The sequence below is a fragment of the Eschscholzia californica genome, unplaced genomic scaffold (genome assembly GCF_041429995.1).
Source record: "Eschscholzia californica isolate CP2 unplaced genomic scaffold, dmEscCali1.0.p SCAF_2, whole genome shotgun sequence".
NCBI lineage: Eukaryota > Viridiplantae > Streptophyta > Magnoliopsida > Ranunculales > Papaveraceae > Eschscholzia > Eschscholzia californica.
The window spans coordinates 8334646-8463801 of record NW_028238309.1 but is presented as its reverse complement, the minus strand read 5'-3'; the positions used below and the strand labels follow the sequence as shown (position 1 = coordinate 8463801).

Genomic DNA, 129156 nt, shown 5'->3' with positions numbered 1-129156 from the left:
TAAAAACATAAACTCCACCTCATCCCTCCATTTCATCTCTCTCGTCACTTCACCATCTTCTCCGATGAAGGTCGACGACCGACTAAAATTTCCGGCGACCTTCAAACTTAATTTTTTTTGTTCTTGATTCTTCTTCCTTTCTCTTCTTTTCCTTTTCTCTCTCTCCTAACTAGGGTTTGGGGAATCCAAAACCTTATATCTGATTTGGGTTTCCCCAAGCGCTAGATTTGGTTTGGGGAAACCCAAACAAGATCTGACACTTCAACGAAGCTTCAACAACTCTGGTTTGGAAAATCCCAAACCTTAGTGAAGAGAGAGAGAGAGAACAAAAATAACAAACATTTTTTTTCTTTTCTGTTTTAAAGTTTGAACGGCGTCGAAAATTTTGATCGGCCGACGACCTTCACCGGATACGATGATAAGGTGACGAGAGAGATGAAGTGGAGAAGAAAGGTGATGAGATGGAGGAGAGAAGGAGGGATGAGGTGGAATTTATGTTTTTAAATTTTTTGGATTAATTCCATTTTGGCCCCAAGGTTGTTCCGAAAAAAGTTGAATTTTTTTGGTACGTGAGGGTCAAACTTAATGGTCGGACACTTATGGGGGCCAAAACGGAATTAACCCTTTAATGAACTTAGATGGACTTTAGATTAAGTAGTTTAGTTGGGTTTTAGGCCCATTGTTGTAAGGGTTTTAGACAATTATCTTATTTACCACATCGTATTTGATATATCAATGTCTTTGTAATGACTTTCGTAGTCAATATCTAAAAGAAAACACTAATAAATAATAACACTGTAGTGCCGACCTTATTAAGAATAAGTAGTCATAAATGTGAACCGAGTTATCTTTAATTACTTATGTATAAAGATAATAAACACACAAATGAAATAAATTTCTTTTTCGAATGTGAGATCTCATTTGATCCATGTTATGGTCAACTTTAATTTTCAACTTTTCTTTTACTATTCCACTAAACAAAAAAGTTATCTTTATATTTTCTTTTGGTCTTGATTTTGGGGAGTATGAGGAAGTTCCTAAGGAATAAGGACCTAGTTAAGCAAGACTGACTTAAAAGACATCTTTATTTTCAATCCAAATTTACTTAATTGAATTGTGCCTCCTAATATTCATTGTCACCTCTCTTCCACCACCTGATCACCATTACCATTCGACTACCTTCTTTCTCTTTCTCTTTCTCTCTCTCTCTCTCTCTCTCTCTCTCTCTCTCTCTCTCTCTCTCTCTCTCTCTCTCCATATATATATATATATATATATATATATATATCTTTCTCTCTCCTTCTCTCTTCCTCTCTTTCACTCTCTATAGCTCTCTTGCTCAGCCTCTTTATCTCCTAATTATTCTCTCTCATTGAGTCCCTCTCTCACCAATCCCGCGAAGGAAAGTTGTTCCTTGGCTAGAATAGTGAGAGAGATAGAGAGATACGAGGAGGTGAAGATTATGGGGCAAACGTATACTTTGGAAAAGAGGGATATTGTTTTTTTTATTATTTTATGGACCTTCAATTACATGTTACCTGAATTTAAATCTCAAAGTTTTGGAAGACTTAAAGCTAAAGCTTGTAAACAAAAGTTATATTTCAGTTGTCATTTCACTCTATCTTCAATCTCCAATTCTAAATCTTTCTATTTAGATGTTGGACACACAATTTTGGCAAGTAGGGAAGAAGGTTTGGTGATAGTTGTTTCTTGTTTTCAAATTTCTCAAGTAAAGAATTGGAGAAATTTCATTCACATAACACATAGTATATATAGTAAATAATATAATAAATTTGTCGTCGGATCGAGTGTTGGTGAGATCGAGTCTCGCTGGAAGCAGTTTGTCATCAAGATTTATCCTATGTAATTTAGGCAATATATAGTAAATAATATAATAAATTTGTCAGGCTTTAGGCCTCTTTCATGTTGTCTAGCTTTAGGCCTCTTTCATTATGGTTTAAGTTAGACAGTTATCGTGCTCATCACATCTTCATGATGTATCAATGCCTTGTAATGACTAATGTAGATCGTAGTCGATTTCTCAAAAAAAAAAAAAAACACATAACTCATTACTTTCCCAAGAGAACTATTGTTTGCAAAAAAAATTTAAGAAAAGCTTCTCATCTCGAAAGGAAAAAAACAAAATTTAACATTAAAGTATTTTTTCTCAAAAAGTTAATACACAAAAAAAAAAATTAAGAAGTAATGGTGGAATGTCCAAAATATGTACCCTAATAGCACAATGAGCCCACTACTAACACAAAATCGGTCAAAAGTCCAAAAGAATACATATTTTGAAGTGTACCAAACAAATCGTTTTTGCATATGTTATTTTGGGATTCATAAACAAAATCATTTTTGCGTGACATCGTTACCTTGTTGCATGAAACAAAACATAAATAACTTTATACATTTTACTGTTGAACTTTACGCGATTTAGTCTGTGTTGCGTATGAAACAAGCCTATTCCTTCACAAAATAATCAACATATTAGTGATACATTTGTGTATTTGTAAGAGGCAGGAACAAATTTTCAAAAAAAATGATTTTCTTTTACCTATTTTATACAGGGGATTTGGCTGCTTTGGGCCTCACTTGAGGAAGGGCCCCAATATTCGAATTGCTTAAAGGCACTTCCAACAAAAAAAAAGAAAAGCCCAGTTCAATTTAAACCGATTCCACCGTGTGCCAACCCTCTTTATACTTCACCCTACTTTTATGCAGATAGAAATTTAGTATCTTTGGGGCCCACATTAAGAAATTGAACTTTCAACCTGTCTAAGTTTTTCCAGATAAGGACTGAACTCATAACTACACTAAGTCTTGGGACCTATTACTATCTAACTTTCCGTTCTAGTCCTTGTTTAAGTCCTAGTTGTTTGTTAAGTCCTCATCTTAACTTCGAATTGTACTCCCCTTGGCTACAACATTTAATGAAGTTATGAGTTCCACGAAAAAAACCTTTTTACCCAGTTTACTACTTTCTATTTCTACACCTCTAAAAAAATTTCTAACCTTAATATTTTCTCTTCATTTCTTCCTAAATTTGTTGCTTCTCTCTTTCAATAAATTATCGATGTTCTCTTTTTGGTGAATTCTGTCCAATCCAAATGTCTAACAATTATCTATGTCAACTCTACAAGATATAATGGTTCTATTTTTTTCTCTTCCTTATTGTTTATTTTATTCTCTTCTACTTTTTAAGTTGGTTATAGAATCAATTTTTATCCTATCGTTGAACAAGATATGATGGAAGAATTGGACTACGAACGCATAATTAGTAATTTTGCATCTCAAAAGACAAGAAGAATGTTTTCAAAACATATTTAGCTCATCCATAAACGTAACTTGGATCTTTTTATATAGTATATAATACGGGGTTATATTTTTTATACTAATTTGCCTATTACGGCAGAAAATTAGTTTACTTTTATAGCTAATGCAAAAAAAAAAGCTAATGCAAAAAAGGCCACAAATTTTTCTTCGCTTTAGGCCTCTAAATTACTTGGGCCGCCCCTGATTTTATAATAAGTTTGGACCCTAAATCAAATTTGTTTTTTATTTTAAACTTTTTGTCCACGGACCCAAAAGGAATTACCCCTTCAGAGAAATAAAAAATCTTGGCCTATTTTATAGTAGTTTGAGTGAAAAAATACCAAGAAATTTTTAGTTAGATTATTTGTTGAATAATCCTCTAATAAAAAACAAAATGTACAAACAGTTCACACATGCGATGGAATAAATTAAATATCAAGATTTAAGGAAGCTATATTTTGGACAAATTTCGAGCTTAATTAGGATGATAACATCAACTTTTCTAATAATAAAACCAAAAGTGTCTAGACAAGAGGATAAGGACTCAGAAAAGGCAAATTGTTCCTATATTCGCCCCAAATTTTGATTTTGGTGTAGCAATTGTGTAGGTTGTCACGTGGTAAACTACCAGGCCAAATAGCATTCATTTAGGGTGCGGAAGGGACGGCACGGGTAGTCTATTGTCACTGACGCTGCTGGTCCGTGCGGAATGGACAAATTTTCAATTTGTCCGTTGGGACATCCGGACAAGTCGGGCAAGCATTTGACAAAATTTGGTTGTCGATTGTCCGTCCCTGCCCGCCTAAATTGCCGGGGTAATTGGAAAACCAGGTATGTCGGACTCGGACATAATTTTTTTTTTTTTGTTTGAGTCTCCATAAAAGATACTCATTAAGATTTCACCCAAGCAAAAAACCCTAAAACATAGTCATAAACTCTTTGAGATAAAATAGATACAAAACTTTACAAATAAGAAACATAGTTTTTCCATGCATATATGTGTAAGTGTGTAATCTAAATGATAACTATATTAATTGATTATAACTATCTATATACGACTAAAATGTCTAAGTAAGTCGAAAATATCAATCGGGCAGACTCGAACGGAATGTTGGTTGGACCCTTTTGTCTGTGTTCGTCCGACTAAATTTGGTGGTCGGGACAGGTAGTGTCTGTCTCAGAAACCGGACATCCACGGTCACGTCGGGCTCAGGTGGTTCGTGGGCAGATCCGGGCCAGACTCGCTGGACTTTTTTCCCACCCATCAGTTTATGTTTGTTTTGTTCTCTTGGTTTTCGTTAACGTCCCAAATGAATTAGTTTCATCAACAACTGCTTGACCAGTTTGTTGTACATTTATTACAAAAATCTGAAAGTCACATATTTTATTCGCGGTACTGGTAGAAATAAAATTCTTGCAAGCCAACGGATTTTATATGATTATAGGACTCAAGATGTCTTTGATGAGAATAGTTATCAGACTTATTTAATTCATTTATTTATTCATGATGTATGTATACCATATTGAATCCAATGATTGGACTCTATGTCAATACAAAAATTCATTAGTTTCCAAGCTTTCCAATAATTAATCATTTTTTTTTTCAGACAAACCCTAATTTTTCTTCATAAACTTGAAGGGGCACTGCTAAATTCACCGTGGATAGTAGCCCACCACCCTGTGATTTCTTTTTCTTCTTTTCCCTTCATTTTAGTTCATTTTTTCTTCCAAAACTTTCACTAGACTCCTAGATTTCTTCGTGTTTAGTGTGACTACCACCAGTAGCTTGTTCTTTGAAGAAACAAAATGAAGCATAAAAAAGAGCTCTATTTTTTGTAAAAGATTGATTATAAAAACCCTAATATATTTGATTATTTTATCTGTATCTAATGTTCAAATAATTTTGGAAATGTTGATACTATTGAAATTTTTTATCATCAATTTTGGGGTTTGAGTGACTTGTAAGTAGTAGTGGATTGAAACGAGTCTGCTCAAGTTTTTGAATGATCTCAGATTGGACAATCCGCTAGCATAAGTAAGCTCTCAGACTAACCAACCCGACATGGTAATCATGCTCTAGAACTGACTAGTCTGAGAATATTTGAACTGGCCAGTCTAGGAGCATGCTTAGGTTCTCGGACTAAACAATTTAAGAGCAGAACAATAATTGGCCGCTAATAAAGCCCGCTGGTCAAAGTTCATTCACCCGGGTCAAAGAGTTTGTCCGCCCACTTTCACAACTTTGCCCCCCATACCTCTAGAGCACCCAACTTGAAGGAGTGTTCTTAAACTAATGAGTTAATTCCTATTTGGCCCCTTACTTTGTGACCAACTTCCTATTTGACCCCCTTTTTTCTGTAAATTCAAATATAGTCCCATTTTGTTAACACCGTCAGTTAAGTTTAGTGGTTAACTCTTCTGTTTCCATTATTGCCCTTGTAATAAAAGAGATTTTGGAAATTCAGATTTGGCCCCCTTTTGATATGGGTCAATCGAAAAAAAAAATCAATCATTTTGGACAAAATTAAGGGGCCAAAATAGAATTTAATCTAAAAACACTTAAGATACCTCATCCTTACCTCTCTCTCCACATCATCAAAACCGGACAACTCATCATCTTCTCCGATGAAGGTCGCCGACCGGCCAATATTTCCGGCGACCTTTTAACTCAAAAAAAAAAAATTTCTCTCTACTCTCTTCTTCTTCTCTCCTTTCTTCTCTCTCTCTTCTTTCTTCTCTCTCTTCTTTATTCTCTTCTCTCTCTTTCTTCTCCGATGAAGGTCTCCGATGAAGGTCGCAGATCCAGACGAGGTCTGGTCGCCAGACCTCCTGAAGGTCTGGTTTCCAGGCCTTCTCGGTCTGGTTTCCAGACCTTGAAGGTCTGGTTTCTTCTCTCTCTCTTCTTTCTTCGCCGGAGATAGATAGAAATAGAGAGAGAGAATAGATAGAGAGAGAAGAAAGAGAGAGAGAGAGAGAAGAAAGAAGAGAGAGAAGAAGAAGAGAGTAGAGAGAGAATTTTTTTTTTGTTTTTTTTAGTTTGAAGGTCGCCGGAAATATTGGCTGGTCGGCGACCTTCATCGGAGAAGATGATGAGGTGTCCGGTTTTGATGATGTGGATGAGAGAGAGGGAAGGATGAGGTATCTTAAGTGTTTTTAGATTGAATTCTATTTTGGCCCCCTAATTTTGTCCAAAATGATTGATTTTTTTTTAATTGGCCCATATCAAAAGGGGGCCAAATCTGAATTTCCAAAATCTCTTTTATTACGAGGGCAATAATGGAAACAGAAGAGTTAACCACTAAACTTAACTGACGGTGTTAACAATAGGGGGCCATATTTGAATTTACAGAAAAAAGGGGGCCAAATAGGAAGCTGGTCACAAAGTAGGGGGCCAAATAGGAATTAACTCTAAACTAATTCATCTAGAGACCTATTAAGTTTCCGTTCAAGTGTAAACTTTGGTGTGGTTGGAAACTAAAATAGATTTTGAAAATATTTTGGATTAGTGTAGGGGTCAGAATAAGTTGGAACAAGAAGTCCGCCAAAAACCACCCATCCGGACCAGACAGAATCTACAAAACTCACTCTTATCCGCTCATCCTTAATGTCCAATTAGGGATACCCATTTTTACTTTTTACTTTACTTTTTACTATAAGATATTAAATAGGAGTATTTAGCGATACCCCCTCATCCTTAATGTCCAATTAGGGATACTCATTCTTTTAATTGGATATTAGGGATACCCCCTTTGTTGGACTTAAAAGTACACAACTACCCTTATTCTTATTGTTTCTTTTTTTTCTTTGATCTCTTATACCTCTTCGATGTTATGTTTGTCAACCATTTTTTCACAAACTTCATAAACTGGATTCATTATCAAAGGAAAAGTGAAGAATTGATTAATACATCAACCCAATTGAACCACACTACTTACCAATCCTTGACCTAAATTTGTAGTGATTATATCTTTTGTTTCTTGTCCAAAAGCAAAGTAACTCAAAGCTCCAAAACTTGCATAGATCAAAGATATAAAACCACTGAAATACCTAAATTTCTTCCAAATTTCTTTTTATCTCTTGTCTTTGATTCTGATGTAGATTGTTGCGGAAGCGTAAAAGTAATGGAATCCACCATTGTTATAAACTAAACTAATGAAATAAAGCTGATAAAATAACGTTTAAATGATGGATAAACGAAGAACAACTGAAATAATTAAAGAAGATGCAATCAAGGATATTTTGTATTTGATAATTCAATTCAATGTTTAACAAGACAGACTGAACTTCTCTTATATAGAGATTATACTTTCCTAGGTAGACTCAAATAAAGAAAGAAGATAACTACTAAGGATACTTTTCTCGATTGATAGGACTCTAAACATGGAAACCCTAAATACTAAAATCTGGAAACTACGCTAATGTAGTAACCTGGTCGTTAGGCCCACTAATGATTTGGCCGAGAGGCTCACTAGTTGGATGGCCCTCATCATACTCTCCCTCTGAGGAACAACTTGTCCCCAAGTTGACGTCGTCGTAAATTGGCTCTTCCGGATAAAACTGGTAGATATCGCTAGAGAAAGCTCTTCCGGGATCTTTCGAAAAAGAAAAGATTGTTGGTACCACATACAATGACTTCACCCAGGCAATCCTTAGTTCCCACTTTGCGCGAAATTTGTTGAAATTTCGAAGAAGACAAATATTGACCATATCACCAACTATAATTTGAAACATATATTGCCAAGATCCTCGCAAAAGCAATATCGATAAACGCCCAATAAGTTGCGACATCGTCCGTCGTCTTTTAGTTTGACGAAAGAAACCACATATAATACCTTCTTTGTTCTTGGAAAAACGATGAATGTCGCTCTCCCATCCAAAATGTATAAGAAGGAGCTATTAAGAACTTGAAAGTACCATATTTTACCATCTTTGAACAAAATGAGGTTCTTGATGGAAAAATCAACCTTGAAATCCTTCACTTGAACGATCTTCTCACGTGTTGCTTATAAATCACACCTTCGTGTTGCTTATAAACCAAACTCAAATATGGCTTAATCAAATCTAAACTAGAATGAGTTGACTTTTTCAAGCTAAAAGAGGATAATTCACTTTGTTCTTCTTTTACCTCGGTCATTGAGAAAATTTTGTTCTTTTTGTCAAGAACTTCTTCTTCAAGACCATCGAACACGGTGATCGAAGTAACATTGGAGAATTGTCTACTTGATTCAATATTTGTCTCCACATATGAAAAATATTCATCTAAAGGAAGAAAAACATACCTGAAGATGCTTTTCAGTGTAATCCAATCGTCTACGAATTTTTACCCTTGATTAATGAGTCTCCATTGCATTGCATTGAATTGTTCATAGATTCTTTCGGACATATGTTGTTCAATGAGAAAAACCTTATCTTCGTCATGGATATCTTGGTTTATGAACTAATCTTCCATATGTTGAATCCAAAAATTTATATGATACTGATCGTCGAATAGAGGAATTTTAGAAACGGTATTAATTTTTTCTTGATATTTTCGATCAATATAAAATTGTTTTGAATCTCGAAAGAGATCCCAACCTAAACGTGGAAAAAAATTCCAGCATTCAAGGAGAGATGTATCCATGAAAAAAATTTCATCTTTCATTCCCAGATTCTTCAAGCTCTGAATACCAGCTGATGTAGATTGTTGCGGAAGCGTAAAAGTAATGAAATCCACCATTGTTTTAAACTAAACTAATGAAATAAAGCTGATAAAATAAGGATTAAACGATGAATAAACGAAGAACAACTGAAATAATTAAAGAAGAAGATGCAATCAAGGAGATTTTGTATTTGATAATTCAATTCAATGTTTAACAAGACAGACTGAACTTCTCTTATATAGAGATTATACTTTCCTAGTTAGACTCAAATAAAGAAAGAAGATAACTACTAAGGATACTTTTTTTGATTGCTAGGACTCTAAACATAGAAACCCTAAATACTAAAATCTGAAAACTACGCTAATGTAGTAACCTGACCGTCAGACCCACTAATCATCTGGCCGAGATGCGCACTAGTTGGATGGCCGCCATCAGATTCTAAGGGTAAAACCATTCCAATCCCTTTCAAATGCATAAACTGCAAAACCCAAACCATAAAAACAATTGATATACCACCAAAAGCTTCTAAAAATGGTTTTGTTTACATAAAAATCATAATATACTCAACCATAACAACACCCATAGCTCCCATATCAACAACATCAGCAAATATACTCAAAAGGAACAAGATGTGTAAGAGTTGGAATTGAATTTAAACCTAATTGAAATGAAAAACAACTCTAAATGTAAACCACTTTTGGGTAAGAGGAATTTAAACCTGTTGTTTATTATCTCTCTAAAAATGGACATTTAGAACATCCACATTTTATCTAAGTTTCTCTCTATTCAAATCATGGACTCTATCTCAGATGTAAACATCAAACCTAGCTTCATTATCTCATCTAGTAGGTTAAGAATCTCTTCTTTTTGTTTTCTGAAACTTATACTTTGTTTGCTTTCTCAGATGTAATCAATAGATCGAACAACTTACGAGGAAAAGGAATGGCGACCAAGTATTACTGGTCTTCTAAGCGGTACGTTCCCTTTCTATAAAAGCTTCAAAGTTTAACCTAATTCTTCCTCTTTTTATCTTCGGATTTCGTTCGATTTATAATCAGGAGCTATAAAAATGGATTCGTCTGGCAAGATTTATCAGAGGAAGATTTCATTTATCCAGCTCACGGTCGTGAATACGTTCCCAAAGGTTCAGAGTTACAACGAGCTTGAGTTTCATAAATCCGATGAAAATAGTTAGTTTCCCGGTTGCTCTACAGAGGAGAAATCACTCTTGGAGTTCTATAGATCTTCATGAGTGTAAGGTTTATAAGACCGAATCAACCGGTGAATACGCCGGAAAAGGTTCAGATACAGTGACACAAACAGAAGAAAAACGACGACGGCGAAGATTAATCAGAGAAGACGAAGATGATGAAGAAGAAGAGGAGAAAACACCTTCATTGGCGACAGAAGAACAAAATACAAAACCCTAAAAGATAAGAAAAATATCTCGTTTTTTTAAGATAAAAGGGATTTTGATGTGTAAGGGTATTTTGGGAACGAAAAAGATAGAAAATGACCTGATTGATAATTACTCATATTATTTTAAACCTTATGTATCATTACCCATAATATTATAACAATTTTTAGTTAATAGGAAAAGATGATGGCTTTTTTAGTTATTATGATAATTTCTCAGCCTAAATTTCCCTTTGCATATAAATGTTCCAATTAAATTCTAAGTAAAATAGGAATTTACATTTGGGTTTCATTGAGTCGTTTATAACCGATAGTTATTATGATAATTTCTCACCCTAAATTACCCTTTGCATATAAATGTTCCAATTAAATTCTAAGTAAAATAGGAATTTACATTTGGGTTTCATTGAGTTGTTTATAACCGATAATGAACTCCATATGTATTATTTTTGAGATATTTGGGTTTCATTGAGTTGTCTGATAACCGATAATTGTATCTATTTCTTTTCTGTATGTAGTAATTTTGGGAGTAGATTATTATATAATTTTGGGGTAGATTATTAGCTAATGAACTCTATATGTATTCCCATAGATTATTAGCTTCATGCACATAAGGTGTTTGCATATGGAATTTTCATACTAAATTTAGTTTTTGTGCTTTCCGAGCTTTAGGCTTTAGGAATCCAGTAATTAGTTTGTTGTTTATTTTTCTTTTTCTTTTTTGTTTATTTAGTCACTAATTGAATCTTTCATCATAAGATGTCAATGTAAGAAAATTTCCTACCATACTCGGTTTACTTCTACGTATATAATGTTTAATTGGTTTGTACTCATCTTTATTATTTCTGTATCATTGAGCAACATCATTCTACTTATATTACCTTCTTTCAAATAAACCATAACTATTTATATTATCTGGACAATCATAGATCACATAAACTATACATAGAAAATGAGTTCTCTTAACATGAGGCGGTAATACCCCTCCAATGAGTTAATATTGATAGATGTTCGTTACACACCTAATTTTATTAATTTTCTATGACCTAATTTTGTTGATGTTTATGACCTTGTAGATAACCAACTACTTAAAGTACTCATCGGGGTCCAGAATCCGTCTGAGCGAAGTTTAACAATTAAATATCTTTATAAGTATATCTACAAGGGTGAAGATTGTACTATAGTTGTGGAGGGAATCATAGAAGATTTGTCACAAGAACCTCTTCAGAAGATCGTACGGTTGTAGTTTTGAAAGCAACAAACGAGATTCAGAATGGTTCTGTATCCTAATTTGTAAAACCTAAACTATTCCAAATCTCAATCTAAGAAAATCTTCATCATCTGTTTTATTTAGTTTATCTAGAGGTTTGCTATAAACGTAATAAAATTATATTATTAGATTTTTTGAGTTTTATGTAAAAGGTTTTTTGTATCTTTCTATTAAGTAGATTTCGTTAGTAATTGGTGATATTGTTTATTTTTCTCTGAAGTAATTCTAATGAACTCTTTCGAGTTTGAAGTTTTTTACTTGATGCACACTATTTTTTTTTTGCATAATTGTTATAATAAGTCTTAAACTTGATTAATTGCTTCTAAGTTTAGCACTATATCTCTTCCATCCGTAGTATATTAGTTCTAGACATACATTTAATGTCATATTAGATGTGAGTTCTTTTCATTGTGGTGCCTATTTCTGAATCATTAGCCTATTCATCTATCATCTTTACAAAATTAGTTATTAAATTTATTTCATTAGATTTCATTAAGACAAGGTATCTCCTGCGTCCTGCGGGCGCGGTCAATCCCGTTGGGCTTACGCCAGTCGTGGTCGAAAATTTTCATAGTAAAAATACGGCGGGTTCAAGCATTCGTCGGATGCACGTACTACGTTGTCTACGTAAATCGTCGTTTAATGTCACACAGACCGGGCGGAAACCTAGACGTGTTAGCACCACATAATATTAAAATAGGCAAAAAAAAGTGCTAGCACGTCTAGGTTTTCGCCTCGTCCGTGTGATATTAGACAACGATTTGCGTAGACAACGTAGTACGTGCATCCGACGAATGCTTGAACCCACCTATTTTTACTATGAAAATTTTCGACCACGACTGGCGTAAGCCCGACGGGATTGACCGCGCCCGTAGAGCACGGGACATACCTAGTTCTTAACAATATATGGTCTTTGAGTTCTTATATTCTTCTCTCTCACACGGCAGAAACATTCGAGGTCATATATCTTTACATAAATCAAGTTAAGGTTTTGTCGTATCAAGTTTGTATTTGAGGTAAACTTTTTTTTCCTTTCAAGGTAAACTTTTGGTCATTTCTGTTTTTTTATCACGATGGATTATAAATGGCCGGTAGTGTGGAAGGGACAAGATCGACACAGTCAAGCCGTTCTATGGGTATGGGGACACCGAGACTTCTAGGAGCTGCCGACTAATTTCAGTGTAGTGCCAAACAAGAAGGAAATTTTATATGCACATTAATTTTTTTTTTATATGCACACACATCTTCCATGACGCCGACAAAAACAGATCTTAGATGTGTGGATATGAAATTTCCCAACCTTTTATCGAGCTCATGATTTCCTAATAGGTTCATATATCTTGGACTCTTCTTTATCGTCGGATCTCTTCATCTCGATCCGTCTCATATATTTCATATCTTCCAATATCTTCCATATCTTGTATATTAGTAGTCACCATATCTAATATATCTTCCACATCTCAATATAAACACTACCCAAAAAACTTCAAATCATTAAACTTCTGTTTAAACGTTCATTCCGAAACAGTTTAACAAAAACAAGTTCGTCCAGAAACTGTTGTTGAAGAACTTCCCAAACAAGAACGGGTTTACTGGTCTGGCTATGTGTCCAGGCCCATGCACACGTATGACGTTTCTTAAAGGCGCCAAGACCGGCTCATCTAGCATTCATGCGAGTTTTCCCATTAGACTCAGGCATTCTGATCTAGGTTTACAGGCTATGCTCCCATCCCTAAAATCACATTCTTGCTGCAACAATATTAAATTTCAGATAACATACTAACATACAAGGGGAATGTGGTTTACGGTTTCCTATCAATTTCGATTCTAACTAGTTCTATTCACAGGGTGCAGTAACATGTATGTTTCTCTTCTGGCGAGACCAACCTATCTTGCCTAGTGTCTGTGTGTGTATATATTGGACATGTACGACTTCAGCATGACCAATTTTTCCATTAGACTCAGGCATTCTGATGTAGCTATACGGGCTATGCTCCCATCCCTAAAATCACATTCTTGCTTAAAAACGTTGATTTTCAGTTGCACATATAAGAGGAGATATGGTTTACTGTTTCCTTATTAACTTCGATTGTAACTAGTTCCATTCATCGGGTGCAGTAACATGTATGTTTCTGCTGACGAGACCATCAGTCGAATTTTACTGTTTCTAAAACGATTATTCCTATTCATTGGGTTATGTTTCAAGAAACATGATCCATTCTTAAGAAAACAAACATTTTTTTTGAAACAACAAAAATACACGAGTACAATTGACCATCATATATGATGTATCATTTCTCTATGATATATCATAATGATGAAATATGTTCATAACTGTCATAAAATTGTCCTACTCTTATATATCCTAAAGGACACAACTGCCTTACAAGCCAGTATTTATACTTTTAATAACACAATTTCAATGGATCATCCTGTGAGCGGCTACTGCACCAAGAGATGGTGTATACAAACTAGACTCATTTTCCTTGTTTGTTTATTGTAAGAAAATTTCAACCTTTCCTTACTTTTCTACTATTGCATAAGGCGATACTGTCATACCGCCAAGCCAACGGTTGGAAACGAACTTGGTAACAACTCCAGCTAGCCAACGGTTGTTAACTTGTTGCACTTGGACTAAATCAAGCTCGAAGAACTCTACCTAAAAATAGCTTCTTCTTCTTTAACAAACATTGGCAAAATAAATGGAAGAGATAGACCACAAAAGCTCCTGAAATCATTCTAAACCGTAAGGAATTTGGACACTTACCCTATAAATTCCAAACTTTTATACACTAAATCTCATGAACAAATAACTTCTTTTCATACAATAATTGTTCTCCAGATTCTTCTTCGTCATCTTCGAAATTAATATCATTTTCATTGTTATCATTTATTAATTGTTACATTTGTAATAATTAATATAATGGCAATGATGACTAAGGTATTGTGTGTTGTCACTTTACTGATGATGATAGTAAGTTCGATGATGTTTATCGAAGTTGAGAGTGCGTATATCAGTTATCCAGCCTTGCACTCGGGGAACCATCCCTGGTGCAAGGGAAGAGGCCCTATGTGTGGTGAACAACCAGCTAACAGATACACTCGAGGTTGCGAAAAAGCTTTGAAATGTAGAAGTGGTGATGAAGAGGGAGACAGTGATGACGATGACAAAACAATAAATGTATAGAAAATACTTGTTAAGAATATGAAATGAAAAGTCCGTTGTATGTTACTATTGTTCATCAATAAAGGGCCTTTTTACATTTGCATCTATTATTAGATAAATTTATAGTTTTTCTTTTGGTACATGGGTCAAAGATATGTTCCAGGTGGTGCGAATGTGTCACTCATTAAAAAAAATTGTAATTCAGGTTACAAATTAACTAGTATTTTGATTTGGCTTAGGTATCTTCCAGATAATTTAAATTAACTCAATCCCGTTAAAATTAACATAACATCGTGTCTTAGATAAACGTGATTAGTTGTTTTCTTATATTTGTTTGAGCTCACTTCGACTAAATTGCTATAAATTTATTTTCAACATTTTCAAATGCTATCTTCAATAACTTTTGCTCAATTTTTCAAAAATATTATCTTCAACTTAGAAAATTTGATTTCAAGTTGAAATATTCACAATACTATGCAGTACATATTACTACGTTCATCAACACAATTTAATTTTTTTTTAATTATATAATATTGCAAACCTGTTAATAATCCATTTATTACGTGAAGTGAGTGAAATATTGCATTGCCATTGTTTTCTTAAATAGTTAATTATCAAAACAAAAAGGGTAATTTAGCCATACCCGCGCACCACTAATGTCTAATTTAGCGATACCCCCTCCCTACTTTCTCTTTTTTCTAGGAAAAAGCCTATCAACCACTAATTATTGTTTTATCTATCTTTTTCCTTCGATATCTTATGCCTCTTTGATGCTTTGCCAACGTATCTTCAATTTTCAGACTTATTTTTCCTCTCATATCCATCTTTTTTCTACTTTACCATAAATTAATCGAAAAATTAAAAATAATAAATCACAATATTTCAAAATAAAAATCGTAAATTCTAAGAAAAAAAATTTAACTTCTCATTTGGTATTTGTTTACGTTAAAGTTAATGTTTTCAAGTGTAATCAATTTGAAAAAGACTTCTTGATATATGTTGTTTTTTCTATTAATTATAACTCGTATATATTTAAAAATAAAAAATACAAATTGAAATTATGAATTGAACGAAAAATTAAAATGTTAGAAGATAAATTATTAATTGAACTTGCAAATTAGATAGAAAAATTTATGGAAAGACCGAAGTTAGATAGTTATGTCGGTCGTAGTCATATGAGAGGAAAAAAAATCTAATAAGTGTAGGTCTATTTTCGTATTTTTAAGTGTAAAAAAAAGGGGGTTTCACTAATATCCAATAAAAAAAGGTACTGCTAATTGAACATTACAGTTGAGGGGGTCGCTAAATGGCACTACAGAGAAAATAGCTTATTGAATTCTAAAAAATCTAAATCAACAATTCTCATGTCGTCCCTCTCTCTCTTTCTGTAATACCCACTTTTTGATGTGGGTGGAATTATAGTAGTCTATTTTTTGATTTATTTTGAAGCACATATGAAACCAGAAAGTTATCTTTTAAAAAGTGAGTAATTGAGAGATGATGAATCTACGGTGGTGTTACAGGAAAAGAAATAGTGTAAAGAGAAAAAGAGATCAAGAATGGTGACATTTATATTACAGATACTAGGTCAGACATGATAGACATCAAGCTGAATGGGAGTATAAGAATGACTTGTGTCATCCTATTAAGTTAGGAAAAGTATCTCAATGCCACTTGATGAGTAGCAACTGAAAATGCGTGGCCACGATCAAATGGATTAAGTGATTAATCATCTGGATTGGCAGTTTAACTCGGGATCAAAAAAGTCTGAAAGATGTGACGTATCAGATGGGATATAAATTGACACGGGAATCGAGCATTGCACTTGTTCTAGGTACAAGTGGGAGACTGAAGGAGATGTCTTTCGACCAAAGATGTAATGCGAGCAATTTTTCGGATAGGACAATTGATGAAGAAGATCATCAAGTCCGGACGATTCAGGGATCGTAGTGTTTAGCTAAAACCCAATAAGATTGTCGAATCACAAGGCGATTCGTTGCTAACTTCGACCGGATCCTACATCGGGTTACACCAAAGAGTGTCAACTTGATTGGAAGATGTGACTAGAGGTATGAGACATGTGAGCATGAGTTAGACCCATAAATATGTCCAAAAGGCCTAAAGAAAGTCAAGAGAAAGATAGTACATAAGCCCGAATAAATGAGTATTTGGGTCTGACACTTAAAAGGGATTTTAGGCCCATTAGTGGGGCCGACCATGGTTGGCCGGCCAGATATGCCCTATTAGGTCTTAGTTTGGCCGGTCATATTAAGGGAAAGAGAGAAATAAAAATAGATTTCTATTTTGTGAAATTCTTATTCAAACTTCTATTTTGGTTTTAGGGAAACCTAATTAGGGTTGGACTCTAACTTAGGGATTCTATATAATGCCCTCGTTAGAGTTGAATAAGGTGTGGAGAATTCTCAAAGAGCTTTCTAACTCTACAAAATATCAAGTACAAAAAGAAAGAGAGAATTAATCCCAACTATCTATCTAGTCTAAAGAAGAAGGTGTTTTTCGTCTAACCACCATTGAAGTTCTAGCTAACTAAAAGGTGGGAGATCAAGTTGATTACTCGGTGTCTCAAGTAGAGAAGCTACAATTGGAGCTCTTGGTCTTCTTATTCAACTGGAAAGGTTCGAGGAAAAAATAACGATTAAGGTAATCTCTAAACTAACTTAGATACATTATTAGCTTATGCATGAAATCCTGCGAATACTAGTGTTAGACATTAGATGTTTGAGATTCTGCTTAGAACACTAGGAGACACCATAATCCAACAGTTACGTGGAATCAAAGAGGCATGATTGTTGTCATATCGTCTAAGGCGAAAAGAGGTACATTTTCTATCTACTAATTCTTGTGTATGCTATTTCAATTTAAACCATGCTACGTTTAGTATTGTTAATCAAATAGTTTCTATAAAGAATGATTAAATGATTTAGATATTAGTTTTATCTAGGATTTCATAACGCATTCATAGAGGTCGGTATTTCAGTATAGTTAAATTGAATCTGGTGTAATTGATGATGAATTTAGGTATGTTTCTTATGTGATTAGAAAGTTTTCTTTGTCTTCTTTGCAATGCTTCAAACAGTGCATTAATTGGAGTTTGAATGTGAGATTATGAAAGTTTTTGTGCATAAGTGGTGTTAAAATTGTCACCAATATATGAATTTATCTACATAGTTCACTTGATTTCTGTTCTTTAGACAATGTATCTATTAGCTAGATCCATTTTCTCTATTTCTCTTACCTCAAACGTGATAGTAGTCTTAATCTTGACTATCTTGGTATAACAATAATTTTCTATTGGCTTGTTTGAAGTTGCGATCCACGTGATGATGAATAGCAGACCAAGATTTTTTTTTTTGTGGGGGCACTTTTTATTATAATAAATAGTAAAAGTTAAATATCACAACTAATGACGGACTACGGACGCCGACAATCTCTTCCAAAAGTACTTCAAGAACTGTAAGGAGTACTACAGTTGACATGTCCGGAAATTGTAAAGTTATGTTTAAACTATTGATCTCTATATGTTACGAGGGTGTAACCCGTGCCCGTGGGGCACGGACAGTTTTATCGAATGCATTAAAGAGTTAAACATACAATTTGAAACATATATTGAAATAAACATGAGTTGAACACTCGAAATCAATTACGCAAAAAGCACCAAAAAATAGTCAAAATAGTCAAAATCATTTCATACACCTCACTGCGAGGCACATTGAAGTATTGGGCCCTCTTTCATCCCCTCCACATGCCTTTTGAGCTTGATCTTGGTACAAAATGATCATATAGTCTATGACGTTCACATCATGTATTGATATATCCTTTCGTTCGTCGAACTGCATATCGATCATTTGAGTTACTTCCCTAACAGGGGAACAGATGCTCTAGTTCCTCGAACAGTTTAAAGTCGAAGAGTCAGGAAATTCCACAGTGAAATGTTTGTGTAGCTTTTCCCTCCTAAATGGCCTCTGGCACATCAACATTCCTCATCATTTAACGCCTTGAATGAATCTACACATTCCTATTGTTATTAATCTTAAAAATACCTATCGTGATTGCAGTATATTTGACATTCCTCTTATCAATGAAAAACTGCATCTTACCATAGTTCACAACTTCCCCAGAGTTGGTCTTAAGAGTAGATGTCTACTGCCCAAATGGGACAACAGAAAATGCAACCCGTAGAAGGCTTCAATCCTAGTCAATCTGTGCTCGACAAATAGGCCTTCACCGTGTCTTTTGAATTTGGGGTGACCTTTCTGACACAAACTCTATATTCCCGATGATCCTCTCAAGCTGCGAACAAACAAAAAGAAGTTTTGAGCACTGCTAGAACCAACATGCATTAAGATAATGGTGTATGGTTTTTTTATGTAATGGATGGTCTAGCCCCTACATAACATTTGCAAAAACAGAAGAAACAGTTAGAAACTATATCAAGTAGCAAACCCTACATTGAGAAAGAAAAAAAAAAAGTTTATATGTGCGAGACAGAGACATAAACAGCGAGCGACTGTGCATGAGAGATGGAGAGAATGAGAGTTAAAAAGAGAATAAATAACCCTTTTCTACTCACTCTGAATAAATAACCTTGAAAGCATGCATAATATTCAGCATCAAACACTAACTGTGAACAATTTCAACCAACCCAAACTTCGAAAATCCAGACTTACACAAAAAGATGCCAAAAAGATGATTTGAAGTAATACTATTGCCAAAAACAAATCAATGTTTCCAAAGACTCACCCACTGTCGTGGAATCAGATGACATAGAGAGAGAGAGAGAGAGAGAGAGAGAGAGCTTCTTTGAGAACAGTGCAATCTTCTCAGAAAGACAATCTTCTCATTAATCGTCTATATGGGTAAGTCGAAAATAAGTTAGGGGGGAAAGCATACCTGCCAGTATCGGTTCAAAATGCAGACCTATGAAATCCAAAATATTTCCTCAAAATGAGTTAGGGGGAAAAGCATGCCTGCCAGTAATGGTTCAGTTTTGAAGACCTAAATCGTACCAGACATCCTAAAATAACCTCGAATGATCTCGATTTAGAACCTAGTGTTTCGACGATTCTTGTCAATGTAGAGTAAAAGTTCTCCAAAATTCATCATGAGAAATCTTAAAATCAACAACACAGAAAAATCAAAATGGATGTAATGAACCAACCTAGATCCAAATTCATATCAATTTTAACAGAGATATCAAATGAGTTTTGAGCTCAACATCTAAGAATCTCCACAATGAGGAGAGAAAGAGCTTACAATTTTGGAAGGCTCAAGGAAGGAAGCCATACTGATAGGCTCTTCGAGCAGCAGTGTGTTATCGCTAACTAAGATTTGCAATTCTCCCAAATTCATCATCAAAATCTTAAAATCAACAACACCAGAAAAATCAAAATAGACCTAACGAACCGACATATATCATATTCATATCATTTTAACAGAGATATAAAATGAGTTTTGAACTTAACATCTAAGAATCTCCACAATTAGGAGAAAGAAATAGAGAAAGAACTTACAATTCTAGAAGGCTCAAGGATGGAAACCGTCCTGGTAGACTCTTTGATGAGCAGTGTGTTACCGCTAAACTAAGATTTACAGTTTAGACTTAATTTGTTCACTGCAAGATCCCTAGACCAAATGCAAGCGAAAATCATGTTTACAAAATTAGAGAACCCAGAATAAGTTCGAACAAAGTGGTTACTCATGCTACAAATCAAACTCCTAAATTTCAGTTAAAATAAGTGAGAGACTTCTTGCAGTTTCATCAAGTGCATTAAATGAAGCGCGTATGCGAAAATAGATGTAACTATAATTGATCGACCAAAATATTTGATTTCTAGTTAGTTATCTATAAACTTGTAAGTAGAAAAAAAAGCATCTCAGAGTATAGAAAAAAAGTAAGATCCGTGAACAGTAACATACCTGCCAATTTCTCTGTAAAATTTACAGTATTTGGTTGAGAGAGATTCAGTAAATTTGGAACGCATCCTAACCTGGTGAAGTAGCTATTCTACACACAAATAATATTTTCAAGCCATGCTAAGAAACAAAGAAGATCAGTATAATTTTCAAAGCACAAACAAAACTAAGAAAAAAATGTGATGAACCTAATCTTTACAGACGCAAGAGCTGCTCCGTCAAAGGTGCGAAAAAAAAATTGAACCTAAAATGATCAAGCCTAACATGACTTTCATCCAAACCTAAACAGAAAAAGTAAACATGAAAAAGATACTTACAATGAAGTTTGCCTCTCATTCGACGCCATGTTCTTTTAAACACTTCAAAACTACCATCAGTGAACATTGAATTTTCAGATTTGGCATCAATTTAGCTAAGTGGAGACTTCAAACAAATGAGGATGATCGTATATGGTTCAACTTTTTCTGGAACAAAAAAGATAAAGATGAAAAAAACTCAATAATTACATACAAATCTTTGGTCGGGTAAATTAGATAATAACAGGAATGCAAAATAAAAACTTAAGTCAAGTTGAAGCCTAACAGACCAAAAATTTACCAAAAAAAGTAGTTGCTTACAAAGTTTGAGAAGAATTTGCTTAGAATACGTTTCATTAACTATCCCATTTATTGGGTTTGCATTGAATTTGGTTTTGGTGAACTATGGGAATGAATACAAATCACACATTAACATGGTCTCTGATGCTAGTTGCACCACCAAATCCATTGGTTTAATAGATGTATTTGTGTCTATCGCTCCTATTTATATTTCGCTTTGCCGATTTTGTGGGCGAGTGGGCGACAACGGGTATAGACTATTAAAGAGTGAAAAAAATTATGTTAATTTCATTGCTTTTCAACCTAAACACCCCAAATTGTTCTTTCACGTTTTCGAAGAAATTCAATTCATTCACTAACCCAGTTGATTCAACCCTAAGTGAGAGAGACAGGCAGCAAGTGAGAGAGAGGGAGACACGGAGAGATATAGAGAGGGTTACCTGCGATGAGAGACCTTGAGAGGAGATGCGCGGGGAGGAGGGAAAACATTGGGAGATAAAGGGGAGCGAGAAGGTGAAAGGAAGGGTTAGGCGAGAATGAGCTGCAAAATCCTAGTTTTCATTAGCTTGGTTGATCAATAAACTTTGTAATTGGACCTCAAAATGATAAAGAAATTTGAGCAGTTCAAGTATCAAAAATCGGTAAAAGTTACAAAATAACATATGATCTGACCAAACAAACACGAATTAATAGAAGTTAACAAAAGCCCGGTATAAAAGCGATTCTAAATTTTCAACTACTGTTGATCATAGATACACAATTAATACACATCTAAAAGGTTCATAATCTTGTGAGTAAAAACGACTACAAAAGAGAAAGGAAAAAATATGAGAGAGATAGAGACATTACCAATAGCGACATTACCAATAGCGACAAATGGGTTTCTGACTCGAACTCGTCTTCTCCATTATCCTGATCAAATGAAAATGAAAATCGAAAATTACCGAGACAGAATAAAATGAATGTTTATGCACTTATTATATAGATTTTTAAGATTAAAATATAAAAGCCCTAATCAATCATCATCCATCATCAACCTAATTAACATTAACAAAACAGGAAACAGAATAAAAGGAATGGTTAAGTACTTACATACATAGATATTACCATTTTGTAGTCTTTTTTACGTTTAGAGAGACTACAGTATACCCACTTGAATTATCTTATATAAAGTTCAGATAGTCGTCGCGGTGTTCTTTAGTCTTTAAAGTTCACACTCTTCCTATCACCACACACAGTCATTTTGGTTAGAGAAATGAACTGGAAAGAAGTCCAATAAGAACATACAGACAAATAACCAAAGTAAGAAATAGAAGGATAAAATTTTCTCCAACTGCAAGGTTACCGAGATACCTGCCATTGAGTTAAATGATTGGGTACTGATGATCTTCTTCAGAAATCATGTTTGTGGTTCAATGATCATTTTGAAATCCATTTGAGCTAGGGTTTCATTTACCACAATCTGATATCGGAGTGTGTTTTCAGAAGGTAAAACCTATGAAATCGAAAAACATTTTTCTGAAGGTAAAACTGATATGTTTGGTTAACAAAATGGAATAAGAAAACAAACCCAAATTGAAAATGTAAACAATATGGAACACTAACCTCAATATGAACAACCTGGTCTGAATTTTCAGATGAGGGTGGGGGAGACAACAGCCTAACTTCGAAAGCCAAGGGTGATTTCCATCTTCATCGCCTATTTGAAACACATTAGCATGACCTATCAGATTTCTTCCCTATATTTAACATATGATTTTAGTTAAAGTAAGAAATAAAATTTAAGAAATAAAGACTGAGATGAAGTAATGATATAATTCAAGAAAGAAAGTAATCTAAGAAATTTGATTTATACATTTCTTCAAGCACCTTAACTACAGGAAGGAAGGTCACATAGACTCATTAACCCACTTGTTATCATAAATCATATTTAACATCAAAACTAATTCAAACATCCTCAACAATTATCAAAACTAACCCACCAAGTTCACTAACCTAAAACTGTTTGGGTTAGTTGCATTGATGTTCAAACCCAGCAAGTTACTAACCCTAACATTCTCAACCAATTGAACCTAAAATTGATCATTAAAATTTATCAAAACCAACCCAACAAATTTAATCTCAAAACTTTCTACAGAGAGGAGTAGAGTTTACTAACCTGCTACCCTTAAAATCCTAAATCCAGTGATAGTAAATAGAGATTGAGAGAGAGAGAGAGAGAGAGAGAGAGAGAGAGAGAGAGAGAGAGAGAGAGAGAGAGAGAGAGAGAGAGAGAGATAGATAGAGAGAGATAGAGAGAGAGAGAGGCGGAGGGAGATGGGCGTGCAAGGAGATGAGCGGGAAAGAGTTTTAGAAGTAGAGTATTAGAGGGAAAAATTAAATCCTAACCTTTTGAAATGGGCATCTTTGGGAGATGCTCTTTCTCGTGATCTTAGCCCTTAATAATTTTTCATGAAATATAGGCCATCCAATTTTGAAAAACCAAATCTCAGATTAATCTCCACCACTTGATATAACCTGTGAGCTTCAATCTGAACCGTTGGGAGGAGGGGGAAAGATACCCTCCTCCCTTATTATATAGATATATTTTGAGTTTAAGATCCAAAAATAGGAGGGGTAATTAGTCATATATCCATCCACTCCTAAATGAATAAATAATATAAAACTAAAATAAACAGAAAATAGAAAATAAGTCCAAAAATTTACTATTTAGTGGGCCCCATGCATCAAGCCATTTATTTCCTCTCATTCTTACCCTTTCATAAATATATATTTAACCATTGGTAAACCAAAGGTTTCTAATGGTTGAGTTAATACATTTATTCTTTTCATAATTTTAAGAGAAATGTTTATGGTGGATATTTATTGTCAATTTTTATTTCCAAAACTTATATTTGTCTAAAGTAACCTACCAAAACAATCGTGATTTACCTGAAACGAGTTCATGTCTCTCTCTCTAACTTTATATTCTTCGAACTTGAAGAAATTGTGAATTTGTGATTGACTTTTTATCTCTACCTCGATATTTCCCTTTCTAAAACATATTTTTCCTTAGAAAACATTAAGAAAATTATATATATGTCGATTAAATTTAGAATCTTGTTAAAAAAATTATTTTATTATAACAACAAACTTAAAATGTAACACTTTTTCTTACACAGTGAAGTTTGAAATCTCTATTACTATAATCTTGTTCTCATAAAAAAAATATAAATTAAATTTGTTTTTGCTACACTTTCAGTATTTTACTAGCATTTTCTTTATTCTATTAGCATCTGTTATGAATATGTTAGAACTAGGTTAATAATCATTTTATTATTTCGCTAGCATCTTATTGATTCTAACAACATTCTTATATATAACAGAATTCTAAAAAAATATTTCAGCATTTTATTTATTTTAAAAATTCAATAATATACATACAAAAATAAATTCTTCTTAAATTAGAATTGCATTTCTCTAGCATCTTATTGATTCTAACAACATTCTAAAAATATTATTTAAGAACTAGGACCATTTTTTTTCCTCTAGAATTTCTTTGATTCTCCTGCAATAATTATATTTCTCTAGCATCTTATTGATTCTAACAAAATTTGTCTGAAATTATATTATGTTAACCAAATTTTTAATATTTCTCTAGCATTTCACTGATTCCCCTGTACATGTCTTAAATTATGTTTCTATAGCATTTCATTGATTCTCCTGCAATACTTATATTTCTCTAGCATCTTATTTATTCTGACACAATTCTCCTGAAATTATATTATGTTAGGGTCCGTTTGATACGTGGGAAAGAAAATGATTTTTTTCTAATAGGAAAGAAAGTGACTTTTTGATGGGAAAGAAAACGCTTTCTTTCACATTAGAAATCCAAATAAGGTGTTTGGTATAGATGTAGGAAATCTAGGGGTGCCTTTAAAATTCGATGTACTTATGGGACTTTCCTGCGGTGTCTTTAGAAAGCTAATGCCTATTGTTCGAACCGAGAGAGAGAGAGAGGGAGACAGAGATAAACACATAAGATTGCTCGTAAACTTAAAATAAATTTTCAATCATTCAAGAACAAACTCACATTAAAAAGAGGTTAGAATTCTCAATCATTCAAATCTAACTCTTGTCGAGTCTGGTTTAAAGATGTTAGGTGGTTCAAAAGAATTTTGGGATTTTATTGGTTTAATGAGGTTAGGTTTTAGGGTTTTTATGGTTTGGGGTAATTGGGTATATATAGTGATTGGTGCTGGATTGGTTTGAACAGAATAGGGGTTTATTAGTACCTGGTGGTTTGATTACAAGAAGAATAGATGATGGAATCTTCTTATATACTCCAACAATCTCTTGTATGAAAAATATTCTCATACCTGCATTAGTCGTTCTTCATACTTGTATACTTCTGATGATAAAAGAGAAGAACCCAATATACGTGAAGTTGGCTTGAGTAGACAAGAGGTAGAGAGAGAAACCCAAATATGTAACTGAAGAGAAAGTTTGGGAATAAACTCTACATAAAATGAAGAAATTAGGAGAAAAAGAAGAGAGTACAATTCTGAAAGCCATAATTTTTCTCTCTTTAAATTCAAAAATGGGTATTTGAAGGTGGGATCAAACAAAATCATATTAGGTGTTCATTGGGGCTCTCATTCCAAAAACCTGATTCTCTATCTAATCATCATAGGATTAATGTTGTTCATGGTTCTGAAACAACCACAAACCCTAATCTTTGTTTATTAACAGATGGTTGCTGATGGTGGTGGCTGCTTGGGTTCCTGAGATGGATTCTGATAATAGATTTGAGAGAGTCTAAGAGAACGAGAAAACTCGATTGAGATAAATTGATTGTGAGAGTCTGAGAGATCGAGAAAGATCGATTAAGAGAAAGATGAAGAGTGTTTTAGAGAGATACACATAGAAGGCAGACAGATGTTTTAAAAATAGAGGAGAGAGATCGCGTTTGGTTGGGAGAAAGCGTGAGAATTGTGTTTTACCACCTTTTGGGTGGTAAAACTTATCCTCCCATTTTCCTATCTTTTTTTCACATGGGAAAGAAAATGTCTCACTTTCTTAGGCTAATCAAATAGCAGAAATCAACTTTCGCAAGAAAATGACTTTCTATCCAATCAATTATCACGTATCAAACGGACCATTAACCAAATCTGTATAAAAAAGGTATAACTAAAAGCTTGGTCATTACGGTAAACGAAAAAGGAAACTTTTGTTGTAGAAGGAAATTTCTTTTTTGAGGAAACAATTTAGTGAATCTTTAATTTGGGTTACTTTTTTTTTAACTTACGATATGTTAGGTAGTAATAAAAAATCAAAAGTTAGACATGTAATTTATTCTAAGTGGATTTATTTTCTATTTCAAATTATCTTTGGGCTCTCGACCCATTGATCATTCGATTTTGGACTTAAAACTCATCCTCCCTTATATTAATGTCAAATCACCTTCCATTCATTCGTGAGTAGTTTTGACAACAAGTTCAACAAGTTCAACATAGGCTATTATCCTTAGAGATGTTTGAATTACTTGAACAAAAATATTGGTAGAAATGATAGAGATCTTTTAATCTTTAAAAACATAATCACAATGTGGGTCCTTAATATGAAAGGACAAGATGGGACGAAAATATGAAGCTGAATCGGAAAAATATTTCTCAAAATATGTGTTGTATATACATATAACTGATGAAGCTCATAAAATTAATATGGAGAGAGTAAAGTATCTCTAATAGAGTTTGAATGGGACCTTAACGAAAAAGAAGTCGAATTTCAATGTATAATAAATGTGGAGCAAAAACATTAAGGGGTCAAAATAAAAAAAAACTCTAGTAAAAAGGAAAACTTATCGGGGCAAAAATTGAGTTGTCCCAAAGAAAAACAAAAGTGTAATTAACGAAGTGAGACTCGAACTTGAACCTCCTTAGTGGATAAATTATTACTCTACCAACCTAGCAAACATAAATTTCATTTTACTTTGGATATTGCTTTTATATTATCGCACAAATTAGAATAAGTAAAGACATTAATTGTCGAACGTGCCCCAGAGGGATCATACGTGGGTACGCCCCTAGCGAGGATCTAGTATGAGCATCATTTTTTTTGACTTATCTTGTGTTATCTGCTTGGTATGTTTAGAGAATTTGTTTGTATTTCTTTATAAGGGCTAATGTTGGTTGTGTATAGGTCTGAGGCACCAAGTGAGTGTTTGATAATTTGTAGACGTTTTAAATTTATGTTGACTTACATGTCAAGTTGATGCTATAAAGGTTTACCTTAGTTAAAGGTATGATATTTTATATTTATCGGGAAAAAAAACTTGTAGTAAGAGGTCGTTAGTATTGTCACTACAAAAAACATGGCCATTAGGACGGTCAAAAACCGCCCCAACAACCTAAAATCGTCCCTAATAGAGTACTGGGGACGGTTTTTGTTTGACCCAGAAAGTGGCATCCCAAATGGTATTGGGGACAATTATAGGCACGGATTACATCTGTCCCCAATACTGTTTTTGCGACGAATTATAACTGTCCCTATAGCACGATTATTAGGACAGTAATTAACTGTCCTTAAAATTTCGGCTGGAATTTCATCTCGTTCTTATTTGGGACAATTGCCATCTGTCCCTAGAAGTTTGTTGTGAATTTCTCTATAAAATCGAGAAGAATTTTTAATTATTTGTATTTAGTACAGTTAATATCCGTCCCCTAAAGTTGGTGGGAATTCTGTCTAGCTTGCATTTAGGGCAACTAATTGTCACCCTTACAAATTCAGCAGAATTTTATGTAGCTTGCATAATCTAAAAACTATCCTTGCAAAATTGCAGAAATTGTCTGTAATCAAATAAATTTGACGCTTTCACTTAAAACGAGTTCAAACATCGATAATGATAATATAATGTATCATCTCACAGACAATCACTGCAGGAGTTTGTAGGGGTGACAATTAATTGTTGTCTGAGGTGCCATTTGACAAGGCATTGTTAAGAGTAACTTAATTAAATTTCAATTTCAATGGAAATTTGGGTAGGCATGGAAATAGAAATATTTTAGTTATTTCGACCGAGATCTTCCGAAATTTTGGTGAAAACCCGATACTCGCCTGCCCGATACCCGATACCCCAGAAACTCGAAAGATTTGACGAACTTGGACGGGTTTTGGATACTACTCCAATTTTTAAAATAACTTGCCCGGGAACCCAAATGCACAGAGAGTTTCAAAGTCCGACCGACCCGATCCGACGAATGATATGAATCCGACCGACCCGACCCAGACCGATCCCCACCCCTAGTTTGGTTTCCTATTATCCACAAATTATGAGTTTTTAAATTATCCTCCCATTTTTTTATGGTCATCGCTTTGGGGAAATAAGAATATTTTTCGCGGTGAAGTATTTTAAAGGGAAATGTGAAATTTGAAAGATTTTCCAGAGAAACGAAACATTACTCCGGTCACCAACTCCAACCACCATTTTTCTCTTTTTTTTCTTTCCTCTTTTCCTCTCTGCTCCCTCTCTATCTCATCGTCTCTCTATCTCTCAGTCTCTCAGTCTCTCTCTCTCTCTCTCTCTCTCTCTCTCTCTCTCTCTCTCTCTCTCTTTATGTCTCTCATACACAATTCCGGTGACCTCGAGGAGGGTTTCTCCAAAACCTCGAGTGTTTCGTGGGTCGGTCGACCATGAAATATTTCGTGGTTGACCGACCCACGAGTTGTAATGTGTGAATCACGAGACAGAGAATGAGATACAGTGAGAGAGAGATGCAAATGATGATGGTGGTGGCAGGATTTTGGTGTTCGAAAAAATAGATATGAGAGAGAAAGATTTGAAAAAAAAATTAAGGTCGTCGGCAAAAAAGATTTTGAAAAAAAAAAAATTAAGGTCACCGGTAATGGCAGTTTACTGGCGACCCCTGTTGGCATGGAGAAGACATGGTCAACAAAATTTTATTCCTTATAACAATTAGAAAATATATTGGTCATTAGTTGACCAGTTTTTTTTATAAAATCTTTACACCCCGAATGTTTTTTTTTTCCAAATCACTGACCATTTTTTTGAGAAGTCGACAGTCGTTATCGCCTAAGTTAAACTTATAATGAAAGAGGCCTCAACAAAATTCTATTTTCTATAACAATTAGAAAATATGTTAGTCATTAGTTGACCAGTTTTTTTTATGTTATGAAGTCTTTACACTCTAAAAAAGTTTTCTTATTGCTCCAAAACACTGGTCATTTTTTTTTGAGAAGTCGGTTGTCGTTATGGCCTTAGTTAAACTTATAATGAAAGAGACCTCAAGCCCGACATCAGGCATTGCCCTGACTTTTCGGTGGCCCGAAGCAAGGTCTAAAAATGTGGCCCATTCTATCAAATTGTAAAACGTATAAATGTATTACTGGAAATCGTAAGTACCGCAAAATATTTTGTCATATTTATATAACGAAATAGTTTTTTTGATAATTACAATCACTGAAATTTTGTTCTTCTTAAATTTTTCGATGCAAAGTCACTAATAATCGTTAAATAATCAAGATTGTCAGTCATATCTTTCTCAATAGATAATACAGCTAACCCGTTTAACCTTTTTTGCGACATAGTAGATCGAATATAAGACTTAATCAACTTCAACTTAGACTAACTTCTTTTTGCAGAGGCAACAGTAACGGGTATCGTTAACATAATTTTATAAGAAACTCATGTGTGCGGGTAATAACCTTTCATATCTTTCAAAAAATCTAGCACTTCAATTGGTCTTTTGATCTCATTTGGTAAAAGACGCTTCAACACTTTCAGTTCAGAAAATAAGTCTAGTCCGTCTATGTCATATGACTATTATGCTTGAAAAAGATTTCAAGGCGACCACATGAATCTCTCAAATCACCATCATCTTGGAAGTTCAATTTTTTTTAACTTAAACAGAAAACAAAATATTTTTTTTCTTCTAAATTGAACAATTTACAATAACAAACAATAGACTTTGTTTCTAGAAGTTGAATAAACCGTCTGGTTTGACACTTTGGCTTGAAGGAAGGAAATGATATTGGGTTTTCATGATTTGGATATTTAAAAAACATTTTTGTTTCATAAGTCAAACAAACTGTTGGGCCACCATTCATTTAAAGATCATCAAATTTAGTGGCACTTTTTACTTAACATTTGTTAAATGAGGTCCTTATAATTTTCTTAAAGAGTTGGACTTCTTTTATATTTCTTAAAGAAATTAATGTTTTGGTGGCCCCTATAAGCCTGTGGCCCGAAGCGACATTTTGTTCGCTTTGGCCCAGGGCCACCCCTATCAGGCAATATCCCATTTCATCTCCTCGGGTTTTTCTTTCATTTTGGGAACGGGAATGAAAGGAGAGTTTGTAACTTCTGAATTGAACACCAGTAAGGAAGAGACGAGAGCAACTAGTTGTAGGGAATACTTTGACCCCACTTACAAGTTATATTCACCTATTAAGTGAAAAAACAAACGGCCTAAAATTGTCGGCCCACACTTATTAAGTGAAAATGAAGCAAAAATCAAACACCCTCTTACACTTTAATCTCTACTTTCTCTTTCAAGGATTTCTATGGAGAGGGTTTCACTTTGAATAATCCAACGTTGGGAATACTCAGATTTCTGGTAAGTACTTGATGCTTGATATGATTCTAACCACTTCAATGTGTAATTTATAGAACATTTTAAAATCTGAATGTTCTGACTAATAGAGATCATTGATCCTTATTCATCAGTTTTTAGATATAATTTTGGTTCCCTTTTAAGAAATTCATCAAAAAATTGATGAGTCAATTTTAATGATGAAGAGATGGTTTAGGTTATAGGCTTGTAGCTCATGTTAAGTTTGTGGCCATCCAACTCAAAACCAATTGGCAATGAGTGGAGAGGACCTTGACCTTATATTCTTGGTTACTAGAATCCCATTGTCCAATGTGGGACTATTCTCACACGCCCCCTCACGTGTAGGGTTCTTTGACCCTAACACGTGTATTTCTTCGGGCGACGTGGAGCACGTGTGGCTTTTTACCTATCACGTGTGGGCCTAGCTCTGATACCATGTTAAGTTTGTGGCCATCCAACTCAAAACCAATTGGCAATGAGTGGAGAGGACCTTGACCTTATATTCTTGGTTACTAGAATCCCATTGTCCAATGTGGGACTATTCTCACAGCTCAACTGTTTGATAAAATTCCTCCTTTAAGGTTTGTTTGTATACTACATGAAGGTTAGAAATTGCTAATTAAAGACTTCAACCGATTGATGATTATGAACTATGAACTTTGATCATAACTTTCTTATAAGTTATGAATGATAGATAAGTTGAAGTTTCGTTAATTAGTCGATGGATGGTTCATGGTTATGATTTATGAATTACGATTCTTACTTTTTTATAAGTTATACATCTCAGAGAAGGTCAAATTTTGTTAATTAGTTGAATGTTCATTTGTCGATTGATGGTTATGAATTATGATTCTTACTTAGGAAAGTATTGCTATCACTAAAATTAACCTTTAACTAACACTTTTACGTGTATTACGTGCACAATAGGTAGAAACCTACTTAGCCTCGTCTAAGTTGAAATCCTGACTCCGTCCCCAGTTAAAAGCGTTTTAAATTGTGAACAAGTTATCTAGTAATTTTGCTCCTGGTGGTAAGAAGATTGAAAACGTTAAAAGCTGGAAAACGCAAACCAGTGTTTATTGGTGTAATGTTCCTAGCGCGAAGGTTAGCTCGTACCCCAACTGTGCACCCGCTTCGATCCTATTCTACGCCACCTTCCTCTTCGTCTTCTTCCCAAAACAAATTATTCGTCGGAGGTCTCATCTCTCTCTCTCTCTCTCTCTCTCTCTCTCTCTATATATATATATATATATATATATATATATATCGTCTTCAGTTTTGCTAAATGGGTAGTTGAATTTTGGTGATGTTGTATGAAGGTCTGTCAGGATCAGTAGATGAGAAGTCTTTGAAGGATGCTTTCTCGTCTTTTGGAGACGTTAGTGAAGGTAAAACAAAAATGAAAAACCTATATTGTTCAGTTAATTATTTATGCTTCACATGTTCGATAAAATGTCTGAATGACGACAATGTTGCATCTTTTCCGATGTTAATTAGAAATCTATCAAGTTATTCACGCAATTTTGGTCATTAAACTGTAAAACTTGATCAATATTAATTAAGTACCAACCAAAATGACTAACCACTACAATTCTTTTAGATTTCGACATGTTCTAGATGAAGTGTTGGAAGATAAATGCTTTTTGGATTATGGGTTTCACAGCCTCATAGGGGTTTAATGTTTATCTTAGATTTGATTTTGGTATACATTGGTTATGTTAATGCTATTCCGTATAACATATAACTTTTCCATTGCCCGAAACCTCAATTGTGATCCGATTCTAGCCTAGAATTAGAAAGTAGTAAACCAACTAACCAAGTATAATAAGTCACTAGTGAGAAAGCAATGTTCAAACTTCTAACTTCATAACCGAGAAAAATGTATAATCTATTATATGAAGTAACCAAGAGAGAGAAGAAGGGTAAGAGAAATAGATGGAGGAAGAAAATATATCCATATATTGGACCTTTGACTATGGGCAAGTACCTCGTCTAAATGAGAACCTCTTGTTACGGTCCAGATTAGAAAAAGTGGGCCTTAGACTTGTGATGTAAAGCAGCCTTAGGTGCTAATTGTATGGTCATCATATTGTCTTGTGTAAAATGCGAAGCACAAAAAACTCTAATATTGAAGAGTCTTGAACCCAGGTGCTTTTGTGTGCAAGATAGTGTCCGCACCAACTAGGCCGACGCTTGATACAAGTTAAAACTATAAGTTCGTATCCTAAAACTGCTGAGACGGGGGCCCTGGGTAGAGGGGGGTCGGTGTCGTCGCACCGCTAGCACCTCCTCACCCATGCCCCTGGATAAGCCTCTTAAGGGCCCTGGTCCCTTAAGATCCCTACACCTTTTTACATAGTTTATGCTTCATACTCAATACGTACGTTAAGTTTCTGTACTAGCTATTTTTGTGAAGTCAAAGAAGTAACTTGGTAAAAGGATCCATTTTCAAAGAGTTGCTCGTCATTGATATGCATGGATACCGCAAGACCCACTATCCATAACACAATGAAACACCCGGAAAACGATCATACACTAATACACACGTAATAAAACGATCCCAATCAAAATAAAAAAGTAATTTGTATACTACCAGAGTGTGGTAAAGCAAACAAATCCTGTTACGGATATAATTCATTTTTTTACAATGGATCCAAGAGTCATTACATTCAAACATGACATTGATACATCATGAAGATACAATGTAAAGATACAAAATGAACTGAACAAGCACATAAATGCCATAACCACGGCACTTGGACCCTTAAATGCCATATAAAGATCCTTAAAGACCATCTTATGTGGCCTTAAAGCGCATTATCTTTTACTTTATCTAGGGCCTCTAATTACGTGGGATATATCTTGGAGATAAACCACTTCCACCAAGACTTGAACCCATGACCTCTGGGACTTAAGAGGGGAATGTAAACCAGTATACGAAAGACCCATTTGCATTACGATATACATCATAAACTGATCTAATTCTTACGAAGAGATATCAATATTATAAGTAGGACCTCTTTACTTGTCTTTTGTACTCTAGCACATGACAAATAACTTCTATAACACTCCTGAAGAAGTGGTGGGGTACTTGTGTTTCAGTGAGAATCATGTATGACAAGGACACTGGAAGGTCAAGAGGCTTTGGATTTGTTCATTTTCCAGAGGAGAATGATGCCAGATCTGCTAAAGATGCCATGGATGGAAAGGTAACAAACACATTTATTGACCTTCCAGTGTGTTTGCACTTGGAACATTGCTTCCAACTGTTATTCGAAAAATAAAGCAATATATATACTTACATACACACACAATCAATAATTGAATCGTTTTTTTCTTAAAGAAATGATTGGATCTCTTTATCGAGTAAGTTAGTTTTATGCAGGCATTCTTAGGTCGGCCATTGAGAATAAACTTTGCGCTTGAGAAGGTTCGTGGTGGACCTGTTGTAGTCCCTCGTCTTTCTAATATAACAAATAACAACAGCCGAAATAATTGAATTTTAATTAGGTTTGTTCTCTGTATTTCTCTAATTTCGTTGTACTTATTAAACTTTATAGTGATTGATTGAATACCTAGCTGTAATCTAACTTTATGTGAAAGATCAATACTTCGACTATAATTTTAAGTGCATAGTTCGGATGTATCATCTTAGAAATGTTTTCTTGTTATCTTCTCATGTTATATATCATTCTTTCGATCTATGATCATTTTGTTAGTGACACATTCATTTTTATACAATACATAAAAGAATCTGATCTCTAGCAAACAAGAAGATAGTGTTTATCTAGAATATTTTAATCATGACGTAATTTGTATCACTCCAAAGTCCAATCTTTATTTCGTAAGTGGCAAACTTTTCTTTGTGGCCTGGGCTTGGCCTTGGGCTTGGCCTTGGGCTTGGCCTTGGGCTTGGCCTTGGGCTTGGCCTTGGCCTTGGGCTTGGCCTTGAGTTTGGACTTAGTTGTTGTTGATCACTTGGGCTGCTTGAGCCTAGTTGTTTGTATCTTCTTAGGCTAATTATATAGGCATCACCAATTTTTCTCACGATCTAATGACTTGGACTCGCCTCCCCTAAAAAGAATAAGATGAAGGAAAATGGAGAAGAACGGGTTTCCCTTCACAAGATTGGGTGAAGAGGAGGGGGATATTTCCCTTCATCTTCATCTCTCTTGTGCGAGGTGAGAAGTTTTTTTGCTGGTCATTTGCCTTCTTCCAAAGAAAAAGTAAAATAATTGGGGAATGTACAAGGTGTATGGGCTATAAATATTGGTATTTTGCTTGGTTTGCCTCTACCAAAGTGAAGGATTAGTAAAATTCGTTTTGCCCATTATACTTTTTCAGTATAATAATTGGGGAGTGTACAAATAAGGTGTAATGGGTTATAAATGTTGGTATTTTGTGTGGTTTGCCTATAATGTAGTGTAGCAAAACTCATTTTGCTCACAACAATTTTTTAGTATAAAAATAAAAGGAGTGAACAAACAGGGTCTATGGGTTACAAATACTTGGGATCTTACCTAGTTTGCCTCTAACAAAGTGTAGGATTAGTAAAACTCATTTTGCTCACAACAATTTTTCAGTATTAAAAAAGAGGGGGAGTGAACAAGCAAGGTGTATGGGTTATAAATATTGGGATTTTGCGTGGTTTGCCTCTAACGTAGTGTAGGTCCGTAGGATTAGTAACACTCATTTCGCCCATAACACTTTTTCGGTATAATAATTGGCGAGTGTACAAAGTGCATAGGTTATTAAATTGGTGTTTCGCGTGGTTTGCCTCTAACAGAGTGTAAGATTAGTAAAACTCATTTTGCTCACAACAATTTTTCAGTACACAAATAAGAGAGTGAACAAGCATGGTGTATGGGTTATAAATATTGGGTTTACGTGGGTTGCCTTTAACGTAGTGTCGGATTAGTAAAACTCATTTTGCCCAAATCACCTTTTCAGTATAATAATTGGCGAGTGCACAAGGTGAATAGGTTATAAATATTGGTATGTTGCGTGGTTTGCCTCTGACATAATGTAGGATTAGTAAAACTTGTTTTGCCCATAACACTTTCTTAATATAATGATTGGGAAGTAAGATATATGGGTTATAAATATTGGTATTTTGCGTGGTTTGCCTCTACCAGATTGTAGGATTAGTAAAACATTGTTTTGCCCATAACACTTTTTCATGTTTAATGATTAGGAAGTGTACAAGTAAGGTGTATGTGTTACAAATATTGGTATTTTGCGTGGATTGCCTCTAACGGTGTGTAAGATTAGTAAAACTGGTTTTGCCCACAACACTTTCAGTATTATAATTGACAAGTGTACAAGTAAGGTGTATGGGTTATAAATATTGGTATTGTGCGTGGTTTGCCTCTAACAGAGCGTAGGATTAGTGTACTTGTTTTGCCATGACCCTTTTTTTTCAGAATGATTATTGGGGAGTGTAAAAGCAAGTGTATGGGTTATTAGTATTGGTATTTCGCGTGGTTTGCCTCTAATGGAGTGTAAGATTAGTAAAACTCGTTTTGCCCATAACACTTTTTCAGTATATATAGCATGAGTTACGTTGGAGTTAGCAGTGAGGGTAATCGAGCTAGAAGTTGTACTTGATACTATCATTATTATTCATTTGTTTCTGTGTTCAGCATAAATGTTGGATCTTGATGATTATATAGGCGATGATCTTGAACCAATTGCTGTGAAATCCTGTTTAACCGCTTCTTGCCTTCCTCGTACATATGAAAAGAATTTTTAAAACCTAGAAACTTGTGATTAATTCATAAAGTAATAACTAAATCACTCTAATACCCATGTTAATACTGTTATTAATTCCTAAACCCTCATCATTTAATTCTAAAATTCTCTAATAAAATATTTCTTATTGCAAAGTGATGGAATAATAAATTTCGTCCTTCCTATTGAATTCATTTTTAACCGTTGAACTACTACTTGCTACAAAAAGATTTATTAAGTTTGTAGACAACGAATTCAAAACCGACTCTAATATGGCATAGGTGAAGACAGTTTATGTGGAATTTTTCTCTTGTGTCTCCTATTTGTGTGTTATTTGAGTCTACGACACTTCTTTTTTTGCTCGAGTGACATGGATAATATGTGGACGTCGAACATATCACGTGTAGACTTACCTACCTTGGATAATATATTAGAGTGAATGAATACTCTAGACATCGTATACTTGGTAACTAGACGATGCTTTATTAGTAAAGAAACCATTCTCTATCCTTGTTTTAGTAAACAAAAGCTTTGTCAATTATGTACTTGTGTGATGGGGAAGGTTAAATTTGTATTTCATCTTCAATTTAGTAAATGGGATTTGATCCATTTTGAAGTTGGTATTTGGTAAATGGGTACCCATTTGAGGACCCACCCATTTGAGGAAGGGCATTGAAATGAGTGAAGAGAGAGTGAGAGAGTATGGGACATGCGTGTGTAAGAGGAGGGTGATTATTTTATCATCAGCAATTTAGGGATCGATGCTTCCTCCTCATCCTCCTCATCCTCTTTAGTTTATCTTCTTACTCTCAAAGCTTTCTTTATCCAAATTAAAGTTTTATTTAACATTTTCTGAAATAGTAGCTGTTCTTTTGGTTGTTTGCTTTTCATATCCAATATCCCCTTTTACAATACAACCACATGCCTCTCTTCTTTCTCTCTCTAAATTAGAGATAGCTCTTGTTTTACTTTTGGTTTTATTGGATTGTTTGCACCACCAAACCAAACCCTAACGAGGAGTAAACGACACCCAACTTTCATGTGATGCCCTTCCCCACCCATGTCTCACGTTTCAGTGTACTTTTCTGCACCAAAAAGTTTCCACACTATAAAACTCACACGTGGAAATACAAATTACCTCAAATAGGTCCTACTCATCTCATTTAATTCCTATATTTACAAAGAGAATTATTAGTTATTATTTTATATGACCAAATCTTTTACTTCACTATTTTATAGAGAAATGTGGAATTCCCACTTGGAATGTAAATATACAAAGTAGCCACCATAATGTAAATTATCTAAGAAGCTAGAAAAATCTAATGTGGGCACCATGAAATATCTCACTATGTCCTCACATGATTGTAAATTACTACGGAAAATAAATAGATGGGAAATAGGGAAAGGACCCGATTATATATAGAACCCACAAGGTTCACTAATTACACTCCTCAACAAGAGAAAAGGTTCACTAATCACACTATTTTTTTCACTAGTCTATGTGTAGAGTGACAACAGATTTACTTATCTATCACCCTTTTCACAATAATTCTCAAAAACCCAAATTCTACCTTACCCTAATTTGCCAATCATGTTAGGATACGTAAGGGTAGAAAAAAATAAGAATATGAGAAAAGTTAACGTAAGTGAAACTCGAGCCAGACACTCAACTCTCGTATCAATAAATTCATATGATATTATTTATTTTTTAAAATAGTTTATAAGACGTTCAACAAAAAAAAAATAGTTTATAAGATAAGACTACACAAATAACAATTAATCTAGTTTGGGGGTACTTGGCATGGCCCGTCAACGAGCGAAATGACAACGAAGATTTGGTTTCCTAAGTATCAAATAGGAACCACGAGCCATTAGAACACCTTTCAGAAGTACTAATACCGTCACATGAATTGTAAATGTATAAATACGATTGACAAAAAAAATGTGGGGTTCTTAATGGAATAGGTAACAAAGTGACCTTTCCACCCTGTGCTATTAAACTACTCAAAGGGAGGCCTCTCCCATCGAAATATGATTATTTTGTACCAAAATCCATTGTATCTCTAATTATAACTCCGCCATGTAAATATAAATCTTCTCACCCTTCCAATATTGTACAAGACAAATATTTGCACTTCCATTGGGGTCGTATTCAAGGACGGAGTGAGGATTTGTACTCATACCTGGCTGGACCAAAATTACTATGCAATGTATATGTAATCGCAAAATTGTAATTTAGAGACGATGAAGTAAAACAACAATTCTTCCATATATTCTTCCTTCCAAAGATCATAAGAGAAGTTGTTTGACTATGTGAACTTCCATTTAGATATAAAAATGGTTTGCTAAATTGAAACTGAGAAAGGGATTCACACATAAACATCAAAATAACCAAATTAATAAACCAGTTAAAGCAACATTAGAGCAAAAAAGAAAAAATAAAGAAGGGGAAACAATGAACGCTATATAAAATGCACAAAACAAATAGAGTTAATTCTCATTCTTTCTGTTTGAACTTACAAAATTTAGTTTTAAAACTAACTAGGTTTCCGCCGCGTCCACGCGACAGATCCCTCTTGGCTTCGCGGTAAATCACTATTAGGATAGATTTCTTTGTTGTCTTTTTTGAATAAAATTTCTTAAAGAAAGAATTTGGAGAGGAAATGAGATAATTCTAATTTTAAGTCAAATAGTTAGGCGGTTGAGAGAGAACTTAGGAAGACATAGGAGAGTGGGTTAGTTATTTCAATCTCTCCCACGATTTTCTCCTGCGAAAATTGGTAGTTTCTAGGATGTAAGCTGTGGGAGTAAAAAGTAAGGAGAGATATGTTGGTAGTAGTTATTCTAACCAATTTTAATTGATTTACGTAGATACACTTCTTCTTTTTATTCTATTTACATAAAAAAATGATTTTATATCATCTATCGGATGTGTTCCCAATCAATCTCCAAAATAAAATGGACGGTAAGATTTATCCCCTGTATAACCGACTGAGTTGTTTTAATAGATTTTCACCCAAACTAGCTTTAAGAAAAATCAAACTAGTACCAAAAAAACTTGCTTTTGTGATCTCCAAGTTTCGATTTTGATTATATCTCTTTTGATATGAAGATGCAATATAAAAAAAGATACACTCAGTAATGAATAATATCAACCGTTGGATGAGTATTTACTTTTTTTTTTTGTTTTTGTGAAAGGTGGAATGGAATATAGCCGAGAAAGGAGGAACGATGAAACGGTAAGGGTACTATTTAGCATGTGAAGAAGTATTGTACGATGGAGACATGGTACCATAATGCTACTGTGACATGACAGCAATTCTTCAACAAACTACTACTCTTTTCTAACTGTAAATATAGTGTATTTTGTGTATCTCCAAGAAACTAAAGTCATAGATATTAGGGGGGAGCAACTTAGCAAGGGTAGGTTTATTTCGCTTCTAGCTTCAGCGGAAGTTGTACTAATAAGCCGCATTTTGACCAAGTCGAACTGATTATTCGACCACTCTACATAATTCGTCCGATTTAATTTGGTTCGGTTCTGTTAATCAGTTTAATCGAGTTTCGTTGCATAAAAAATAAATTTCTTAATTTTTATTAGGACTCTTTTAATTTGTTTTCTTTTTCAATTTAACACTTTAAACTTTATTAAGTTATTATTAACTTAAGAAAATAAAGATAATTTAGAACTTATTACTAAAGTTTAATATTTCTTACTCTCTGCTTCTATATGTAATATTTTAGTACGATAAATATTTTAGGGTTCGGTCGGTTCGGTTTGGGTGGTTTCTAGAAACCCAAGTCAAAGCCAAACCACACCGATTTAAGTTGCTTGGTTTTCTGGCCGAAGAGAGTCGAACAGTGACCGGTTCGGCCCAAAAGTCGATCGGTCCCGTTCGACTTGGTTTGGTTCAGTTTTCGCCCACCCCTGATAGAAATATGACGAAATCTATCTGAAATGTGTGAACTTTAAAGTGGTGATATTCTAAATATGAGTTTATTACACTAACTGGTCTGTGACTATCGTTCACTGTACATAAATTTTGATTTTTTGAAAAAACAATAACTCTCTAAAAGTTATCAAGACACCAATAAATCTTGCACGAAAACTGTTGACATTGTTAAATTCGCATATGTGAAATCGTAAAGATAAAGTCAAATTAGTGATATGATAATTTAACGTGGTTCAGTCGAATATCCCACCACTATTTATACATTTTATAACCCCAGGTAAATATTGTATGACGGTTAACGTAGAATCCGTAATTCATTTAACGTGGTTCAGTCGAATATCCAACTTGAGGTTATTAAATATAGAATCCATAGTTTATTGATCGTGGTTTAGTTTAATGTCGGACATATTTATTATATTATTTACGTGGTTGAAAGTGTTGACATAAACTTCAAAATTTTAGAAGTCTCGGGTTCGATTCTCATAGGAGGTAAAATCCGTAATTTATTGAATTTAGAGTTATTAAATATCTATTATATAAAACAGAAGGGAAAACGATGACTGGGACAAACATCCTTATTTAATTATGTATATTGTTTAGGAGTCCCTCCCAAAATTTAAAATATAGTCCTTCGTAGAAATAAAGTTACCTATTTAAAAAACAATAATCGTTTCCTTCTTAGAAATAAAATGACTAATTTAAGAAAAAAAAGAAACAAAATAAATTTCAAGGATTAAAAGAAGAAATTAAAATCTCTCTCTCAATAAAATAATAACTAATTTAAGAGAAAATAAATAATAATAACTAATAAAAATCTTTCTCTCAATAAAATAATAACTAATTAAAATCTCTCTCTCAAGTGTCCGTGCCCTAGGGCACGAGATATACCCTAGTCAGGGACGGAACTAGGAGTAGTATTCAAGGGGGGCCGAACTAAAACAAAAAGTGAAAAAACTAAGTCTACCAGTGCTCGAACCCAGGTCTCTCTCGTCCAAAACTCGGACCTCTACCATCTCACCAACGCTACATATATATTATGCATATGACTCGAACTTTATTTATGCGATAAATCAAAAAGCAATCAGCATTTCTAAAACAATTTACGGCAAGTCAAGGGGGGCCATGGCCCCCTTTGGCCTGCATGTAGATCCGTCCCTAACCCTAGTATAAATAATGTAATAAATTTGTCAGCTTTAGACTTTTTTCATATTATTCGATTTTAGCTCTCTTTCATTAAACACAGTCGATTTTAAAAAAAAAAAAATTCTAACTAAAAGTAAATTCCTTTAAGTTTTGAGTATCCCAATACTCATTTTTAGTGCAAATTTTGAGGAATTGTGTGGACGTTGATTGATAGTCTCCCTATGGGACCATGGAGACCACTTGATCGAAAATAATAGTGTAGTAGTAGTAGTATGGGGTATATGGAAGACGCATTAATTGCTCTCCAGTCACCACCGTTAATCAGACAACAATCAGATCTGTGTGGGGCCAAGTAGTCCCACTTGATATGCCCGCCCCAGAAAAAGGAAGAATCAAAAGAATATTTTATTTCATATTTTATTTCACGGCCACCCATTCCTAACAAATACTAATACCTTCCTCTCCTTTTTGTTGCAGTGGTTGGACGCCCCTCTTACGTCTACGAAGTCATAGAAGCGTTTTATCATTAAGATTTATTTCATTTAGTTTGTGCAGTAAACAAAAGATGGAACTTTCAGGCCTTCTAGGATGGCCTTAAGAATTTTATATAGTCTTTAGAATGTAAGGTGTTTTAATTAGCGGTTATAGCACTCATCTAAATTCATGGTGCATTACATATTATAATCATGATGTACAGGGTCGGTCCAAACATTTTGGAGGCTCCAAGCGGCATTAAAAATTAAAAATTGAGGCCCTATATGCTTAAAAAAATCGTAAAAAGAATGTTTATGGGAATCGAACCATTGTCTTCTTAAGCATAATCTGAATTGTTTGACAAACTAACATAAAATCCAAACCATTAGGCCCTCCACCACGTTGGGACCCAAAGCGGCCGCTTAAACTGCTTTGGGCCCGTGCCGCCCCTGATGATGTATCAATGGCATTCAAATGTAATGACTCTTGAAGTCCAAACTCAAAAAGAAAAAACAATATTATCTCTAATTTAACCACCCAAATTTAAATCAATAAACAATTTTCCAACCGAAGTTTTTAAATGAAATTCGGTCACCTAAACTCAAGTTTTATTATATATACACTTTAACAAAAAAAAAAGTTTTATTATATATACATAAGGTCAAGAGATCTATATTTGTTACTTTGGTTTATTTATTTATTTATGCATGTTCGTGTAGTTTGTATCTATGAATAAAGTATAAGTATTTACCATATTATCCACTGCTTTAAGACTTGTGTGGTTTGTTTCTATACTTTTGAAAATTAGTTGTAATTACATTGTTCGTGTTTATCTTATTTTTCTAATAAACTTTCTTCATGTGATCTAAATCATGATGTATGATGTAATGGCGCGTCGTTAGGAGACTGTTATATGTTACACATAAAGAGAATTGGAAGTCTACTTATTTTTTGTTACAAGAAAGACTACTTAGGGGGGTAGTGGATTGGGACTTTCACAGACTTTCATGGACAAAATGTCCCGTAGACATTTCAGATGACTTATTATAGACAACATGTCTTCATAGACATTTTAAAGACATTGAGTTTGTAGACAAAATGTCTTTATAGACATTTTAAGACATTTGATCCATAGACAAAATTAATAGAGGTGTATAATTCAAATTGAGGTTGGACCCTAAATATACACCACTGCTCCACTTGATCAAGACATCTTATGATGGTTGAGTTAGTTACTTGGCTGAATAGAGTTTGATTCACTCTGACACCACCACTGATGTACCACCTACTCCTATTCCTCTTGTTCAACCAGACCCAGTACCTAATGTTCTCCAAAATCCTATTCCAGCTCCTCCTAGTCCACCCATTATTAACCCTCAAAATCTTATTCCTGCTCAAGTTTCTCCTAGTCCCTCTATTATTCAATCCCACCATCCCAGACAGACTAGAGCAAAGTCAGACATTTATAAACCAAAGACCCTTCTAGCATCTACCAAATATCCCCTTCCTGCACCATTAAGTACTTTACCCATCACTCCCACTTGTTTCACTCAGGCTCATAAAGACCCTCATTGGAGAGATGCTATGGAAAATGAGTTTAAAGCACTCGAGGATCTTCAAACATGGTCTTTGGTTCCTCCTTCTCCATATCAGAATTTAGTGGGTTGTAAGCGGGTGTTCAAACTGAAACAAAACTCAGATGGTAGCATTGAGAGATACAAAGCTCGATTAGTGTCAAAAGGTTTTCATCAAAGAGAAGGAATTGACTACTCTGAGACATTTAGTCCAGTAGCAAAACCAACAACTATTAGAGTTCTTCTTACACTTGCAGTCCAAAATGATTGGAGCATCAAGCAGCTGGATGTTAGTAATGTTTTTCTTTATGGTCATCTCAAGGAGGAAGTCTATATGACTCAACCCCCTGGATTTCAGGATAAATCAAGGCCCAATTATGTGTGTAACCTACATAAATCTATCTATGGTCTGAAGCAAGCTCCTAGAGCCTGGTATGAGGAGTTAGTGGATGTTCTTCTAGCATTTGGGTTCCAAAAATCTTTCTCAGACACTTCTCTCTTTGTGTTTTCTGAGGGTAACATTCTTCTTTATGTTGTGGTCAATGTGGATGATATCCTGGTTACAAGGAATTCTACTTCAGCTTGTGCTTCTCTTATTACTAATCTTAGTTCTCATTTTGCCATGAAAGACTTAGGTGAGCTTCACTACTTTCTGGGCATGGAAGCTCATAGAAACAGATCTGGTATATTTTTTTCAAACCAAGTACACAGTTGATCTTCTCAAAAAGGCCCAAATGTCTGATGCAAAACCCTACTCCACTCCTCTTCCTCATAGAACAAAACTTCTTCCCACAGATGGGGTGTTACTTGAGGATACCACATTTTACAGAAGCTTAGTGGGTACTCTTCAATATCTTACATGGACTAGGCCAGACATTTGTTACTCAGTTAATCTGGTATGTCAATTCATGAGTAAGCCAAGATCTTCCCATCTAGCTGTAGTCAAAAGGATACTTAGGTATCTCAAGGGTACCATTGATTATGGCATTCTTTTTACTAAAGCCTCAGATCTTACTGTTCAAGGCTTTGCTGATGCTGACTGGGGTGGAAGTGTTTCAGACAGTCGATCCACTTCAGGTTTTGTGATTTTTCTTGGCAATAATCCAATTTCTTGGTCTGCTAAGAAATAACCCACTGTGTCTAGGTCTTCAACAGAGGCAGAGTATAGATCTCTTGCTCATACTGCAGCTGAATCTTTGTGGGTGTGTTCTATCCTCAAAGATCTTCATTGTTTTCTTCCTCAACCTCCTGTACTTTGGTGTGATAATGTATCAGCATTAGCTCTGGCTTCCAATCCTGTTTTCCATTCGAAAATCAAGCACTTAGCCTTGGATTTTCACTTCATTCGAGAATTGGTGGCTAATAAGAGACTTCTTCTCTCTTATATCTCTACAACTGACCAGCCAGCAGATGTGTTTACTAAAGCCTTGCCTGGTCCCCAGTTCAATCTCTTTAGAAGCAAGCTCAAGCTAGTTCCCCAGCTTATGCTTGAGGGAGGGTAATAGAGGTGTATAATTCAAATTGAGGTTGGACCCTAAATATACACCACTGCTCCACTTGATCAAGACATCTTATGACGGTTGAGTTAGTTACTTGGCTAAATAGAGTTTGATACACTCGAGACACACCATATCATAACAACTAAAGTTTGTTATGAGTTGGTTAGAGGTTGTTACTGTTTGTTATAAGTCAGTTGAGTTAGTTGAGAATTGTTGTATTTTCTCTTATAAATACTCTTATATAATCTTGTTTAATTTTCAATGAGAATGAGTTTTACTAAAAATATCTTGGGGACATTTCAAGATCTTGAGTGCATTAACAAAATGTGTAATGCATATTATATTTGTACTAATCAAAAATATATTTTTCGACTTTCATAGACATCTGTGAATATTTGTGGACATTGGTGGACATTTGGTAGACATTTATTATTTTAATATTATCATTATTGTTTAATCACATGAAATAATATATTTATACTAACATTTCTAGAATATATTTTTCGACTTTCGTAGACATCTATGAGTATTTGTGGACATTGGTGGACATTTGGTAGACATTTATTATTTTAATAATATTATTATTGTTTAATCACATGAAATAATATATTTCTATGAACATTTAAAAAATATATTTTTCGACTTTCGTAGACATCTGTGAATATTTGTGGACATTGATGGACATTTGGTGGATATTTATTATTTTAATATTATAATTACTGTTTAATCTCATGAAGTAACATATTTGTATGAACATCTCAAAATATATTTTTCGACTTTCGTACACATTTGTGAATATTTGTGGACATTGATGGACATTAAGTGGATATTTATTATTTTAATATTATCATTATTGTGTAATCACATGGAATAATATATTTGTATGAACATTTCAAAATATATTTTTCGACTTTCGTAGACATCTTGTGAATATTTGTGGACACTGATGGACCTTTGGTGGTCATTTATTATTTTAATATTATTATTGTTGTTTAATCACATGATGGACTCCAAATGTCTCTTGTTTTTGTAAAGACATTTTGGGCTTCAAATTTGTCCCAAATCCTTCACAAAATCCATCAAACTATGAAGTCTACCAAAATCTGGGACATTTTGTCTATAATCGAATGCCTCAAACTTTCATAGACTCTCAAATGTCGGGATTTGAATGTCTCGGTCTTTCGAGAACTTTCAAATGTTTGGATTTGAATGCCTCGGACTTTCGTAGATTCTCAAATGTCCGGATTTGAATGCCTCAGACTTTCGCGGACGCTCAAATGTCCACGAAAGTCCTAACCCACAACCCCCTAGTTAGTAAGCCATCCATTGTGAATCCGAAAAACGAAAGGTCATCTTTTGTGTAGTTATATAAGTAATTTTGCCATTTTCTGTGTAGTTACATCAGTAATTTCGCCCGTGGACCAGTGATGGTAGCACTATTTTGATATTTACTCCGATTTTTTTTTTTTGAAAATTGACTACGATGTATGAACCTAAAATCTAACTAAACTATGACCTAAGTCCAACTAACTGTGGCTTAAACCCAGCTACATTATTTATATTCAATAACTCCAAATTCAATAACCCAAAGATTCCACCTTCTCTGGAGATTGAACTCGGAACCTCCAGATACTTTTGAAGTATATGCCAACATTTATACCATTTGGGCAACCAAGCGTTGACTTACTGGGAAGTTGAGCGCGGTTACGAAGCACATTCTTTTAAAGAAAAGAAACAAAGAAGATTAAATAGTTTTTATCAATTTTGTAATCTTAAATGGTCATATTTCTCCCTTTGTTAAGCATTATCTCAAAACGAATTATACTATATACCTAGAATATACCTACTCTTATCTCATATTTAGAGATGTCCTATGTTTTTAAATTTAAATTTACAAAATAACTATAAAAAATTCGTTTGATGCAATTAAAATAAAGTAAAAATTTGTTGAAAGTTTTTTTTTGTCGATAAGACCGTAAGCAATTGAATGATTCGAATCATTTGAGGTTAAAAAAATGAAAAGAAACATAATGAAGAAAATTGAGTTCAATGAGACGAACGCATAGAAACACCCCGTTCTTGAGTTTGACAAGTCAAAACGATCTAAAATCGACTCTAATTCCAACATTAACTTAGTGAAAAATAGTCATGTAGGATGAAAGGAAAATTCCATGACCTAGAATGATATTAGGGACTTCCCATAGTTGCAAATCAATGTTGAGTTAGATGTCCAAATACTTGACAACTAAAAGTAGGGTTAATTTCAATTTGACTATGAATATGACCAATTCCAACATTTGGTTTTTATATTTGTCCAACACTCCAAATGTGGCCCTAAATAGTCAATACTTTCTCATGTTTTCACCCTTCATTACAAAACATCTTCACCCACGTCTTTCTTCTATTTCTCCCCATCCGAGAAAATTCATTACAAAATATCTTCACTTCACCCACGTTTTTCCTCTATTTCTCCCCATCCAAGAAAATCGTTGGGTGACGATTGACCAATAGTCCGCCGGCGTCCTCCGTTGTTGTTCTTTTCAATCTCCTTCGTCTTCCTCTTTCCATCGCCATTACTTCCGCCACCATAACTATTATCTTCTCTTTCCAGATGTTAACTATAGCTATTACATGAAGAAGAAGCTAGGGTTTTGAACAGAAGAGAAGAGAAGGTTCGCCAGACAAGAGGCTAGGGTTTTCGAATAGATGAGAAATGAGTTAGGGTTTCCTAACTCATCTTTTATATGTGGACCAGTCAATACATCTTGACTTTAAGTCAAGTCCTGGTCGTGGTCTTCTTGGGTCTCTTGGTCAAAGTCAGTTCATGTCTGAAGGCAGCCACAAGTCAGCAAATCCATTTATCTGAAAGCACTCCTGAGTCAGCTAGCTGAAATAATAAACAATAAGAATTAGTTACTAAACTGTTTTAGTTTGTTAATAACTGAATCTGTTATTATAACTAAATCTGTTATAATAACAGATCTTATCTCTCTTCATCTTCTTCTTCATTACTAGTATAAATATAAGATGTAATCACAATTTAGAATTGATTGAAATAAAATAGGGTTTGTGAAATTCTTACATGGTATCAGCTTCAGGCTAGATCTTCATCAAGTTTTCTCCAAACTCAACAACAATCTCAATATTAAGATCAAACATCTCGCAAAATCAAACATTTCAAAGTTAAAATTCGTTACTACAATACCAAAATCATCAAAATCTTAGTGATTATCACAGAAAACTTACTGTTTTTTCAGGCCTTTTCATGGCTTCCGCAACTCAAAGCAATCTTCCACCAATTTCAGCAGTAACCAGCTTCATTACTGAAAAGTTGGATGACTCCAACTATCTCATGTGGAGAGATCAAATCGAGACAATGCTTAATACCTATGAACTCATAGGTTTTGTTAATGATTCCATTGAAGAACCTCCTCAGTTGAAAGTTATTCATGGAGTTGAACAGGTGAATCCAGATTATCAGCAATGGAGGACAAAAGAGAGTTTTGTCAAATCTTATCTCAAAAGCACACTGTCAAAGTCAATCTATTTTGATATCTATGGTCTTCAATCAGCTCAAGAAATATGGAATTACCTTGATCTCACCAACAATGAAGGCTTAGAATCAAGGAAAGATCAACTTAGAAGAAAACTTCAAAACATTAAAAAAGGTGATGCTTCTATAGCTGAATATCTTAGAGAAATTAAGCACATTTCTGATTCACTTTTATCTGTTCATGATAGAGTAACTGAGTCTGAGCTAGTTAGAATAGCTATTCATGGTCTGTCTTCAGAGTATGACCAATTTGTTATAGCCTTAAGGGCTAATAATGAATCTCTCTCTTCAGCATGAACAATGGTTATCTACCAAAGATTCTGCTCATGAAGTCTATTATGTCAATAGATCAGGATATAGACAAGGGCAGAAACAAAAACCCTCTCCTACTTTCTATAAGAATCAAGCACTTATAAAGAAAGAAGGTACTGTTCTAAATACTTCAAGTAATCAATATAGAAATCAGAAAGCAGAAGACTTTGATTTCTCTACAGTACCATGTGGGATCTGTAAAAGATGGGGTCATGCTGCTGGAGTATGCTATTTTAGGTATAGACAACATAAAAATCAGAATGGATATCATACTGAAGATATTCAACAATTAACTCAAGATGCTGAAAATATACAACATGATTCTAAATCCTATCCATATGAGGAAGAATCATTGCTAGAATGTAACAATGCAGCAGTTCAAAATCATACTTTTAGTGATGATGATGATGAGTTCCAAGAATGTCATACAGCTATAGTGTCTGATGAGAATGCAGATGAATTTTATGACTGTGAAAACTTTGATATAGACATGGAAGTATCAACTGAAAAATGCTATACAACTAGTAATCTGTCCAATACAATTGCTATCAAAGAACAGTCTTGGCTGGCTGACACAGGAGCCAGCAGTCACATGACTCATACTTCTGCAAATATACTATCTCCTCAACTTTATCAAGGAACTGAAGCAGTTATGGTGGGAAGTGGTAAATTTCTACCAATTGAAAGTACAGGTACCTCAAAATTATCAACTTCTAATTGTGTCTTTGATCTCAATAAAGTCTTATGTGTGCCTAATCTCAAGAGGAACCTATTATCCATCTCAAAATTCACTAAGGATAACTCTGTTTCAGTAGAATTCATGCCTTGGGGATATAGTATTAGGGATATTTGGTCCAAAAAGATCCTAGCTGAAGGGCCAGTAAAAAACAGTTTATACCCTATAGAAGTAAAACAGAATCTGGGTTCACATAGAACAATAGAAGCACATATGACACAGATTGCAACAACTTTTGATACCTGGCATGCTAGACTAGGTCATTCCCATCATGGTATTGTGAAGCAACTTCATAAAGAAAACAAAATTCAGCTATCTACAAACAGTGACAAGTCATTTTGCAATTCATGTGAGTTAGGTAAGAGTAAGTGTTTACCTTTTGACACATCTCATACCACCACTAATACACCTCTTCATTTAGTTCACTGTGATATATGGGGGCCTTCTCCTATTACTACTCCAAATGGTGCTAGATATTATATCTTGTTCTTGGATGATTTTAGCAAGTATAGTTGGATTTATGCTATGAAGTTAAGGTCTGATAGCATCAAGTGTTTTCAACACTTCAAATCCACTAATGAGAATCTACTCAAGGTAAAGATTGTTTATTTTCAATCTGATGGAGCCCCTGAATTACAGAAAGGGGATTTCAGATCCTTTTTAGACTCTAATGGCATTATCTTTAGGAGTTCTTGTCCATATACTCCTCAACAGAATGGGAAGGCAGAAAGAAAACATAGGCACATAACAGAGTTAGGAAATACTCTGTCTTTTCACTGCTCTTTACCTAAGTCTCTTTGGTTTGATGCATTCAACACTGCTGTCTATATTATTAACAGACTGCCTACTCCAACTCTTCAAGGTATGTCACCTTTTGAAGTATTGTTTCATGTTGTTCCTGATTATTCCAACTTGAGGATCTTTGGGTGTGCTTGTTATCCTCATTTAGGAGAGCTTAGAAAAGATAAGCTCAGTCCTAAGAGTGTTAAATGTGTCTTTTTGGGGTATAGTAATGAGCACAAGGGATATAGATGCTTTGATCCTACCACCAAAAGACTATATATTTCTAGACATGTTACTTTTGATGAAGGTAGTTTTCCATACACCAACATCCATAAGAACAAGTCTAGTTGTGATCAGAGTTCAGAGCCTTTCATTTCATTACCTCTGCCCTCTCTTATCACTACTCAGTCCTTACAGCCTGAATTAGGTACATCTAGTCCTAGTACTAGCTCACCAGCCAATTCAAACTCAAGGGAGTTGTCTGCTCATGAGATAGGGACACCTAACAATACTGTTAGTACACCAGCTATCTCTCAAGTTCAACCACAAACTGAGCAAATGATAACTAGAGGTAGAAATGGTATTATCAAAAATAAAAGTCTACCCACTGACTTTGTGGCTCACTACTCATCATCTCACACCCTAAATGTAGCCTATCTTTCCATTCTAAAACTACCCACTGAACCAACAACATATAAAGAGGCAGCAAAACAGAAAGAATGGTGTCAGGCTATGCAAGAAGAATACATGGCATTGCAGGAAAATAAAACTTGGTCATTGGTTCCATATCAAAGTTCAATGAATGTATTAGGCTGCAAATGGGTATACAAGCTCAAACAGAAAAGTGATGGTACTATAGAAAGGTATAAAGCAAGGTTAGTTGCAAAAGGATTCCATCAACAAGAGGGTGTGGATTTTTCAGAGACTTTTAGTCCTGTTGTCAAAGCTACTACTATTAGATTGATTCTATCATTGGCAGTAACAAAATCATGGCATATAAGACAGCTAGATGTGTCAAATGCATTCCTTCATGGAATTTTGGATGAGGCAGTGTTTATGGTTCAGCCTCCTGGATTTGTGCAACCAGATAAAGAGTCTCATGTTTGTCACCTTCATAAAGCCTTATATGGCCTTAAACAGGCTCCTAGGGCATGGTTCAATAGGTTTGCCACCTTCCTTTATCATTATGGATTTCACAAGAGTGGAACAGACCATTCCATGTTCATACTTCACAAGGATTCAGATATGATAGTCCTATTATTGTATGTTGATGACATTATTCTCACAGGCAGCTCATTGCCTCTCATCAACAAGCTAATCAATGATCTTAGTGGTACATTCAAGATGAAGGACTTAGGACCTCTGGCTTATTTTTTGGGTATTGAGGTCTCTCAAGGGTCTGCTAAACCAGGTATACTACTCACTCAGCAGAAATATACTCTACAACTTCTTCAAAAGGCCTCTTTACTAGATTCCAAACCATCTAAGCTTCCTGTTTCTAGTGGTCAAAGACTCTCAATTTCAGATGGTGATGAGCTACCTAGCCCTACTGAGTATAGGAGCTTAGTTGGTGCTCTTCAGTACCTAACCTTAACCAGACCAGATATTTCATATGCAGTAAACTATACAGCTCAGTTTATGCATAAACCCACATCTTCTCATCTGGTTCTAGTCAAAAAGATTTTGAGATACTTAAAAGGATCTGTGGGATCTGGTATTCGATTATCTCCTAGCAATATTACTCAACTTATTGCTTATTCAGACTCGGACTGGGCTGGTTGTCCAGATTCTCGAAAGTCTACAGGTGGTTTCTGTGTTTTTCTAGGTTCTAATCTAATATCATGGAGCTCTAAGAAACAGGCAACTGTTGCGAAGTCATCTACAGAAGCAGAGTATAAATCTTTATCTACCACAGCCACAGAATTAGTTTGGGTTTCATACCTGATGAATGAACTCAAGTGTTCATTACAAAAGCCCTTTCAGTTGTTCTGTGACAACATCAGTGCAAAATACCTCGCCTCGAATCCCATTTTCCATGCTCGAACCAAACATATTGAGGTCGACTTTCATTATGTTAGAGATCTGGTGGCTGATGGATCGGTTCAAGTACTTCATGTTTCAACAACAGAACAGCTCGCAGATATCTTCACAAAAGGGTTATCATTTGAAACCTTTGCTCGATTACGAAGCAAACTCATGGATCATCTTTCATCTTCACCATGAGTTTGAGGGGGGCTGTTAACTATAGCTATTACATGAAGAAGAAGCTAGGGTTTTGAACAGAAGAGAAGAGAAGGTTCGCCAGACAAGAGGCTAGGGTTTTCGAATAGATGAGAAATGAGCTTGTTTGTAATCACAATTTAGAATTTAGAATAGGGTTTGTGAAATTCTGTAATCACAATTTCGAATTTAGAATTTAGAATTTAAAATAGGGTTTGTGAATTTCGAATAGATGAGAAGGTTCGCCAGACAAGAGGCTAGGTTCGCCAGACAAGAGGCTAAGGTATCTGTAATCACAATTTAGAATTGATTGAAATAAAATAGGGTTTGTGAAATTCTTACACCAGAGAAGGGAGAGAGAAGATACCGGTGGTTGTGAAAAAGAATGGGCAAAAAATATTGAAAATATTTTTGTTTAAGGATATTGCCCATTCATATGTCGACGATTTTTTCCAACGACAGAAGAGAGTGAAAAACCAAAGAAGGAAACATTTCGAAAGAAATGACAAGAAAATATTAACTGTTAAATATGACTAACGAAATCATAATGTTACAAGCCAAATTTAAAGCTAAACAAATATAGAGGCTAAATTTTTTGAATTATCAGAAATTGGAGTCCAGATCAAAATTAACCCGTGAAAAATTTAGTGATTAAACATATCAAGTGAACCTCTTTTTTATTGACCTAGAGATCTGTAGCTTGAAGCTTTCCTATTGTTTTTTCCCTCGTGAAACGAGTTCAAGATACGCCTCAACCTACACTAATCCTATTATTAATCTATCTAAATTACTCCCTCAGTCCCAAATTGAATAACCTAATTTTTTTTTTCGGTTGTCGCATTTTAGTGTCTTATTTTTAAAAATAAATAAAAGAACTTTTGCTCTTTCCAATAATACCCATTACTATAAATTTAATGACAAATTTATTTAAAAGTAAGTTTAACTTTTTCATTGTAATTAATGAAGGTACAATTGGAAAAATCATGATATTCTTTATAACTAATTAATGATGTTCGCTTAAAAAGTTGAGTTTTCAAAATAGGTCATTCATTTTGAAACTGAAGGAATGTGTCACAAAACTGTTATTCATCCTATTTTTTTTTCCTATTTACATCCGGTGGAATAGTCGTGGTAAGCACAAACAAGCTCATGATTACTGCATCTACTGAAAAGGTATATGTATGTATATATATATATATATATATATATATATAATAGAGGGGATTTTCTATTGGGGTATGATTTTGTCGTGTTATTTAAAGATCCCGGCATATTAAAAGTTCTAAAGTGGGTAAAAGAACGGGTCCACGAGTTTTAGGCCCGAAATAAAATTCAAAAAGAGATTAAAATCCTTATCAGAAAATAGGATTTTAGTCTTTTTCCCTTTTGGAAAAAACATTGTTGATACATAATGTTTTATGTATGACACATTTAAAAAAATAAAATAAAGTATGAAACTTTAACAATAAATAACACGTTATTTATGAAACAAAATCAGAATCAATAAACAGAAAAACAATGTAACTTTGACATCTGGACATACTTTAACTATACTAAATGTGTTTTGTTGTAGAAATATACGTAATTGATACGAAATAACGTGGATATTGCGAAACAGATAGTAAGTTTGAAATCAATCGAAAAAATCTGAGAAAAAAATCTGGTTTTCAAAAGTGGATTTTTTCTTATATAAAAGGTTATAATGGGTATTATGACTAAATAGAAATGATAGAGATCTGTTTTTTCTATAAAGATGGGTCAATTTGGACTAAATATCCATTATAATTATTATTTTAGCTTAAAATCCTATATTAATTTTAGCATGGACTAAATGTGTGTTTAGGTGTAGATTTTTGGACTAGAAACCCAAAAATTATAAAAGAACCCTTCTTATATTAGTAATCTTCGGGCAGAGAAGTACAAACGTATTATGTTGGGAGAAATAGGGTTTTCTATCCTCATAGGAGCAGGGGAATAACAAAAGTAATTTGTTCGAAATTTTATTTGAGTTATTTGATCAGGAAGAAAAAAAAATATATCTCCAAGTTTCGGGTGCAAATTCCACAATAGGGCCAATATTTGTTTATCAGGTATTTTATATCTCAGGTTAGGTCATTGATACATTTTACCTTCGCCAAACAAGTAATAGACTTGGTACTACGTTTAATCTGTGTTTGGAAGACACAAATAATTTTATCTTGCACGTTATCTAATGAGCATTTACCGCCTGCAACCAAGTTTTGCATCCATTCTTATAATCTCCTTTGAGTATATTATGAGAGCGAGCAATTTCCACAATAACACATGATGCTGAAGAGAAACGACCTATTAATAATATAAATTGAGTCACATTTTGTTCCTCATTTCTCACAATAAGACATGGGATATACAAGATAGAGATAAGAGATGGAGAGGGGGAGAAAGAGAGGGAGAAAGGAGATAGAAAGAAAGACAAAAAGACATTAACAGAGGTCGACCGATGGGCCAACCCTTTCCTGTTGTACTGAGACAATATTTAGTCAGCTTTGACCAATCAAGATGTCAACGAATTGACCTAAGCGGCACCTACAAATTTCACCCAAACGTATAAAAATGAGCCTTTGATAAAGCTACTAGAGAGTGGAGACTGACGAGATCTACCATCGGAGCCCTACTCTAACCAAAGAGATTGTAAGGAGGTCGGTATGAGTCTGCTCAAGACCTTTAGCTCTTTTATAATATAAAATCAAGCGGAGAGGTGAATCCAAGTAAGTTATGCTGCTAAACCCTTCTTTGACCAGAGAGACATAATATGAAGGTCTATAGAAGAGATATCGACTCCTTGAGCTATGCTACGCTCGAGAGAATAGTGTTACGCAGAAGGCTAAATAATACCAAAGATTTTCTTTCATAATTAAAGTCGTTGCTGACAAAAGATATTATCACGATCAGTGATTCTTTCCTTGTACCACCATGTCACGTGTCTTTCCATAAACACTAGTCGAGATCCTCTCAACAACCCATAAGTATCAAACAGGTTAACACATCGAGATCTAATCTTTACAAATTCAATTGGCTAGTTATTTGCGCATTGAACTGACTTGAAAGCCGGAGTGTTTTCACAGGTTCCCCCCGTCTCAAGTCCTCATCACAAGAACAAGAAGAAGGATTCAACTTAAGGTTACAAGGTTCTTTTCTTATTAACTACCCGAAAACTATTTTTTGACACTATCAAAGAGAAAATCATAAGTTAGAGTTAACAAATGAAATGTTCATTTAAGAGGTTATTCTGGTGATTCGGTCATCTTAGGATGGCCATTATCGCATGTTGATCAACTTTTCGGGGCCAAATTGGAAGTCACCCCGTTATAAACCGGCTCTACATGAGATTTAAAAGTAAAATTCAGGCCCATATTGCAACTAATTTCTCCGCCCTCCTCGAGATTTTTCGTCATCCTTGTAGATTTTGTCTAATTTCTTTACCATCCTTCCTCAATCCATTTTTCCTTTGACACTGGATTGTTGAAGATAAGTCGAGGAAAAAAGTATCTTAGAGGATTTTCAATACAACACATAATCTTAAAAATCCTGAGTGTCATGAATGATATTTAGAGTTTTTTCTTAAAAAAACACTCTACAATGTAAAACTCAATTTAGTAGAATGATGTGGCGGTAGTAAAATATATATAGATACCTCTAGAGAATATATTATGTTTTTTAGATTGTGATATTGAGATATCTCTAACTGACTTAGTTATCTATACTTAAATTTAAACCAATAAAAATTATCACTTCACAAATCTCTAAAATAACTAATTACTTCTTTACAAAAATTATCACAACACATTAGTAAGAAAAAACTAAAGAAATTTGCATTGGAGATGCGCAAAAATCAGAAGATTTCTGTTTAGCCACTTAGAAATGAAAATCTCAATTAGAACATGACACTTCGTCTTTGTTGTGTTTTGCATCTAAATTGCCTCTAGATGAAGTCCAATACATATAAATTTGAACTGTCGTATTTGCTATAATTTTTTACTACTAACGAAGAAACATTAAAATTGGCATAATGTATGAGGTGACGCCAAGATTTACTTGGCTAAAAAATATGCATTAGTTGATCTGGCCTCCAACAAACTAAGTAAAGTTAAATACTGAAAATTTTGCTCATTAGAGTAGGCAAATGAGAATAAGGGAGTGCTACCCTACCTACTTCCTCTTAGGAGTGCCATCAGATGTTTAACGAAACAATTGTGCATATCTGATCTGTATTTGTATTCGAATGTGTATCTTGATTCATCTCGGATAATTTGATACTTAAACGGGTAACACATTTTCTATCGGTACCCATATCCAATTGTCTCCAGCGATAAGCTTAATAGGATATTATATTTTTTTTGTAAAATATATTTAATAGAATAACATAGCATAACATTTGCACACAAAAATACAAAATCCATCTTATGGAAAGTCATTGGCTTATCGGACATTTCTATAGGAGACTGAATCCTCCGTAAATGATTTTGAGTAAGAACCCCTTTATTGAGTTTTAACCTTATTGTTCCTTAGTTTTTTATGAAATTTTAGTCACGCATTTGAAGTTAAATGTAATTGTTATAAATCTAAAGAACTAGGAAAAACTATCAACATCTATAACTATTTTCTAAATTTTTAGATATTTCAAATACAAATACAGATAAAATCAACAGATAGTTACATATCCGTTGACATGCCTACTTTGTCCTAATATGTGAATGACATACTATTTGTGGTCAACAACTCTTGGTTGGAGTGGTAAGAAGTATAATCTTTCACCTTAGAGGTCAAGAATTCGAGACACGCTAACCATTCAAAAAAAAACATACTAGTATTTGGATACTTCTACAAAAACTACTTTCGTAACTCGTACTTAGTGAGTACAAGATACATACTCAATGAAATAATTTACTTCACCTAAACTACAATTTATGTTTCTCAACAAAATCGAAACTAATTTATGTTTTTACTGTACTAAATCAGTTGCACTATATTCATGGCGGCTGCTCTTGAAAAGAAATGTTTGGGCCGACGAAAAAGTTGTGGATAAATCTCACCGGGCGGTTAGATTTCACTCCACTTTCTCTCTAGAGGAATGGACGTGAAATCCGACTCTCCTATTGAAATTATACACCAAAATTTTTGGGGTTCCTAGGCGGTTGATTCTTGAAAGAAGATCCATTATTAGTGTTAGTTAATTTTACCACCTTCTGTTCTGGCTGTGGAACTCCTGACCTATCATGGTGGCTCTGCCCCTCAATTTAGGTCTCTGCCATTTCCTGGAGCATACCCACCTCCTATAATGTAGAGATGCTAAATGGGTCCTCCATCTTTGTCCTTAGTATTGTTGAGGATTTCGATTTAAAAACATAATCTATTTGGAAAGAGACCAACAAATTCTATTCTATTTATTAAATAACTTGTCCCAATCTAATTTATTAAGAGTAGATCAGGCAGGACCACAGTGGATAATATGGATTGCCACCATCCACTTAGTAGGTAATCCACCCTTTCTTTAATAAGTTGTATCCTTCTTTTGGTGATTAATATAATATGTAAATAATCAAAATCACAAATAGCTAGTAGCCTAGTACGATGGAAATAATCTTAAAATTTACACTACAAGAACCTGCCCTTTCAACTAAGTGTGGCGAGTTTATAATGGGTTAAGACAACCACGACAACTAAACGGGTCAAACTAGTGCAAGGTGGGTTCAGACTGGAAATTATGTCAGGATACAATACAATGGAGACTCAATATGTAGCCATAAGAATAAATCTGTTGTGGTAGACAAACCATGACTCGTCAAGAGATAGCTGGTGTGTTAGAAATTGACCTATTTGAACCTCTTAGAACCCAAAAAGCTTCAATTTATCATTCTTGACTAGAAACAGGCTAATGGTTTTGACTATTGACTACAATGGTCATTAGAAATGTATTGATACATCGATATCATGTGATAAGCACGATAACTGACCTAATTACTACTGGTCTAAAACCTGACGAACTAAATGACCTAAAACCCACATAAATTAATTTTTATACCCGAGTTCGGAATTGCACTTTCATGGGATCGAACCTGGAACCTTCGCATTGTGAAGTAGATGCACTGACCAACTGAGCTATCGGTTGTTGTCTAAACAGACGAATGGTTGATCTAACATAAGAATACACCAAGTTAGATGATTAGTAGTTGTAAGTTCGAAGGCAGTACTTTTTTTTTTGAGCAAAACCATACTTTCTTTCATCAGTGATAACAATCACAAAATTACTTGATACATAATTGTTATTCCTAATATCATCTGAAAACTTCATGAGCATTACATAAGATAAGTTCATAAGACTTTCGAATGCAAAATGTCTCATGAAGGGTAAGAAATTAACACGACACTGACCTATTATGGTGGCTCTGCCCCTCAATTTAGGTCTCTGCCATTTCGTGGGGCATACCCACCTCTTATAATGTAGATGCTAAATGGGCCCTCCATCTTTGTCCTCACTATTGTTGAGGATTTCGATTTGAAAACATAATCTATTTGGGAAGAGGCTAACAAATTCTATTCTGTTTTATTAAATAACTTGTCCAAATCTAATTTATTAAGAGTCTGCTTAAAAAAAAACCTATTAAGAGTAGATCAGGCAGGACCACACTGGATAATATGGATTGCCACCATCCACTTAGTAGGTCTAATTTACCCTTTCTTTAATACGTTGTATCGTTCTTTTGGTGATAAATACAATATGTAAAAGACGACCGACTGCATTACTAACCAAAATCACAAATAGCTAGTACGATGGAAATAATGATTAAAAAGATCTTAAAAATTACCCGACAAAAACCTACCTTTTCAACGAAGTGTGGCGAGCTTACGGGTCAAACTAGTTGGCAAGGTTGGTTCAAACTGGATATTATGCCAGGATACGATACAATCAATATGTGTGGTAGACACACCACGACTTGTCATGAGATAGCAGGCGTGTTAGAAATTGACCCATTTGAACCTCTTAGAACCAAAAAGCTTCAATTTATCATTCTCCACTAGAAAAGGGCGAATGGTTTTGACTACAATGGTCATTACAAAGGCGTTGACACATCTATACCATGTGATAAGCACGATAACTGACCTAATTACCAATGGTCTAAAGCTTGACAAATTAAATGGCCTAAAACTCACATAAAGTACTTTATTTATACCCAACTATTTTATTTATATCCAAATAAAATATTACTGGAATTTGCACTTCCGTGGGATCGAATTTGTAACTCCGCATTGCGAAGTAGATACACTGACCAACTGGGCTACCGATTGTTGGCTAAACGGGTGAATGGTTGATCAAACATAAGAATGTACGAAGTTAGATGATTAATGGATGTAAGCTCGAATTCTGTACAAATTACAATCAAAGTGTACATTTTTCTTACACTTATTTTACACTTGCCTTACATCAAAATGCCAAGGTAGAGAGACACAATCACTTATGATGATTCTAAATACACTACAACTAAAACAAATTAAATTTAGTAGTACTCTCTCTCTCTCTCTCTCTGTTTACTGATTTTACAATTCTATTCTAGTACTACTACTCTTTTTCATCACTGCCAAACATGTGAGATACAACAAAGTCCGTACAACCGCGTGGATGTATGGGCCGTCGTCGGGTAAGAAAAAGTCTCTCAACCTCACTCGGATCCAAAAAAATCCGACCCATACTAAAAGGGTAATTTCGTCCATTAAAAATATATCATCAGACTTTGCTTTCTTTAAGTATTCTTGCACGAAACCCGGTGTTTGGCTTCCGAGGAAAGAAGTTTTCACATTTTCTTCACTGTTTATATCATCCACCCACCTCCCTCCCTCCCTCCTCTCTCTCTAAAATACTGTAACATATACCAGATCTTGCTTTTCTTCTTCTTCGTCTTCAATGGAGGAGGAATTTAGACCAGACCCAGAATCAGAACCGGAGCCGGAGCCGGAACCGAAACCGGAAGTAGAAGCTTTACCTGAACATATTAGTACTACTCTTTCACCAAGCAGTAGTGGAAGAAGAAGCAACAATCTGAACTCACCTGAATTCGAGTTTTGGATGGTTAGAAATCCTTCTTTTCCACAACCCAATCTCCATTCTGCCGATGAGTTATTCGTCGACGGTGTCATTCTCCCTCTATGTCTTCTCCCTGACCCACAATCTGAAACCCCTATTCCAGAACCAGAACCAGAACCAGTACTAGAACCAGAACCAGAAATTACCGTTCCTGAATCTGGACCAGGATCTGATTCAACTTCATCTTCAGTAGTATCAACGTCGAAGAGATGGAGAGACATTTTCAGAGTGGGTGATAAGAAAACTACCCACAACAACAACAACAATAGGGAAGATGATAGGGTTGAAAAATCAGAGAAGAAGAAAGATAGAAGAAGTAGTAGTAATAATGGAACGAATAATACAGCAGAGATAAACATCAACATTTGGCCTTTCTCCCGGAGTAGATCGGCCGGAAATAATGGGAATCGGCCGAAAATGGGTGCAACTCGGAAGATTAGTAGTGCTCCATGTTCAAGAAGTAACTCAGGGGGCGAGTCAAAATCAAAGAAATTGCCGACTAGTCCGATTCGAGGAGGTGGGATTCATTTGGGAAGAAGTAGTCCAGTTTGGCAGGTTCGGCGTGGTGGGGGTAATAATACTGGTTCGAAACCCTCGGAAAATGTGGTCCGGAACGTTGATAATAATGGTGTGAAAAAGGAAGGTTCAGATAGCAAAGGGAATAAAAGCCGGTTGGGTTTCGGTGGTGGTGGTGGTGGTGGTGGTGGTGGGGTTGGTTTGAATTTGAATGTTCAGATGTGTATGGGGTTAAGGCAGAATTCGAGTTGCAGAAGTGATGAGAACAGTAGTAGCTTATTGGTCAGTGGTGGTGGTGAAGAGAGTTCCAGCACCGCCGCTAATGGTGGTGGTGGAAATGGGGCTGTTAAACTGTTTAATCTGAGAACCCTCTTCTCGAAGAAAAGTGTATTAGTAAATTAATGATAATGTAAGTTTAGAACTTTTGTTAATTAAATTAGTACTACTAACTAGCCTAGACTAGCCTAGTCTTCTTGATTCTGTTTATCATAAAACTGTGGGGGTTTTTGGTCTCTGATTTGTTGTATAATTAAGCAGTCCTATGAATTCAGATTTGATCACTGAAGCTAGAATATAAAACCTCTCTTCTTTAAGTTATATGTATTTAATCCCTTGGATCTATTGAGTGGGTAGTTATAGTTGTATCATCTCAATTGGCTAGGGAAGAAACAAAGCAAATAATGCCCAAGAACATTGGCCTGGACAATAAGGTTGCTGTTTTTTTTGATGATGCTTCATTTTTCTGACCACAATGCGTCCTGACCACTAGTTTAATTGTTTTCCACCATCCTTTGGTGTAGCGGTTGGACACCCATCTTAAGTCCATGAGGTCGTGAGATCGAATCTCGGTGGAATCAGTTTGCCATCGAGATTATCTCATGTAATTTAAGCAATATATAAAGTAAATAATATAACAAATTTGTCGGATGATAAGTGGACTTAATTCTCCAAACATGCCTAAAGTCTAGGTAGAGAGTTCATATCGAAGTTGAAGGCGTTGAGACACTTGGACATCTTCTCTTTCATCAAACCATTTGTAACTGAGATCACCCGACTTCCTTCGTCAAATCTCTCTCTCTAAATTCAACTAACATCTTATAATCATTTTTCTTCTCCATTCGTCGTGTCATAATCTTCAGTTTCTCTTTCTATATCCATCAAATTTGTCAAAAAAAAAATCCTAGATTTGGAAAATTTGTATTTGTGTAAAATATTTGTTCCACAGCTTGATTCTTCTGGTTGGGGTTTCTTAAAAGGTTCATTGAAGCATTCCTATCTGGCTTTGAATGAATTTGTAAGAAAAGTTCGTGAATTTTTTTTAGGTCCAAATCGATAGAACTAGACCGAATTTCATACAGAATTTTGGCTTCATCCTACCGATTCGGAACCCTGTAACCCAAGCTAAGTTATAGGAGCTCAAATCAGTGGTGTCGTGTCAACTTCCTCTAAGAATTTTATCATGGGACCACTTATTTGAGCTCCAACAAAAAATGTTTCTGGGCGGCGATCTAATACTGGTTGCCCCAAAGGAAGTCGTTTTGGTTCCACCGAACTTCGTGTCAGAAATCAGTGGCACCAGATCTATTTCAAGCTCGAGTTCCATTTTTTTTTTTTTGCATAACCGAAAAATACTTCATCAAACATGTGGAATAATGTGTAAGGGAATGTTCATTTAGGTATTGGAGAATGGATTGTGTCCATAAAACGATTTGGTAGAGTATTTTGATGTTTTCCCAATTTCTTTTAGAACTTTTTTCACCCATGGTGTTTTGTAAACAAAGAATGGGTCTCTTGCACTTGGAGTTTACTGAGAAGAACACAGTGAGTTGGTGCATAAATTCGGTATGGTCGACCCATTTCAATGCTCAGCGACCATAGTTGAACTTGATAATTCCCGTGAGATGAAGATAGTTAAAATTTTGAGAGCTCTAGGGTTTGAGATGGTGTCAAATATTTTGGAGCGAGAAAAAAAGAAGTGGTGATAATCTCCCTGAAAAATGAGGGATAAGATAAATGCCTCCAACCATACTTGATCAATTCGTTTTGATCATGTCTAGTGTGAAAATCACATTGGTTTGGAAGTGCTGCTATGAGCACAACCGAACTTACTAGGCCCAGCCCACAATTACCTTACAGAACCAACAACTAGTCTTCCACATATCTAATCCAGTACGGAATTCATTTCTTGTTCTTCATTGTTTATTTTCACTAAACACCCAGACTTCAACGGCTCTCATCTTTTAATCCCTACATTTTTTTATTGACCTTCTAACTATTATTTGGAGTTTTAAAATTGGGTTATTTCCCTAATGGCCCCCTACTTTGTGACCAGCTTCCCGCCTGGCCCCCTACTTTACAAGAAATACCCATATGGCCCCCTATTTCCGTTAACTTTAACTTTCCGTCATTCTCTCTCCTCCATCTCTTTTTCTCTCTCTGCCATGTCACGCCACATCATCACCTTCTCCGGCAAGGTCGCCGGCCGGCCAAATTTCCGGCCGGCGACCTTCAAACTAAAATTTTTTTTTTTTTCTTTCTCTCCTCTCTCTCTCTCTAAGAACTCCGGCGAAGGGTTCCTTCGCCGGAGTTCTTAGACAGAGAGAGAGAGGAGAGAAAGAAATTATTTTTTTTTTTTTTTTAGTTTGAAGGTCGCCGGCCGGCGACCTTGCCGGAGAAGGTGATGAAGTGGCGTAACAGATGATGTGGCGTGACATGGCAGAGAGAGAAAAAGAGATGGAGGAGAGAGAATGACGGAAAGTTAAAGTTAACGGAAATAGGGGGCCATATGGGTATTTCTCGTAAAGTAGGGGGTCAGGCGGGAAGCTGGTCACAAAGCAGGGGGCCATTAGGGAAATAACCCTTTAAAATTTAACCTACAAGTTACAAATTTTAAAATCGAAATTTTGGTGATTCAGAGAAAGTTCAGGATGGGTGGTGATATTATTTTCTTCTTTGCTTCTTGTTGTTGTCTTGTTCTATTCCTGTTGGTCTTCTTTTTCTTCTGTGTTCATCGTTTTTGTTGTTTTTTTTTTGTTGAACAATCGTTTTTGTTGTTGGGTTTCTTCTTCTTCATTTGTTTTTCTATGTTTTTTCTTCATATGATGGGAGGGGTGGGTATAAGAAAATGAGGGCATTTTTTTGGGGTGCCATTATAGAAAAAGGGGCCTATAGTCATTTCTCTCCTTCTTGGGGTGCTTAGAGATGTGACAGATTGTGTATCAACTCTAAAAATTCAGAGGTCACAATTCTATTCAGGATGGAGGTAGAATTCATCAATATTGACTTTTATTAATAGGTATAAATAAAGTAAAGGTAGGAATGGAGTTTCATGCCCCTAAGATGGCCTTAAACATCTTTTAAGGCCCAAGATGTTTCTAATGAAGTTAGTTATGGCGCCTATTTGATTCATGTATTTATGTATGGTGTGTCCATGTCATATCGAATGTAACGACTCCCGGAGTCCATATAAAATGGTTGATTGCATTTTAGGCCCCAATTTGTGGCCAATTAGCTGTTTTGGCGTTTAGTATGTCTGGTAGTTCGATTGGGCCTCCATTATCTCCATGCTTTTAATTCGGCGCCCGATCAAACTTTCTGTTTCTCGTATCTCATTTTCTCCTCAGTTCATTATCTCACTCCTCTACTTCATCCCTCCCTCTCCTCCACCTAACCTTATTCTTCAATCCTAGAAGGTCAGGGCCAACCCATTGCCGATGACGTTAAAGTAAATTAATAATATTAAATCTATCGTGACATAAATTGAAAGAACCTTCAAAAGAATTAGGACATAGAAAATTTATACACACCGAACCACCACTTTGTGGATTCCCCCTCTTTATCTTCCTCCCTTTGTTTCATTTTTCTCCTTAAATATTTATCTCAAAGACTCTAACAACAACAACAAATCTGCAGTTCAACAAAAAAAAAACCAACAACAAATCTGATATGCACTCTCTCTTTCTCTCTCTCTTTAAGAATCTACCGAGCTGACATCAACAAGGTGAAAGATTTCTTACTTTCACTTAATTTTTATCACCACCAAGCACCACGCTTCTTTTTTCCTCTTTATTTATACTTCACTCACAGAGGAGTTGATGCAGCAGTCTCTTTTTTAATTTGTTTGGCCAAAAAGTAAAATTATATGTTTTGGTCGAAACGTAAGGGGATTACGATTTTTAAACCCACTGATATATTGTCTGAACCAAACTATCATACCATTTGGTCACTTCTACCCAGTTTGCAATATAAAAAAACGGGGCGTTACAGTATCATTCTTCCATTTGCATTATTATACACCGTACCTTACTCTCCTAATTCATTACATAAAGTTACAGTGTGTTTAGATACAGGATTTGGCAACCAAAATCTTAGCACAAGTCCAAAATTTGTATTATATTAAAATCTCACCCTACTCCCCACCCTATTTGCTAACAGATTCTTAAACCCGCATTTCAAACTTAAAATCATTTCCAAAAAATATTTCCTTAAAAACACATTTTTTACAAAATAATTGTTCAATGTTTTTCAACAAATTTTTTTTCACCAACTTTTTTTTTTCCGAAAAGCATTTATGAGAAATTGTTCTTTTTAGCAACCTTTTTTTTTTTTCAGAAACCTTTCTTTTCAAAAAACTCTTTTTTTCGAAAGTCGTTTTTCAAATACCTTTTTTTAAAAAAAACCGTTTTCTTAGGAACAATGTTTTTCTCCAGAACTGGTTTTTCTAGAGACAGTTGAATCCTGATCCAAACAAAGGCCCACTAGCCCCTACTCTACTCTGTAAGCAGATATACCGTTTTCAATAGGATCCTAGAACTTGGTATTGATTCAAGTGTTCATTGTTCAAATATAATCGCGAGCGTGTATTGAAGTGTTAATATCAACATACAAACTCTCAAAACAAAGAAAAACTGAGAACAAACTAGTCTTGGTTTTACATTATTACATACCGCCACTTTTGCTACCCAAATCATTCAAACTTCCTGTCTCCAAGGCGGAGTTACACAATCTGCCTCGTCTAATACTCCTTGGTATGGATCTTTTGGTGGTGTAGTTGGCGAAGAATAAGAAGAATGACCTACTCGTATAGTTTGAAGTGTTGAAAATGTTTCTCATTGCTGACATTGCTTCAAAGAATCGGGTACATGATGCCAAAGCAACTGGTATCGGTCGAAGCATTTCCTTTATCCAGAAAAACAGTAAAGAAACAATGTATCAGGAAATAAAACGATATAACAGGAGTTGCAGAATCATGGCAGAAGATTGCAGGTGAACCCCGGATACTAATAAAGTGAGGGACTATGAAAACCAAAATAGAAGAAAAAAATAAGCCAGTGGAAGCATGTATGGCCATGGAACTCCCTGCTAAATGCACTGCTAATTTTGAACCACGTAAACTCCTCTTTCGGTTTATTTGCTCAAATTGATACGCCCGGTGAATAAGTTGTTTTTTTAAGAAAAATGCCTCTAAAAATCTCAAAACCACAAAACATATGTCTAGAATATATTAGTGGGCTAGTTTTAGAATATATTAGTGGGGTAGCTTTTTTTTTGTTTCTATCAGGAAAAATGTTGTTAGAGGACCCGCCTAGGTCACTCTCTTGTTCACTGATTTAGATTAAGACGATGTCTTTTCACTCCTCTCATGGATGCGCAAAAAAAGACTAAAATACTCATTGTCTTATCTGTTAAAGACGATGTCTTAAACGGAATGTTAAATATAAGGGAAAAAATGGGTTATATGGGAATTATTGCTAAAGTAGGGGGGTCAGGCAAGAAGCTGGTCACAAAATTGGGGGACATTTGGGAAATAACTCTATTTATTATTCTATCTCAATTGACCCACATAGGAAAGAGAATCTCAATTCATACTTCACATTGAATTAGTTGAATTTTTGTTGAGTGTTGCACTAGATTAGTTGAGTGTTGCATTTTTTGGAAATGCTCTAACTCGGGTTCTTTCTATCACTTTTTGTGGTGAATGTTATTTCTGTCTCGGAATCGAAGCAAGTCCAACCATGAGAGACTTAGGCGTAAAATCAATTCATTTTTTTTATCATAATTAAATAAAAGGTTTCTACAAAAAAAAATCAACTCTAACCATGCGAGATTTTGACCTAAAATATCTGTGTACGTGCGAGACACATGTGTGATATTTTGTGTGTGTAGGGAAAACGTGTGTGATCTTGTACATGTGCAAGACACATGTTAGCGAAGCTTTGATTATGCTAGTGAAGCCTCATATCTCAACAACCTCTACAACCACCGACCCACCCACAAGGTGGAACAGGAAATTTTTGACGTGTCCAACTCGAAGAAGGTGAAAAATCAGATCTCGTCATCTCGATCCGTCACGTATCCTAACATCCCTCCCTCTCTCAAGGTAGAACAGATAATTCGTGACGCGTCCAATTTAAAGAAGACATCAAATCTAGTTATCCCCATCTCTCACATATCTTAATCCCCCTTGAGGGAATTCGTGACGTGTCTAACTTGAAGAAGATAATAAAGCGGCAAAAATGACTAGTCCTATTCAGGTCCCCATTGTTCTAATTTTAAACTTGTTCATACAATTTGGATCACGTATGTTATAAGAGTGAGTTGATTGAGCTTGGCACCACAACCTTATACCTAAAGTTACCTTCATTCTCTTCCATCCAACTCTTGATTAATCTTATAAAAATGGAGGATATAATAAATCTTGACAATACGAAATGGAAGATTATAGCGACCATCTATTTGATATTTACAACAAGAAGTGTCTTGATTTCATTGAAAATGTAACATCTAGTGTTGATGAAATTCAGCAACAAGTTCTTTCTGAAATTCTATCACGTAGTGCTAATGTTGAGTATTTACAAAGACATGGGTTAGATGGGCATATCGATCGAGAAACCTTCAAGAAGATCATGCCCGTTATCACATACGAATATATCCAACACGATATTAATCGTATAGCTAATGGGGATACTTCACCAATTCTTTGTGCTCATCCTATTTCTGAGTTTCTCACTAGGTGATCATACATATATATATATATATATATATATATACATATTATATGTAGTCTCTCTCACTCCCTTCCTGTGTTTGTCTGTTTGTTTGTCTGTCTGTCTATGTAGAAATATTATATAACGTCGTTACTGACAGGGGTTCTGTATAATCTTAATTCCAGTTCGGGTACTTCAGGAGGAGAAAGCAAGTTGCTCCCAACAATTGAAGAACAAAATGAAAGAAAAGCATTCATTTACGGCCTTTTAATGCCAATCATAAACCAATATATTCCTGGTTTGAACAAAGGCAAAGGAATGTATTTTTTGTTCACAAGATCAGAATCAAAAACACCAGGTGGATTAGTAGCTAGATCAGCTCTTACTAGTTACTATAAAAGTTCACATTTCAAAGAAAGAACTTATGATCCCTACACCAATTATACTAGCCCTATTCAAACTATTCATTGTCAAGATCATTATCAAAGCATGTACTCTCAATTGCTTTGTGGGCTTTACCAAAACAATGAAGTTCTTCGTGTCGGTGCTGTTTTCGCTTCCGGGTTTATTCACGCTATACAATTCTTACAAACCCATTGGACCCTTCTCTGTTACGATATTCGTACCGGAACGGTTCAAGCAGAAATTAGTGACCCATTAGTGAGAGAAGCTGTGCTGAAAATACTTAGACCAAACCGTAAACTCGCAGAGTTTATTGAGATAGAGTGCAGTAGAGTGTCTTGGCAAGGGATTATAACTAGGTTATGGCCCAACACTAAGTACATAGAGGTTATTGTTACTGGGTCCATGTCTTCGTATATCCCTAGTCTTGATTATTATAGTAATAGCCTCCCACTCGTTTGTATTCGTTATGCGTCTTCAGAGTGTCTTTTCGGCATAAACCTTGAGCCTTTAGCTAAGCCTAGTGAAGTATCTTATACCCTTATTCCTACCTTGGCCTATTTCGAGTTCTTGCCTTATGAGAAGAGCAACGGAGTAACCAAATCTGTCTCTGTCGCCGGCTCTCTATGTGAGAATGAGAAAGAGAAGCTAGTTGATCTTGTTGATGTTAAGTTGGGGCATGAATATGAGCTCGTTGTCACCACTTATGCAGGTAAGTTCTTAACAGAACGTCTCTATTCGTACGGAAACATATACTTCGGTAACAACTAGCCTTGCAGCTTATTATTTGTCATATCATATCATCTACCACCCACATAATTTCGTGTTCCAGTTTCTTTATACAAGGATAGAACATTTATAATGTTAGGTGTTCTTGTAGGACTTTATCGTTATAGAGTTGGAGACTTGCTTCGAGTATCCGGGTTCAAAAACAAGGCTCCCCAATTCAACTTCATGCGCCGAAAAGACGTCATTTTGAGCATAGATTTCGACAAGACTGATGAAGTAGAGCTGCAAAATGCTATAAAAAATGCCATCAACCATCTTGAACCATCCGGGGCAACTCTAGTTGACTACACAAGCTATGCCGATACATCAACTATACCCGGTCATTATGTACTATATTGGGAGCTTAGCAGAGGTGAAACAAAACAAATTTCCTCATCAATATTTGAGAAGTGTTGCCTCACAATTGAAAACTCTCTCAGTAGTGTGTATCGTCAATTGCGAGTTTCGGAGAAATCAATTGGGCCTCTAGAGATAAAAATGGTGGACACAGGAACCTTTGAAAAATTGATGGACTATGTGATTAGTCGAGGTGGTTCGCTCAGTCAGTATAAGACACCAAGATGTGTGAAACTTGCTCCCATTGTTGAGCTTTTGAACTCTAAGGTGGTCTCAAACTACTTCAGTCCTAAATGTCCAGAATTGGTTCCTAGTAGAAAGGAGTTGTCCAATTTGGAAGGCTCGGATGACGCAGTAGCGAGGAAGACAAATGCTTAGCAGCCCGCGAGAGAGCCTCGATGGGCGAGGGGAATTGGGACTGAAGAAATGAAGAAATCTTGGACGGGGATCTGATTATCACTGTTAGGGCCCTTCGAACTGGTCGACTGACTGGACATCAACAATAATATTTATGTCAGCAATCGTAATGTCTGAACTGTCTGAATGGCTTGATTTGAACACCAACTAGAAGGTAATGCATCATTACTAGAATTCATTGTAACTAAAGAAAACACATTATTTTGTATATTCAATAAAACCCATCTTATTCGAATCAGAGCAAGAAAATATAGTACATTTCGAATATCATGATAAGCCAATATGGAAGATGAAAAATATATTGGATGAATATAATGCCGAACTAGTGTAAAAGTTAAGCAAGTCCTTTGAGCTTCTAAATCGAGCAATGTACTTCCATTGCTGAAGAGCTTGCTCGAGTTCCATGGTAGACGGTTGTCTCGATCCATCACCTGCCTGCACCACATAGACTACCCCTTTTACCCATTTCATTTCGAACATTCCAACTCTAAATGTTATATCCGATCGAAACATAGATCAATCCGTTGCGAACCAACTGGGTCATTATTATTAGGGGATGAGTTTTAGGTCCAAAATGTCAATGAGTTTAGTCCAAAAATAATATTAAATAGAAAATAAATCCATTAGGAGTAATTTACATGTCTAACGTCTATTTTCTCTAACTCAACTTTTTTGTAGTAAAGAAGGTGATATTGAGTTACTGTCGCTCGATCAGAAGTACTTGCGAGTTTTTCTTCAAGAAAAGTTAGCAAAAATGAGTTTAAGTATGCTACAAATCGATATGACTGTACCGATGTCTTATGCTACAAATCGGTTTCATCTTTCCGATAGTTTAAATATGGAATCAGTTTCATCTTACTGGCGAAAATTGTTCAAGGCATTTGACCAACACGTGAGCGTAGAGAAAAGTGAGTGTGTTAGGGTAAAAAATCGGTTTAAGTGTGAGTGTAAATAACATAGGATTTTTGAGGGAGAGGACCAAAAAAAGCCCTCCCAATAAGACCCAGCCCCACTGCAGCGTGTCAATTAGCCGCAGGTCCTAAAGCCAGAAAAGGACGGTCAGTGACAACTTTCCTTTTCCTTTTTCTTTTTCCCTTCCTGGAATACCCTTGTGCCGTACATAATAGATCTTTCCTTCCTTTTTCTTCTGGAAAGAAATCTATGGAGAGATTTTATTTCTTACTTTAAATTTCATTTCCTATATTTCTTACCATATTTTCATCACCATCTTTATCAATTTCTTATATTCTCTCTCTGTAATTTTTTTTGCAGAAATCTTACTTTCTCTCTCTAAATTTTTAGTTCAGATCTTCCTCTTTATCTCTTTGGTACCAACTTTTTTCTTTAACAATGATTTTTGATATAGTGAATATGGTGAAGAATGATGATTTAGTGAAAGTTTAATGGGGAAGAAAACTTTTTTATTCAACATAGATTCATGGATTTTGGAGAAATATCAGATTTGGATTCAGAAACAGAGCTTCTATTGAAGAGAGATTCGTTTCATTTTTTTTATAAAGATTGATCACCAACCAATTTAGATTATGATCTTGGAGAGGGCTTCGTTAGTTTTAGAGAAGATTCATTACCAAGTTTAGATCTGGTATTTTTCTTTTGGGTGAAGACCAAAGAGGTTTAGATCAAAGAGGTTTAGATCTAAATTCAAGACCCTAATTTCATTCTTATTAATTGATTTGTAGGATTGAAATTCTTTACATGTGTGAATCAAAATTGTTTCATATATGTAAATGAAATTTTCTGATACATTTGATTATGATATTGAGAATGTTTTTTACGTACAAAGTTGTTTTTTTTTGTTGAAGATGATGATGATAAATGTTAGTTTTAGAGGAGATTCATTACCAAGTTTATGAGGAAATGTAATGTACATTCCTCAGTTCCCACTACATTTTATCATTCCCGATCAGTTCCCACGTTCCCTTGTTATGTGGAAGTTTAGTGTACATTTTTTAGTTTCCTTCGTCTTATATTTCTATCTTTTTCCTTATTTTGTGAAGGTTGCAACGTGAAATCTTTTTCTTGAACAGAGATTCATGGATTTTGGAGAAATTTCAAATTTAGGTTTAGAAACAGAGCTTATAGTGAAGAATGAAGATTTGATAAACATGTAATAGTGAAGAAATCAGATTTAGAGTTACTTCCCGGTACATAACCAAATGACAAGTACATAAAACAATTCCCGGTACACAAGAAAATTCCCAGTACAAAAAGTGTTCAGCACATAATCAAATGACTGGTACATGAAACAATTCCCGGCACACAAGAAAATTTCCTGTACAAAAGTGTCTCGTACATAACCAAAAGGCTAGTACATAAAACAACTCCCGGTACACAAGAAAATCCCCAATACAAAATTGTCTAGTACCTAACCAAATGGCCAGTACATAAAATAATTCCCGGTACACAAGCAAATTCCCGGTACACAAGTAAATTCCCGGTACAAAAGTATCTAGTAAATAACCAAATAGCTAGTACATAATAAAATAATTCCCCGTACACAAGATAATTCCCAGTACAAAAGTGTCCAGTAAATAAAAAAATTTACAGTATAAAAAAAAAATATTCTATAAATTTTCCTTGAAAATAATTTACGTTTTAGAAAGAATGTCCTATAATTGTCCATCATATAAGAAGAGAATGTTTGAGAGAAGGAAAGAAGTTAAGATTGGAGAGAGAAAACTTGTTTAAAAAGAAGAGAAAATACAGAGAGAATCTAATCAATGGGAAACTACCAAAAAATATATGGAAACAAATCAATGAAAACTACCAAAAACGAGGAAAGTAGTTAAGATTGGAGAGAGAATATTTTAATTTTGAATAAGAACCTAGTGTTCAAGTTTCTCCTTCTACAGTTTTTTACCAAAACAAAATTGTTAACAAAACAAAATTGTTACCAAAACAGTTTCTCTTTGTACATATATTTGTCTGTACGTTAAAAAATTTACCGTCCATTGAATATATTCCCTCATTTAGATTATATTCCCTCATTTAGATTATAGTTTGAAAGCAAATTTGTTACATTTTTAGTGCATTTGCAAATGTCGAGTAAATTAGTTTATTTATAGTACATTCACAAATGTCCAGTAAATTTTAAAATTTGTAAAGTTACTTATTTATAGTACATTTACAAATGTCCAGTAAATCTTATAGTTCCCGAGATACTTTCAGTAAATTAGCTTCCATTTTTGGATGAATGTATCGACATTCGTCACACGTTTAGTCGTCTTTTGTGGTGTCTTCGGGTTTACCATCTCCATCAAGGAAAGGAAAAAACATAAACCCATTTTTAAGAAACTCGAAAACCCTAATCGAAACATAAATTCAGTAACTCTATCTAAAAATAGAAACTACAAAAAAGAAACTCAAGGAAAGGAGAAACTCAAAAACCTTATTAGAAGCCCGATCTTGTTAACAAACTCGGACCCATTCAAAAACCCTATCAGCAAAAGAGTTTGTTGAAAAAAACAAGTGAAGAGGATGTTGAAAAAAAAACAAGAAGAGGTTAGGAAAAAAAAAAAACAAGAAGATGGTGTTGAAGATCTAATGGATACTCAAATTTCCAAGTGAAGAGGATGTTGAAAAACAGATTCGGGAAGAAGCAAGGTTCGATTTTTAGCTTCCAAGTGAAGTCTATTTTACTTCAAATCCAGGAAGGATTGAAGGAGATCTGGGAAGAAGCAAGATTTTTTGAATTTTTTGGGAAGGTTTCACTTTTACAATAATGGCAGAAAATAAATATCTGGGAAGAAGAAAGGTTTTTAGAGAGAGAAAGAAAAAAAAAGGAAGAAAAAGAGGTGGGATTGAATTGAGACACTTCTTGAATTAATTGGATGGGACGGTTGTGTGTCAAAGTAGGGAGGGGAGTCAGAGTTTTGGTGCGTTTTTTGGGGTCGGTTTTTTCGTAATTTCTCGAAAAAGCAATGCCCTTTTCGCCATTTAAATACCCTGTCTGACCAAAAGGACCTGCCCCTAAATTCATCTCTGACGTGGGCCTGCATCTTATTGTGGGTCTCATTTTGGGCGTTTTGCCCAAGCCCTCAATAACATATCCCAAACTTGTTCCATGTCTTTGTGCCCCTAAGGCCCTAACCATCCCTCCCAAAATAACTGGTCCACGCAAAACGGCCCACTTAAGCCTATTCTTCACGCCGACTGAGAAGCGAAGATCATTAGGGTTAGGGTTTAGAAGTTTATATAAACGCCCTTTTCCCTCTCTAGATAATCAGTAAACCTAAAACATGATTCCAGTTCTCTCATGTCTATATTTTAGGGGTTCTCTTTCAGATCCAAAATATATCTAGTTATTGCTTAGATATGATAGTTGTTTTTGATTTCTAAGTTTGAATTAATCAGAAGAGAGATTGAAAAATCCCGATGAGGAAGCAAACCCATTGATAGGAAGTGCCGTATGACACTTTAAACGCAGCGTTTTCATCTCACCCGCCACCATTTCTTACGTTTTCGTAACTGGTTTCTGGTTCGATCTCGTCAAGTTCTGGTGGTCGGAATGTTTTGATTTCGTTGTGTGTGTGATTTGGAAAGGGAATCTGAGGGTTTTTTTCATTTAGTCTCTTCAATCTTCAATTTTTAGTAATTTTTTCCGATTGATTTGGTCCGATGCCACGTTGACGGTAGTCTAAAAAATGACAATGACCGACAATGCTATGATTGGACCTAAACAAATTTCATATTTCGTATGCTGATAGGAATCTGTGAACTGATTTAATCCCATTCATTCACAGAGCCGTTTACTGCGATTACATTTTATTAAAGTTTGTATTTTTTCTTTGAAGTCAATGAAGATGAAACATTATTTGGAATTACCGGCTGATCAATAATTGATGTTAAAACACGGCTGATTACCTGAGGCTTCTTCATTGATTATTGATTATAATTAGGGTTTTTTTGTTTTAGGGTTTGAAAAACGACGGAGATGATTTTCTGGCTGAAAATCTCTTAACTTGTTAAAATGGGGCGAACTTTTTTTTATGTTCGTAAAACTCAAAAGTAAACGTCGGAAAAAAAGTTTCTATTTACGTTGTTGGATCATTAATTTGATTCACCGTTTTAAAGGAAACGGTCTCATATTCCATCGCCTTGGGGATGCAGCGTTGCTGCCGTTACCTCTTGGGACTGGCCATGAGACATACATTCTTTCTCTCTTTCTCTTTTACTTTTTTGGCTCATTTTGTTTTAGTAGTGAAATATATGATATTGAGTTTGATTGAAATGCCAATGAGGAAATCATTTATTATAAAGAACACCATCTTTCGGGACTGAATTGGCTTATTGCCTTGTGTTGACAATTCTGCAATTCTGAGGCTCTCTGTTTGACCTATCTCTCTAGCTCTCTTTCTCTAGTGAATACTTGTTTGTGTTTTTTTTGTTTTTGCAGATTGAAGGAACATTTGATATGAAATCAGAGGGTGGTGTATCATAAATGGGTTTTTGCAGCTAAGGGTTTGAAGAGAAGAATATAATACATACATTGTAAATTTAAAGAACGAGGGTTGCCTTCTTAAATTGAATTCTTGAATTTTTGCAAGATAATCTCTATATATATATATATTGAGCAAGTCATACCCAACCATCTTTGTTCAATATCACATTGAACATTGTCTTTTATCTTTGCATATTTAGAAGTAAAAAAAATTGGTTTCCTTCAAAATTCTACTTGCCCTCTTTTGAGCTTTATCATGTTATATTTTTGACTCCTAAGGTTATTGATATTAGAAAACTGAAGGTTAATTGGTGTGGCTATGGTGTTATTACTTGGGTTTGATTCAAATTTTGGGCTTAATTTTGATATTATGTTACAAGAAAGAGTAGATTCAACCTTCACCCTAATCAAACCATAAAATTAGGCGTATTTTATTTGTAAGTTTGAATTTCTCAAGAGAGAAATACTTGTGAGGAAGCAAATCCATTGATGGTAAGTACCTCGTCAAGTTTTGGTGGTGGGAATGTTATGATTTTGTTGTGGGGTGGTTTGAAAATAGAATCTGAGGGTTTTTCATTAGTCTCTTAAATCTTCAATTTTATTTCTTGTTATTTTTTCTGATTGATTTGGTCTGATGCCACGTTGACGGTAGTTTTGAAATGACAATGACTGACAATGCTATGATTGGGCCTAAATAAATTTCATATTTCGTATGCTGATAGGAATCTGTGAACTGATTATATCTCCATTCATTCACAGAGCCGTTTACTACGATTACATTTTTTTCAAGTTTTGTATCTTCTGTTTTTAAAGTGAATGAAGATGAAACATTATTTGGGATTACTGGCTGATTACCTGAGGCTTCATCTTTGATTTGAAAAACGACGGAGATGATTTTCTGGCTGAAAATCTCTTAACTTGTTTAAGTGGGGCGAACTTTTTTTATGTTCGTAAAACTCAGAAGTAAACGTCGGAAAAAAAGTTTCTATTGACGTTGTTGGATCATTAATTTGATACACCGTTTTAAAGGAAAAGGTCTCATATTCCATCGCCTTGGGGATGCAGCGTTGCTGCCGTTACCTCTTGGGACTGGCCATGAGACATACATTCTCTATCTATAACTTTTTTTTTTTTGATGAAAGTCTCTCTTTATCTTGTTTGTTGCATTTTGTTTTAGTAGTGAAATATTGAGTTTGATTGAGTTGCCAATGAGGAAATCATATATTATAAAGAACACCATCTTTCGGGACTGAATTGGCTTATTGCCTTTTGTTGACAATTCTGCAATTCTGAGGCTCTCTGGTTTCTCAATTTCTCTATCTCTTTTTCTCTAGTGATTATTTGGTTGTGGGATTTGTTTTTGCAGATTAAACGATGCCATTTGATATGAAATAGGAGATTAGTGTATTGGTGTATCATAAATGGATTATATTTCGGATATTTGCAGCTAAGGTTTTGAAGAGAGAAGAATATACATAGATTGTAAATGTAAAGAATGATCGTTGTCCTCCTAAATTGAATTCTTGTGTTTGCAGGAAAATCTCAATATATATTGAGCTACTCGTACCACCCATCTTTTGTTCACTATCTGATTGAGCGTTGCCTTTTCTTTTTACATATTTAAAAAGCAAAAAAATTGGTTTCCTTCAACATCCTAGACCCCCCTTTGAGCTTTATCAAGTTATATTTTGGACCCCTAAGATTAGGATAGTCTTCTATCTATTGATATTAGAAAGGAAGTTGGGTTGATCAAGGAGAGAAAAAATTGAAGGTTAACAAGTGTGGTTATGGTGTTATTACTTGTATTTGATTCAATTTGTGGACTTGATTCTGCTATTAGAAATTGTCGGTTAGGTGTTTTTGATTTCTAAATTTGAATTTATCAAAAGAGAGAGCAATCCTGATGAGGTAGCAAACCCATTGATAGAAAGTGCCTCGTCTAGTTTTGCTGGTTGACATGTTCTGATTTCGTTGCTTGTGTGATTTGGAAAGAGAACTTGAGGGCTTTTCATTAGTCTCTTGATTTATGTGGTCTGATGCCACGTTGACGGTAGTTTTGAAATGGCAATGACCGGCAATGCTATGATTGGACCTAAACAAATTTCATATTTCGTATGCTGATAGGAATCTGTGAATTGATTTAATATCCATTCATTTACAGAGCCGATTACTGCGTTTACATCTTTTGAAAGTTTCAATTTTTATTCTGTTTTTGAAGTGAATGAATATGAAGCATTATTTGGAATTATCGGCTGATTACCTTAGACTTCATCTTTGATTATAATCATTAGATTGAATTTTTTATGATTTGAAAGCGACGGAGATGATTTTCTGGCTGAAAATCTCTTAACTTGTTAAAATGGGGCGAACTTTTTTTTATGTTCGTAAAACTCAAAAGTAAACGTCGGAAAAAAAGTTTCTATTGACGTTGTTGGATCATATTGTGATTCACCGTTTAAAGGGAACGGTCTCATATTCCATCGCCTTGGGGATGCAGCGTTGCTGCCGTTACCTCTTGGGACTGGCCATGAGACATACATTCTCTCTCTCTAAATTGTTTGGTGCAGTTTGTTTTACTTCTTTGGTGCATTTTGTTTTAGTAGTGAAATATTGAGTTTGATTGAGTTGCCAATGAGGAAATCATTTATTATATAGAACACCATCTTTCGGGACTGAACTGGCTTATTGCCTCGTGTTGACATGTATGCAATTCTGAGGCTCTCTGTTTTACCCATCTCTCTTTCGCCAGTGATTACTTGGGGTGGTTTTTTATTTTTGCCGATTATTGGAAGACATTGATATGAAATAGGAGATTGCTGTATCATCAATGGACTATATTTAGGCTATTTGCAGCTAAGATTTTGAAGAGAGAAAAATACAAAACATACATTGTAATTGGAAAGAATGATGGTTGTCTTCATAATTGAGTTCTTGTATTTGCAAGAGAATATCAATATATATTTAGGAAGTCTTACTACCATCATTGTCCACTAGCAGATTGAGCACTGTCTTTTCTTTTTACATATATACTATGTAAAAGCCAGAAAGACTTCCCTTTGAAATCCAAGTTGCCCTCCTTTGAGTTTGAGCTTTATCATGTGATATTTTTGACTCATAAGATTAGGATCTTCTTTCTAGTAACAAAGACATAATTGCTGGCAATTAGAGTTGCCATTGCCTATTATTGGTATGTCAATTGGGACAAAACCCCTTATTTAAATATATGTTGTTTAGGGGATCGGAGATGACTTCTTTCTCATCTTCCCATCCCAAAACCCTAATGCATAATTTCTCTATCTTCTTTTAGTTACTAATTTAAAGAATGACTGACAATGCTATGATTGGACCCAAACAAATTTCATATTTCGTATGCTGATTGGAATCTGTGAACTGATTTTATCCCGTTCTTTCACAGAACCGTTTACTACGATTACATTTTCCAAAGTTTGAATTTTTATTTTGTTTTTATTAAGTCAATGAAGATTAAACATTATTTGGAATTACCGGCTGATCATAATTGATGTTAAAACACGGCTGATTACCTGAGGCTTCTTCATTGATCATTGATTATAATTAGGGTTTTTTTTTGTTATAGGTTTTGAAAAACGACGGAGATGATTTTCTGGCTGAAAATCTCTTAACTTGTTAAAATGGGGCGAACTTTTCTTTTATGTTCGTAAAACTCAAAAGTAAACGTCGGAAAAAAAGTTTCTATTGACGTTGGATCATTAATATGATTCACCGTTTTAAAGGAAACGGTCTCATATTCCATCGCCTTGGGGATGCAGTGTTGCTGCCGTTACCTCTTGGGACTGGCCATGAGACATATATTCTTTCTCTCTCTCTTTAACTTTTTTGGTGCATTTTGTTTTAGTAGTGAAATATATGATTTTGAGTTTGATTGAGATGCCAATGAGGAAATCATTTATTATAAAGAACACCATCTTTCGGGGCTGAATTGGTTTATTAAATTCTTGTATTTGCAAGAAAATCTCAATTTATATTTAGGAAGTCTTACTAGGTATCTTTGTTTTCTATTCACAATTTCACATTGCAATGATTGTAAATTTAAGCAAGGTTGATTTGAGCAATCTGTTACTGTTTGAGTATCTGGCTTGTAGAAGGCGGTGGAACTATTTTTCACTTGATTGACTTGATCTCTCGCAGCTAGTCATTGGTTAAGAAGTGTGGTTATGGGGTTGTTTACTCTAACTTGATCCAATTTTTGGACTTGATTCTACCGTTAGAAATTATCTGAGAGTTGTCAAGAAAGTAAGTATGTTACAAGGACTAGATTCAACCTTCGAAATGTCGTATGACACTCTCTAAACGTAGTGTGTTCATCTCACCTGCCACCATTTCTTACGTTTTTGTAACTGGGTTCGACCTCGTTGGCATCGCACTGTGTCAGCTGTCGCTATGATGAAGTTTGATTCGTCACTGGTTCGGTGAGTTTGGAGAAGGAAGCGTCAACATTCAACTTAAGGAATGGTGTCGATGGAGGTCTCCATTTTTGTTTCTCTAGTTTTTCCCTGCATTTGTTAGTTGTAATAGACTCAATTTTGAGCGGAGTATTCGAGGAATTGTTTATCCGGGTGATCGTCTGGATAGGGGTTTGTTTCTTATTCGAAAAGCAGTTTTCGCACCTGGCTTTCCATATGAACCATAGTATTTTGGCATATAAAGTAGTTGTGTCTTCGTCTAAGTTCTTTCATTGTTTAATCCACAGAATAACCGTGTTTAGGTGTTCCGTTCTGACCTGAAAGTGGAAATATTGTTCTCGCATAGGTACAATGTAATATCACATGGTCCAAGGTTTCAATATCATTACAATTGATGCAAGAGTAAGAGTTGCCAATAAACTTGCCAATTTTGTCCTTAACTGGTAGACTGTTAGTGTAACATTTCCATAAAAATAACTTAATTCCAGGGATCGTGTTCATATTCCATATGAAGAACTAGTCGTTTTGGTCATGCATTGGTTCTGAGCTTCATGTTCGAAAAAAATTATACATTGATTTAATAGAGAAAGTACCAGATTTTGTTAGTGTCCACGTTGGTTTGTGTGCCTGGTCTGCCTGCAGATTTATACTAGCTATGGAGCTTCAAATATAGCTGTCAAAACAATTGTTAATAACATTCATATTCCAGGTATTATTAGTAATAAGTTGGGCAATCCATTCAAGATTCGAGTCGTTCCGATTAGTTATAGGGGGGATGGTTGGGAATCCAATAATCATACCAGATGTTGATGTGACTACCTAGGTTTACGTCCCAGAAGATGATACTTTATGTTTGAGTGAACTGTTTACTAATAGATTTCCAGGGCCAGGAGTGATTTGGTTTAGGAGGAGTGGGTTTGTTAAATTTGGGAAAATATTTGCCTTTGAGTACCTGAACCCAGAGCAAGAAGGGGAAGACGAAACCCTAATCCGCCTAATTTGCGAGGTTTGCAGATGGCAGACCAGCTAATAGTGTGGAAGGTTTTGGATTTTCCCCACCAGAAAGTCCTTTGAAGGAACTCAATGCTGGTGCAAGTTGACCTAAAGCACACATTGAAATGAGACCCATTTATTAATTTAAAAAGGTGTTTCAAAAGTTTCCTCACAAGTGTTTTCCTTTTTTTTTCAACAAAAAAGAAAGTGTTTTTTTTTTTTTTTTTTAGAAAGTGACTACGATAGTCATTACAATTGAAATGATAAATCATTACAAATTGATTATGTGTTATTAACAAGGGTGTATAAATAAGAATAGTTATGGTGGTTTATTTAAAATATTTTAGCATAGTCTAATAAATTAGGATGTTTAATTTTTTATTATTTGATCGGATCAAACGCAAAACGAAAAATATCAAAAGGACTAAAATAGATGAAAAGGGCCAAATAAAAAACCCAATATTGAATCGGTTCTATCCATCCCACCACCAAATGGTAGGATGAAGAGTTGATGCGACACAATTTATGGACTAGATAGTTTTGCCCTTGTCCAGTACGATTCGGTGAAAACCAAAACTACATAAACCCAAATTTTTGGTGTGATGGAGTATTGTTGGGGATGTCCTGAAGATGCATCAATAAATAAAGTAGGCAATTTTTTGTGTATTTTCTAAATGAATCTTGTACAGACTGTCTACCAGTAAGAGACAAAATGAGCAGTATATCGCTAACATCTATACTTGTATCAATGGTGACGATACAGAAACATTAGACCATGTTCTGTTACAATGTGCGTACGCTAAAGCTATTTGGTTTCACTTCCAAGATAGAACAGAACAGTTAACCATGGACCATGGTAAGGCAATGGATGCAACAATGGAAAGAACTAGATTAGGAAACAACTGCTTTATACGCTAAAATTTTATGGTTTATCTGGAAAGCTAGGTGCGAAAATTGCTTCACCAATCATAAACAATCTCCTATACAAATGATCACCAGAATCAATATGACGTCAACCACTCCTCTCAAAGTAGACTCTATAATATCTCATATAAGCAAGAAAAAATCACAGCAACAACAATGGAGACCTCCACCGACACCATTTCTCAAGATCAATGTGGACGCCTCTTTCATATCACTCACGGAACCGACAGGGATAGGATGCATTATTCATGACGATGAAGCACAATTCATAATCGCAGTAGCAGACACAGTTCGATGACAGAATGCAGAGGGATGTGAATGTCTAGCTTTACTCTATGGCATCCAATGGGCCATCCAACTCCAATTACAACATTTACATATAGAAAGTGACAACCAAAACATCATAAAGCACATCGATAATCAATACAAAGCAATACATTGGCAATCCAGAAAAATAATAACAGAGATTCTTCGACTTAAACATCACTTCATATCCATCAAATTCTCATATACTCCTAGAAAATGCAATTCAAAGGCGGGACGCTCTTGCTAAATGGAGACGGAAAAATCTTCATTGCAAGATATGGAATGTAATTCCATCTTTTATTTCTGCTTTCAACAAAAAAAAAGAGTGCATCCATGTATGAATATTGTAGTTTATAGTTTATCTTATATATCTCATCAAAAAAAAAAAAGTGAATCTTCTCCCCCCCTACTAGTTGGTGACATTCTGGTGATTGAACCCTCCTTTATTGCCTGCATTACATTTGTATGGTGGCCCTTAAAAATGTGGAGCATAGATATTTATGAAGATGTATCAAAAAATAAAGTAGGTAATTTTTTGTGTATTTTCTAAGATCTTCCCAACTAGTTGGTAACTTTCTGATTATTGAACGATCTCTTTGCTTGTTAGGCAATAAATACAACAGTGATCATATTGAGCACTTGGACTTTATTGTAGTTTATGTAAACAGTTAACACTATATATATAAGGGGGGTTTTACTCAAACTAAACATATTCATAATATTTTTACCTTTTGATTAAAGAAAGATAGAAAGTAGGGAGTTTTGTCTCTTATTATACGAATTTGTGTGATAAATAAATTCAACGAAACAAATATGTGTAATAAATAAAGTAGGGGTTTTTGTCTCATAATCATACAAATCTTATATTTTCCCACATTCATTAGTTTTTTATCAAGTATTCACTCATTTTTTCATCATGTTGTGATTATTCTCTTGATTGGATATTTGGATGTCATCAGAAGATGAATTATTCAAATAAAAAATAATTTCTAAAACCTACATAACTAAATAAAAATTGAAAGTCACTGGAAAATGTTATCAGTTGATGACCTCCTACACCCATGAACAAAATGTGAATCGGAAAATTTGGTAACATGGAGGAAAGAAAATATGGTGAGGTAGATAAGTTTTAAATGACTAATTGTCACAAATTACCGTCTGGAATGAAAATTAACCCTAAAAAGATCACATCAACAAATCAACCATGTCCACTATTTCCATATGAAAAAGAAATGAGGCTGAGACCTGGTGAAAAACCTCAATCCCCACATATTCTAAGTCGTGGAGGGGCCAAGTAGACATGAGAAAAAGCTTTAGGTTTGTTGGCCAAAAGAACAAGGAGTTAATGTCATGGCCCCATTTTAGAGTCTAAGACTTGGGATTCAAGGAAAAATATCTCCTTGTTGATCCTCTTCAGCTACCCATTCTTCCTGTTAGTTTCAATAGATTACCCATTGATTTTATAAGCATCCATTTAATTTCACCACATATAAAATGCCTAGAAAAACTTCTATTCAGGTAGCATGTTGCACTGTAGAGTTCTATTTCTTTGAGATTTATTTGGTGAATGAATGGCTTGCGATTATGACTTGGTGATGGTATTAAGTATTAATACACAACTTTTGAGAGTCTTAAGGTATATCCACATCCTTAGAGCATCTTCAATGCAAAACTGAAAAATATACTCAAAATTTCCTATGTCTCAAGTTTCCACCGAAAATTTCTTTTCTAGATATCACTATTAAGACCTTCAACTTAGACATCTACCATGCAACACTCTAAAAACTTAGAAATTACGAAGGTTTAATTTCCTAGACGGGTAGTTTTGCTTTTAATATTGAGTGGACAACGGATATTTTAATATTGAGTGGACAATTGAGATTTTAATAATGAGTGGACAATTGAGATTCTCGAATCTCAAAAGTTGGGCTTCCTCTTGAGACATCTTAAAATTACATGTTCTCACATCATCAGACCTAAATTGAGTTTTAAATTTGAGAGATCTTTTTGTAAAACTCAAAAATCCTAACTGTTGCTTAGAATTTTTTTACTTTTTTTCAATTTGAATCTTGCTTTGGAGATATTCTTGTTGTAAAGCAATCCGACATCGGTGGTGAGACGGAGTGTGGTGCTCCTCTTAAGAGGTTAAGCACCCTTCCCTAGTGAGGGCTCTTAAAACCGTGAGACCTAGTTGTGTCAAAACGGATAACATCACCAACAGACCAGAAGGTTGGTCCGCAGTCCGCATCATCCTATAACACGTTATCAACACGATTTGCCTCACTGTGATGTGGTCTTGGGAGGGTGTGTTGTAAAGCAATCCCACATTAGTGGTGAGACATAGTGTGGTGCTCCTCTTAAGAGGTTAAGCACCCTTCCCACTATCATCTCATAAAATTTCTATGAGATGATAATAAATCAAATCTCTAAGGATGAAAATATATAACCATTATGAGTTGGTTAATTATCACCAAAAAGGTAAACCCTTGCAAATCAAAATTTGGTTACATTTCCGAAGAATGAGAAATATTAATATTTCAGTATTGGAATTATTTTCCATCGATCCGTAAGAGACTACAACTGAACTTGTGGTAAGAAAAATACTACACCGAATTCAAAATATTTATTCAAGTGGCGGTAATATTTTCTTTCACGTCTTTAGACGGTGATGAGTTGTAAATTTTTGGAAAATAGAATTTGTTAAATATCGCTTTCATATTACACCTGAAGTTGTAAACTTGTAATACCCAAAAAGAAAGTGATGATGGATTCTAATGGAGTAGAAAAAAAATTACATGAAGATGATATATCTCACATGCAATCAATCGCACCTGAAGATGTGATGCTGGAACAAATTGCTCACACATGAAGTTGTGATTAGATAGCAATTTTGGTCTTATAGATCATACGATATGAAAATCAAAATCAAAATTTGTCTGAAGCAATTGATTTTTCTTTCGTCTTTGTCACATCCTTGAAATATGCAAATAAGACGAAAATCTATCGACATTAGGGGGAAGTCCTACATCTAAAGTCGTAAAATACTTGAAAATAATCAAGTCCCTCATTTGGAATCAATATACGGAGACTTGTACCGCCAAATATTAATATTTTCTAGAGTTTAATATGTCATACACAACTAAAAGTCATGAAAAACGATCAAAGTTAATCAAAGTAACATATAGTACTCCTAGACACTGAAGGAATAATTTTATAAAAGAATCCTCCTAAGGAGGCTATAAAATTAGAAATAGATGTAATTCATATTCCTAATAAATTCTCCAGATGAGGATATGTCTAAAAACATACATCATTCTTTTACTTAGGCACATATTACATATATGAGATCATTGAACTATGTATGTTGTGAAAATTTGAGAAATCAATAAATCATTTCAGACGATGTATTTCTGAAAATAGTAGTTATTGGGAGCATATTGATCCGAAATTACTTTTTTAGTAATTGGTCAAATTTTAACGAAATACTTCATTACTTATGGATTTTCATAGAAAATAATGAAAGCTTCAGACATGAAGTCGAAGCACCAACAACGAATTACCCTGAAGGCAATAAGTAGATATATGTAAGAAGTGAAAGTCATTTAATCTATAAAGAGCTTGACTTATATTTATAAATCCTCTATATGAATTACAGAATTCTCAATTTGAGTTATGAAGCATTGATAAATCTTAGACTCCTGAAGAGTTTACCAAAGTTTCAGATTAGAGTATTGAAAAAAAGTATTCGAGTAAAGAAAATCTTGAAATAGGCCATAATCAATTTACTCTTGTAGAAAGGAAAAAATTCCTGATTAGTAATTTACTAGAGAGAATATGATATAAAATGTCAAACACGTTGTACTTTTTTTCCTTCATCAATGTTTTGTTCCATAGGGTTTTCCTTGTCAAGGTTTTTAATGAACTATGCGTACTTGAAAACTGTTTTGATTTTCAAAAGTTGTAGTCTTTTTCTCTTTTGTTCAAGTTTTGTCTTACTAGATTTGACAAGATTTTGGCAAGACAACTATCTTAAAATAATACTCATCGAATGATGAATTTAACACGTATTATGTGTGTCAGGTGGATTGTGCATAGAATTTATAATGAATCACATTGAAATGTGATAAGTACATCTAGTTCACAAGATGTTATAGTTTTCTTATCGATGTATATGATACATAAAATGAATCACTAGAAAGTGAGTTCAACTAAAATCTCTGAAGGATTAACAAGCTTCAATCTAAAGTATGCATAAACTTTAAAGCATTATGTGAATTCAAATTAAAATGTCAAATGTTACTTGTTATATTTTTGTGTATATATATACCGAACGGAAGTTGACGATAAAAAGCTGAACAATGCCCTCAACCTTCATGAGGGGGAACAGCTTTATGAAAACACGTTATACTACATTTTCATACTGTACTATTTTTCCTTCGTTAAGATTTTTTCCACAGGATTTTTCCTAACAAGATTGTAATGAGGCAGACTATGGGGGCATCAAAGATGAACATATTGAAAGAATTTGTGCTCTTTTCCCTTCACTATGGTTTTGTTCCATTAGATTTTTCTAGTAAGCTTTTGATAAAGCAATTTCTAATATGGTGGATGACCACCACACTTTCTAACTCCCACCACTATAAGTTCTCCACCATTACTTTGTGTTGAAGCACCATTATTGTGTGATTCTCTATTGGTTATGTAACTCATCAAGATACCTATATAAAGCGGTTCTTTGCTAATGAATAAAAGGTATCAAACTATCAATGTATCAAAGTACCAAAGTACCAAAGTAGAGAAATCTTTTACAAACATAAGAATACAAATCTAATTTTTTGTGTCTCTATCTCTTGATTTATAGTTCTATTATCTTTCTTCTTCTCTACTTTTATTTTCACAACAGTTCTTAGTTTTCCCATTTTATTATCTCAATAGATAACGTTAATTACATAAGTTTCCAACACCACAATTATTTCTCTCCAAATATTACCTTTCTTTCGCCTTTTCATCTTCTTTCACATCTTAACTTCACTAAAAACACTATTAATTCCAAACTTGACACAAGTCTACAGGAGGAATCCAATAAAGTATAAACCCAAGCAAGTTATAGTTCTGGGTTATCATCTGCGCTTTCTGTAGAGTTCATTCGGTTTTTCATTATTAGAGCATCTTCAATGAAAAACTCAAAAAAAATTCAATTAGTCATATTTGTCAAGTACCAATTGAAATTCTCATTCCTAAGAGAAAAAAATAGAGATCATCAATTCTTGTATGTCTCCAATGCAAGCTCTAAAGTTGTTTTTTTATTTATGTTGCATGGTAATTTTTGTAAAGAAATAATTAATTATTTTAGAAATATACTAAGACTCGATTTCTGTTGGTTCAAATTCAAATACTGGTGAATTAGACAATTAGATATATCTCAAGAGGACACTCTATTTCTTGAGATATCTCTATTCCACCCTCGAAACGCCATCTTTGGCATCTTAGTTGAATTTTGCATTCGAGATGATCTTTTTTTTTTTAACTCCAAAAATCCTAGTATCCTACATGGCACTCCGAGTTTCTGAAATTGAGTTTTGCTTTGAAGTATCTCCAACGCAAAACTCAATCTTAAAATTATAAGTGTCACCTAGGACTTTAGAATTTTTTTCTAAACAAAACTCTACAATGCAAAACTCAATTGAGATCTTGAGGTGATGTGGAATCATTTGATTTTAAGATGTCTCAACTATCAACTCTATTTTTTGAGGTCTCTTCTGAGTATCTTAAATGTCTGAGTCATCAAATTTAATTTTTCGACCAATAGAAAGTTTTTATCTTTTTACTAGTTTTTCCTATTAAATGTATGTGTGTCATCTGTAACTATTAGAATTTTTTTAGTATTTCATTGGAGAAGCACTTGAGTTAGAGACACTCAATTTAACCATACAAGAAAGGGAATCTCAATTGAGATTTGACACATAAGTCAATTAGAGGGGTTTTTGAGTTTTGTAGTGGAGATGCTCTTAGAACACCAAAACCCTCATCATCCCAAAGTCTCGGTTGCAAAGTTTAAGGAGGGGAAAACACGTGATACAGAAGCCATGCTACACATGCAGTCCACTCTTTTGAAATTACAAAAGGAGATGGATCAATTGAGGAAGTAGAAAGAGCCATTTCAATCCCTCAAAAAAATTTGTTCACCACTTCGGATGGTACATCCACATCATTCATTCCTCGAGACATATTGTCGATGTCAAAATTTGTCACTTATGGTATCAGTCAGAATAAAGTTAACATGATGATGGATATCGCTGTAATGAATGAATCAGCCTCCGTTGGTTCCTACTACGCTCAATCCTGCCCTCACTCCTGAAAATCGGGAGGGGGGAAGGGGGGCTGCAAAGAGATCGAAAACCTTTCTGAGGCTCAAGACAATCAGATTGACCTTGCAGTTAAAAGATTAAGTATCGAATGAACCGTTGAGTTCTAACGTTGTTCAAGGTGATTTGATGCCCTTTATATGGTGTTTTGGCTGACTGTTGATAGACAGTAATGATGAGGCGGTTGAGATCCACAGTGTGGAATTTAGACTACTATTTCGTAGTTAAGAGATTTAAGGTTTCCTTTTGAACTTATCTCGTAGTTTTGATATATATATATATATATATATATATATATATATATATATATATATATATATATATATATATATATATTTTTATATTTTAGGATCTTTGATAGATATCTTTTCGAGTTGATAGATCCTCTAGGAGATGTTTCCTCCCTCGAGACTCTTGAAGTCCAAGTTAGGTAAATACTTAAGATCTTTGATAAGGTTCCGGATTAAGTCGGTAAGCGTGAGTGACGCTTCTACCTTCCCGTGTTTTACGCTTAGGGTATCGGCTTGTTTACGTGGCCTCTTTGAACTTCTCGCAAATCCCACAACCTACCTGGTTGTATTTGAGTCAGGGCAGAGCTTGAGGCGCCCACCCCCCGCAATTCTCGGGTGAGTGACAGACCTCATTTGGATTCACTTCCCTGTTGACTTAACGAGGGTTGACCTACTATCCTTTTGGTCTTTTCTTGACCCATTGACCGTAATCAACTGATAACCATTATTTGGATCAACCTATATGATGGGTCAGGTGACCCAGAAGATTTCCTCCAAAAATCCTCATTAATTTAGCAACAACTGATGAAGCAACCATATGATGGGAGAAGCTAAATCTTGCTACACTTGGGCCCGGGATCTGTAAAACCATTGCAGGCTTGGCATCAACTTTTGGTGCTACCTTTCATAGTATAGTAAGATACTAGAGAAAAACTTAGAAGATCTATTCAGCATGATCCAAAGCAAGGAAGAGACGTTGAGAAAGTTACTGTCAAGAATAGTTGGTTCACCAAAGTTCATAACATGACTACTTTGCCAGTATAAATCTTGTTTCATTATTGTTATTTGCCTTTTCTGAGTTGCTTTTGTGTTTTTCTTGAATTTGAAGTGTGTTTATGGGATCTTAATGAAAAATCATTTTTCTACTAAAAACTCGAACAAGATTATTTAGATATTGATGTACAACAACAACTAACTGTTTTTATTTCAAAAACCAATCACATGATTAACTATTTGCAGATATTGATGTCCAAACCTACTCTAGAGACCTTGTATCTTTTGTTGTTTAATGCTATTTCCGTTCATCAAAAAAAAACTATTTGCATGTGGACCTTGCCTATTACATATATAACTACATGGACAAATCAAAATTAGTTAAAAGTTGAGATAAAAGATACTATAGTTTATTGATGGTTGGTACCTCTATGACCTTCTATTTTTTCTGGTAGAATTTACATTCACCAAGTATCATCAAATTTTTTATCTTGAATTTAAGAGAAATGCTATTTGGCCTAACATTTCCAGCTAACGCATACTGAGAGCTATCGTGGCTATGTCGAGCCAGAGACTATGGTAATTGTCATCCGATGTCAAAGTTCCTTTGCAATTCATTTTGGTACCTCATCTTGTGCCTTATTTCACCGGCCATCCAAGGCATTACGTGTAGTCCTGAGAGTTGATAGAGTACATCAATCAAAGGCTCACATTAGAAAATTTGATTGAAATCCTAAAATTAGAATTGTTCTCCCTATTTTCACCAACCCCTCCTTCATCTTGTTCGAACCGTCGAACTTAGGGTTCTATGTTTCTTCATCTCTCATTAATCTTACCTCAATCCTCAATTTGATTGAAATTCAAAGTTGAAGTTTCTCTAGGATGCACTTTGGCATGAGTCAAGTGGAGTTCAATTTTTTTTTTTTTTGCCCCCATTAGATAGTAAGAATGTCCCTAAAATTCATAAGTTTTGGGTTTAGGGTTCAAAAACCCACACCTAATACCACTTTTAATCCACCCCAACATTAATATAGGATTTTAACTCAAAATAAAAAACCAAATAGAAATCTAGTCCAATAGTACAGTCTCCATACAAAACACAAATCCCTAGAATATTTATTTTATTTAACCTTCTATGTTCCTTTTCTAAAAGAAATCTCTCCGTCCACTTTCTCTCACTTTCTCTCTCCTCTATTCTGGCCTATAGCAGAGAAATTCCATACTTTCTCTCTCTAAAAATTTTGTTACCCAAAAAAACTTAAAATATAAAATTTTCCCTCTCTAAAAAGAACTCGTGAATTTAATAGTGAGCAAAATTGAGAAAAAAAATGACAAACCAAACTCTGGTACATGACAAATCGTAAAATTAGATATTTTTTCTTTCGAACCAAACAACATAAAATAAAAAAAATATTTATCACGAGACCGTTTCTCTAAGAATATGTTTCTTTGAGAAAAGTTTCTCTAAATTTTTCTCGGTGTCTCCAAACTTCTTATTTTTATTTTATTTTTTGTTTCTTCATCCAGTTATGTGTTTAACGGGGTACTCCATTACATGTCAAACAAAGTCAATACGTTCAAGTATTTCGACAAGTTGCAATGAATAATGTTATATTTTGACTCTTTTTAATAAGTTAAAAATGTTGAAATGTGTATTGGTCGTGGTAATCGTGGTGATAGTATAAGTTTTAGTGGTGGTGGTGGTGATGGCAGTGGCGGTGAGATTGGTGATCGTGCGGTGGTGGTAACTATGGTGGTGTCAGTAAAAAGAATGATATTTTCTCTAACAGCACTAAACCTTCACAATAATAGACAACTGAAAAAGTCCCAGGTGAGATAAGAAACTCCCGCAATTGGCAAATACAACAACAAATAATTCTATTTCCGAAGGCATATATGATACTACAAAAGTTATTACATTCATCACATGACTAACACACTAATAAATAGTTTAAGGGAGGAGAAACAAAAAACTATGTGACCCTCTCGTAAAAGAAGATATGTAACCTACCTCTATGTATTAATTGATCGGATAATGTTTCACACAAAACAAGTAAGAGAATGCTGACTCAAAATTCAATTAAGAAGTTCTCAAAGTCTCCAAACTAGAAACTGTAGTCATCTCTCTAGAAGAGGTCTCTAGGACGTTTATGGAGAACCGTTTTTAGTTGTAACATACAATATGCATGTAATTTGGATCATTTATACAGTACCTCTTCATGCTCAATAAAATTCTTGTTTTAGCTAGCTACATTTGTATATAAGGAGAGTTTTTTTTCTCTAACTCTTATTTTGATTAAGTTGTTTTGCTTAATGCATAAAACACACCTTGAACGTTTAGTAGACCTACATTTGATGATCATAAAATCTTGCATAGCAATTAGATTTAAGATTACATATTTAGGGGGTTTTACCAAATTTGGGGGAAGTTGGAGAAAACTAAAAGGATAATATAAAGGAGCCAAACATCAAAATACCACCGTCTCCCCTTTTAAGTTATAATCCCGAACAAGAAATTGGGTCAAAGGCCCAATTTCATGTTTTTTTTTTAGTTAAAAAGACAACGTAACTTTTTATCCTTCTAGGCACCATAAATACTTTAGAAATAGGCTTGAAGGACAATTTCTAAACGCCCCCCATCTTTCACACCTTAAATAACCTTTGTATTGGCTTTTGTATTTAGGGTAATTACAACAAACTCTAAAATTTGGGGTTTCATAATTTTAGTTAGAGAATTTCAAAGAAGCTGCTAATTTGGGCCATAGTTGGGGGATATTTTGGCGAAGTTCGATCGATTTTCTCTAGCAAATCAACAATTTACTTTAGTGTTAGCTTTTTCAATCTATGGATCTGGATTTGGTGTTTGGAGTTGATTTTATAGTTTTCAATTAGTTTCTGGGAAAGAATTCTAGAGAGAAAGAACTTTTTGATGAACTATTGGACTATTTTTCTAGGGTTTAACATTGTTTTCTTCAATATTGGACTCATAGACAACAATGGAAGGAGAATCTATTGTTTCAAGGTATAATCTTTTCTTAGTTGTTTATTTTCATTCATCACAAATATAAGAAATATTTTGCACAATAAATTATGAGTTATAATTAATAATTTAGAGTTATTCATGATAATATTTTGCACAATATTATGAGTTATGATTAATAATTATGAGTTATGATTGGATAGATGTGATTAACTTTCATTGTTCAGTGATTAATTTTTATGCACGCTAACTGTTTGATAAAAATACTGAATGAAGATTGAATTGTTTGAGAACCTGACAATATGCAACCTTAAATCTTGGTCTTGGCAGCTGATACATATTGCAAATTAGTTTGCAAACCATATTGCAAACCAGTTTACAAACCATATTGTGTCGTTCTATTTCTTAGGATTCAATAACTTTGTGTTGTTTCGTACTTACTTGTGTCAGATTCAGTCGATCTCTTTTGAACAATCAAGTCTATAGGTGTTAGCCATTTTCTTCAATCATTTTTCTTAGTCTTCAACTAAGAAACTAAGAATGCGTTAGGGGTAGTATTTACATGGTCCTCGTTACAGTTTTGGAGCCATTAGGCTTAGTACCAGAGATGGAGAGAAACAATTGTCTAATAGAGTTGTCAAAGTGAGCTATGAATAGATCTTTACAAAAAGAAAAAATTGTTCAATTAAACTGATTTACAGTGCTTTGCAAACTGATTTGCAAGACTTCTACAAGCTGATTTGCAAGACTTCTACAAATGCATTGCAAGCATGTTAATTATAGTGTTGTTTCGTTTATTAATATTGCAGGTTTTTATCGTGCGTCTCATTATTGTGCGTCGTATGAGAAAGTTATTGAACCTATTGTTGATTATGACCTTTCGAATCATCATTCCGACGAGCTTATTGCTTTACCATCGACTGAGAAGAAGAAATCTAGAAGACCAAAGCAAAAGAGGATACCAAACAATGGAGCAAAGTGGAAGATGTCGATAAAGTGTAGGGTGTGTCATACATCTGGTCACAACAAGAAGACTTGTAAACTTGATGTTTAAACCGGTTCTTATTACGTTATTACTTTCACCAAGAACACTTGTCAAATTAATTCATCAATTAGTTTTTATTAGCTTTCACTTGCTTTCTGAATATATTGTCTTCATTTTTGTTGGATAAACAATGTCGGTGTAATTGCTTATAATAGTATGTGAACCTTAAATCTTTGTCTTGGCAGCTGATATAGTTTGAAAATCAGTTTGTAAACCATATTGCAAATTAGTTTGCAAATTAGTTTGCAAATCAGTTTGCAAATCAGTTTGCAAATCAGTTTGCAAATCAGTTTGTAAATTAGTTTGCAAATCATCTTGCAAATCAGTTTGCAAACCATATTGTAAATCAGTTTGCAAACCATATTTCAAATCAGTTTTCAAATCATATTACAAATCAGTTTGCAAACCATATTGCAAACCACTGCATACTAGATTGCAAATCAGTTTGTAAACCAGATTGCAAATCAGTTTGCAAACCATATTGCAAATCAGCTTCCAAACCATATTGCAAATCAGTTTGCAAATCATATTGCAAACCATACAATAAAATCAGTTTGGAAATCATATTGCAAATCAGTTTGGAAATCATATTGCAAATCAGTTTGCAAACATATTACAAATCAGTTTGCAAATCATATTGCAAATCAGTTTGCAAACTATATTGCAAATGAGTTTGCAAATCACATTGCAAATCACTTGCACATCATTCAATTCAAACTATTTGTATTACGTGTTATTTTACGGGGGTTCGGGGGCGTAGCTCCCGTTCTTTTTTGTAGAAATTTTAAAAACATTAATTGAATAAAAATGTGAAGAATTAATCTTTCGAAAAGAATTCAATCTTTTTTATTTTAATCTGCCGTTCATCTATTGAAAAAGACTTAATGAAACATGTTGTGAATATTTAAAAAAGAAAAATCGAAACTGCCAAATCAATTTGCAAACAAATGCAAATCAGTTTGCATACCACTGAAATCAGTTTGCAAACCAATGCAAATCAGTTTGCATACCAATACAACTTAAATTCTTAAGACCAAATAAGTAATCAAATATATAATCAACATAATAAAATTAAAAAAACTATTAAAGATTCATCAAAATATTCACAACCACATTCATCAAAATATTCAGAACAAATACTATTTGGACGCCCCTTCACACCCTTTTCAATGGATCCTTTAACCATTTCCTTCAATTTAGCAACATTTTCATCTCTTTGTTCTTCCGCGTCAAGGCCTCCCATTTTCACTTTCCCTTTTCCTTTTTCTTTGGCGTCACTTTCAATTTTTTCCTCGTTTGCTTTTTTCTTTTTCTAGTCCCTCATTTATCTCCTTCACAACATCAAATATTTCTTTGCTTACATCATATTCATCCAATTCATTTCCTCCTCTACTATCTTCATTAGCACCATCTTTTTCATCTCCCTCGCCTCTCTCTTCTTCTTCGTGATTAGTTTGTAGGAACTCATCATTAACCTGCATTAAGTACATAATAAACAATTTATTTAGTTTATACCTAAAATGCAACGCTCGGTTTGCAAATCAGTTTGCAAACCAATTTGCAAACCAGGAATTTGAGCAAAATAGTAACATTTTAACATAAATATCTTACATTATCACTCCCAACATCAAAATCAGCTCAAATGTTAACAAAATGAACAGGGGAAAAGAAAAAACAGAAAACGGATGGATAACCTAAAAGACCTAAAAGTAAGAAAGTTAAACTTCAAGTTGACGAACTCAAAACAAAACTACTTTCATCATTATGATCATCTTTATCAATAAAGAAACCAAAGTTGCTTATAAAAAGAATCATCATAAGTTAATAACACCTAAAAGGCAATAAAAATTTCAATGACCTAAGTCACCTAGCGCAACTCATTACAGTCCCATAGGAAGGACAATATCGGATGTTGTGCACGTACTGGATGCAATCGTCGGTCGTGACCCTAAGGACAAACTTACGCTTGAAGTATCACAATTTGAGTTTTTACCTAAAATCAGTTTGCAAACCAATGCAAACGTAATTACAAAACCAAAGGTTTAGCATGTAATTACAAAACCAATTGAATGGAGCATTTCTACAAACAGGTAGTGAGCAAGATGTGAGTAAATTCAAACACATGGGTAGCAACTAACCTATTTAAAACTGAAGATTATCTGGTTCAAGTGAAACAAATTCATTCAGACATTTGTTCATACACTTTACCAGCATCTAATACTTACTCAAACAAGTCCTGTTCATATCTTAATAGAAGTAATTTATAGCCTAAAACCCTAGTTATTGTACAGTTATAATAAAACAAATTAAGAAATGAACCAAAATCTAATACTTACTCAAACAAAATGTAAGAATGCACAAGGGTTTATGATCAATCAGCTACATTTCCATCCAAAATCAACAAAAAACTAGTGTACAATTGACTAGTAAGAAGAAATGACAAGAGAATATCAAACTTACCGAATAGTATAATTGCTAGGACAATCAAAGACCCGTGGTTGTTGCTTCGATTGGTGATTCGATTGTTTCCTTCGATTGTCGCTTCGATTGATGAAAACCCTAGAGTTTTTTCGTTATCTAGTTAGAGAGAGAAACACGACATAGAGAAAGAGGGAAATATGAGGAGCAAAAGTAATTTTTAATTTTCTCTAATAAATAAGGTTAGTTTAGTCTTTTCCCTGTTTTTTGATAATTTACAAAAATGCCACAGGGAGCTGAAGCCTACAAAAAGTTGATAGATCTTTTTCAACCAAAGCCCCAATTTTTTAGGGAGTTTTGGCCAAATTTCCCTAATCCGAAAACGCCCCTTATTCAAAAAAAATTAAAAATTTTAATCCGGTGGTCTGATCAATTTGTCGATCTTAAAACAATCAACCATCTCTCATTAGTATTATATTCTTTTTTGTTTCTCCAAGTTTTTTACTTTTATTTCTTCAATTCATTATGTATTTTAAATGGTACCTCATCCACATGTTGAACAAAGTCGATATTTTCAAGTATTTTTGTCGAAGTTATAGTGAATAATGTTATATTCTGGCACTTTTTATGATCACTTAGAACTGTCAACATATATATTAGTCATATTGATGGAAGTGATGGCATTGGTCGTGGTGGCTGTGAGGTTTGTGGTCGTGCGGTTGTGGTGACGATGGTGGTCTCCCTACAAAAAAGTGATGATTTTTTTTCCGACAACACTAAACCGTCACAATCATTGACAATAGTTACTGCCAACACCTAAAAAACTCCGGTGAGAAAACAAGCCCTCGTGAATATGACAACAAAGAATTCTATTTTCGAAGGCATAGATAATATTACAAAAGTAATTACATTCATCACACGACTACTAGTTAATACTATGACAAAGAAACGACCGGATTCTCTGGACCTCCTCCGTTACATATTAAAAAGTGAAAATGATGAGAAGTACAGTTTTTTAGATCAAAAGATCTACTCCAAATTAATTATAATATTATGAAGCTAATACGTCTGCAGAAAATATTCGCATCGTAAGGCCAAGACAAGAAGAATATAGAAGAATTTCATGAGAATGTGAGAGAACATGAACCGCTCAGAGAAGAAAGTGTTAATGAAGTGTCAAGAATATAAAAGATAGAAGGAAGAGAAGTGTCGATACAAAGGAATATGCCTTTATACTTTCACTGTAACAACCCAAGTAAAAGTTAGTTAGAATTCTGTTAGTTTCTAACATAATTCTTAACGGAATATTTTCGCTCTATAAATAGAGAACCCATTGTATTTTTGAATCGAGTTTACTGAATTGAATTGATTCCTAATTTTCATTTCTAAAGATCTCTTTACTTTCACATGATATCAGGGCGATGCATGAAAACCTAGTTCTCAGTTTCTCTGTCTATATCTGGAATTTTGTCTTCTTTATCAGGAATTGAAATCGGGTAAGTCGATCGATCGTTCAATTTGAATCTTATTTACTGTTCCTAATTGGTCAATAATGGATTCATCAATGTCAGTGTCTTCACCACGCTTTAATTTCAACACAATTGTTTCAATTTCAAATATCTCAAGTTTCGTATCAGAAAAACTAGATAAATGATAGGCTCAAAATGGGGTATTCCCGCAAGTATACGGGATCAAGTTATAGTAATCCTGAAGTGCGGGATCGATCCACAAGGATAAGTAATTTCGGTTTAAATCTTAAATTAACACCCCTTTCGTAAAGTTGATTTGTTGTTCAAAACGATTTTAATAAGTAAATATAACAGACTAAGAATAATGAAAACAATATGAGAAATGATCTAGAATTTTCGATTCCACCACATAAATTCACTCCCTAAAACATGCACTTAATTAACTAAGTTTTTTTTCATATAACTCAAAATCTAATATAATGGACTAATTAAATTTCGGAAGATGTTCTTGATAAACTCATTTCATAACCATGTATTTCTAATTGACTATCATATAAAGATTAGGGTTAATTCCAGTTTAGCCCCCTAAAGATGACCAACTCACCAAAATGGCCCCCTAAAGATGACCAACTTTCAATTTAGCCTCCTTTCTTGTTTTTCCGTCTATTACTCTGTCAGATGTTAGTGGGCTAACATTTTCTTACCACAAATACCCTTACCCGTGTCTTGCTTGTGACATGCTTTACCTAGCATTAAATGCTAGATATGAAACATTTCCCATTCCCCAAAATTAAATAACTCATTTTATAACTTTCACACTATCATCATTAAATTGTATGTCTTTTCATCAAATGTAATTCATTTCATAGTTGTGTCTCTTCCTTTATCCCTCTCCCTCTCTCTGTCTTTCTACCTTTATCCCTCTCTCCTTTGCTCACAGTAGCCTTCACCTTCTATTAATCCATTTATTATCCTCGAATGAAAATTTTTGGTAACCATTTGTTCGGATTTCTAGAACGAAAAATGATAATTGTCACCAAGATAATACTATAAATTCAACTATATTTGTCATCTTCTTCTTTCGTTTCTAATCTGTGAATCCTCTCTATATAAAATCATCTTTCAAAGCCCTAGCAAATAACACACAACTAATTTGTGAGTTCTCTCTATTCTACGACATTTTGGTTCTACTCGATTGAGTACTTAAGGACATTTTACTTGATTCTACAAGTTAATAATCTCTTCCTTTTTCAAAGATGTCTTGCAGTGGAGAACTTGCATGTTCTTACGCGGTCATGATCCTCCATGACGAAGGAATTCTCATCACTGTCATCTTCTAACTTTTCTTTAATCTTTTTCTTTCTTCTTCACTAATTCTGCTATTTAACTACATTCAATACTACACATCAAGCAAAAGGGTCTTCTTGTTTACTAATTCTTTTTCTTCTTTAATCTTCTAACTTTTCTTTAATCTTTTTCTTCGTAGAGTTGAATTCCGTACTACACATCAAGCAAAAGGGTCTCCGTTTCTCTCTCATAAAACACCCACACTCCCTCAATCTTCTCTTTCTTTCTTTCTCTCTCTCTCTCTCTCTCTCTTTTCAAATTCTCTTTCTTTTCTAGTCACGAAGAGACTGGATAAATCAAATTAACTAAGTGGGTTGATCTTGTATATCACTCATTTGCAGGTAAATTTAAGACATTTCTTTTAATTCTTATGGATCTTTTTTAGTAGATATAATAGATTACCCATTTTTTATTGAATTTTCTTTACTATTTAGTCTCTCTGTTTTGAACATTCTGGTGTGTTAATGTTTATAGAACTAAATTAAATGTTCCTCGATTTCAAAGCGCATTTTGATTCTCTCTCTAACTACTTTTTCTCTCTTAAAGTTTGTAATTTTGGAAGAGAATTTTTCAGGAGGGATTAACATTTAGAGTACAAGAGGGTTTCAATCTATGTTAAATGGATTAGATGAAGAAGATTGTGTAGAAGAAACAAGGCATTTCTCAGTTACATTACTGAGTAGGTGTGAAGATGCTTTCACGGTCTATCAGTTGTGCACTGAATCAGTTTGTGTCAACTTGTGGCGGTTTTAGTGGAGGTTTTGGGATTTGAACAGTGAGTAGTAGAAGGGGAGAAAGATAAAGCTTTGGTAGAAATCTAAAGAGTTACATGAAGGGAGAGAAAGAAAAAAAAATTTTGAAAATTGAAAAAAAGTAGAGAGTTGATTTGACAGGTTATAATTAGTTTTGGGACTCTAAAATAATGTGGTTGACAAAAGGATTCAGACAAGGGTATTTTAGGTATGAAAAGCTCACTAACATCTGACTGAAAAAATAACAGAAAAATAAAAAAGGGGACCAAATAAGAAGTTCGTCATCTTTAGAGGGTCATTTTGGTGACTTGGTCATCTTTAGGGGGCCAAAATGGAATTAACCCTAAAGATTATACTCTTTAACTATTATTAATGATCTAACAAGCATATTCTCTTCAACAGATATGTCAGAGGTGTTCTCTCTCTCTCTCTCTCTCTCTCTCTCTCTCTCTCTCTCTCTCTCTCTCTCTCTCTCTCTCTCTCTCTCTCTCTCTCTCTCTCTCTCTCTCTCTCTCTCTCTCTCTCTCTCTCTCTCTCTCTCTCCCTCCCTCTCTCTCTCCTATTACTTAAAGTCTCGGACCACCGCACCTTGCCGAAGCTTCTCCGATCAGTCATCAGTGCATCTTCTCTGAATTTGAAATGGTTAGGAACCCTAACTGAAACATCAAACATTATATTTCTAATCTCTGAAACATGTCATATCTTAAGGATCTGATTTGTATTTTTTTTCTTTTTAAATGATGTAAATGAAGGATGTGATGAATGATGTATCAACCATAGTCTATTGATGTTGTCCTCTTCTTTTCTTTTTGATGATGGAGTTTCATCAAGAAATTAGGGTATGTATAGACTCTAGATTATTACTTTAAGCACAACTTTCTTTGTTCATTATAACTAAACAAACTTAGGATAATTATATATTGAGTTTTATTTTATTTTTATAACCAAAAATTCCATATTAGAAAGGGAGATTTTATAGGGCCCCCTCATTTTTGTTAAAAGGCCTCCCCTCAGTGATAATTTAGCAAGTAAAATGGTCATGGGGAGGCCTTTTAACAAAATTGGGAGGTCTTATAAAACTTCCCGGTTTGAAATTAGGGCAGCCAATTAGGCTATCGAAATCGAACCAAGCAACAGAAAGTAGTCCCCAACAATTAAAAAATTCAATGGATATTTAATTGAGTTTTTTTTTATTCGAAAAACCTGTGACCCGTCCCGCCCGAGCCCGATCGAGTTCTCAGGCAATCCCGGGCCGCGGGCACATATTTATGCATATGTGTCCGGCCCGATCCGCTCGAAAACCCGATCGGACACAACACAAAAGAGCTCGAACCCGCACGAAAAGAATCCGAGCCCGACCGAACCCGCCCGATTCCCACCCCTAAGTGCAGACATAAGTTCCTTTAGAGTGCTTCCGACCTTTTTCGTTTTTCAAACAAATGAAGAGAGAGAAAAAAATTAAGATATTAAATGTCAGCTGTAAGAGTGATTTGATGGGTGGGACTTCGTCACATTTTTCGTGAATTGAATAGAGAGAAAATAGAGCGGGAAATTGTTGAGGGATATAAAAGGGATCTCAAAATTCCGGGTTGGGCTTCATTTCTTATTTTGACCCAAATTTTAGGCCTTAGATTTATGCTCTCTTTTTGTCAACTACTCCTGCAAACATGTAAATAGACTTGGCAATCGTAAAATGGATGAGCTTGCAAAGACATCCAGAATCTGTAAAAGTTCTCAAGAATGACATACTTGTATCTAGCCCTTCTTGTAAACATGTTACCTTTTGTTGAAGGAAGCAGATCACTTCAAAAAAAAAAAAAAAAAAGTAGAACTATTCATAGTGATACTTAAGGGAATGAATGGCTCATTTTGATAGTTTTCTTTTTCCAAAAATTAAAAATAGAAAATATTCTTCACAATCTAGAAAATTGATCTGAGTGGAGTACGTTAGAGTGGAATACGTTAGATCTCCAATTAAAGTGAACCTAGCTAGGGTTTTTGTGTGTTCCTAAGTTTCTTGAGGATCTTCTTTATTTCTTCTCTTGTCATCTCTTTCCTTTCCTCTTTTAAAATCCAAGTCTATGAGTTCTTCAATTCTTAGGGATAGAGAAGGAGAAAGATAGATATAGGGTTGTATACTACTACTACTAGTACTGTCAATAGACAAGACTTAAAGGTGAAAATCATGTCTTCCACCTACACACACTACACACAGCAATAACGTAACGTCTCTAGTCTCTCCTTTTCATTGCTTTTTTTTCTTACGTACCAGTGACGATTGGATCTTGAACTACCCTAATTATTATCATATTCATTCTTCCACTATATAATAAAACTCTCTTTTGAGTTTCAAATCTTATTTTTTACCTTTTAGGAAATGGTAATATATTAACCGATTGCAAATTAGGTGACAACAATACAGAAGCTTAAAGTCTTTGATATCATCCGTGTTGTCTTTATTCTTTAATGTGGTTAACTACCTTAACTTCAGCTTTATAATTCTAGTTCTTCACTCACTTTGGTAGCAAAAGAACATTAAATTCATGACTTTTTGGGGTGTTAGACATAGTAAACATAAGTTACATTAGGTGCCTTTCCTCGGACGTTGTTGTCGAATAAGAGAAGGTAGTAAATCCTAATGTGCAATTTAGTGAAAAGTTTGTTCTTCCATGTTATGTACTGTCCTTATAAATCAATCATGAGAAAAGATGCTTGACAAAATTAAATGTTGATGAATAATGGAGCAACGACTTCTTTCTGAAAGAACTTGAGTATATGGTTTGAGATTCTATAATCACATCACTTTTGGTGAATGACAGAGAAGATGAAGAAGAAAAGTAAACAAATAATATTTAAAGTTTAGCTCTTAAAATAATATGATGTTCCTTGTAATCTCAACCATTAGTTTGTACGACTTAGATTTAAAATAATATAAATTTGATTCTAACAAAAAGTTCAGGATTTTCAAAGTTTTAATAAAAAGGTTTCCAAACTTAATTATCAACGACTTTGATGTGCCAGGCCTTTAAAAGTTTCAAACTTTTAAAGTTTCTGAACTTTTAGAGTTTTGAATATTTATGTGTCAGAACACTTAAAAATTTTGAGATCTTTAAAAGTCCAGAACAAAAAAGATCTTGTAAAAAGGTTTTCACGAATAACATGCCCTTAGTAGTTTTTCTAATTCAGTATATGGGTAGCTGAAAATCCTCTTTATGTTAAGTTAGTATAGTTTTTTCTCATTAGGTGTCTGAATAGCTTAATACACTTTATGTACTAAGCTAGGAATGTTTTCCTTATTCAGTGTCTGGATAACTGAAAACACTCTTTGTGATAAGCTGCTTGTTGGGCTTTTCACATTCAGTGTTTGGAAAGCTAAAACATTTTTTGGCTAAGCTACCAAGCCTTTTCTCATTTAGTGTTTGGATAGCTCAAAAACACTTTTTGTACTAAGCTAGTAGGGTTTTGCTCGTAAAATACTTCGATAACTAATAACATTGTATGTGTTAAGCTAGTAGGGCTTTTCTTATTTAGTGTGTGGATAGCTAGAAACACTATTTGTGCTAAGCTAGCGGAGCTTGTCTCATTCAGTGCATGAATAACTGAAAACATTATTTATGCAAGTAGGTTTTTCTCATTCAATGTTTATTAGTTGAAAATAATATCATTGCTACGCTAGCAAGACGTTTCTCATTCAGTGTCTGCTTGAACAAGACTTGATATGTGGTCTGTTAGAGTAGGGTTAAATTCGTGTCTAGCTTAGAAGAACTTCTAGTGCGCGGACCTATCGGAACAAGGCAATCTTCAGAGGACATGGATTGTATGTTGAGTCGTATTATTGCCATTGTCAGACATTCTTTTACAGAGACCATATAGGATTCTCTGGTCATTCGGTGCTCTTTCTTGATAGTTCCCACCAAGTTCGTGTTTGGAATGAGACATCTCAATTTCAATGGAGTGTTGAGATGATACCTCCTAGTCTAATGCAAGCGTCGACCAATATAGTGTTGTAATGAAGGCACATTTACCATTACAATGTCTAGCACATTTATCTTTTATACTCATCCTCTTTAACATTTAATGGGAGCAATATTAAGTCCTCTGCTTTGACTTAGCTACCGAACCCCAACAATGATGATGCATTCGACTTCAAATATCTTTCCCCAATCTTGAGTTTGTTGAAACATTTTGTGGTCATGATCTCGACAGAGCTTCAGCAGTCTATTAATATTCTTTCGTTTGGGAGCTAGCAAGAGATGCATATATAACTAGCATGTTGTCATGAGGAGTTATCGGGCTGCCTAATCTTCGTATGAGGAGAAGATGGGAGGGGTTTCTATCCTGCTTTTTTTTTAAGTGAGAAGAAGATAGCTTCTGGCTTGTTGAGCATACATCTTCCAAACTCGACCGAGAAATTATCTATTTGTTTGTCCTCCGACTACAGTGAGGATGGTTCCCCCTTTGAGAGGCAATGCTCCATTCTTACTTTCATAGTGAGTGGTAACGCGGTCATCCTCTGAACCACACGGGGGTTGAGCGATAATGTAATAGGTCTCTCTGTTGAGTCTGATTCGACTTCGTCTCTGCTCGGTGGAGCTTAATTATAGTCTTGGTTAGGATCAGGAGTTGCACTTTTTTTAACGAACTTGCCTAGCTTATCTTCTTTGATCAACGTCTATATTAGATCTTTCAGAAACCTTTCATTTTTTGGTCGTGCTCTTTAAGGAAACTACACCAGACCGAGGTGTCCCAAGGCTCTCTAGTTGGCCTGTTATGATTCGTTGTTGAGCTGCACAATATTATGTTCAACTTTGATCTCTACAATCTCCTTTGTTCTTGTATTCAAGGGAGTATACTCACTGTATTCAAGTCTCGTCTTATTGTATTTGTCTCTATCATCTATCATCTTCTCGACCCCTCATTCGGTTGAGGTTCATGTTTCCAGTTTTCGAAGTCTTCCCTTCACTTTTATAATGTCTGCATCTTTGTTATCATCTCTCCCAAAGTGAGTGGTTTTTTCCGAGCTATTTCCAATATAAGGTGAGCGTTTTGAACTCCCTATCCTAGAGTTTCCTTTGCAATTTCTTTATTCAGGTGGAGAAACTACGACATCCCGCCCCTGAATCTGTGTCAGTAGTCCTTTAGGGTCTCACATTTCTCATAAACTAGTTCTGGTGTTGTCAAAATTTGTCCTTTTGTATCGTTCACGATGTTGAGACTAGTACGTAGAATTCCGCTTTGCTTCTCTCAATCTCGAGGTGAAACCAACAAGAAATTTGGAAACCTCCCCGACGCTCAAGACAATCAAATTATTGTTCGAGTTAAGTAATTGAGTATCGTGTGATCCCGAGTTTAAGAATTGTGACTTACTCGTTGGTTGCCCAGTTTCGAGCGAAGGTGTACCTTTTGAAGGCTTCTTTGACAGGTTGTTGATAAACGATGTTGATTGAGGCGGTCGAGATCCACCGTGTTGGATTGAGGCGGCTTAGTCCACTGTGTTGGATTGAAACTACTATTTCGTAGTTGTAACATATTAGGATTACTCTTTGAGATTATTTTATACATTTGATATAAGCAAGTTTCCTAATTCAAAGATACTCGGTATTTACGATAAATCAAGTTTTCATCTTGCGGATTGCGTAGGGAAAGTTTCCTCCCCGTGGACTCTTGTATCCAAAGTTTATTAAACACTTAAGATCTTTATCGAGTGAGATTTTTTATAGGATTCAGTATTAAGTTAGTAAAGCGTTAGGCACGCCTCTACCCCCCCCCCCCCCCCCCCCCATATTTTGGGATTGAAGTATCAGTTGCACTTACATGAACCCTTGTTGTGTTCTCTTAAATTCCAGGACGGACCTGGTTGTATTTGAGCCAGAGTAGTGCTTAGGCGCTTAGAACAATCTTATTAACCCTGTAGTTCTGGCTTTAGCGACAAACCTCTTTCGGATTCAACCTCTTTGTTGACTTGATAGGGGTTGACCAGTTGGCCTTCTATATATTTCTTGACTTATTAACCGTAGTTAACTAATGACATTTTTGGATCACCAAGTCCCAATAGGCCCTTTGAGTTCTTTTCTATCGCCTTGCTGCTGTAAAAAGCAGCACAGAATGTTGTGAAAACAACATATAAACTTAGTAATGGACAATAGTTACCCAAAATTCATTTGAGTGATGCTAGAATAAAACTTCAAGTCAAACCCTACCTTCGATGTAAACGATTCATTTCTTAGTAAACTCTTTCACTTTCTTAATGAATTTTTGCTCCCTAAATGGACAATTGACTCTTACTTAGTGGCATTTTGTTATGTGGGAAAATTGGATGATAAAATCATTTTTTTTTTGCTTTTTGGTTGGTCTCAATAGAGTGTGAAAATGACTTCCTCAAAGCAAAAGAAAGTGAGAAAATGTCAAAAAAAATTCTGCCAATATAGATGTGAAAACAATTTACGTGTTCTCTCTTTCCTCCCATCTTTCTATCTCAACTGCCTTCTGAAAGTTTCAACTCTCTTCGCATTTTCTCTGTCCCACTAAAACTTGCAGGTTATTCAAGGTTGATGATGACGATTCAAGTCTTATTGAAGCAAAAAACCTTACATAAGCCTTGGATTCATCTATGTTTCTCAATAGCCCTCAATCTTTTGCAACTTTCATTTTTCTTTTTCAATCAACTTCTTGGAGAGCTCGAAGTATGAAACCTAGGAGCAATCTTTCACCACCGGAGCAATGTTGAATAAGCCTCGTATGAACCCTAATTATGAAATTGGGAAAGACAGATTAAGTTGAAGTATGAACCCTAAGACGAAATTGGTTCCAAGTACGCATCCAAGTATGAATCCTAATATGAAATTAGAAGAAGAGACATGCAAATCGACTAGGTTGAAAGTATAAACCCTAATATGAAGTTGTTGTTTAAGTGTACGAACCCTAATAAGGGGGGGGGGGGGGGGGGGTAGTGGAGCAAGACTTTCGCGGACTCTTGAGAGTCCGCGAAAATCTGAGGCATTCAAATCCAGACATTTGAGAGTCCACGAAAGTCTGAGGCATTCAAATCCAGACATTTGAGAGTCCACGAAAGCTGAGGCATTCAAATCCAGACATTTGAGAGTCTATGAAAGTCCGAGGCATTCGATTGTAGACAAAATATGTCCCAGACTTTGGTGGACTTCATAGTTTGATGAATTTGTGAAGGATTTGGGACAAATTTGGAAGCCAAAATGTCTTTCAAAAAACAAGAGACATTTGAAGTCCATCATGTGATCAAACAACAATAATAATATTAAAATAATAAATGTCTACCAAATGTCCATCAATGTCCACAAATATTCACAGATGTTTACGAAAGTCGAAAAATATATTTTTGAAATGTTAGTATAAATATATTATTTCATGTGATTAAACAATAATAATAATATTAAAATAATAAATGTCTACCAAATGTCCATCAATGTCCACAAATATTCACAGATGTCTACGAAAGTCGAAAAATATATTTTTGAAATGTTAGTATAAACATATTATTTCATGTGATTAAACAATAATAATATTAAAATAGTAAATGTCTACCAAATGTCCATCAATGTCCACAATATTTACAGATGTCTACGAAAGTCGAAAAATATATTTTTGAAATGTTAGTATAAATATATTATTTAATGTAATTAAAAAATAATAATAATATTAAAATAATAAATATCTACCAAATGTCCATCAATGTCCACAAATATTCACAGATGTTTACGAAAGTCGAAAAATATATTTTTGAAATGTTAGTATTAATATATTATTTCATGTGATTAAATAATAATAATAATATTAAAATAATAAATGTCTACCAAATGTCCATCAATGTCCACAAATATTCACAGATGTCTACAAAAGTCGAAAAATATATTTTTGATTAGCACAAATATAATATGCATTACACATTTTGTCAATGGACTCAAGATCTAAAATGTCCCCAGGACATTTTGTCTATGGATCAAATGTCTTGAAATGTCTATAAAGACATTTTGTCTACAAACTCGCAATGTCTTGAAAATGTCTATGAACACATGTTGTCTATAATAACTCATCCGAAATGTCTTGAAATGTCTACGGGACATTTTGTCTATGAAAGTCTGTGAAAGTCCCGCTCCACTACCCCCCTCCCCCCCCCCTAAGTTGCTCGGTTTTTTGAGGAAGGCTGAGATTAGATTGGCACCCAGTCATGTTACTATTGGCGCCCCTTTTTTTTTGGGGAAAATGCCAACATTGACATGATCGTGTGCCTATAGAAGTTTCTACTATATTTTCTGAACCCGCACCAAACACAAAAAAATGGATTTCTCTAAGAAAGCCTTTTCTTTCTCGTCCTAAAAAAACTATTTTCACTATAAATACTGTCCCAGGCAACAAGCGAACACTTAAAGCATCTCCAATGGGACACTCAAACTCTAACACTTAGAGCGTCACTTAATATTTTTAGAGATTTTGTTAAAAAACCTTCTCCAATGGAACGTTCTATTTGACACACCATGATGATGTGAGAGCATTTATTATAGAGACGCTCAAGAGAGACACTCTATAACTACAGTGTCTCTTTGAGACTCTCTAAGTGCCACTTTAAAATTTAAACCAATAGAAACTTTTTCTTTTTAACTACTTATCCCTATTCAATTTAAGAGTGACATGTGCATTAGGTAAGGAGATTTTAGAGATCTCCATTGAGCATCAAAAAAATTTACAGTGTCTCTATATTGACACTTAGGAAAGAAAATCTTTATTTGACACTCAACTAGACTTTAGAGATTTTGTTAAAGTGTCTCATTGGAGATGCTCTTAGGTTGGGATTGAGTCTATCTTTACCGTCTCTTCTATCAATTTTCAGTTCATATGGGCTCGAACGGATAGGGTTTGATACTTGGATAGTAGGTTTGGCAATAACCTTACATAAGCCTTGGATTCAAGGTTGATGATGACGATTAGAGTCTTATTGAAGCAAAAAACCTTACATAAGTCTTAGATTCATCTATCTTTCTCGATAACCCTCAATCTTCTGCAACTTTCATCTCTCTTTCTCAATCACCCTCTTGGACAGCTCAAAGTATGAAACTTAGGAGCAATCTTTCACCATCGGAGCAATGTTGAATTATCCTCGTATGAACCCTAATTATGAAATTGGGAAATACCGATTAGGTTGAAGTATGAATCCTAAAACGAAATTGGTTCCAAGTACGCTTCCATGTTTGAATCCTACTATGAAATTGGAAGAGGAGGCATGCAAATCAATTAGGTTGAAAGTATAAACCCTAACATGAAGCTGTTGGTTTGAGTGTGTGAACCCTAATAAGTTGCTCGGTTTTGTGAGGAAGACTGATCTTGTTTCTGTTGGCGCCTTTTTTTTTTGAAAAAAACGCCAATAGGGACATGATCGCGTGGCCTATAGAAGTTTCTACTATATTTCTCTAGGAAAGCCTTTTCTTTCTCGTCCCAAAAATTTTATTTTCACACTAAATATTGTCCCACGCAACAAGCCAACCCTTAGATTGGGAATAAGTCTATCTTCACCGTCTCTTTTTATCAATTTTGAGTTCATATGGGCTCGGACAGATAGAGTATGATACTTCAATATAGAACTCTTATTTCTATCTAATATATATTATCTTTCAACAAAAAAAAAAAAAAAAAAAAAAAAGAGTATGATACTTCAATAGTAGGCTTTGGCACCGGTTCCCACTTCCCAACTCGGGTTACCCTAAGCCTGAGGTAAGGAACGAGATAGTATGAGAACATAAAAACACAAGAGGGGTATAGAGTCTAGAAAATGGAGGGAACTGAAGGAGAAGACATTCGGAGTGTCCCACCAACTTTACCAGCTTTTTAGCTGTTTCCCTAACTTTATTTACAGTGAATAATTATCGATTAGACGCAAAGAGAGAGTGAAAGGAATATATATATGTAATATATGATATCCAATTATTCACACATTTATAGCTAGAGAGAGAAACTAATAATAGGAGAGAGAATAAGAACTGGGTGTCCCATCTTCTCATAACCAATGGAAATTATGAAGAGAAAGAAGTGAAAGACGACAACCACCAAAACTCACGATTTGATTGCAAAACAGGGAGTGGGCTTACATATCGTCAATTTACCTTTACCTCTCAAGGTGTGACCAATTTCTAGGTTTAATCCCCATTAAAATCCGCTCATAGAATGTTAAGTAATGTTTTTACTTAACGTAATGTTTTTTACTTACCATAATGTCATTTGAGACTGAATCTATATATCCTGGTCGAATGACGCTCATATAGAAGGACATCTTCTTTCAGACTGAATGTACATATCCTTCAAAAACTTCTTTGAGTAGAGATTAAAAGATCTGGAGTTTGAAAAAACAAAACGAGAATAATAATTATAAGAAGAAGAATGCTGGTTAATTAAATTTTTATTTTTAATCTATTGTATTTGTTTATGAACCTTAGGTTGATTGTTGTTTTAATATTTAAGTCCTTATAGTTGTGTCCCCTTATCAAATAAAATTCTATTGTGTTGTTTTAGTGTTTATGAACCTTAGGTTAATTGTTGTTTATCATAAAAAAAATAAAAAAAATAAAAAAATTCAATCAAGTCAAACACAATTGATTTGCGCCAGGTCCGAGATTCTTTGTCCAAATAAGATATTTGTTCTCAATATATGGGTCACCATATTCATCCTTCTTCCTCCTTAATATTCATATCTATCGTCTTATTAATATCGACCAAACTCTTTTTAGTTTTCTTCTTCTTTCTTTTCCTTTCATTTTTTGTCTCTTAGTATATATTGGTTTCAAAGGAAAAAAAAATTATTAAATTGCAGATAAAAATTCCATATCAAGTGTTATGACGAAAACAAGTAATCCAAGAAAAATAATAGGAAATAAAGAGTAATCATACAAAACACAAGAGATTTACGTGGTTTGGTTGGTGAGACCTACTCCACGACAACAATGACGCAATGATTTCTACTATGATAAGCAAAAAAGTTACACAAGAGATTCGTGAGAATTCAACATTGATATCATATAGGGTTTCAGTTTATATAGCCACTAAAACTCTAATCCCACTGACATACCGCCTCACTGACTCTCTCTTTCTAAATTCGAAATACACATTGATACGCAAACACTAATAACCAGCGTAAACTATGCGCTGCATTTTCAGCTCTGTCTTGGACTTCAGTTCTGTCTCGGAGTCATGCTTCACATACCAACTCTGTTTCAAGAACCAGCCCTGCTAACGAGTCCAAAATTTGGCGCTGAAACTGAAAGTTTCGGCAGGCAACTACCATTATCTTGTGAGCGAGTTGGCGGGTCGTAAACCGGGTTAGATATCAACTCATATTCAAGACACTTTCAACATCGAACAAGTGGTTTCAATCTTCAGAACCCTATACATGATTCATCACAAAACCTTATCGATGGTCTCAACCGAGACGCACCCAAGATGAGTTTCGGCCCAAAATCCGATAAGTAAATGAAAAGATGTATAAGGGAGATAAATATGATAATCAAAAATGAGAAAAAGACACAGAAAATAGCACACATAAGGGAAACGAGAGGGAAGTAGAAACAAAAGAAGAGGCTAGAAGTAATGAAAAAATTCATTAAAGTTTCTAAACAAAGACATGGGAAAGAGAGGCTAAATGGAAATACTAGATAATATTTTTAAACATTAATTGTTTAATTGTACAGACGGTCTTAACTTAATTTCTAACATGTTAAGTCACCAAGGTAAGAGAACCTTTAGACCATAGTCAAATAGTATTTTTTTGTCTTTTAGTGAAGGGAAGTAAACATATCATAAAGTAAGTCATATGCTCATATTAAGATCATCTCTAACGGGGTACTTTAGCAAACACTTTAAAAATCTAGTTGCTGAGTGGTAATGAAGATTCTTTTTCCTAAGTGTCAATATAGCGACACTCTAAATTTCTTTTGTCTCCAATTGAAATCTCTATAATACTTCTACTTAATACGCATGTCATTCTCCAATTCAATAGATTAAAAGTAGTTAAAAATGAACGGTTTCTATTGGTTAGAATTTTAAAGTGACACTGAGAGTTTGAGGGAGACACTCTAATTTAGAGTGTCCCTCTTGAGAGAGTTTTCTTACCAATAGAATAATTATACGGGGGGCAAACGGGTGACTGTTACTACATTTGGAGGGTTAAAGGAGAACTAAACCTTTTTAGTGGTCTCACTATTTCCTTCCTTCTACTTTTTTTTTTTTTTTTCTCTCTCTAAAGCTATCTTTAAACTTGTAGTCTATAGTCCGGCCTCTGTCTCTGGCCTCTCTCTAGTCTTTCTTTCTCCAGTCTCTTTGGCTTTGGCAGTAGAGTATACAGTGAGCACTGCCAGTCCAAGAACCGAGAAGGGTTTTCATTTTTTTTCATCGGGAAGGAAAGCTTTGCAGTACTAGACCTACGCGGCTACGCCTAGTAGGAAATCTCTCTCTCTCTCTCTCTCTCTCTCTCTCTCTCTCTAGACGACGAGGCAATTTCTTTCCTCATACATCCATCTGCATACACCCGCGTGCGTTCTGAAATTTTGTTTTCTCTCTCACTAGTCGTAGTTAAGTTAGAGGGAGAACTAAAAATCATATTTAGTGCCTTTTTTCAGAAGTAATAAAGATTGGTAAAATCTACTTACTTGAAAGGCTGAACCCCCTTTAATTAGACCTTAAAAACCGGGCGATCTCTTTCTCTCTCTCTCTCTCTATATCCCTTTCTTGATAACGACACTGCTGAAGAACAAGAAGAAGAAAGAGATAGAGAGAGAGAATATGGAGGGTCCAAGCAGTAATTTCATGGGGGGTTTTGCTGGGGATAATAATTGTGGTAATAGTTTGTCTCCCATGATGACGATGACCCCTCCCCCTCTCATAACTTCTTCTTCTTCTTCTACTCATCATAATCATCTTACTAATGCTGAAACACCTACTCTTTTTCTTCCTCTAACCAACAACAATTACAACAACCTTCATAACCCTAATTTCTCTCTGATTTTTGAAGGTCATCATCATCATCACCAGCCACCACAAAGCAACAACAACAACAATACCAAAATGGATAATAATATTGGTTATTTTGCTACTGATGAAAGTAACAACCCTAATAGCAGCAGTTGCTCAATTAGGGCAAAGATCATGGCTCATCCTTACTACACAAGACTCTTGGCTTCCTACGTCAACTGTCAGAAGGTGAAAAAAAAAAACCTAACTTATAATGTGATCATAAAGCTTCTATATCAGATGATGTCAACAACAACCCTAATTTTCTTTCTCTGCAGAAAGATACCCATTAACTTAAAACTGAAAAAAACCCTTTTTATATGCATGTTTTACAATATTTTATAATGAAAAGATTTGTTTGTTTTTTCTTTATAAAGGAAGCCGGAAATCTAGGGTTTTGAATGGATCTGTTTAACTAGGTTAAATAAATAATGAATGTACACAGGTTGGGGCACCGCCGGAGGTGGTAGCTAAATTAGAGGAAGCAAATGCTACTGGTGAAGCTATGGCTCGTACCGGCAGCGGCACCGGGTGCATAGGTGAAGACCCAGCTCTTGATCAGTTCATGGAAGCTTACTGTGAGATGCTGACTAAGTATCAACAAGAGTTAACTAAACCCTTTGAGGAAGCTATGATGTTTTTGTCAAGAATTGAATGTCAATTCAAAGCCCTAACAGTTTCTGATTCTGGTGAGATCTAACTCTCTCTATCTTTAGTATTTTAGGTCAAGTTGATGAGAGTATCTTTATGGACTAATCACTCTCTAAAACTAGTCCTCCATGGAGGAGATTAGTGATCATGTCCATATATATGTAGACATGGGCCACATGGCAAAGGTGACAAAGTATTTGTTAAATCTTTTAGGTATTAATTTAATCTACATATGCAATCTTTGAAAGTAGCCTTCACGATTATGTTTTTTAAAAGTTTAAACAGAAGTAAAGATGATGATTCTTTATTTATTAAAACCACAACCAGGTGTTTAGATCTAGAAAGTTTTGGTAAAATTTATTAAAGTAAATGTGTGATAAAGAACATTATCTTTAGAATCATTAATGGTAGAAGTAGTTTTGAATGAAACTTGATGATATGGTTGAAATCAAGTGTACCCGAAACTTCTTTCTTTTGGTTATAGAAAATTAGAAACTAGGGGTTTTCGACTTATAATTATATAAATCTGTGTAATAAATTAATTCGACAGCTCTAATCTGTATTCGCATGGCTTCCTTGGTTATTCTTGGATTGATCACATGATTTTATTTAGTAAAAGAATTGTTTTGTCTCTAAACGAAACTTTATTGATTTCGTACTATAATATTAAGGTGTAAATTATTCTTCGTAAGATGTGTTATTATTTTGAATCAACCAAGAGCGTATCTTCGTATTGTTACTGTTTGCGAGTCTTGATGAATACCCGTCCTTTTAGCAATCTCTCTTACCATTGTATTTGTTTTTGATCAACCAAGACTTATGTTCCTAACCTTACAAAAGACGTACTAGACAAATTGATCTATGATCTATGTTCATCTTATACCACTCTGTATGCAAGTTTAGTTGCAACCCTAGAACAAAAATACGATAGACTGTTTCGCATTGTATGTCGTTAGCGATTGCTAATCTTTTTAATGATAAACTGGATCATAATTTAGGGTTTTTTTTTCTTACTTTCACAATACCTGGTACTTGTTCTTTGTTTATTGGCCTTTTAATGAAATTTGGCCTTTCTCAAAACAAAAGAAAACAAAAATGTCGTGAATTTCCATGGTAGAAATAGTTGGCCATTTGCATACATTATGTGCATGTGGTTGATTCTCTACTTAAACATAGAAAAGATTTGATGGATATAACCAGCTGCAAAATGGGCGATAGGCTAAACGAATGTTTTACCAAGTTGAAAAACAATCAAGACGACAATGCTTTTAAGAGCTTTAGTGGCTATAGAGAATGTTTGATCATGGATATCGAAGACATCGGATGCCCTTGAGTTAATAAGACATAAAACGAGTACTCTCTAACCAAACGTTGATTGATCTAATGATAACTTGGAAGTCATAAATAAGAAAATGATACAAGATAACAATGTTGGTACATATTTACATTAGACTTGGTACTAGTTTGCTCTCCTATTTCCTTTTAATATATCTAACTACAAAAGTGAATATCATGGATTCAAATTTACTGAATGATAGCCACGAGAAATAGTTACATTCGCTGGCTAAACCAAAATTTAGGATCAATCTGTTGTACTAGTTTAAGATTTGGAGCTCCTATGGCAAGAAAGAATTCTAATGAGAGATAGATGGGAGAGTTTTGTTCATTTACGACCAACTATAGTTACCTATGTGATTAGAGGGGAGATTGTCGCGACCTCCTTTCATGGAGTTGATTTTCTTGCAAATACCCCGGTTGTACACATTTTTATACTTGTCTCCATAAATAGTACTCAATGTCTTGTGTAGTTACGTATTTAGTAATTATAACATTATCACCAAGTAATAATCTCTTATGTATAAACTTTCCTCAATCGTAGGAAATTGTCTTGGTTGTGAAGAAATAATAGAAATTGTGCCATTTCCTAATTTCCCTTTTGGAATGAATTCATGGGTAGAACTTCATGGATATTATGTTCTCGAGTGTTGAGAAACGTTGAGATAGCTTTTTGCATCAACCGTACTTTTTTTAGGAGATTCTGATTGTCATTTGAGATTATATTAGGGACAGATAATATAAATCATTAAACCTTGTTTCACTCTTATAGGTTGATGCTTATATATTCTTTATGGCTTATGCTCACTTCGGTAACTTTTTTATATATAGATAGCTAAAACATACTTGTATGCGATTTTGTTGTAGTTGTGGTCTAATCTCGTATTTAGTTTTTTTAATTTTTAATAAAATAATTATAGATTGTTAAAGAACTGCTACTTTATTTTAGATATTTTGTCGATGCTTCTTTGTGTGAAAGTATTCATCAGTTTCATTCTGAATCCAGTTGGTGGTGAGGCTGTCAATCGGAACGGATCGTCTGATGAGGATATCGATGCAAATGACAATTACATAGATCCACAAGCAGAAGACAGGGAACTCAAAGGTCAGCTTTTGCGCAAGTATAGCGGATATTTGGGCAGTCTCAAGCAGGAATTTTTGAAGAAGAGAAAAAAAGGGAAACTACCAAAGGAAGCTAGGCAGCAGTTGCTTGACTGGTGGAGCAGGCACTACAAATGGCCTTATCCCTCGGTATATCTATCTAAACATGCTCTTTGTTTTATTCAATTCATGTGCATGCATGTCAACTTATTATGAGCTTTCTTGATTCCTTTTCATCCAAACTTATGATTTTATACCTAACAGCACATGCTGCAATAGTAGCTGGCTGTCAAAGCCGACTGCTAGTAGTTTGGTGAATAAAGTAAAAGATGTACAAAACAAAAGTGATTTCTATACAATGTTGAAGTTCGACATGCCCTACATGATCTTGGAGAATCGAAGGGCTTCATGATTAGATGTTTAGAGCTCCTCATACCTTTTGGTTGCAAGAAAAATCCACTCTTCCGAGTACAGGTAAAACTAGTTGTAAAGGAAAGCCTTGGTCGAATCCTCACCCCAAGAAAAATTTCGAGGATTCCGGTTTAGAGTGGAATGAATTAAACCATTTAAGAATGCTTATATATATATTATATAAATATATACAGTCGCTGTCTCGATTTTCTAAAAGAGGTCAGCTGAAGTTCCGAGGGTTTTTAGTTGAAGGTAAATTACCTGCATGCGTAAGTTGTAGTCTCTGAACTTGTTTGCTTTACGTGCCAAGTTGAATATATATTTGGTTTTAGTTACTATATGTGTAAAATTAGTCTGCTTTGGTGTTTTAGCTTAGAGGCCATAGATCGTGAGCTGATTTACCGGTTGAGTTTGTTTGATACCTTGCTCAATTGGTGCATCTCTTTAAATATATTTCAGGAATCGCAAAAGATAGCTCTGGCAGAGTCGACGGGATTGGATCAGAAACAGATAAACAATTGGTTTATCAACCAAAGGAAGCGTCACTGGAAGCCATCTGAAGAAATGCAGTTTGTTGTTATGGATTCTGCTCACCAACACTACTATATCGAAAACGGTATGGGGAATTCTCGCTTTCCTATGGACTGCACTCCAATGCTTTGAAAGAGATGCTGTTACTTCACTAAAATTATATGTATTGTATTCCACTGTTATTCAAGAACCCTAATATATATATAGAAATATACTACTATTCACTTTTGTAAGCAGTGAAATATATAAGTGGGACTAAACTTGCTAAAACCCTTTCCAAGTTCCAAGTCCTTTTGGTGTAAATAAAGGTCTCTCAAATCTGATCTGTATGCACTATTTATTTTATGTGAACTGAAGTTCTATTTTCTGTTGACATTTTGTCTTATTTGTACTTGGATTAGTGGTGGTCATCGTGCCATGGCGGCACGGCACACTTGGTAACCTTGGTAAACAAAAATGGAGTGTTGGCATGCCACTACCAGCTGCTGATGGCTTGTCACCCTGGCTTGAAATTTTAAGGATGCAACCTCTTTGCCTTTAGATTTTGTGTTTCAAGGTTTTGGTTTTGGGAGATAGGGCGGAAGGTATACAAATAACCATCATCTACCTCCAAGAAGCAGCACATCTATTTGGCTCCGGTGGAAAATTTCCCTCTAAATTATCTAGGTATGCCTGTGGGTCATTTAATCAAAAACAAAAACAGGGGTGATGCTATGCCTGCCCGATATCCTGGCCAGGGAACTTGGCCGGCTCAGATCTAGTAAGAGAAAGTGTTTGACTTTCTCTCACTACATCATGCCCGCAAACCATATTGGGAAAAGAAAAGAGAACTATAATGCAAAACGGAAAAGATAAACAGAGTTCTTAGTTTCAGACTTGTCCTAGTCTGAGTTTTTTTAGAAATCAGTGGAGGTACCAAACCCACTCAGACTGTGTTCTCTGATTGTCTTCTCCGACAGCACTTCGTGTTCTTCAGTTTTGCCTCTGGTACCGAGGACACTCGAAGTCTCCAACAATCCATTCTGAAAGATCTCCGGCTAAATCTAGTTTGGGTGATGTGGCAAAAATCACGAGAAAACCTGTCCAAAATACAGCCCACTGACAACTTTGATGGTGCACGCGGAGGAAGGAGTCCAAATCCACCAAAAAATTTAGTTTTTTTAGTTGATAGTAAAAAAATTACTCAATAACAGCTCAATCACCACGCCCATCAGCAAAATAATGATGGTAAACCTTTCTAACACCATATACATTTAATCAACTATATTAAACCCAATTAATCAGATAAATCATGAAAGTTAAGATTTGTAGAGTTGACCTTTAAACAGAAATGGAGGTCTTTTCAGTTCTTTCTTCCAAGTAAAATGGGAGATGTGCCATGTAGATGTACTATCTGCGAAATTACTATTTTACCCTTACTATTTTACCCTTGTCTTATTTGATACTTTGTTAGGAGGGGTCCGAATCAGGATTTTTGTTCTGACCCAGGATTTTTGTCGGGAGGAGGTTGAACCAGATTTTTTTTGAGAGAGGGCCGAACCATTTTAGTCATAAACTAATGAGACTACTAAACCTGATAGTTTTTGGGTTATTTCCCAAATAGCCCCCAACTTTGTGACCAGCTTCCTGCCTAGCCCCTACTTTATCAATAATTCCCATATGACCTCCTTTTTCAATTAACGTTAACTCTCCCTTAACCAGTCATCATTTCTCTCTCCTCCATCTCACCACCTCTCTCTGTCACCTCATGTATTCGCCACCTCATCGTCTTCAACGGCGAAGGTCGCCGGCCGGCGACCTTCAAATATAAAAAAGAAAATTTCCTCTCTCTCTCTCTAAAAGAAAAGGTAAATTTTTTTTTCTTCTCCTCTCTCTCTAGATCTAGAGAGAGAAGAGACCCCATTAAAGGTCCGAGCAGACCTTCAATGGGTCTGTTCGGACCTCCAATGGAGGTCTGCTAACAGACCTTCAATAAGGGTCTGTCGATCTAAACAGACCCTTTGAAGGTCTGTCGCAGACCTCCATTGAAGGTCTGTCGCAGACCTCCATTGAAGGTGTGCGAACAGACCTTCAATGGGCCTGTTCGAAGACCTCCATTGGAGGTCCGAACAGACTCATTGAAGGTCTGCTCGGACCTTTAATGGGGTCTCCTCTCTAGATCTAGAGAAAGAGGAGAAGAAAAAAAAATTACCTTTTTTTCAGAGAGAGAGAGAAGAGAGTAATTTTTTTTCTTTATGTTTGAAGGTCGCCGGCTGGAAATTGGCCGGTCGGCGACCTTCGCCAGTTAAGACGATGAGGTGGCGAATACATGAGGTGGCAGAGAGAGATGGTGAGATGGAGGAGAGAGAAATGATGACTAGTTAACGGATAGTTAACGTTAACTGAAAAAGGGGGCCATATGGGAATTATTGATAAAGTAGGGGGCTTGGCAGGAAGCTGGTCACAAAGTTGGGGGCTATTTGGGAAATAACCCATAGTTTTTTCTTCTTTAATGTATCACGATGGAAAATAATAAATCGATGTCTTGCCTTCGTTGGATATAACTCAATCAAAGCTTTATTATGTCGGTACAATTTCTCCGATCTATTTTAATAAGAAACTCAAAATCCTCAGAAAAAAAGTTTTAGTTTGTATTGAAGAGGTAATGGAGTTTTTACTGAAGTTCTGCCTTTTAAAACCACTGATTAAACTTGCTGATTTAATGTTAGGTGACGTCACAAAATTTGAGACATACACGTGGGTTAGCTGGTATTACTAATTTTACACACTGACAACGGTTAACAAAATTATTACTACTAGCGTAACTAATAACATTTATGTAAAAAAAATGTGACTAGATGCATTATAGTCATTAAATTGATTTCTTTCCGTTTGAACAAAAACTTTGTAAGTAAGTTGGAGACCCAAACCTTTAATGAGAGTATTTGAGTACCCAATAGAAATTTCGATGTTGGTAAGGGAAACCAAGAAAATGAGAAATTGTAAATTGATTTCGAAAAGAGAAACCCTAGGATGTGTTCACTATATCTTTAAATCGATTTGGGGAAAGAATGTTGAAATTATAAAGGCACCCCCTTACATGTCTAACAGTACATTAGGTCCTAAAGGCACTCCCTTAGTTTTCTTAAATTCTTACCAAACAGTTAAATTTGATTTCACATGTGAAAATGGTGATTTTCTTTCCAACAAGAAATATTTTGATTTTCACTTTTAATTGATTCCCCACACAACAAAGCCTTAAATAAATATTTTTTGTAGGTTGGTTGACACATGAAGCAGTACAAAGAGATAACCCAATGGTTATTCTGCGCATCGTCCTTACAAACTGAAATTTCTGTAGTCGTAATAGCGATGATTATGGGCTATCATGTTGTGATTTCTTCTACAGTATGAGAATACCAGTCGGATAAAAGAGTGTCTTTGATCTTCTATTTTACGTAACGCGACAAAAGTTGTCCAGTGAGTGTTTGATGATCTCTCGTGGAGATGATTTATGACAATCTGGTTATCGCCTTCTATTATGAAGTGTCTATGTGGAGAGACTGCGCCCAATAAATACCTTCTAGCATTGCTTTGGCTTCATCTTGTTCATCGTTTCTGGCACGAGTTGATATTGGTCGAGTCTGGAGTATTTTGGAGTTATGATTAGAAATTACTAAACTAATACCCATTTTGTAGGGTTTTGTACGTATCTACTACATACTAATCATCTAACTAGTGTTGTAAGCGGACTCTCAAACATCATATGTTTAACACTAATTAACCAGGATCACCTGCATGAACTAATAATGAACTAGAAACTGAAATAAGAATACCTGGATTCGCTTTGCACGAACTAGATTCCATTAACTTTATCCCGAAGAAGATGAAAGCTTCATATGTAGCTCTTCTACTTGAGACACCCGAGTAAATAACTTGATCTCCCTTCTTTGTTGTCTGCTAGAACTCCATTGAAGGTTGAGAAGAAGAACCATTCTTCTTTTGACTCCATAAATAGATTAGGAGCTTTTTCTCTAAAACCCTCTCTCTCCACTTAGCTGTAAATTGTGAGAGAGATGAAGTTTTCTCCTAAGAAAAATCCACACCTTTTATGTTCTCATAACCGGTCCTTATATAGGCATTACCTTAGTAGAGTCCTACTGAAATAAGGAATCTTAAAAGTTCCTTTGAAAAGATAAGCACAAGTTAGAGTTTAATCTAACTGAAACTCCTAATTAGGGATAAAATCCTAATTAGGGTTTCCTCATGCTATGGCCGGCCAGACTAGCCCTTAATGGGCTTTGTCTGTTCGGCCCATACCCCTTAAGTGGCCGGCCAGGGATCTCCCTCTAAGGGAATCTCTTGGTTGCCCTTAAAAGCGAGTTTTGCCCTTTTTCGGACTTCCCTTTCGAGCCCGATTCTTTTCTATCTTTTGAGCACTATCAGACTGAATCATATCTATCTATAAGCAAGCTCCCACGAGTCAACTCTCTCTGATCAAGCTACCTTTCTTTGGTGTAACCTGTTGTAGGATCCGATCTAGGTTAGCCGCAGATTATTGAAGTGATCCGACGATCGTAAGCGGCTTCTAGCTAAGCATTACGACCCCTAATTGGACCAGACTAGATGATCTTCCGGATAAAGTCATCGTTATCCTAACTGACAAATTGTACGCATTGCCACCTTGGTCGAAGAACACTCCTTCAGAAGGACATCTCCTTCAGACCGAAGGACTATATCCTTCACATTTTGCCAGTACTTTTTCTAACGAGGCATCAACATTGATTTTGAAATAGTTAGTTGGCGGAGGAATCCATTGATCTTGAATGAGTTGCTCTTGCTGATCTATAATGGAACATGTCGCTCCTTCAAATCTCTAAAATCGTCTATGATAAATTTTGTGCTAAACTTCCCAGCAATTTCTTTTTCAATGTAGAAAACCAAAGTTTGGATGACTAAATTGTTTTTTCGTTACGACTGAATCGATATAAGTTAACAATTAGAAAATAAGTAGAAGTAAGTTGACAATTGAAACAATAAATAATAGAAATTTACAATTAGAAATAGATGAGTGATGGAACTTAAGATCATTCAAATTGAAGTCATTTACTGAGTAAGATTTTCTGGGCGGTGGAAGTTGGTAACTTAGAGTTAGGCTTTATAAAGTAGGAATCTAAGTTAGAAAGATTGTCCGAAATAAGTTTGTTGGGCAAGTTCTAGGCAGTAGAAGTTAGTAGCTTAGATCAGGTAGTTGTGGGGTAAAAATTTAAGTGCGCTTTAAGTGAACTTTTGGGTTGGGTTTGCCTTTGAGTTGGGTTAAGGGCAGTGGCGTATCCAGAATTCAATTTCAGGGGTCCTAAAATATTCTTAAAAACTACAACCTTCTGAAGCAGTTAAGAACAAGTACAAAGAAAGCAGTGGGTAAGACCTAAGGTAGACACGTCCCTCGGTACACCTATAGTCTTTGTTCTTCCAATAATGCACTACAGTAAGCCTTAAAGAAAACCAAGAAAACAAATGTTTTGATGAAAATTTTGAGGCAAGAGTTGAAGGAAAGAAGAAAACTCCAAGAAGATAAAAGACTTGAGAGCTTTCAGCAGAGGAAAGAAAGTTGAATAAGGGGGAATACAAGTTGAATATGGAGGTCCGACTAACAAACCGTTGTTCATGGAGGCGACGCGGGGCGCCAATGACAAAAATAGGTTAAAGTATGGAATGCCGAAAGATAAACGAATCTTAAGCATAAACATGGGGCACCTATAGAGGCGCCTCACCCAAAAGAATGAATACAAATTGAATTGAATAAACACTATTATGTTAGCTTGAATTTAAGACATCTTATGCAGGACGAACCTGGGGCCTCCGCCAAGAGGTAGTGGACGTGGTATCGGACTTGTCCCTCCAGATCGAGAAATTTTCAACCACTGGGTCAAGTAGTGGACGTGGCATCGCACCTAAGACCCCCGGATTTGGAGATTTTCAACCACTACACCAAAAAGTGATGGACACGTGGTATCGAATATGAAACTTCTCGAACACCAAAAAGCGGTGACATTTTTCTCGTAAAAGGATACCAAATAAATAAAAAGCTGCATTTTATAACCCTTACAACTACTTTTCTTATTTTTGACCGTTTCATAGTATGAGAAACTGTTACAACCATTATTACAAGATAATGAATGACGAAAATTAACCAAAGTCAAATTTATTTATATTACACTCTTATTACACCCCGCTCAGTTTTCAATCATCCTCCTCCTGCAGCCTCCTACGTTTCTCAGAGCTTTCTTTGTACTTGTTCTTAACCGATTCAGTAGTATCATCTGACTCACCACCACCCACAGCTTCCATCGTTCCTTCCACTGCATCATCCACGGTTTGGGCCGTTTGGCTCACTCCTGATCTCTCCTTAGCTACCCTCCCAAATTCCTCAGCCGTTGATCTTGCCTTTTCTCCGATTTCACGATCTTCATCCATCTTTTTGCTGCTGCTGCTGTACCACTATTAAATGACAAATCAACATTGAATCATAAATTATATAGTTAGTTTTTAGTCTGAGCCATTAATTTTCTAAAATAAGAGGATAGATAATAGTACCTTGATGATTAGGTTTTCATGAGAATTTTGTACTAGTAATAGTGGAGATGGGTTAAAGAGAGATGATGATTTAAGGCGTAGAGTAGAGAGAACAAAGTGAGAATGTTGAGCCATATTTAGTTATGTTGAGTTTGAACTAGTACAATATAGAAGTCCTAATAAGGATGAGGCCTGTGGGGGAAACAAGTAGCTGTGGAAATTTTAATACAAGAGAAAACGATGAGAACGTGGGAGACTTAAAGAGTACCCGATTGAATGAAGTATACAAGGGACACTTGGTCGCTTGTTTCTTACTCCACGTTGTCTTGTCCATGCAAATTCTATAAGGGGGGAAGTATACAAAAACATAGGGACATACAGTCACCAAAAGATAGGGTTGGGAAACGTTCTGAAAATCCGAAACCCGACCCTAATCGACCAGTCTGAAACGACCCAACGCCCGAGTAACACCTGGTTCGGGTGTACCCGATCCGAAATATCTATTGGTCGTGGGCGAGACACGGGTAAGGCTTCTTACCTGAGTCCCGACCCATTACGCCCGTCATCCGACCGCCTGAACCCAACACGCAACCCGACCGCCCGAACCCAACACGCTACCCGACCGCCCGAACCCAACACGCTACCCGTCTGCCCGAATCCAACACGCTACCCGTCCGTCCGAATCCAACACGCTACCCTCCTGCCCAATAACTACCCGAGTAACCCTAAACATATTCCTTTGCTTAGATTTATATGATCCAACGGCTGGTGATGCTCAACAGTTGGATCAAAATATCTTGCTTATAAATAGAACAAAAACCCTCATCTCACTCTTTAGAAACCAAACCCTAGTACCTACTGCCTCCTCCACCATCCTCCACTTTACTTCATCTCTTCATCTCTTCATCTCGGTCAGACTATAAATAGTTTTTGTTCTATTTATTAGCCATTCTTCACCTCGGATTGCTTATAAATAGAACAAAAGCTCCACCATTCTTCATCTCTTCAACCCAAAAACAACCCGAAAACGCACTATTAGACCACTCAACCAACCCAAAAACCGATCATTGTTAGAAGACCACTCATTGTTCACCGACCGTGCCTAAACTCGCCGAATTCACTGTTCTCAGACTTCATTCATATCACTGTTGAATGATGTAAAATAAATCAAAGGATGGTTCATTGTGTTTTTCGTTTTTTTTCTTATGTTAAATGATTCATGTAGATCCATCTCTAAAACAGATCCTAACTTAAGGATCTGTTTGATCAAACAGATCCCACCCGTTGGATTTGTTTGAACGAACAGATCATGTCTGTTTCATAAATGAATTATATCTGACGTAATTTTTGTTTTCTTTTTTGATGTTGATATTGTTAAATGATGGATGTTGATGATAGTGTATGTGATGGATGTTGATGATAGTGTTTGTTTATTTTCTTAATAAAAAAAGCCCGCGACTCGTCCGCCCGAGCCCGTTAGAGCCCGATCGCTCTCTCGGGCAAAACTGGGCCGCGGGTAAAAAATTACTCATATGTGTCCGGCCCGATTTGCCCGATAACCCGATCGGACACTACCACCATCAAACTCGATCTGCCCGTACCCGCGAAGGAAGAACCGAGCCCGACCGATTCCCACCCCTACCAAAAGGTGAGATAGACTCTGGACATAAATTATATTAAGAGCCTCTCCAATGGGACACTCAAACTCTTACACTTGGAATGCCATTTAAGATTTTTAGAGATTTTGTTAAAAAATCTTCTCATGAGACACTCTATTTGACACTCCGTGGTGATGTGAGAGCATTTATTATAGAGACACTCTAAAACTAGAGCGCCCCCTTGAGACTCTATAAGTGCCACTTTAATATTTAAATCAATAGAAACTTTTTATTTTTAGTTATTTTTTTCATATTTAACTTAAGAGTGACATGTGTATTAAGTAGAGAGATTTTAGAGATCTCTATTGGAGACCAAAAAAGTTTGTCTCTATATTGACACTTACAAAAGAGATTCTCCATTTAACACTTGACAACTAGACTTTAGAGTTTTTGTTAGTGTCCCATTGGAGGACAAAATAATTTTGGGATCTGATACACAAACCCGGAAAAAATTGATATTTAAATCCCCATCGTTGATTTCATTTTTATGAGCAGACTGTTTTGACGTTTAGTAACCCAATCATTTTCCAAATGTTTCAATAGTTTATGACAAGTCAATGCAAAACATAATTTTTTTGTAAGCAACTGAATTATGTCTATAATACAAAATTAAGAGAATTTCAATAAAAAAAAATTAGCGTAGTCCGTCTTTTTATCAAAATAATTGTATATGCTATCAACAATTCATACTTGTGAGATCAAAACATGTTTCTGATACAAATATGTACTTTAGTTCACTGAACATCGTGATTTCCTTTGTGGATTATTTAAAAGACTTATCGTTGTTGATAGCAATTTTATTAATATTCTGCGGAAATACGACTTTGTTACAGATTAAACTAACAATCTTTAGTATTTATTCTGCGGAAATATACTTATATTGATAACAAAAGATGAAGACCAATTACGAATAAGATAATGTCTTTAAACAAACAATAAACATCGAGACAATTATAAATTTTGTAACTGTTCTTTAAAGCAAATTGTTTATAAAAAACTTCACTCCTCCAGCGAATAGTTGACCTACATGAGTAAGTACAGGACCCTAAAACTTGGATAATAGATGTTTATCCCTTTTTTGTGAACAAGTAGTTCTTTGATCTTCTTCCATTAATATTTGAATCTGCAAATGGTTAAAAATGATTAACAAATATAAAATTAGCACTGTGAGCAAATAAAGTTATGTAAAAAAACATGAATGATTTGCAAATAACATACGTAAAAGTGTGCGCGACAAACACAAAAAGAATTTATTTGTTTGCATTACGTAATTTACAAATATTATGAAGTCAGTTGTTGTTCTTAGTGAATGTGAGATAGTGCAAGAAACAAAGTGATATATGTTGTGAATTTATAAAAACATCATGCAAGCAGATAAAGAATAACGAAAAAATACAATAGTTTTTAATGGTTAAGATGAACATGCAAGTACGTGCTTTAATGCAAATATATTTATCTGAAGAACCAACACCTTGTGCTGACAACATGTAAGAGAATGCTACCACAACAGTGGTTTCTGTTTCGTTTTTTAGTAAACAATGTTGCAAAAGAAAAGGATGGGAGAAAAACACGAAAGTAAGATATAAAAAATATACTTTTATCTTTGAACAAAAACAACAATGTGTGCCCTCTTCAACTTTGTTAGGAAATTATACAGTGTGGAAGTGAAATCAAGAAATTTCATAAGAAGATTGAACCAACCTCGTTAATGGTGCTTCAAATAACTAGATTTAAAATTTAAATGTTTATCTCTCTAAAACCTCATAATATAAATAAACCAGATCTCTCTACCCTGTTGCTTATTTTGGAGGAATATGGATGATGACCGACTAAAATGAAGATGAAGTCGAGCTCCCCAACTCCAGCGAGATGCTTTCGGGAGTGATTTTAACTCTGGTCAGCAAGGTTACAGAGGTAAAAAAAAGATTTTGGTTCTGGAGAATGAGAGGAAAGAAAGGATTTTCAACAAAAAAAAAAGAGAGAAAAGAAAGGATGAAAATTTGATAAATAAGTGGGTATATATATAAAGGTAGAAAGGGTATTAACTAAAAACGGGCTGCCTCGAGATGGGATAAACACTATAGAGATCCATATATGGGCTTGATTTCAATTAATCTTCAAAAATTGAGTTTTCTCTTTCTATTTTTTTTTTATTACAGTGGGTCATATTTTCCATTTGGGCCCATTTTTCGAGCTTTTGATCAAAAAATTCTAAGGATTAAGCTATTTTTATGGAATTTCTTTATTCCAAACATAACTCTAGTATTTTGCCTCAAAATAGTAAGTCCAAGAGGGTAAACTCAATTATCAATTATTGAGGAGGGTAAACTCAATTACCAATTAGTGTTGAGAGGATAAAGTCAAAAACCCTATAAAATTGCAAAGTTCATAAGTAAACTGAAGTTATGCCAAATATGTCAAAAAGATACTGAAAACATAGAGAATGCACTCCTATATTGTGATTATGCGCGAAACATATGATTCGCTTTTAACATCATGTCCAAAAGCATTGTATCAGTCTCAGAATGGATAAATACATGAAAGCATAAATTGGATAATGATTTTTCTCTAGCTTTGAATACTTTCCCCATTATACTTCGGATTATATGGAAAACACGATGTAAAGCCCAGTTTCAAAATATTATTGTGACGCCCCGTGTCCCAAAATAGACACGACTACGGCCCGCCAATTTACAGACGAGACAAAAATTCGTCAAAATCTCATTTGTAAATCGAACCGGTCCCGCCTGTACAACCTGTCATGCAAACCATACATTCGCATACGCAAATAAACTATTGAGCGGAAGCTAAGCAAACTCAACATTAACTCGGGTTGAAACCTGAACCACAAAAAAGATACAAAAGCCTTTTTAAGTGTTATATATATACATATTTGAGTTTGGTTTCTGCAACAACGGCATAACTCCGACATAACAAAAAACCAATAAGCAAAAACCAAAGAAAACGATGCAACACCACTAGCCTCGTTTGACAAGATTACCGGCTGGAATATACACTCCGCCTCGAGGCTAGATAAAGCACCTGTACACTAACAACTTGTAGGGGTCAAAATACTCAGCGGCACGAGTTATTCTGGTAGAAGACCAATGCAAAATCCATCACGTTTTCAAAAGCTCATTTAATAAGTTGTAAACATCATGACAAAATGATTTATCAAACCAGTTACTATATATACTATATAGAAAACCATTTTCCTTAATCTAGCAAGCAATGACAGTGATTAGCTGCCCACCCATCGTGCGCTCCTAATTAAGAGAGAGTTCCTCAGGATAATCTAGAGTGTGTTAGATAGTACCAGCCTATTTAGGCACTAGCTAATGCACTAACATCTCCTCGAGAAAGAGACTTACCCCTAACCCGTAAGTCTCTCTCCTACCAAGGGGCGCACCAATCATTGAAGAGTTTACCTCATGATAGATATATACCTTAAGTATTTATATACGTTTTTGATCACCGAGTTTGAATAATAGAGTCGTTCCCCAATACCTATGGAAGGACCTGAACCTTATTCTCTTCGGTACCCTATCATGCATCTAATGCGATCTTTCAAAATCAGTTACATTCGTATATCAAAACCATATCCTTATTCAATTCATTGCCTTATCAAACACGGAAATGGAACGAACAAGAGCCATATCGCACACAAAGGAGAGGGATTCCCAATCAATGTCACCTCCCAGGCGAGTGGTCATGGTGTACGACCCTGAGCCTCGAGTTGGAGGCACGAGCACCAATGGCGAGCAAGTGAAACACTCTACTTCCACAGGTCTCATGACTAGTGTCGCACCACCTCACCGGTCTCACACGAGTTAGACCAATATCAATATGTCATCTTAACCTCAATGGCTCATGCCCTTAGGTTGACATAATCC

At 35.0% G+C, this 129156-nt stretch overlaps 5 protein-coding genes, 2 long non-coding RNA genes and 10 other non-coding genes across 18 annotated transcripts; 14 read left to right on the top strand and 3 right to left on the bottom strand.

The window, feature by feature from the left end:
* Positions 1-18357: 18357 nt before the first annotated feature.
* LOC147555911 (uncharacterized) lies at positions 18358-23719 on the bottom strand. The gene is made up of 11 exons (XR_015235051.1): positions 23495-23719; positions 22942-23075; positions 22690-22831; positions 22429-22558; positions 22186-22248; positions 21058-21204; positions 20744-20831; positions 20338-20449; positions 20081-20185; positions 18925-19117; positions 18358-18832 (listed from the first exon to the last, which is right to left on the bottom strand). It is a non-coding gene; the product is annotated as an uncharacterized LOC147555911 (long non-coding RNA).
* LOC147555896 (homeobox protein knotted-1-like LET6) lies at positions 23630-117423 on the top strand. 2 transcript variants are annotated; one of them, XM_086663614.1, is made up of 5 exons: positions 23630-23642; positions 112783-113210; positions 113467-113710; positions 116014-116258; positions 116979-117423. In XM_086663614.1, the coding sequence occupies exons 2-5, from the start codon at positions 112794-112796 to the stop codon at positions 117180-117182; spliced, it is 1110 nt and encodes a 369-aa protein (XP_086519740.1). In that variant the 5' UTR covers positions 23630-23642; positions 112783-112793; the 3' UTR covers positions 117183-117423. The 2 variants fall into 2 exon arrangements, with proteins under 2 accessions (XP_086519740.1, XP_086519741.1); XM_086663615.1 differs by lacking the exon at positions 23630-23642 and having other exon boundaries at positions 112466-112848; positions 113023-113210.
* On the top strand, positions 30574-34605 carry LOC147555910 (glycine-rich RNA-binding protein 4, mitochondrial-like). Its single transcript, XM_086662935.1, has 5 exons — positions 30574-30950; positions 31875-32143; positions 32267-32335; positions 34050-34156; positions 34333-34605. The coding sequence occupies exons 2-5, from the start codon at positions 32035-32037 to the stop codon at positions 34444-34446; spliced, it is 399 nt and encodes a 132-aa protein (XP_086519061.1). The 5' UTR covers positions 30574-30950; positions 31875-32034; the 3' UTR covers positions 34447-34605.
* LOC147555909 (uncharacterized) lies at positions 48029-49071 on the bottom strand. The gene is made up of 3 exons (XR_015235449.1): positions 48567-49071; positions 48403-48479; positions 48029-48207 (listed from the first exon to the last, which is right to left on the bottom strand). It is a non-coding gene; the product is annotated as an uncharacterized LOC147555909 (long non-coding RNA).
* On the top strand, positions 60687-62152 carry LOC147555908 (uncharacterized). Its single transcript, XM_086663603.1, has one exon. The coding sequence runs from the start codon at positions 60864-60866 to the stop codon at positions 61959-61961; it is 1098 nt and encodes a 365-aa protein (XP_086519729.1). The 5' UTR covers positions 60687-60863; the 3' UTR covers positions 61962-62152.
* Positions 68268-70727, top strand: LOC147555907 (indole-3-acetic acid-amido synthetase GH3.6-like). The gene is made up of 3 exons (XM_086662469.1): positions 68268-68571; positions 68731-69659; positions 69828-70727. The coding sequence occupies exons 1-3, from the start codon at positions 68270-68272 to the stop codon at positions 70448-70450; spliced, it is 1854 nt and encodes a 617-aa protein (XP_086518595.1). The 5' UTR covers positions 68268-68269; the 3' UTR covers positions 70451-70727.
* Positions 74879-75066, top strand: LOC147555906 (small nucleolar RNA Z112). Its single transcript, XR_015235490.1, has one exon. It is a non-coding gene; the product is annotated as a small nucleolar RNA Z112 (small nucleolar RNA).
* On the top strand, positions 75122-75275 carry LOC147555905 (small nucleolar RNA snoR2/U65). Its single transcript, XR_015235511.1, has one exon. It is a non-coding gene; the product is annotated as a small nucleolar RNA snoR2/U65 (small nucleolar RNA).
* On the top strand, positions 75301-75385 carry LOC147555904 (small nucleolar RNA snoR77Y). The gene has a single exon (XR_015235529.1). It is a non-coding gene; the product is annotated as a small nucleolar RNA snoR77Y (small nucleolar RNA).
* On the top strand, positions 75740-75835 carry LOC147555903 (small nucleolar RNA SNORD96 family). The gene has a single exon (XR_015235473.1). It is a non-coding gene; the product is annotated as a small nucleolar RNA SNORD96 family (small nucleolar RNA).
* On the top strand, positions 76579-76732 carry LOC147555902 (small nucleolar RNA snoR2/U65). Its single transcript, XR_015235512.1, has one exon. It is a non-coding gene; the product is annotated as a small nucleolar RNA snoR2/U65 (small nucleolar RNA).
* On the top strand, positions 77153-77248 carry LOC147555901 (small nucleolar RNA SNORD96 family). Its single transcript, XR_015235471.1, has one exon. It is a non-coding gene; the product is annotated as a small nucleolar RNA SNORD96 family (small nucleolar RNA).
* Positions 77981-78134, top strand: LOC147555900 (small nucleolar RNA snoR2/U65). Its single transcript, XR_015235513.1, has one exon. It is a non-coding gene; the product is annotated as a small nucleolar RNA snoR2/U65 (small nucleolar RNA).
* On the top strand, positions 78576-78671 carry LOC147555899 (small nucleolar RNA SNORD96 family). Its single transcript, XR_015235475.1, has one exon. It is a non-coding gene; the product is annotated as a small nucleolar RNA SNORD96 family (small nucleolar RNA).
* LOC147555898 (small nucleolar RNA snoR2/U65) lies at positions 79241-79388 on the top strand. Its single transcript, XR_015235514.1, has one exon. It is a non-coding gene; the product is annotated as a small nucleolar RNA snoR2/U65 (small nucleolar RNA).
* LOC147555897 (small nucleolar RNA snoR77Y) lies at positions 79421-79504 on the top strand. Its single transcript, XR_015235530.1, has one exon. It is a non-coding gene; the product is annotated as a small nucleolar RNA snoR77Y (small nucleolar RNA).
* Positions 117424-123123: 5700 nt separating the features above from the next.
* LOC147555895 (uncharacterized) lies at positions 123124-123766 on the bottom strand. Its single transcript, XM_086663520.1, has 2 exons — positions 123627-123766; positions 123124-123530 (listed from the first exon to the last, which is right to left on the bottom strand). The coding sequence occupies exons 1-2, from the start codon at positions 123738-123740 to the stop codon at positions 123273-123275; spliced, it is 372 nt and encodes a 123-aa protein (XP_086519646.1). The 5' UTR covers positions 123741-123766; the 3' UTR covers positions 123124-123272.
* Positions 123767-129156: the final 5390 nt, after the last annotated feature.

Bases quoted from the DNA above. Each gene is read 5' to 3' on its own strand.
- LOC147555895 (XM_086663520.1), bottom strand. From the start codon at position 123,740: ATGGCTCAACATTCTCACTTTGTTCTCTCTACTCTACGCCTTAAATCA. The intron at 123,531-123,626 runs GTACTATTATCT...GTCATTTAATAG, and splicing joins ATGAAAACCTAATCATCAAG to TGGTACAGCAGCAGCAGCAA.
- LOC147555896 (XM_086663614.1), top strand. From the start codon at position 112,794: ATGGAGGGTCCAAGCAGTAATTTCATGGGGGGTTTTGCTGGGGATAAT. The intron at 113,211-113,466 runs GTGAAAAAAAAA...GAATGTACACAG, and splicing joins CCTACGTCAACTGTCAGAAG to GTTGGGGCACCGCCGGAGGT. The intron at 113,711-116,013 runs GTGAGATCTAAC...TTCTGAATCCAG, and splicing joins CCTAACAGTTTCTGATTCTG to TTGGTGGTGAGGCTGTCAAT.
- LOC147555910 (XM_086662935.1), top strand. From the start codon at position 32,035: ATGTTCCTAGCGCGAAGGTTAGCTCGTACCCCAACTGTGCACCCGCTT. The intron at 32,144-32,266 runs GTCTCATCTCTC...TGTTGTATGAAG, and splicing joins AAACAAATTATTCGTCGGAG to GTCTGTCAGGATCAGTAGAT. The intron at 34,157-34,332 runs GTAACAAACACA...AGTTTTATGCAG, and splicing joins AAGATGCCATGGATGGAAAG to GCATTCTTAGGTCGGCCATT.
- LOC147555908 (XM_086663603.1), top strand. From the start codon at position 60,864: ATGGAGGAGGAATTTAGACCAGACCCAGAATCAGAACCGGAGCCGGAG.
- LOC147555907 (XM_086662469.1), top strand. From the start codon at position 68,270: ATGGAAGATTATAGCGACCATCTATTTGATATTTACAACAAGAAGTGT. The intron at 68,572-68,730 runs GTGATCATACAT...TCTTAATTCCAG, and splicing joins ATTTCTGAGTTTCTCACTAG to TTCGGGTACTTCAGGAGGAG. The intron at 69,660-69,827 runs GTAAGTTCTTAA...GTGTTCTTGTAG, and splicing joins CGTTGTCACCACTTATGCAG to GACTTTATCGTTATAGAGTT.